Source organism: Quercus suber, unplaced genomic scaffold (assembly GCF_002906115.3).
Source record: "Quercus suber isolate HL8 unplaced genomic scaffold, Cork oak 2.0 scaffold_353, whole genome shotgun sequence".
In the NCBI taxonomy this organism is placed as follows: Eukaryota; Viridiplantae; Streptophyta; class Magnoliopsida; order Fagales; family Fagaceae; genus Quercus; species Quercus suber.
Genome location: NW_027069805.1, coordinates 438650 through 557269, shown reverse-complemented (window position 1 = coordinate 557269; position 118620 = coordinate 438650). Strand labels below are relative to the sequence as shown.

The following is a 118620-nucleotide window of genomic DNA, read 5'->3' as shown; positions in this document are numbered from 1 at the left end:
ACCCCAGCCCATGACCCTGCCCATGGCCAATGCCCATTTTGTCTTTAATGGGTTAGGTTACTAAGTTGGGCCTAATGGGTTACTCATGAGATTGTGTTAGCATATTATTTTATTATTTTTAGAAATAAATAATCAATTTTTAATAAGAGAATAATTAATCTAGTTTTTTTAAAAAGAAATGATCAAAGAATTTAATACTTAATTACAATTTTTTTATGGTCAAATCTATTTAATTTTTTTTAAAATAAGGCTTCAAATAGTTGTTTATTTTTATCTTTAATAAAAAAAAAAATCAAATAGTTAATTCAAATTTGCTAGACTACTAGAAAAATATATATTTAGTAAACTAAGTTTAGCACAATTACTTTAAATATCTTAGTGGTCGGGAGAGTTTTCTTAAGAAATTCTATTACAATATTTCAAGATCAATCCTTCATACACTTCCTATATATTTTTGTTAAAAATTCTAAGTTATTGGACTGGCCAACGGGCTGGGTTACTGGGCTAGCCCACTGGTGCCTATGGACATAAAAACTAGCTCAAAGCCTAACCCACTGGGCTAGTGAGCTACCCATGGGCCTCAATAACAACGGGCTGGGCCGCCCATTAGCCCAATGGGCTGCCGGGTTTTTGGGTCGGCCCGTGGGCCATGGGCTATTTGACGACCCTTAATAATAGGTGATATGCTCAACCTATCATAAATTGCAGGAATTGCATATCACCTAATTGCAGGTGAAATCTCTATCTTTAATCATTGTAATATAAAAGCCACTTTGTTTGGCATCTAATTATTTAGATTTTGCATGTTCATTCAAGTGCATTGTCATTTTGTTTTTTTTTGGCATTTTAATAAGAACTAAAAGAAATCACTAATATTATCAAGAGTTATACTAAACATGTTTATCAAAAAAAGAGGCCATGAGTTATATCTAAGTTTTTTTGAAAAGATTATTCTAAATGAGTTAATGTTGTACAAAAAATGAAAAATCTAATATAAATAAACCATAAATAAATAACCTTTTTTTTTAAGTATATAAATATTTAAAAAAAAAAAAAACTCGTGCATGTATCTATGGTTTAAAAAATATGTAACTTTTACAATAGGTATAATTTGAACTCATATATATGAGTAATTGCGATCAATGGCGGAATTAGGAATTTTGAGTTAGGGGGGTCAAACTATTGTGTCAAGATAAACTCAAATCAAAATCATAATATTACAATTGAAGTCTCGAATGAGTGTTTTTTTTTTTTTTTTTTTTTTTTTTCTAGATAAAATATTGAGAATAGAAACTTTCAACCAAATTGCATATATTATTAATGTTGAATGATTTGAACACATTAATAGAATTTGATATTGAGCTAAAAATTAAGGGTTCCACTTCGGGGGTTCCTTAGGGACCAATTCACTATGTGTAGATTAATTGAACGCAGAAAGCCTTCCACTGGCAGGCGATCATGTTTTTCACAGGATTTCTCATTACTCATGTCAGCATTCTCACTTCTGATATCCCCATGTGTTGTCACCAAAAACCTTCCCTGATTGACAGAACGTTCCACTACTGACACTTGAAAAAGCAGCTTTCAATGTCTCGTTGCTTCGGTGAATCACTTGAGCCTTGATACATTTTCGTTGCCATGGAGCTAGACTAGTGAGCTACTCAAAAAACTTACTATCTAATTATTTCATTGTATTGCAATTGTATATCATCTCAACTCTAAACACACACTCTCTCTCTCTTTTGTTTTGTTTTTTTTTTTTTTTTTTAAGAATGATTACTAGATTAGTGGATCAATGCCTTTTTTTTTGGGTGGGGGTGGGGAACTCCCTTTTTTTTTTTTTTTTTTTTTCATATAACCTTTAAATATTTATAAAATATACATATATTTTATATAAAAAAAATTAAAAATTTTGGAGGGGCCAAGGCCCCCCAAGCATTCATGTGGCTCCGCCACTAATTGCGAATGTTTTTAATTTTACTTTGCATATACATGGGTTATATACTAGTATAGATAGACAAGATGTTTCATCTACTTATCGTTTTTCAAATATAAGTTTATGAGCAAAACCATAGACACAACTGTGACAAGACTTCAACCGGTGTGTAATTTCAACTTCGAAATTTGTGAGGACAAATTCATCTGTTTATTTGGATGAGAATGCTAAGTTGGTAACATTATACTTTTGCTGACTGTGCACCTATTATTGATAATTGAAAGAACCTGCTGAACCAGCTGCCATTCTAGAAAATTCAACACTACTATAGAGAGGCGAAAGCCTGTGCTGATGCTCTGGCCAGGAAAGCTGTATCCCTTCAGCAAGATTTTTTTATCTTAGACTCTTCCCCTATGAAGTTGTCTTATCTTTTAATGCATGACTTCTATGGTCTGTAACAGAATATGTAATACCTTTCACCCTCTGGCTAACTCCTAGCTAGTTTCTAATATATATCCTTTAAAGTTTTAACCAAAAAAAAAAAAACCATTATACTTTTTTGAACCAGTGGGCTGGGCTCTAAACGTTGAACAAGTCCAGTGTGTAAGAACCTAGTAGTCTACTTCATACATTAGGAAATTCAAGACTCATTACAAGGTAAAGTGGGCACAGAGTGGTTTAGTTGCATCTTGCAAATCGAGATGGACTGGGCTTGAGATCTTATCATGGGACCTATGATTCTTTGGTATCTGGAGTATGGTTCGGCTTACCTATTTCAAAAGCCATAATAATAGAACTTTCAAAAGCCATAAGAAAAACCCTAACTTTGTTATAAAATGAAAGGAAGTAGTAGATACAACAAATAAAACAAAGAGTAATTGTATATAGAACTTTTATAAGTGGTTATTCACTTTCTTTCGTCATCGTAGAAAGTTATAATAAGTAGTTTTGCTATTAAAAAGTTATATCTATTTCTTTAGATCAAGACTTTCATATATATATAGTCTTTTTAGTATTTCAATTGGTTTTAAGATATGTGCTGAAGCAAATTGAATGCCATCGGAGAATTGATATGAGATTAAGGGCTGAAATTTACTGCTGAAGGTTACACAACTGAAGGCTGGGAAATATATTAAAAGTAAAATCTAAGTAACACTTCAGATGTATTACAGTAAAATCCAACTAGTGTTTCAAACTTATCTCAATTTCCAACAAACTTATTGAATTATGTTTTTAAAAATAGTAGTAGTAACTAATATGAAAACATAATAAATTTGTAATTCGTTTAATAATAATAATAGCAAAATTGAGTCAAACCCTTTGTTTGCTAACTAAACCTTAACATATTAGTAAGTTCCCTAAAAAAAACATATTAGTCTGTCCGGAGAATGTGATATGTCTCTTGGAATCTAATAGGATGCTAGGAAAAGCAATTATCGTATTACCTACTAATACACACTCTTGGATTGTCTATGAAAGCCATTGTAATACTGGAGGTCCAGCAAGCTCAGAACATGAGGAAGAAGAAGAAGAAGTTCCAATAGCTAAAACGGTGTCGTGCATAAGGCGAGGTAAACATAAAGGCAAAACAAAACAAAACGATACCGTTTCTCATTAAAAGGAACGGTACCGTTTTGTATATATAAAAATATAAGTCAGTTAGAAGTTTGTTATCTCTGGGAGTGCACGTGTGTGAGGTTGTTAGAATACGTGTGAAACGGTTACCATCTCGTCCATCTCTCTATCCCTCACTGTGAATGTATAAATATAGATAATCATCTCCATTGTAAAATTATCAAGTGTTGTATTCAGAAATATAAGAATTGAAGAAGTCTTGCAACTATTCTCTCTCTCTGTTTTTCTCTCTTTTCTCTGTTTTCCATTTCTTGAGTTTCTGTGATAATTCCATAGAGATTGAGAGAACTTTTCATGGTATCAGAGCTTGATCCGATTCAATAGCTTCATCTTCTTCAGCATCTACCTCAACTAATTTCCCTGCTATGGCTACTGCAAGTTTACCAGTGAATACTTCACTGTTGTTATTATCAAATATGTCATCAATGATGATTGTGAAGCTCGATTATGGGAACTACATAGTTTGGAAACATCAAATCGAGGTAATCCTTGATACCTATTCTATGATTGATGTTCTTGATGATTCAATCACTGATCCAGATAGATTCCTTAAAGATTCATCTGGTAATTTTACTACTGAAGTGAATCCAGCTTTCATAGCTTGGAAGAATCGTGAACAAGCCATGTTCACTTTTGTGAATTCCACTCTTTCCCCTGCAATTCTTGCTATTACAGTTGGGCAAAAGTCTGCTAGAGGAGTTTGGAAGGTGTTAGAGAAAAGGTTTGCATCTATCTCAAGGTCTCATGTGATGAGTCTGAGAAATGATCTGAATGCAATTAAGAAAGGAGTTGATTCCATTGATGGATATTTTCAGAAAATTAAGCAAGCCAGAGATAGATTGGCTGCTGTTTCTGTGTTTGTGGATGATGAAGAGCTGCTCCACATTATTCTTGATGGTCTTCCATCTGAATTTGATTCGTTTAGTTCAGCAATTAGAACTAGGAGTAATGTTTTGTCAGTAGAGGAATTGAATGTGTTGCTCAATGCTGAGGAAAGAGTAATTAAAAAGAGGTCTAATACAATTGATTCAGCTTCTATGGCTATGGCTGCAAGGTTTCATTCTCAAGGATTTCAACAAGGAAGAGGAGGTAGAAATAATAATCAGAGAGGAAGAGGTAGAAGTAATCATCATAATTTTGGAGGTTCTCATTATGGTGGTGGAAGTTATTGTCATCCCAATCAGTTTCAGAATTTCAACTCCAACAGTCTTAATTCAGGAAATTCAGGAGGTTCTCTTCAGTTTCAGGGTTCCAATCAATCCAAACAATCAGCTAACCATAATTTAGGCCAATCAAGTAGACCTATCTGTCAGATTTGTGGCAAGAATGGCCATTCAGCCCTTGACTGCTACCATAGAATGGACTTCACATATCAAGGGAGGCATCCACCTGCTAAATTGGCTTCCATGGTGGCTAATGCTGCTCAAGTTCAAGCTTCCAATGCCTGGCTCACTGACACTGGTTGCTCAGACCATGTGACACCTAATCTGTCTCAACTCTCTTTTATGCAACAACCAGTTCAAGGATCAGAATCTGTCACAGTGGGCAATGGACAAGAACTACCAGTCACTCACATTGGAAATGGTGAGCTTCGAACCTTAACTCATAACTTTAGGCTTAATAACATTTTAAGAGTACCTGACCTTGCATCCAATCTTCTATTTGTTCATAAACTTTGTCTTCAAAATAATGCTTTTTGTTATTTTGATGCACATAAGTTCTTAATTCAGGATTTGTCCACGGGGAAGATCCTCTACGCAGGGTTGAGTAAAGATGGAGTTTATCCAATTCCATCTAATCCTAGCCTGTCTTCTACACCCTGTTTCAATTCTCTTCAGAATTCTGCATTTGTTGCTCTCAAACCACATAATATTCTGCTATGGCATCACAGACTTGGGCATCCAAGTTCTAAGATTTTCTTTTCTGCTTTAAAATCTGTATTTCCTTCAGTTTCTTTGTCTCAGATTGATGAAGTTTGTTCATCCTGTGAGTACTGTATAAGTGCAAAAATGCACAGATTTCATTTGAATAAAACACCTCTTGGTTCAAATTCAATTCTTGAGCTTGTGCACAGTGATGTTTGGGGTCCTTCTCCAATCACTTCTTTGCTTGGATTCAATTACTATCTGATTTTTGTTGATGACTATTCCCGTTTTACTTGGTTATTTCTTCTCAAACATAAAACTGAGGTTCTTGCTGTTTTCAAACATTTTAAGTCCATGGTTGAGACTCAGTTCAGTTCTAAGCTTAAAGTTCTAAGAACTGATAATGGCTCTGAGTACATCAACAATGAGTTTAAATCTTTTTGTTCCACCTCTGGTATTCTTCATCAATCTTCCTGCCCTCATACACCTGAGCAAAATGTTGTTTCAGAGAGAAAGCACAGGCATATAGTTGAAACGGGTCTCACCCTTTTATACCAGTCTCATCTTCCTCTCAATTATTGGTCCTATGCTTTCTCTGCTGCAACTTATCTTATCAACAGAATGCCTTCTTCAGTCTTAGGTTTTCACTCACCTTGGGAGAAACTTTATTCCAAATCACCACCTCTTCATGCTCTTAAAGCCTTTGGGTGTGCCTGCTATCCATACCTCAGGCCATTTAACCAAAACAAACTGCAACCTAGATCAAAACCATGCATTTTTCTTGGCTATCCTCCACTTTCTAAAGGCTACATCTGTCTTGATCCAACCACTAACAGAATCTACATTGCCTGTCATGTTTTGTTTAATGAGTCTCTCTTTCCTTTTGCTCATAATTCTAACCTCACTGATCCTCGTATTCCTTTTTCCTCCTCTCTGTCCAATTGGTTTTCTCACCCTCTACCCCTTGTTGCTGAGTCTGGTTCCATTTCACCTTCTGAGTCCACCAGTGTCTCCACACCACCTGATCTCACCTCTTCTCTTCTTCCTTCTTTCCTTTCTACCTCACTCCCTATTCCTGTTGTTCCTCCTCCTTTGGCTGTCCCTTCCTCCATTTCTACTTCCTTACCTATTCCAGCTCCTGCTGTTTTCAATTCTTCTTCACTTCCTGCTCCTAGTGTGTCTAGTTCCACTGCTATTGTTCCTACCTCCTCTAACTCTCATCCAATGCTCACAAGGTCAAAGCATGGTATCTATAAGCCTAGAGTTATGCAGGTTCAAGCTGATTACACTATCACAGAGCCTCCATCCTTCACTGTTGCCTCTAAATTCCCTCAATGGGTGGCTGCAATGGATTCTGAGTTTCAGTCCCTTAANTCTTAAAAAAATGATAATACATTTATGTACCTTTAAGCAGAGATATGCAAGTTCAAAAAATGTAAATGACTTTGGGATTATTTTCGTGTTTTCCCAATCTTTATATTTATTTTTCTCGCGCAACATAATGACTAAAAACTTCATGGAAATTAATTGGTTTCTTCAGTGATATGTTTAATGATGTAAGCCAAAAGATAATGACCACGGGTATTGGGGCATAGTGGTTGAACTGCAGAAACCTGATCCACCCAATACTTTGATTCCCTTTGTGTGTACTGGGATGATTGAGAGATATATATTGTTGCTGATTTTCAGTCACTCACTCACTTGGGAAGTATTAAATAGCTTCCCTAAAAATCATTACGTATTGTTTTGAAACTATAGGCAAGAAAAAACAATATTAATTTTGTATTGGCATTAAAAATAATGCAATAATTGTGACCGTACTTGCATGAATTTTATAATTTTTATGCTTTCTTAATTGTTTTATAGAGGGATTTTATTTCATTAATTGTAAAGTTATAGTTCCATAATAATGTATCAGAAGTCAGAAGCATCAGAGATATGGTGATCTGGTCCCGAGTCATGGAGGACAAGGGGACACCCATTTTTTCTCTATTTTTCTTAAGTGAATGGTTGGCCAAATCCATGTCTGACCTCTAGCCTCTAACCACTCTCAAAAGATACTCTTTCTTGTTCCTAACTTAACTAATTGTTTTTAGCCCAAAAAATGTTCATTATTTATTTTACATGTTCACACGCACACCATGGGAGACAAACTTGGCTAAAAACCATAATAATCCAGCTAGTTTATTATGCACCCCTCGGTCTCTTTCATCTAAAAGAACTTTCTCTTTTTCTCTTTGGTTTTTTGTCTTTGTCTTTGGGAGAAATACATTTAGATTGGAATATCAAAACAGTGCTTTTCTCATGCCAACTCTCGACCTATCCGTACACCACTTCACTGTCTGTATTAGTATTAGTATTATTTTAGGGATTTAATGTACACTTAAGAACAAAGTTTCTTTTTGATTCTCCAAAAAAAAAAAGTTTCTTTTTTATGAGGATAATTTTCAATTAAAAAGACATGGGGTGCCAAACCTTCCTAACAGCACCAAAGGGGGACGACCAACTCATAGGCTGACGGGTCAGGCAACCCCTGATCCTAACGACCCGTCCCACTAGGGTTGGCTTGCCTGGGCCCACTCATACATCCTAACATGGGCATTATTTGTACATCACAACCAATGCCCTACCATGAAATCAGATCTTCCATATATGGAAAGGTGATCCTGAGTATCTTGGGATACTTTTCTCTACAAGGAAATTCCTCTATATCAAGGGATTCGAGATGGTTCCCTACTACTATATAAACTGTAAACCTTACCCTTCTTGATGTACATTGTGGGGCCAGAAATCAGGCAGCCTTGGCCCACTCCTAGCCAGGCCCAAGGGCCCACGCCGAGGATGCACGAGGGGTCCAAGGACGAAAGCGTGAGGACCGACCCCCGAGGAACATATCCGAGGATGACCCCGTCCTTGGGCGTCCGAGACCTCGGAAGAACACGAGCACCTCCCCATCAAAGGGGACTCCTTGAATATCCGAGGAGGAGGGTTCCAGTGTCACGCGTTGGCGAAGGAGCAAGCCTTAGGCGAGCTGTCACCTCTGCATTGAATGCGCTTATCTAACCCCTCTGGCCTCATTAATGGGGATGTAACCCCTGGACAGAGTAACATTGATCATTGTGAGCCACTCGAGTACGGATAGGGCCTCTGATGAGACGGACGGTCAGAGGGGAGGCCAATGGATGATCAACAGAAGGAAGGAGGGGATAGGAGGAAGAGAACTATATAAGAAAGGCGAGCAAAGTAATTTGGAGGGGGGATCATTCAAGAGAATGACATAGAAGGACTCAGAGGTCATGTCTGTTTCTGGGGGGGGGGGGGGGGGGGGGGGAACCTCCTCGGAAAAAGGCCGAGGATCTGCCCTTAGTTGTAAGTTGGGCTCACTCCCCTTCAATGGGGAAAAGTGGCTTGTGCTCCGTTGTTAGTCTGTGAAGGCCTAACCCTTCGACCCACTCTCTAAAAATGTATTGTTGGGGAACCTATCTAAACCGAGTCCCTACATACATGAATTTTCCTCAGCTCTTACATTCTTGAGTTCTTCGAGATTCTTTTATCACTAACTTAACATTCAGAGGGTTTTTGGCCGGCCAGTCCCCTTTGATTGATTCTCCTCTTTTGTTCTTCAGGTACACCCATTGGCATGTGTGAGGACGATCAACTCACTGATGATCTTTGTGCATCATCACTTTTCAAATTAATTTAGAAAGAAACACTTTAAATATTTCTATATCTTCTTATTGAATGCAAATTTTAAGAATCTGACTTTTAAATTGCATGTTTTTTATGTTCTTGACACATAAATTAAATTTCGTTCAAATAAGATTATTTACTATTTAATCAATAAACTTATTTTTTATACATAATTTTTTATCAAAAAAACTTGAAATTTAAACATGTCATTAATGACATAGCTATTAATATTTGATTTAAAAAAAAAATTATAAGCATGAAAAATACAATAAAAATATGTGATCTAACTGGTAAATTTACCTCCGATAAAAAAAAAGATATATGAGTTTGAGCGAAACATTTTCCTACATTCAGCAACTGATGTCTCATGCAAAGTGTCAAATGGGTCAGCTGCATGTTCACTTTACTTGGCTAGTGTTAAATAGTTGAGCAAGGAAGAAAAAGATAGGGGCGGATTATACTAGTGTTTTCCACCGAAATGGATGATAGTGGGAAACATTGGAAGAAGCAAATTGGCATGGGAGTCCTTTAATTCTCTTGCTTGTTTTACATGATGTCTCCTTCGCTCATCCACTTTTCCTTTTTCTTCCTTTTGGAATCTGGACCCCATCACACATGATTTTGATACATAAAAATAACGGAAATGCCTATCTCGAGCTCAGAAGGTGTAATTATTAGTAGAAAAAGGAAGAAGATGTAATTATAAGTAGAAAAAAAAGTAGACACACACGTGCCTATCTCGAGCTCAAATCAATTACAATCATTTTTGTATATGTCTAATGGTTAAAGAAAAATCTTTCTTATTTTTCTTTACTCTCACACACACATTAATTATCTCTTTTAAAGGTGGCAACATTTTACTCTCTCATTTTTATTTTCTTCTCCATGCACAGCTCTCTCTTGGCTATCTTCTTTTTCTCTAAGCGGTTTCCTCTTGGCTGCTCTCTTTTCTTTTGCTTTCTTGTGCAACTTCCTCTTTCTTTGCTTTTGTACATGCTCTTTGTGTCTTCTCGAAAGTGTCAGTACCTTACTCTCTCATTCCTCTTGCATTTCTCTTAAGCGAAAATCTATTTTCTCTCTCTTGGTTTCACGCTCTATTTTCCCTCTTCCCATAGGGAGGACCCTTGGTCCAAAGCCTAAGCCAAAGCCAAAGCCTACAAATTCTTTGTAGCATTGTCTATTTATAAGACTCTTTTGCTATTTCCTCTTGGATTGAGAATACATTACCTTTTTAACAAGGAATTTATTCCCTCTTAGATTAAGTATACATTACCTCTTTAACAATGAATCTATTTCCTCTTAAATTAGGAATACATTACCTCTTTAATAAGGAATAGATTTCCTCACACTAAGGAATAGTCTTTCCTTCTATAATAAGAAAACCCAAATTAATTTTTCCTTCTTCAATTAAGAAATCTAATTGACTTTTCTAGTCATTATTGGAATTTGAGGTAATTTTCCAACAAAAACAGCCCAATAAACAGTAGTTTACAAATATAGATACTTCAACGAAGTTACCAAGCCAGTAACTTCGTTGTGTAGTTATTTTAGCCCACATAATTATTGTTTGTCACTTTATCTACCAAAAGAACATTGAAATCTGGGAATTTATAAGTTATAATTAACTAAAACCAGTCCTCCCCAAAAAAATTGATATTTCAAATATTGACTGGTCTCACAGCTCACACATAAGAGCAAGATTGTCCACCCCATGAGTTGAGACTTGCCAGAAAACTCGACTACTTGGTCAATTGGAGGGTCCTTTGGGTTTACTAATTAAGTCAAAAGGTGTTTTAAAGTGCACTAATCACTAGAAAAAGCTCTGTAACTGTAACGCATGACAAAATATCTACTATTGGATAAACGAAAAAGAAAAATATATAACTGAAAAGAGTTGTCCAAAGTCCAAACACATGATAATCATCTTATATTCCCTTTCACTACGAAAGCAGTGAGCCAACAACCCTGATGCTAGCTCCTGAACCACACGATAAACTTGTTAATAGACCAATTTCACACTTTTACAATATGTAAATATAATCGACTGTAAATGATCGACAAAAAATGATAGCCTCCCGAGTATATATAAATAAAAGAAAATAGAAAATGTCCATTCATAATCGACTGTATGAACATGTTGTGAAGTTGGGATGCTTCCTAAGATTTAATTGGTTAATCAAATCCTTGAATTCAGGTCAACCATCAAAGATACAATATTTCTTTTGCCATTTATTAGTATATAGCAAAGGTGCACTTCTTAAAGTAAGACAAACACAGAAATTAATCCAGAAATGGAAGAAGAATAATAAACAAAGGGAAGGCAGTCCCACCACTCCACCCACTTTGCCTCCTTTATTATACCTTCTCTCTCGGATCTCTCCCTCTCCATAATACGCACCACTGTATGAAAGAGAGAGCTCGTTCTCTCTACTTTACTTCTCTATTCTACTACTATTTTTCTTGCTTTGCTATTAGCTCTTTATGGCTCTCTTAACTTTCTTACCAGAGCCCTCTTCATCATCACAGACCAAAAAACAACAATCCAAACGCAAGAAAAAACAGCAAAAGAGTGATAAACCACAGCAACCACCATCTTCATGGGACCAAATCAAGAACCTGTTGACTTGCAAACAGATCGAAGGGTCAAAAGTGCACGACCCATCAAAAAATGGCACCGTTGGGACGTACTCGAAGCTAGGCTCTTCTTGCAGCTCCATATGTAACTTCAAAGACGTGGTTCATGGAAACACTAGGGTTGTTCACAGAGCTGATAACTCGCCCGAGAGTAGCACAGTGGGTCAGGAAACTGGGCTTCTGAGTCGGAAACCAGTTACATCCGGGTCGTCAACTCGGTCTGTATCTGGGTCATCAAGATCCAACGGTGGAGCAACGTACACGTCTTCTTCCAAAGGAATGCAATTTAGGAAGCTTTCTGGGTGTTATGAGTGTCACATGATCGTTGACCCAAGCAGGTAATGTTATCATTTTTTTTTTCCTTTAATTTTTTAGTTTTTTACACTTTTTTTTTGTCATAATTAATTTTGGATTCATGGTGGAGAATTAAAATTTGCTTGATAAAATCAGGTACCCAATGCCAAGGTCCACCATGTGTGCTTGTTCTCAGTGTGGGGAAGTGTTTCCGAAGGTTGAAAGCTTGGAGCTTCACCAAGCAGTTCGTCATGCTGGTAAGACATTTTTATATTATTTTATATGTTATTAATTTCTAGCTAGATGAAGTTTATACATGTATTTACATCATTAATTGCATGCATATATATGAGAATTAATTATCATCTAAAAAAAATATATAGTAGAACTAGTTCATGATGCTAACTACAAGTATTTTTTTGTCTCGCCAATTGAATTTTTATTTATCATTCGATTATTAGTTCTAGTAAAAATTTAGTCTTGAATTATGATTACTAAACTACTAAACATCAGAGTGGTATATTTGTTATAAAAAAAAAAAAACTATAATTCACACGCGTTTCAATCAATTTCTCTATTTACCAAACAGAAAAAGGAACTTGTTCCTCTTTTCACTGTTGAGTAAAAACTAAAAACTATATTAGTCTGCTTTAATTGAAATTTGAAACCTAAAATAATCTTAGCTTGAAAAAGCTAAGAAAGACAAGCACACGAATTGATAAAACGGTAAAAGTAAGTAAAACGTCCTCATGTCTTGTCCCGTTTACATACTTGTTCTCCACAAGTTTTGCATAAAGCAAAAATCAAGATCAACGAATTAATAAAACGGTAAAAGTAAGTAAAACGTCCTCATGTCTTGTCCCGTTTACATACTTGTTCACCACAAGTTTTGCATAAAGCAAAAATCAAGATCACTTCTCTTTACACACGTCCTATTACACACTTACTTTTTAGATGGAATCAATTAAAAACTTGATTTCAAAACATAAATTATTTTACAAATTTTTTTACAAACAGTTGATATAGTGAGTAATTACATATAAATAAAAAAATAATATTAATAGTAAGAGATTAAATTCTATAAGGATGAGGTGTAAAACTTATGTTTTACACCATCTAATAAGTGATTGCCACATCAGCATTTTATTTAAAATTTATTAATATTCAATACATCTTACCACACTTAATAATATCTCGATAAGTTCCCAATTTGGTTGGATTTATATATGGGTATTGGAATTGATTAAGTGTGATTGAGTTTATTCTTAAATATGTGATAAGATGATGTGACATGTTGAGATTGGAGAGGTAAAACATGAGTTTTACACCACGTCCTTATAAAATTTAATCTTTAATAGTAAATCTAAATTAAAATTAATAAGAAATTGACCATATCAACATTTTAATAGTAACGTCGGATTCCGGTTCAAAAGTAGTGTATATTTTTATCCAATCAGTAAAACTTGCATGACCCCACTTTATAAGCGTCTTCTTTAATCTCTATATTCCGAACTCACACGGCCACGGCAGGCCATTTCAAGATTGTAGGGACCAACGACAGCTGTTCCTGCATAACGAAATTGAATGGTCTGACACCGTGAGTTGGCGGATCCTCATCGGTGGACACGACACGACACTCTCCTCACCCCGTAACGTTAACGTTAAAATTTACTAAGATGCACAGTCGTCACTGACCCCACCGACAGTTAAAGTTTTACCATCTAATATTAATGTCTTATTGTCTTCAATTAATGACATTTTTTTGTTTTTTTAATTGGTACAGTATCGGAGCTGGGCCCAGAAGATTCGGGCCGAAACATAGTGGAAATAATCTTCAAATCAAGCTGGCTAAAAAAAGACAACCCCATCTGCAAAATCGAACGGATATTAAAAGTCCACAACACCCAAAAGACAATCCAACGGTTCGAGGACTGTAGAGACGCAGTGAAGAACCGTGCACTCACAAGCACCAGAAAGAACCCCAGGTGCGCAGCCGACGGTAACGAACTCTTACGGTTCCACTGTACGAGCCTGGGCTGCACCCTTGGCGCGCGTGGCTCGTCCAGCCTTTGCGGGTCCGTACCTGGGTGCGGAGTCTGCACCATAATCAGGCACGGGTTCCAAGGCAACAATAATTGTAATAAGGCTGGTGGGGCTTTGGAAAGTAAGGGGGTTCGGACCACTGCGAGTAGTGGTAGGGCCCACGACTCGTTGGTTCAATGTACCGATGGGCGTAAAGCAATGTTGGTGTGTCGTGTGATTGCTGGGAAAGTGAAGCGCGTTGCGGATGATACGGCGGCGGCGGCGGCGGAGGAGGAGAGTGTGTCAGCCGCTGCTGCCTGTTACGACTCCGTAGCCGGCTCCGCTGGGGTCTACTCTAATCTCGAGGACCTTCTTGTCTTTAATCCTAGGGCTATTCTTCCTTGTTTTGTTGTTATTTACAAGGCTCTGGATTCTTAATTAATTATGGATGATTATTTTGTCAGACAGTCTAGTGAGATATCTCATCCTGCACGTGTGAGTCGAGAAAGAAGCCTGGCAAGACTGTTTCATAATATACATTCTCCTGATTGCTTGAAAAAAAGTGGTGTGTTTATTTGAGGTATTATAGTGTAATATTCATTTCTCGAATATGAAAGATGGATCTTATGGTAAATTTAGTTAGTTGGATCCACGTTTCATATGAGAAAAGAGAATACTATTTGGGAAATATTAATTAATTACCTCTCATAGACCTAGTTTGGAATTAGAATTTAAAATCCTCTCTATTTTGTGAATGAAATACACCCAGATCAATTCAGAGTTTATAAAAATTAAAAATTTCCACATGATGATCTCTGCCTATTTCATACATAAATGGAGAAGATTTTTGAGGGTTATTTTTTTTTTTTTTAGTTTGTACTTTTGTAATGTAATAATCACAGACCAGCTAATCAACCGGTTGGCGAAACTTGCTGACCATGTCTTTGTGTTTGTTTGTTTGTTTTAAAAAAAAAAAAAAAAAAAAGTGTATATAATAAAATAATTTCTATATTGTTTCACATGGTAAGGAATTTTTTTATTCTTTTTTAGTTTATTGGTTTTAGCCCAACTGCCCAACCGCATGCATGCGTATTTGTTAAAATTATTTTATTAATTAGACAGGTAAACGATTTATAGAATAGAATTCCGTCCATAAACAATTTTGTTTCCCTCAATGAAATCGACACTGAAAAACATGGTTCATGTGATGAAGGGAGTATATTACTATCTTAGTTTGGAAGCAACTGAACTTTATTTTTATGTGGGAGGTTGCACAACGTTGTCATTGATTTGTAATCTTCAAATATCAATGGAGTTGTTGTCTAAATCACACACCTAAAGTCTTCATTTGCTCGCGGGTCACCTCGCTAGCTTACATAATCACACCCTCACAATTGGAAGCCACAAAAAAAAGAGAAAAAAGAAAAGAAAAGAAAAGAAAAAAAGAAACTTCATAAATTGTTGAACTTGACCTCAAAAACCAAAGCATTCATTTTTTTTTAATAAATTTAAAACACATTACATTCTTTAGTAATTATATTCTGGTTTTTGTTATGGTGGTATATTCATCCTGCCACGTAATTATTAAAATATCAGTAAGTCAGAGTACAACATTTTTTATAATGATTGATATGATTTATTATGAATGGGGTTGTAAGAGATATCAATGACCAATCCTAATCAATATCTATATTTGTTGTTCAATGGTACTTCAAGTGCAAGATCAAAAATTAATCCTACTTGTATTACAAATATTGTAACTCTAGTTTAATGCATGGTTAGTTTAAGGTTTACTCCATTACAAAGATTCGTTAATAGATTTATTATATACACAAAACTTAATAGTAAACTATATATTAAGGGATTTTCAACATGAACATAAGCTGTCTTACCAAATCACGATGATTCAAAGGTACATAATAAAAATAATATTAGTGATGAGTAAAAGTGGAAGTAATGTTACTCTTATCATCATAATAAGTGTGAAAAATATTATATCTCTAATATTATTCTTAAAATTTTAAACAACCATTAAAAAAAATATAATACATGAAAGAGGATCTAGGTGGAATTTCCTACTAGTTTTATTATAAAGACTTCACAAATTGATACGGTACTTAATGAATGTTATTTAATATTTAAAAGCTGATACAATAATAGAAGAAAAAGTGTAGGGCATGGAAGGCTATAGTGAAATAATCTTGGAACAATTACAGGACAAGAATAAAGGAGGAAAATAGCTAGCTAGAATAGGTGAGATAATCTTTGGAATAATTAACCATCACAACACAAGATGAAAGGAAGATAATTGAACAGAAGGAGAAGGAGTTTGTTTGACTTTAACCAAACATTACTTGGTGAACACCAGGGAAAATTATTTAATATTGGAAGTAATGTTCCCTCTTTTCATGTTAATAATTAATGGTGCACATCACGAATCTAATTAAAGAACTCTATTTTTATTAATAGAATTTTTATCTTAAAAAAAAAAAAATATATATATATATATATATATTAAATTATTAAAATAAATACTTTCACGTTTCGAACACCTAATAATGACTCCAAGACAAAACATTATGACGAGCAAATAGTTACATGGATGGATATAATTGCGGGCACATGCTTGAGCATATGCACATGTAGCATTTCTCATTATTTGAACTTTGAAGTGTTTCGAGTAAATTTTATATGTTTGGATCCAGCTAGAATCATTGACTACATAAACGAGGCTTGCTCGTATCTCTATTAATACAATCACCCCTGAGATTACAGAAAATATTAATTGCACGTAAAACCATATAGATAGAACTGGGAGTTCATAAGAAACTTGGAAGTTTTTTTATTTCTTCTAACAACTGAATTAAATTAGGGTGGCCGAACTAGTAACTCGCCAATCAAGGTGGCTTTGCAAGTTGCACATTATTGAGAACCCTAGCACTGTGGTTGAGACTTCATCAGTCTCAGTTAACAATTTACATTGCATCACGTGGGTAAACCTCATACAAGGCATCACGTGGGTAAGTCTATAGGGGCTATAATGCATAGGAGCCAGTAGACGATTTAAAAACCTTAACTCTAGAGTATTTATATTGGTGGAGCCATAAATTTGGTTATTTAGCACTACAAAAAATTATTTTATTTATTTTATTTTTTCACTTTACAAAACACTTAACATCTGTTGTTTTATTTTAGTTTTTAAAACAATAAAATAAGAGTCATGCTAAGGAGTGCCCTAAGAACACTCGTTAATAATTCATTTTAGAAAAGTTTTGATATCACTTTTATGAGAAATAAAAAAAACTGTCAAAATATTAATTATTTTTTTTCATTTCCCATAAAATTTTTACTTAAATGGATTATTAACTAGTGCCCTAAGGGAATTCGTTAACATTTCTCATAAAATAATATAAACAATACAATAAAATAATATATTCATTACAATAAACAACCATCACAACCACTATTGTAGTGGGTTTGGCCTACTATTTTTCTTCCGATCTGAATACACAACTTTGCAAAGAAAAAAAAATCACAAAATTACAATTTACAAAACCTATAAACAACCCAACATACCAAATCTAAAAACTGAAGAGAGCTAATTAGCTGAAAAATAGCGTGTAAGGGAGAAAGAGGCCAAAAAAAAAAAAAGGTGCAAGAGAGAGAGAGGAAAACAGCATGCAAGGGAGAAAAAGAGCAGGGAAGTGTACTAAAATACAATTTTTTGCTATAGTGCACAACTATAAATGGCTGTGCAATGTGGCAAGAAGCTAAAAAAATCTAGTTATAACACTACTATTACAATTTGCTTTTAAGTATTGGCGGTGCTAAAAAATCATATTACTATTTTTAGTATTATCAATACTAATGCTCTTACAAATTTCATGGCTAGTTGAGCTGTCTTTAATTACAGATCTTATGGCTATATAGGTTCTTTAATTACAGGTCTTTCTGTGTGTTCAACCTCCTCTTTGGCATTAAAATCATCATCCTCCTAGTCTTCCACGTAGCGCAGATTTGGATAGCGATTTTGAGGCTGACTGACCATGAGATGCCTTAACAGCATATTAAACCGCTCCTTTATTTATTGAAAGCACACCTCTAATTTTGCATCGCATGACACTTCATTGTAGTCACACGTCATCTAATTCTACAATCTAGTAGGCAAGGGAAAAGAGGAAAATGCCGACTCTTTTACAAAAACATTGCTATGTCACTTAAAAAAATGTCATTTCATCACTCCAATATTAGTCATATAGGCATTAAGACTAATAACAATTAATAGAATGATCAAGTAATAATGCGACCAAAAATGTTGGCTTGGCAAACTTTCAGGACTAATGATATGATGGTGTATTTTGGCTTAAAATTCTGAAGGTTATTAATGTGCTCTGAGATCATTTCTAAAGTAATTACTTCTTTTATTTTTATTTTTTAGAATAGTAATTCTTTAAGTGTTGAAGCCAATCTAAAAAAGTTTTAATCAAATCAAAGAAAGATTAAAATTTAAATATTTTATTGGTAAATATTGAAAAGTAACAAAAAATTGTGTTTGCTTTGGATCTTAATTTAGGATTAGGAATACGGAAAACGTTTCCTACATAGCTATAGGAAGCCTAGATTGGCTAACATAGTAGCAGTTGTTGTTGATGTTCCAAAGGAGAATTTTAATAATTAAAAGGAAAAGTAAACATAGATAAGAATTATTCTTGGCTTGAGGCAGAGATATGCTGCTGCTGAATATATATTATTTCTAAAACTTCGTTTAAAGCCATAATTTTGACCAAAAGGCAAATTCTATTAGCTGTGCTTCAAATCTTTCGGCGCACATTCTTTCAATAAAAAGGAAAGAGCCAGAAGTTCACACCATTGAAGGTTATACGCATACGGTATATCTCGTTATCTTTGATGATGAATAAAAGAAAAAGAAATGGTTTTACCCTTGTACACATGGGTTGCGTTCGGCATTGGCCGAAAGAGTAAGATTTTGATAAAGCAGTGCTGTTCCTTAGGTCATTCTCTTAAAATTTTGCCATGTGATTTTTTTTTCATTGGAAGTGTACATAAGTTTTGTCCTGGTTAAAAAAGCAATTTTTATTATTATTTTTATTTAAATTATTTTTGTTACTATTCATAGGTTTTATTGTACTATTTGATACTATTAATGAGTTCCACTATACCATTTTAGAGTTTTTAGTTTTATTTACAGTACTTGTAAAAAGAAAAAAAAAAAAGTTAAATAAATTATACTCAAAGAAACTGGATTGAATTGTTTCTCTTTCGGCCAGCTTTGGGCCTTAGCCTAGATCTTAGTCACCAAGGGCTAATGTTTATTGTATTTGTTTATTACGGTAGCAATGGTCTGACTAGTTTCAAGGTCGCTGGGCTCTATCTGGAGTCACTTCTTGGCCCAGTTAAATTCTGGAGCCAACGTTCTATTTTATTGCCTCAGCTTATGTTTCTGTATAGCCATCTAAATTCTGAAGTGAAAAACTCAAAATGGTCCAGGTAAGGCCGAAGGGGTATTGGGCTACATGGTGTTTTTAACCGGAGTCCATCAGGCATGATCAACCCATTGAAGAAACACACAATGATATTTGTGCTAGCTATTGGATTGGCAAAACGAGTAAGGCTTGGCCCCATTGGGTCACAACTCACATGTCTCATTTTCTCTCCAAAAACGAAAGGCCCCGTTTCTGGTATTAGGCTTTGAAACCCAAGCCACTTGGATTTCATTATTCAACCATAGGTGAGTTGAGGGGCCAAGAGACCATATTCAAGTAATTCAACCATAGACGAAACATAGATAAGTTATATACCCATACGATCGAAAATTTGAATTAAGCTCAACCAAGATTATTTTTCCATATTCTTATCATTTATTTGGAGATCTTTCTAATGCTTATAATATCTTTCACAATCAATCTTGTATAAGAGTGCTATTTGGAGACCCTTTCCTATAACAAATTTGTATATGAGCTTCTGGTTTTACATCAAGCTAGATGGGAATTTATAATTATTAAACATAATTTTTTTTTTGATAATTATTAAACATAAGTTATACTAATTAGAAAGTTGTGCATTTGTCTCCTAAGCTAAACAAATTAATTTTTTATTTTTTACTAAACAAAAAAAAGAGGCTTGCAAATGTGGTCACTGTCCTCATACCACTTAAACTCTCACATTGTGTTATGGTGAGAGATCTCTTGGACACTAATAGGACTCACCACTACTTGACTCTACAACTCTTAGACTCACAAGTGTGATTGGTCACAAGGTGTGAATGCGTGATAATTCCTTTGATGGTAACAAAACAAAACAAATGACTTTATTTTTAAGAGAAAGGTTAATAAACATCGTAAGATGTTCGTTAAGAATGAATTGTTGTAGGATTCAGTTAATAATAAATTGGTATAAATTGATGAGGAGATTGCAAATATTATTGAAGTGATAAGCGAAACTAAAAAAAGTTAGCTCTATTAGCTCCACGCCTATAAAGTTAATAAAAAATCTTACATAAAACAAAATAATTTAACATAAAACAATTTCTTAACGAGTACTTTAAGGTTCCTTAACACTATCCTAATTCTAAAATGTGAATAAAAATTAGTGAGGCAGATGGCTGGTGACTTAATCATTGTCCAACTTCTTTAGTCTAACGAAGAAAGTACGAGACACAATTATAGTGTCTGACAAAACATTATTACCTCTAGCCCTCCATATTCTCTTAATAAAATCATCCGATACTTCACCACCTCATGATGGTTTACTACTTCCAAATCTTGTTTATTACCAAAGGACTTTATATATGTTGTTATGTTTCTTATCCTTTGTTCGTCGGTTTTATCCGTATCAAATTTTTAGGCCATGCACTTGGCATGTATAAACGATGCAGCTTATAGACTTTATATAGGGAATGGACCACCCTCACATCACTATGATCTTCAAAGCTGAATCACACATCCTTTGGGTTAAACCGACTAAAAGGACAAATTACAAGTTCTCAGCTTTTAATTTCAAAACCTAATTAATAGATGATGAAATCTTCTAGTTAATTATAAAGCTGTCATGACATAATATATATGCGTGCATGGTAAATGTTTGGTATAACTAATACCTATAATCTCTCCCTCGAGTCAATAATCACTTTGGCTTTCTCATCAGTTTTATTACCCCCATTTGATAAAGGTCCAATAAGATCCTTTTGTCCTAACATTTCATTATTTTCTGCACCAAATATGCCTTTACTCTCACTCATTGTATGTACCATTTACCAAAAACCAAGACTTTGTACTACCTAAGTATTACCCTATTATGTGTTTAATGAGTCAGATAGGCTCCACATGTTCATCAAATGCTTATCGTTGGCTATTCATCAAGTATTTTATTATGGGGCAAAAAGTGTTCATCAATGATCACTTTCACTTCCAAACCTTGATTAAAAAGTTTGATTCAGACATTAACAAACACCCAAATACTCTTTAAACTTTGTAGGTACGTTTCTTAAACCGATTTTGGTTGAAGATAATCAAAGGAATCCAATAAACAAGCTACCTTTTGAGGACAGGTGAAGCCCATACAAATGATTTGTGCACATGGGACTTGGCCAACATCTTAATTTTCACTACTGAAATATGCTGTTTCGTTTTGAGTCTCCCCACATAAGAATAAACTCATGCTTGGAAAAACTCACCCTCTTTTTATATATCCTCAATTCCTCAACAACCAAACGACACCCATCATAGCATTTCACTTCCCGGAGGAGTCAAAGGGAGAGAAATACAATACAATGCTCAGGCCTCAAAGAGAGAGCTTTGTCATACAAGTAACAAGTAGTTGTGAAGCTCTTCATCATCAAAACCCTCAAGCTAGCAGTACTGTCTCTCCCAAGTTAAACTTTTCAGCAATGAAACTCTTTGATCGTTTCCGTAAGATTCTCATGCGACTATTATTTTCACTTCCCTCTCGTGGGTCCTCAGCTTCATCAACAGGAATGGCTAATTCGGGGCCTAAAAATTGTGACAAATTTGAGCCACCAAAGACCTCATGCAGCTCATATTACTCGTCTCACTCGCATTACAACGAGGCCATTGCTGATTGTATTGAGTTCTTCAACAAGTCATCCTCGCAGGAAGGGATTTTGGATGGTTGTAATTCTGATGTTATGGTTTGACTTGACATGCTTAATTTGATGAAATAATGTTTACCATGTTTCAGTTTTCTTTTTTGTTTTCTTCTTTGTCTTATTAATTGCTTTGGTTCTAGCTAAGAGCATATTCATACAGCGAATGGAAATTAATATGACTTTCAGTGTTTTAATTTCCTGTTTTATCTGTTAACTATTCTCTTCTTTTCACCTAGATTAGATTAGAGAGGTTTCATGTTTGCTATGTTGTAAATTGATGATTGATAAAAGTAACCTTTTGAATACGAATATGTTTTTGCACGTACTCTTTGTTGATTTGACTGATCTGTACGGTTTTCATGTAGGCTTCAGTTGAATCAGTTATCTGGATATGATAATTGGTTTCACAGGGCCGGTTCAAGACAGAGAGAAATAGACCATGAAGATGAAAATATTTATAGCAGCAATATTGATTTTAGGCTAAAATGCAAATTTGCTTTAAGTTTCTTCAGATTTTATTTTAGTCATTTAATTTTGACTTCGTTCATTTTAGTATTCTAATTTTTAAATTTATTCAATTAAAGTTTTTCCATCAACTTTTGTTATATGTTATAGATAATTTTTCAATTTTTTTTTTCAAAATTTTTTAATTAAAGAATTTAACTAATGATTAAAAAATATTTTTTAGATTTTTTATTTCAAAAAATTTTAATAAAAGTTTATGAAAAGACCTTAATTGAATAAATTTAAAACTTAGATGATTAAAATAAAAGGCAAATTTGCTTTAAGTTTCTTCAGATTTTATTTTAGTCATTTAATTTTGATTTCGTTCATTTTAGTATTCTAATTTTCAAATTTATTCAATTAAAGTTTTTCCATCAACTTTTGTTATATGTTATAGATAATTTTTCAATTTTTTTTTTCAAAATTTTTTAATGAAAAAATTTAACTAATGATTAAAAAATATTTTCTAGATTTTTTATTTCAAAAAATTTTAATAAAAGTTTATGAAAAGATCTTAATTGAATAAATTTGAAACTTAGATGATTAAAATAAAAGAAAGCAAAGTTAGAGGACTAAAATGAAATCTGAAGAAATTTAGAGAATCAATTTTACATTTTAGCCTTAATTTTAAGAGCAAAAATATGGAATTATTGTTCTAAAACAAAAGGAATTATAAAATTAGATTCATAAGGGTTCTAATATTGAAAAGGCAATTAAAATGTTGGGAGCAAAGGCCATTTAATGGAGTTTAGCTAACAAAAAAAAAAAGGCTCTGACTTTGAAGCTTAAGTCTGTTAATCATTGGGCTGAGTGTCTGTCAATTGGGTGCCCAATCTGTTAGACATTTAGAACCTTTAGGTTAGCCCGTATCCAGCCCATTTTTTTGGTCCCTTCATAATATGGCACTCGAGTGTCTTCTTATGCTAAGTATGCTAACCCAATTTTGGGCCCATTTTATTATGAGGGACCTCTAAAACTGGAACATGCATCCGTCATCTTGAAGTTGAGAACCAGGCCAGTGACTGAGGGGTATTGGGCCACCCCTATAGCCTACAAGGTCGAAAAGAACTAAAGCCTTCTTCTTTATATATATATATATAGAGAGAGAGAGAGAGAGAGAGAGAGAGATTCTTAATTGGAAAAGAAGAATGAAGAAGCTTCTAGAGGTGATAGCGGCTAGCTGGTATATACATAAAGAGAGATAATTTCTTAATTGGAAAAGAAGAATGGAAAAGCTTCTAGAGGTAACGGCTGACATTATATATACTAATATATTTTAAGTAGGGTTTATTACACACACCTTAATGCGCACACTTTTTAAAAATTGTGACTTTAAAGTTATAATTTTAGATTTTTTTAGTTGTGTAAAAAAGTGTGTGCAAAAATATTTACCCTAAACATTTTAGTTCTTACATCACCGTTTTTAGCATTTCATATTTGATTTCATTTTCATATTAAGTTGATCATTTATTTTCAATTTTCATTACTAATTTGATGACAATAATCATTAGAGCATTCTCATCAAGGATCTCAAAAAATTCAGCATTAAGCATCTCAAAAACCTACTTTATTTATTTTAACAACTCACTTTACAATACACCTAGCATTAAAGGTTTTATATTTTTTACCACTTCATTAAAATATTAATATTTTTATTATTTTATAATTATTTTTATTATCAATCTCATCTTTTCTGCTACCCACAAATCTATAGCCACTGCCCACACCTACTGCTACCAGCCACCACCGCCCACATTCACACCCATCGCCAACACCACCCAACCCCCAACCACCAAAATCACAAACAAAAATAAACCCACAGTCACCACCAGCCAACCCAACCCTTAACAAACCTAACCTAGCAAACCCATAGTCACTACTAGCCACCATCACCTACCCACCTACTACCACCATAAGCCCCAACCCAAAATCAAACCACCACTAGTCACCACCACTAGTCACCACCACTACAAACTGCACCCACCCACCATTAACCACCAAAAACCAAAACCCACTCACCCACCCACCTGCCACCACCGTAAACCCTAACCCAAAATCAACCCACCACTAGCCACCACCAACACAAACCATACCCACACACAACTAAACAAAACAAAATCAGAACCTAGCCACCACCTTCAACCTTCCTCCTCCAAATCACAAAACAACTACCATCACAAACACAAAAGCCAGCCATCACAAAATTTCAACCACCCCCAAATTCGATCCATCACCAAAATGTGACCCATAAGCCATCGTGACCAAGCGACCCACAGTGTTGCCAGTGCATTGTGACTCACCCACGGGAAACCGGTGAGAGAGAGAGGGATGAGAAAGAGTGGGCAAGGGTGAGAGGGTTGGAGAGAGGAAGGAAGACAGAGCACCAATGAAAAAGAAAAAAAAAAGAAAAAAAAGAAGAGGGAGACCAGTGAAAGAGGGAAGAAAATGAGAAAGAAGGTGAGAAGAAAAGATGAATAGTGAGAGAGAGAAAATATATTTTAATTAAAGTAGTATTATAATATTATTATATTTATAAGATTTGAGCCACTGTAGACTATCATAGATAGTAGTCCACTGTAGCTTAGATGTTAATAATTTTAAGAATAACATCTTTGTTGTAGTATGCTTTTTTGGAATAAGATGCTAAAAAATAGCATTTTTAGCTTTTGAGATACTTGATGAGAATGCTTTTATAAGAGTGATATGGATGAATGGATGACACTTTTCTGAAACTTTAAGTCATACTACTAATAAAAATTGACTTATGTGTATTGGATCCGGATGTGTAATATATTGCACGCTTACATACAGGAGAAAAAAGTTTAAAAAAAGTATAATGTTGTGTATATAATGTAAGTTATTACATGTCTCTCTTATTGAAAATTCATACTCTGCCCCGAATTTCATTTCATTCCAGACCAACTTTACTGGCTAGAATTGCTTAGATAGAAACAAAAGTCTTACCAAAACAAAAAAAAAGTTTGTTATTATTCTTGGAAGCAAAGATATTATATATGTTGAAAATTTTGAAATGCACTTAGGGAACTCTTGGTAATGCAACTTCTGTGCCGCCTTTTTTCCTGGAAAAAAGCCCTCCTATCAATGGGATCAAAGGCTTTTTCTTCTTCTTCCTGAGGGAAGGGTGTCTCTCAAGTTTTTCAACACCTTGTGGTATTACAAGGTGTGCTAAGGAAGGAGGATTTGCAAAAGTCACATATCTTTTCTTCTGAAATTCCATTCCTTCTTCATTTGAAGTTTGTGTTTTGACCTCAAATTTTGTCGAATCTTCAACAACCTTGACATCTTCAATCTCAGTCTCGGTCTCCACCGGTTTCTCAGATTCACGTTGTTTTAATTGTTGGAGCTCTCGCCGTGTCCGATCAAGCTCTTCCTTCATAGAAGAGAGGCAATTTGCCATTACCATGCTTTCTTCTTTCGCTTTCTCAAGACTTTGTTTTGTCTCCTCTAACTCAGATGTAATACCAAGCCTTTGATGGTCATACCCATTTTCACTTGCTCCATTCTGCAACTATATAATTAAGCAACTTATTAGTATGAAAATTGAACTTATTAAAGATTCAGAGCCTTGAGCAGTGTTGTGCACATTAAGTAAGAGTTTTGTAATGCAACTATTGAAACAATAATGTTTAATTAAGGATACAAATACTATTCAATTCACTATTTTCTACCAGCTTAATTTTTTGGAAACAAACTTTACTAGGCTTATAGAATATTTTTTTCCCTTTGTTGGTTAAGACTGATTATTAAAATGAAACTGTAGGTTAGCTTGTGATCTCTTCCAAAGTATTTAGTCACACAGTTTACGTGGGGAGAATGCGTGTAATGTGATTTGGTATCTACTTATTGCAAGAAAAAGAGATTGATTCCCTAATAAAGCTTAAGTAAGTCTTACAATTATATTACTAAAATTATAGTACATTACAATAATATATTTCTCTACCTTTATTCCCTCACATAATATAAGAAAAGCCAAAAAAAGCAGCTAAAACATAAGAAAAACTTCAATTGACCCCATGCACAAGAAAGCAGATAGAGCAGTATAAAGAATGGAGTTTATTGATGGATGCTGATAGCCTCATATAATAGAAAAAAAAAAAAAAAAGAAGGAAAATAATTATCTCAATATGAAGTCCAAAAATTGTATAAATGCCTATCCTAAACTATAAATATTTTAATCAACACCTTAATTTGAGATTAATTTGAAATTAATTTGAAGACATCTATCCTATCATTCAAATCAGTATCAACATTTTATAAGCTAGTGAGTACTAAATAGTGGAGTGTGTACCTTCAAAATAAAAATTAGTGGAGTGTGTATTATGTCAACATTAACAAATTAATTCTCATTAAATAAAAATATCCACACCAATCACAATACTATTTTGTTAATTGGTGAGGGCCGTTGCAAATTTATTTTGAATAAGAATGTTGAATTCAAAATTTTATACTATATGATAAATATTGCATGTAAATAACTCCAATAGACCTCCATAAGAAATGCCCACAGCCAAAATAATGAAATAATCGTTGACAGAACATTACATAGGACTATAAAACTTAAAAGTACCCGAATATTTTACAAAATGCAAAATCAGCCTTTATGCCCAAAGATTTATGAGATGGTATCGAAGCATAGTTGGGCCAAAATTTGAAGAAGTGATCACATATAAGACAAAATTTAATCGCTTTTGGTTCCAAAAAAAAAAATTTAATCGCTTTAAAAGTTCAAAAAAGAAAAAAAGAAGAAGAAGGTAAGCTTAACATAGCAATCCAAAACAGATTAACTACTTAAAAACTAATCTAACATATACCAAAAGGCAAAAACTTTATAGTCTAGTAATATTACTTACAAGAGGGTTTGAATCTCCCTCTTCCATTATTGTAATTATCGAATTATATATATATATATATATATATTTTTAAAGAAGAGTAATCCATCATATCAAACTAGAGGGTGAATATATAATGAAGGGTCACCTCTTTGAGCTTGCTGGAATAGACCTCTCCAGCTAAAACTTTCTCACCAAACAATGTGACAGCCTCTTTGACCGAGCGAAAGGGTGCTCTTGTGTCAATCTCTGCCCTTTTGATCATCACAAGTCCTTCTTCCTTATCCATGTTCATTCACCTAAAGATGTAGAATATTGAATGAAATTTAAGGTGCAGAGACAAGAATGCTCTTTTGATTTTGGTTCTGTGTGTGTATGTGTTTGAGAGAGAAAGAAAGAGAGAGAGAGAGAGATGAGTAGGAGTGATTTGGGTGTGCAAGGAAGGAGAGGAGAGAAGGGTGACAAATATCATGGGGACTTGGGGGGAGCTTCCTTTCTTCGCGTCCACTTCACTAGAATTCTGTTAGTACTTACAAACTTACGGTGCCTTTGAGTGGTTGTGTGGCCCATTTTGGCAATAGATAGGGACTCTGCACCTATAACCCAAGGTCCACTACTCTCACTTGGACTTTGCCATGTGGATTCCTCATTACATCTCAATTGCATTTAGCAAAAGCCTCTATTGAAAAGGCTAATGATAACCCATTACATAAATATGATAGAGGAGAGGTGGTACTCTTCATTTGAGGAATCATTTAAAATTTTAAATGATTGTACATCATTAATAGATAAAAATAAAATAAAATATTATCATGTCACTTCTATTGCCTTAGCCGGAAAGATACACGGCCATGAAATAAGGATTAAGCGAAAGAAAATTGACTGGATGGTAAAGTTGTGGAAACAAATAAAGTATACTATTTAAGTTTTTTTTTTTTAAATATTTTTTTTATCATTTTATTTATGTTGGAGTTAGTAATTTATATTAATATAACTACATATTTTTGACGTAATAGTCCCTTCACAAATATAAAGTTTTCGTGGAGTTGAAGGGTAAAAACTAGAGTTTAAGTCTCTAAAAGGAAGTTTTAGACACATTTATTTAAATTAAGTTAAAGTATAATTTCTTTCTTATATAAAAATAAAAAATGTGATCAATTGGTGAGGAGCAGCTCGTTTCAAAAAATAAATAATAAAAAACTGAATTGAGTCCGAGGTGTATAGCTCCTCATCATTAACTGTGGAATCTAATAAAAGAATACTCCTTGAAAATGGTCCAAGTTGGGCAATGCATCATGTCGGCCTGGTTCATTACATATGTGACAAACTTGGGTGGAGAGCTGGAGATGGCATGAACGTGTGATATATACCCACATAGCCCGACAATATTTTTGTGATCTCCAATTGTTCATGACTAAATCTATAATATCTGCTGAGCCTCTCCAAGTCAATACATATTGCACAAGTCTTTGGGGCATTTGAGAAGCAAGGTAGTCCCTGAAGGAATTAAATCGACCGGAGGAGAATTGGAATAGGGTTGTTCAAAGAAAATTCCATGAGATGAGCACTGGTCAGATTTGTCCAAGAATCATTGCAAACCACCTAACTCCCCAGTTTCAGTCACTCATTGGAGTAATCCAACAAGGGGAGAGAATAAAGATTATGATGTCGTGGGAAAAATTGACTCAGCTATTACCATGATTGCTAGAAATTGGAGAGAGAATTTGGTGCTTGCTTGTTCTATCAAAGTGATCAATACCAAGGTCCCTATTCAAGTTGAGACATTTAGGTGGGTTGTCTCAATTATCATAAAACACAAGCTTATCAATGTAAGTTTTGAAAGTAATTGCCAGGTTTGCATCCAAGGTTGACTTTCCCTAGCAATTCAATTCCTAGAAGAATCAAAAAGCTTTTGCTCAAAGCGTATTTAGCTAGTTTAGTTTCTTCGTCTTCTTTTTTTAACTGGGTTCCTCGGAGAGCTAATAAGACTGCTCATGTTCTAATCCATCTCTAATAGATATTTTTTTCATCTTCTTTGATCCCACTTCAACTCCTTCTGTTTTGGAGGGAATAAGTCTTTTTGTTTTTAGCAACAATTTTCAATATTTAAATAACATTACTCATATTTTCACACACTTTTTCACCCACATGTATTTCCAAAAAATACAAACAACGTTATTACAACAATGTTACCAATCAGGCCCTAATTTCTAAAAATTCGACAAAATTGTTAAGCATAAACAAATAAGTAACAATATATCATCAATCATTATCATTGCTCGCAGTATTCTTTGTGTCATCCTTATAGATATTGAAGACACAGGAATCTGCCTCGTCAGTATGATGGACAACTTGTAAAACCTGTTTCACAAAAAGCACCCAATAGATAAGGGCACCGATTTGGGGCCTGCCAAGAACCCTCTGATGCTTAAGTTAGCTTAATCTCTCTGGAAAAACTGTAACTTGTATAGCAATGTGTATTTGTGTCCTTTTACCTGTTTTTCCTGGCTTTATATAGCCTTAGGCTAAGTTAATACTCAGGAAACCACTATGTTGCAGCTGGGTAATCAATGCTTAATGATTGCAATTTAACTCCAACGTTTTCTGTTCGTAACCAGTCCTTAATTCTGCATTATTAGACGACGGTAACGGTTTTGTGCTATTCATTGCTCAGTTATTGATTGTTGCCTGGATTTAGTGCACATACACTTGTCCATACCCTTACTCGTCACTGTCAGTGACAGTTTGCAAGTAAATGACGACCGTTTATATGCTACTCGTCAGTTGCCCCCCTTATTCCTTTGTCATCTATCGTCTGGACAAGCTAAGCAATATGGAAAGTCTGTTTTGGGCGGATCACTTTGTACGTGCCCCGAGATCCTCGTCCCATCATATTTATTGCAGGGCTATATTTTCGTCAGCTGATTGCCACGTTCCATGTTTGTGTTGGCTGCACGTGTGTGTTTTCGTTGAGTTTCCCACGCATTGAATTCATTTCTCCCTTTTTTTATTTATCAAAAAGCCTTCTCATATTCTTCTTCTACTAAAAGAGAGTTCCTGTACCTTTTATATAGTAAGACTCTTTTTTCTCCCTTAATGGTTGATTTTGATTTTATTAGGAAGAAAACTCCCTCTGTTTTGTTCTTCTTTGCTAGGTTAGGAATGTTTCTTGAGTCTTCTGGTGGACGCTATCCCTACGTAGGTTTATTTGTTCCTTGAGACTATGGGGCTTTTAGGCCTGTTTTGATTGGCCTTTACCCCTTGCTTCGCCGTTCTCTAATTGCCCACCATCTAGAGATGACTGCCATAGAGTACAAGGACAGCGACGTTAGGTCTAGTGAGTTAGAAACTGGTTTGTTGTCAATGGTGAGTCCTCTGATAAATATTTTGAAATTGTAGTGTCAAAACCTTCATCATCTTCAAAAGCCTCATCTTCTTCAAAAAACCCCTATTCTTCTAAAGTTCTTTCACCTTCAATCCCCTTTCATGCTCTCTTTGAGTCTTGCCTTTTACAGTCAAGACATTTGAAATCTATTCGTAAGAGGTTTCAATTCCTTGAGGGGGTATCTATAAGATTACCTCATCCTAATAAGAAAGCATGCACCTTTGCCCATGGCGAGGTGAGTTTTTACAAGGCTACTTTCTTGTGTGGCCTTCGTTTTCCAGTTTATCCCTTTATTATGCAACTCCTTTCTGCTTTGAATGTTGCACCTGGTCAGCTCGCCCCTAATGCATGGAAGACGATCATTGGTTGTATGTTGATCTAGGTGTCTGTCCATGATGGGGACATGATTACCCTGAATGGGTTTCTTTATCTATACCACTTGAACCCATTATGGGTATTTTGAACTTCTGCCTTGGAATAGGGAGTCTAGAATCATCCATAGCTTCCCTACTTCCTTTCAAGATTGGAAGTGACAACATTTCTTCATTTCTGGATTTGGATGGGAAACCATGTCTGACGACCTGTGGGGTGAGGTCCCGTGGTTGCTACGGAAATGGGAAATCCCTTCTTTTGGTGCGTCTCTCTTTTCCTCTTTATTAAACAAATTGTTTTAAGTTTTATAGCTTTCTTGATATCTTTTTTGCCCCCTTTTTTTGCAATTGCTGATTGTCCTTTTTTGGAGGAACGCTACCACAGACGAATTAAGGCCACCCTTAAGTTTGCCCTCACAATTGAGGATTTCGACGAACTAGTTGACCTTCATCGTCTGTATGAGTGTTGTCTTGGACTCGAGCCTTCTACTTACTTTTTGAAGAAAATTGCCCAAGAAGAGAAGAGTGGTTTTCAATCCTTCGTTCTTTCTTGTCTTACCTTATAGATTTTCACCCTACTAACCTTCTTTTTGCAGAAATGGCCACTAGGTACAGCAAAGACAAGAATGCCCGTGTTAAGAGCTTGAAGAATGAACCCCTATCTCACATTACCCCTGGATCAAATTGGTCTGGCTTATTGGGCCTTTCCAACTGGGCTTTAGTGTGTGGCTTGGAGTGGGACCAAAATGGATTAATAAGACACTAGCTCCAATAAGCCTTAGGCTTTTCTGTCAACCCTTGACAAATCCAAAGTTACCATTAATTATATTTAATACCACTATATAAATATAATTGCACTCTAGGCCTTATTAATAAATTATATCCCAAGACTTTATTATACATGCAACCTCTTAATAAAATATTCGTAGTAATTCAAAATCATGAATATAGACTGCCACTTTGAAGATTACTACATCTTAATCCTTGAGTACTCGATTTAATCATTTTAAGTTATTCATTATATATTTATGAAATCCAATTTCATAAATATATACTTTAGTAATTTCTTACCAAAGTGATTACGCCTAACTCTCTGAATAACTAAACCCATTAAATTTATCTCAAAAAAATATTTTATATATCCATTAAGAGACTATGAATTCCATCTTGAGAATATATGTTCCATCAACACTAAATGTGGCCGCCCAACATACTAAGGTTTTGACCGTTACTTTAGATCTCACTCCTGATATATCAAAACAACATACACTTTATGATCAGGTCTATTATTCTTTTAGGATTAAGAGTTCATGCAAATATAAGTCGTGAGATTTATTATTCAATTGACAGTCATTAGAAGAATAATAAATCTCACAGCGGTCCAGTTCAATATGTCTTAACTCTTAAAACATATCAATATATCAACTAGAAGTCTCCACTTCCACGATCAAGACAAATTATCTTAGTTGATATGTTATAGTCTTCGCAGATCAAATATCCAATTTCATCACTGACTACGAACCAAAATTCTGAGTTTACAAAGAACTTGTGACTTATATCTTCTATAACTAAATCACATACTATGCATCTCATGGACTAAATGATAATGTCCGAATATTTATGTTACCATTATTTTAGGTAATAATAAAACAACTTTATTAATTACAATATTAAGTCATACACCATGTCATACATAATATCATACATAGCATCATACAATAGAATTTAAGGGCACTAATCCCAATAGGTATTTCTTCATTTTTTCCTCATTTGCTTCATATTCGTTGGTTATTTATCTAATAATCAGTTTGGAATCAGACCTCAATCTCACATTCTTAACTCCCAAGGCTCTTGCAACCCTTAAGCTGGCAAAGATTGCTTCATATTCTGCCGCGTTGTTTGTTGCTGGAAACTGGTGCTGAACCCCATATTTAAGGATGCCGTTCTTTAGTGACGCCATTACGACATTGACTCGACCGAGTCTTGTTACAAACGAGCCATCTGAACAAATTTTCCAACATTCTGCTTCCTGATCAGAGCCTACAAGAGTAAATTCCTCAATGAAATCTACTAGAGCTTGCGCTTTGGTTGCTATTCTTGGCCTGTACTTGATGTCGAATTGACTTAGCTTTACTGCCTATTGGACCATGTGACCTACAGCATCCGGTTTGCTCATTACTTTTCGGATTAGCTAGTCTGTCATAACTATAATGGTATGAGCCTGGAAGTATGGACGAAACTTTCTTGAAGCCACGATTAATGAGAAGGCTATCTTCTCCATGCATGGATACTTAGCTTCGGCACCTTGAAAAGCCTGACTAGTGTAATAAACTGGCCTTTGTATTTTGGATTCCTCGCGGATCATAGCAGAACTAACGGCCGTTGGTAATACAGCCAAGTATAAAACACAGATCTTTTCCTTCAATTGATCGGCTTAGCAATTGAGGCTTGGCCAGATACTCCTTGAGGCTTTGAAAGGCGGCCTCACACTCGTTCATCCACTGAAAAGCATGCTTAAGAACTTTAAAGAAGGGAAGACACTTGTCAGTGGCCTTCGAGACAAACTTGTTTAATGTTGCTACTCGCCTTGTCAGTCTTTGCACCTCCTTGACTGTCTTAGGAGAAACCATGTCAAGTATGACTTTGACCTTTTCTGGATTCGCCTCAATTCCTCGCTAAGACACCATGAAGCCTAGGAATTTTCCTAATGAGATTCTAAAGAGGCACTGCATAGGGTTAAGCTTCATCTTATACCTTCTCAAAGTAACGAACGCCTCTTGAAGGTCTGCAAGATGGGTTTTAGCTGCCTTGCTTTTTACAAGCAAATCGTCTACATAGACTTCCATATTCCTTCCTATTTATTTGCTAAACATCTGATTCACCAATCTTTGATAGGTGGCTCCTACATTCTTCAGTTCGAACGACATGACTTTGTAACAATATAAGCTCTAGCTAGTGACGAATGCGGTTTTCTCCTGATCTTCTTCCTTTATTAGGATTCGGTTATAACCTGAAAAAGAATCCATGAAAGTTAGTAGTTCATGGACAGCCATTGAATCAATAAGCTAGTTAATTCTGGAAAGGGGAAAAATGTCTTTGGGACATGCATTGTTAAAATCAGTGAAGTCCACACACATTCTCTACTTCCCATTAGACTTCTTTACCATAACCGCGTTTGCAAGCCATTTTGGATAGTAGACTTCCCTAATGAATCCAGCAGTTAAAAGTTTTTCCACCTTTTCCATGATTGCTTTGTTCCGCTCTAGAACAAACACTCGTCACTTCTGTTGGACGAGCTTCTTTGTTGGGTCGATGTTAAGATTGTGCTCTATCACTCGTCTGTCGATCCCTGGCATATCCTCATGCCTCCATGCAAAGACATCCAAGTTCTGTTTCAAAAACTCCACCAATTCGTCCTTCAAAGTCTGTTGAAGCTCCTTTCCTACCTTAGTGGTTTTCGATAGGTCTCCTTCTACTAGCACTACAATTTCTACCTTCTCCATGGATTTGGGTGGTTCTTCTTCTACCATCCAAGTGTGATTTTCCCTAGACGCCAAGACTGCCTGGTAACATTCCTGAGCCAAAAATTAACCCCCTATGATTTCTCCAGTTCTGTGGGGGGTCAGGAATTTCACTTTCAGAGAATATGTGGAAGTTACTGCCTTAAGGCAATTAAGAGTTGGTCGCCCAAGAATCACATTGTAAGAAGAAGGGCAATCGACGATCAAGAAGTCTACCATCCTCGTCACTTGAGCAGGGTAGGTCCTTGCTATAATCTGTAATGAAATTATGCTTTTTGGATAAACATGATCTCCGCTGAAGTTCACTAACGGAGATCCAAAAGGCTTGAGGCACTTTGGATCCAACTTCATCTGCTGGAAAGCCGTTATGTACATTACGTCTGCCGAGCTTCTGTTATCCACCAACACTCTTCGGGTGTTGAACCCTTCAACAATCAACATAATGACTAAGGGATCATCATGGGGCTGTTTGACCCCCTTCACATCTTGCTCGGAGAAGACAATGTCATCATTCCCAGTGCGTCGATGTTTTGCCATTAGGTGATTGACATGGACGTTGTTCACCTACCTCTGAACCGCCTTCCTCAGGGACTTGTATGATCCTCCGACGATTGGACCCCCAGTAATCATCCTTATCTCTCCCACAATAGGTTTGAGATTGTCCCAATCTTCCTCTCTTTGGTCGTCATTATGTTTCTCGTCTGTCCATTGACAAACTTGGTAGTCCTTCTTAACAAAATTTTAGAGCCTTCCCCTTTAGATCAACTCCTCTATCTGTTCTTTCAAATCCCGACATTCGTCTGTATAATGACCATGGTTCTTGTGGAAGCGGTAGTACTTCTTCGGATCTCTTCACTTTGAAGACGAGCTTAATGGCTTAGGTCATTTCAAGGAAGGGTCATCTTTTATCTGCATGAAGATCTTGTCCAAAGGCATTATCAAATGGGTGAAATTTAACTTCTTTTTTGATGATGCCTCCAGACTACTTTTGCTAGTTTTAGCTTCTATAAGACTATCTTTGCACTCCTTCTTCTTGCTTTGTGACTCTACACCTTTGTCTTTCTTTCATTTGCCTATCAGTCCTTTTGCCGTCAGTGCGTCTTCCCCATTCATGTATTTTTGTGCTTTAAACAGCAGATTCGTCATCGAGGTTGGAGGAGTTTTCCCAGGGAGAAAACGAGGTTAAGGTTGTTCAGCCCAGCTTGGAAGGTTGTCATTATCACCTGCTCGTCAGTCTCATCAATTTCCCTCAGGGTCTCTCCTTCTTGTTGTTTCACAGTTAGCAGGCAGGAGGTAGGCCTCTTATGGCGTTGGCCTCCAATGAAGTGACTGACAAATGAGTCACTTAGTTAGTCAAAGTTTTGCAATGGACATTGCAGGTAGTTTATTAAACCATACTCGTACTGCTCCCCTAAGGGTTGCTGGGAATGTCTTGCAAATAACTTCATTTGGGGTTTGCTGAAGGCTTAGAAGTGTTTTGAATGCTAATATATGGTCCAAAGGGTCTTTAGTACCATCATAGACCTCCAGAATGCTTATATATGGTCTAAAGTGTTTTGAGGAAGATGAAATTTGGGAGGCAAAGGGCACTCCAGAACCATAGCTGTGAAGGGTGAGTCAGTCCTCTTGATCATGCCATCTAGGTTTATTGCTATTTTCCATTTCATGGCGTTCTTGACCTCGTCCAACTCCTTCCTCATGTTTTTCATTATTTGGTCACTACCATGAGTTGACTGTGCGGTATGCTCTGAAGTATCCCTTCTACTACTCACTGGACTACGGACCTCGTCATTGTTATCATTGCGATTGTGTCGAGATTGTGACATAGTTGGAGTCCTAGGGTGCGCTTTCTGCTTCAATTCTTCATTCTGTTTCATCAACTCTTGCACATTAGCAGTGAGTGCTTGAATCTGTTGGGCCATTACGGTTGGGTTCATAAGAGGTGATGAAGTTTAAGTGTCCATGTGTCTCGAGGAACTTTGTTGGTAGAGATACGATGATGACTTGCCTAAGAGAATTGCAACTCAATCACTTCCCACAGACGGTGCCAAACTGATGACGCAGGAATCTGCCTCGTCAGTATGTTCCTCGTTAGTATGAGGGACGACTTGTAAAACCTGTTTCACAAAAAGCATTCAATAGATAAGGGCATCGGTTTGGGGTCTGCTAAGGACCCTTTAATACTTAAGTTAGCTTGAGAGAATTGCAACTCAATCGCTTGCCACAGACGGCGCCAAACTGATGACGCAAGAATCTGCCCCATCAGTATGTTCCTTGTCAGTATGATGGATGACTTGTAAAACCAGTTTCCCAAAAAGCACTCAATAGATAAAGGTACCGGTTTGGGGCTTGCCAAGGACCCTTTAATGCTTAAGTTAGTATGATGGACGACTTGTCGTCAGTATGATGGACAACATGTAAAACCAGTTTCACAAAAAGCACTCAATAGATAAAGGCACCGATTTGGGGCCTACCAATGACCCTCCGATGCTTAAGTTAGCTTGATCTCTCTGGAAAAACTGTAACTTATATAGCAGTGTGTGTTTATGTCCTTTTACTTGTTTTTCTTGGCTTTATGTAGCCTTAGGCTAAGTTAATTCTCAGCAAACCATTATGTTGCAGCTGGATAATCAATGCTTAATGATTGTAATTTAACTCCAACGTTTTCTATTCGTAATTGGTTCTTAATTCTACATTATTGGATGACGGTAACAATTTTGTGCTATTCATTGCTCAGTTATTGATTGCTGCCTGGAGTTAATGCACATACACTCGTCCATACCTTTACTCGTCACTATCAATGATGGTTTGCAAGTAAATGACGACCGTTTATATGCTACTCGTCAAATATGTTCTTCCAATCCAATTGCCCTTTTGTACTAACCATGATTTCTTTCCATCTTAGTCTTTTATTTATCATTGTTTGACGATAAGAGGATATGACGACTTCCAAGAGACCGCATTCATATCCGTGTAGAGTATATATATATAGTTTTTTTTTTTTTTTTTTGGAGAAAGAGTATATATATACATATAATTAATACGTCCTCAATAGTCAAATCCGCTCCCCACTAAAGAAATAAAGTCACGTTTTCGCATTCATATCCGTGTAGAGTATATATATAGTTTTTTTTTTTTTGGAGAAAGAGTATATATATATATATATATATAATTAATACGTCCTCAATAGTCAAATCCGTTCCCCACTAAAGAAATAAAGTCATGTTTTTTTTCTTGTTGGGCGTTAGCACAATCTTAATAAAAGAGTTTTAAAGGCATTCAAGTTTTGTTTTGAAACTCTATTTAAAAAAAAAAAAAGTTTTGTTTGGACAAAATAGAGAGTTTTAGAAGTTTGAAGATTAAAAGAATAATTCTACAATTTACATTTTATATTTTATAAATCCATAGAAAACCCTTCTGTATGTTTGTTTTTCAAAAAAAAAATTTTAATTTTTTTTCTAAAAAAACTATACCCTTAAATTGCTGAAAAATACGAACAACCATCAACATTGCATCACTGCAAATTCTTCAACCTAAACCGGCAACAAATTTTATTCATGCGAAGAAAACAAAGAAAGTAAAGTAAAAAAAAAAAAAAGTTTTCTTGAATCGCCAACAGTGTTTACAGACAGTGCGCGTATTATGCACGCAATCTCATGTGAGAATATGACCAGAACAAGAACAAAGCAGAGATGTTGTTGTGTTGTTCACAAAAAAAATGTTGTTGTGTCCACATCGGCTAGTCCGCCCAAACTGTAGCTTTGTTCCCCCAAAACAAAAAACAAAAATAAAAAAAACAACAACAATTTATAACTGGAAGGTAACGACCAGTTTAGGTCGTTAGCAAAACCAAAACCGGTAAGCATAAACCTTGTACAGTTTACTAGCTTAGTATGTCTTTCTTTCTTAAATCTATAGTATTTCTTTTTATAATACAAATTTGAAACCTTATTAATAATAATATTATGTACTAGTACTACTCTACTTACTCTGCATCTCAACCTCGTTTTGACTCTCTGTATCTAATTTTCTTCACAGTACTCACCGTCGACAACAAGAACAACAAGAAGCAATGTCAACTGTCACAGCAACCTCCCCAGCCGTCGGATCGTTTTGTATTCCGAGATCACGGGGGCGCATCAATATGCCTCGGTTCACCATGACCGTCCGATCTAGTAACGCTGTCTCTGCTGGCGTTGCCCCAATCTTGACCAAGTTTAAGCACGACTGTGCTACCCCTCTGCCCCTTTTGCGCCACGTGGCGGATGCAATGGCCGCTGATATGCGCGCTGGTCTTGCCGTTGATGGCGGGAGTGATCTCAAGATGATCCTCAGCTATGTTGATACTCTCCCTACTGGGTGTGTGTTTCTTTGTTACTTTGATCCTCTCACTGTATGTATGAATATGTACTTGGTTTTGATTCCTAATAATATGTTGGAAAAAAGTTAGTAACTTTATGCTAGTAAAGATCAATAACCTTCTTTTTCTTTCTCTGAATTTTTAATTTAATTTATATTATTTTTTTATAAAGTTGGTGCCAAAGTTGTTTTTGATTCTTAATTGTAAGAGGGTGCAATTTTGTGTACATGAATATTAAATGTTATCTAAAGTATGTGTTATGTATTGTAAAAGGAATGAGAGAGGGTTGTTTTATGCTTTGGATCTTGGTGGCACAAACTTCCGGGTGCTAAGGGTGCAGTTAGGTGGGAAGGAAGAGCGTGTGATCGCTACCGAGTTTGATCAAGTGTCCATACCTCAAGAGCTCATGTTTGGTACCTCTGAGGTCTGTTTCCCCCATCATTTTGGTACATTGTTATGTGTGTGTGTGTTTTTTTTTATTTTATTTTTTAAATTAGTGTGTTTTGACCAAGAGTCATGTGGCTCATTAGGATTGTCTGGTTCTTTCTGCGGAGAGAAACCTGGGTTCTAATCCCCAACCCCACCTGATCCCCTCTCAATTGGGGGTTTTCATTTTGGTATAATGTTTAGTATGTTATGTGGCCACTTATTTATAAGCTAAGCTGTTATTAATTCTTTTGAGTCCAAAACTGCAGGAGCTTTTTGATTTTATAGCTTCTGGGTTGGCAAAATTTGCAGAAAAGGAGGGTGGAAAGTTTCATCTGCCACCTGGAAGGAAAAGGGAGATTGGATTCACATTCTCTTTTCCTGTGAGGCAGACGTCTATAGACTCTGGCATACTAATCAAGTGGACAAAGGGTTTTGCCGTCTCTGGAACGGTTTGTATTTTACATTTTTATAATGGTATAAGTAGGAGATGCTATTGATGATTTTTGCCCTGTTTCTACTATTTATATTAGCAACAATATTCGTGATGAAAGTAGATTATAGTATTGAAATTTGTGCGACCAATTCAATTCCATTAGCAGTAATACCTGAAAGGTGGCAGGGATATATATTGAAGCATGATAAAATAACGTTGTGGAAAAAAGGATTATGCTCAATGAGAAAAGTCTCAGCTGGGGAGGGGGACACTGTTATAACATGATTGCCTTGAAAAAAAAAAAGGGGGAACAGTTTATGATATAAAATTTATTGAAAACGTGTACTCCCATAATTGTTTTAGCACTTCCCTTCCAGCTCCAGAAAAGGACTTTTTGTTAGTTTCTGTTTGGGAAGAAAGTATCTTGTGGCATTGGTTGATTCAGTTGGTTGGCTATATCCATATCGACCAGAGGAGCTTCTCAAAATTTTTCAAAGCTGTGATTTATATTGTACATGAGTTTGTATGACAAGATACAGAAAGAGAGTTGGTTTATGATGTGGAAGGACCTAATTGTAAGCGAAATAAAGCCTGATGGAATCTAGGTCAAATGGTGGTTTTTAAAATAGTTTTTCAATTCCATTTCAATGAAAAGTAGACTATGAACAATCTTTTACTGTAGTGTTTTGTGCCTGATCTGACTTATAGTAACTTTTGTTTGCTGTCTTTGGTCAATTTTAATGACCTTAATACTTTCTTTTGGTAAATTTCAGCCCTATTTCTTATAGTGGCGGCATAAACTTGTTAACTTTATACAAGCATAATGGAGAACTTCGAACTCCTTACAGGCAGGAAGAGACGTAGTGGCTTGTTTAAATGAGGCTATGGATAGGCAAGGACTGGATATGCGGGTGTCTGCCCTGGTATGTTGTTCTTATGTTAGCTTCTTCTTTGAAGAAATTTGTAGAACAATGAATTGATCAAGATTTTATAAATTAATGCAAAGTAGGTTAATGATACTGTTGGAACATTAGCTGGAGCAAGATACTGGGATGATGATGTCATGGTTGCTGTCATTTTGGGTACTGGAACCAATGCTTGCTATGTTGAACGGATGGATGCTATTCCTAAACTGCAGGGTCATGTGTCCCCTTCTGGAAGAACGGTGTATATGAGTTCCCCAATGCTTATCTCTCACTTTATAACTTTTACAATACCCGTAGTTTAGATTATATCCTTAATTTAAAATTTAAAAAAAAAAAAAAAAAATTGCAGATTGTTAATACTGAGTGGGGAGCATTCTCGAATGGTCTTCCTTTAACTGTTTTTGATAAAGACATGGATGCTGCTAGTATTAATCCTGGTGAGCAGGTAAGCTCTAGTTTCTGTCATAAATGTTCATTTATTGTTGAAGGTATAATTGAATTATGGAATACAAAGTCATCAATGGTGTTCATATTTTATGGACAGATCTTTGAGAAGACAATCTCTGGAATGTATCTCGGTGAAATTGTACGAAGAGTGCTACTAAAGATGGCTGCAGAAGGAGCCTTGTTTGGTGAATCTGTTCCAGAAAAACTATCCACTCCATTTGTACTCCGGTAAGTAGAACTTTCACTCTTGCAAAATCTAGTTTAAATTTCAAATTCACCTTTAGTCGTTCTTGTAGATCTAAATGAATTCTGTTGCTATTTGGTTGAGTTATATTTACTTTGCATTCTATTTGGGCTGTTGCTGTCTGTATCCCGTTATGGGACTTATTTTTTTATTCGCATTTTGGTCCTCATATCCTTGACAAAATGATTGTTGCGCTTTCAACAAATCTTCAGCATTGTTGTACACTTGCATTTTCATTTCAAATCAGAAATTACAATCTAATTACTCTTGCTTGAAAGCTAGGTATAACAAATCATGAAAAACTTGATTTTCACTTATTTGTGAAATCTGCAGTGAGCTGACCTATCTTTAGGACTATTTCCCTTTTCTTCACAACTAATCTTTGGTCAATTATTAGAGTTCTCATTACAACTGTTTGTTCTGAACTAATGACAGGACTCCAGATCTTTCTGCCATGCAGCAGGACAACTCAGATGATCTTAATGTTGTTGGATCAATCCTCTATAACATTGCTGGGGTAAACTCCTTGCATTGTCCCATCCTTTTGAAAATCAACCTCTATATTTGTGATAGTGAATAAGAGGGCTGGGAAGCATGGACTGGGAACAAATTGCATATGTGAGAATAATTTTCAAAGACCTCTTGATAATATTAAAATTTTGAATCAATGTGAGTGCAGGAATATAGTACAGTAGATAACAGAAGCACTTATTTCTACACGCACAAACATACATGAGTGGCATTCTGACTAAACTATGAGAACAAGTGGAATTTTGCATCACTGGTTCATAATTATTTTTTTCAAGATAATGACAGTTTTGTTGACCTCCATGTATCTTGTAAAAAAAAAGGGGGGGGGGTGTTGAAAGATTGCAAGTGAATAAAAGCTGGGGCAACTTTGTTTTGTTAAATAGAAAACGCATACCATTGACATATACTTGGAATATCTTTGACCTATTTGTAGGATGTTGACTACGATGAAAAATGTAGCGTTTCATTGAAGTATTCTATGAAATCTTTTATGCAATAGTAATTTTCTTTCTTGTTTTCTTCTGAATCTTGGGATCAGGTTGAGAGCAACTTAAGTGCAAGGAAGATTGTCCTAGAGGTTTGCGACACTATTGTGATGCGAGGTGGCCGTTTAGCTGGTGCAGGAATTGTGGGGATTCTGCAAAAGATGGAAGAGGATTCAACAGGTCTCATCTTTGGGAAGAGGACAGTGGTGGCTATGGATGGAGGCTTGTATGAGCATTACCCTCAGTACAAAAGATACTTAAAAGATGCTGTTAAAGAGATTTTAGGGTTGGAAAAATCAAAGAATGTGGTTATAGAACACACAAAAGACGGGTCTGGTATAGGGGCTTCTCTCCTTGCTGCTTCAAACTCCAAATATGAGCACGACTTCTAGGGTGTGACAACATCCTGATGACCGATTTATAGTATGGACGTTTAATTTATCTCCAAGTCAGAAAAGTATCAAATTTAGTCTTGTATTGTAATATAATTTGTCATTGGGTTAATAATTAAGAGTGAAGAGAATAAGAGCAAAGAACACAGTAAGAGTTTAGAAAATTGCTTCAAGGTTATAATGTAGCTGTATTTTTAGAACTCATGCACTATTTTCCTATGGTGCAATTTTGTGTATGTTTTATGCAGCAACCATTCCATTCTAGTAACGATTGTATTCAATCACTGATTAAATTAGTTTAGTGTAATTCAATCCTGTCCTTGTAGCAGAGCTCACATGGGATCCTTTTTTCACTTCTTGGTTCTCATATTCTTTACAAAATGATTGTGATGCTTTCACCAAATCTTCTGCATCAGTAATAAGAGAAATATTCTTTTGAAAAACAGTTTTTTTTTTTTTTCCTGTTCTTTTCAACACTGCTCTTTTATACAATATCACAATGACACAAAATACGTTATATTAGGAATGGATAGACCATGAAATAGAATTCTAGTGCTGATAAAATGAGTTTTAAGTATTAATTATTTTCAGCATCTTCATGGAATATATATTAATTTACTTTCATGGAAAACAACTATTAATTTGACTCAAAGCATTATGATTCTCTACCATCATAGAGTCTCGACTCAAGTCTTTATAGATCTTGTGCCCGCACATTTTCATTTCAAATAACAAATTACTATCTAGTTACTCTTTGTTTGAAAGCTTGGTATAACAAATCTTTTAAGACTTGGTTTTCACTGTATTCAATTGACATCTACAATGGCTTGACCTATTTTCATGATTATCTCCCTTTCTCCGAAGCTAATCTTCGGTCAATTATAATTAGAGTTCTCAATAAACCCATTTGTTCTAAGCTAATTGCAGGAACCCATATCTTTGTGCTCTGCAGCAGGACAACTTAGATGATCTTAAAACTTTTCGGACCAATCTTGTATGATATAGCTAATAGTTGGGAGAAAATGGGCAAATGCCCCTTCAAAAAAAAAAAATCTAGCATTTTGCCATATTTCTCAAACTAATTAGGAAAATGCCTCTCTTTTGAAAATCGAGTTTCTCAAAATCGATTTAGGCCTTTTAGCGGCGTTTTTAAGGAGCTTATAGTGACGTTTTCAGGACCTATAGTGGCGTTTTATAACTTGATTTATATAAAATCAAGTTATAGGTAAAAAAAAATTAAAAAAATTGCTTATAACTCAATTTAATGGAAGTCGAGTTACAAAACGTAACTATAGATCCTGGAAACATCACTATAGGTCCTTAAAAACGCCGCTATAGGGCTCCAGATTTTTTTTTTATAACTCGATTTTGAGAAAATCGAGTTTCAAAAGAGGGGCATTTTCCTAATTAGTTTGAAAAATAGGGCAAAACGCTGCTTAGTTTGCCCAAAAAGGGCATTTAGCAATTTTGTCCCTAATAGTTGGGGTATACTCTTAGCATTGCCTCACCTGTTGATATAGATTTAAAAAAGAAGTTTATAAGATATCTCTATCAGCTTGAAAAAAAGATTTAAACTTGGAAACCAACATATAGGGTGCTAACCATGCGATCAGTATAAGGTTTTAAATGATGGAGTGCTCATAAATAATTCGAGCTTGACTTGAGGAAAAATTTGTTTGTTTTTCTTTATTTAGCAAATGATTCACATGCATGATTAAGTTTGGCTATTAAACAAGCAAAACCCAAAGATAATTATGTATTTAGGATTAAGGTTGTGAATACGAGTACATATAAATATTATATGTTTATAACTATATATATACAAGTATAAAATATATTTATATAGATTTGATTTTGGATTGTGTAAATTTATAATATAGTATCTCTTATAACTCAATCGACATTTCCTGTTGTTTCTAATAGAGACATCTATGATTTGAATTCTCTCTTCCCCATCATCAACTCCAATAATATTATACTTTTATAAATTCTTAAACGAAAGTCATTATATCTCATTCATGGTTTTAAAAATTAAAACAGTCAAAGAACTAGAAAAAGGGATTGGTTCTTAATTTTTACCTGTTGGTTCGGTTTTTAAAACAATGATGCCATTACCTATAATAATACTATGATTAAATTATGAAAAAAAATTACTTATTAAGAGCATTTGCATTGGATGTTATAAAAACATTTCTATTTTAATACACCAAAAAGTAATTATATATATTTTAACGTGGCATTTAACATTATACCTTATATCACATCTTATATTCTTCCATACAACACATTAAAATAATATTGACTCAAAACAGAACCCAAAGCAAATGATAACTAATTTTTTTTTTACCATTTTTTATATATTTCCATAAACGTGGAATAAATTTTTTTATTAAAATAGTCTATTACCCAGGCCCAAGAATTAAAAAAATGGAGAGAGAAAATTGAAAGTTGAATTAAAAAGAATTTTTTTAGTTATTGACATTGTGCTAAATGCTAAAAAATTTAGCATTTATCACAATGTTCCATATAAGTTTATTAAGAAGTAATAACGTTGACTTTTAATGGTAAATTTTTTTTTTTGGTTTTCTATAGTGTTTTTTTAAGGCTTTCAACTAGAGACTAATCACTGTTCGTGCCGGGTGAGCCCACGAAGGGGTAAAGTACTGGTCTAGGAAATTCTTTTCAAAGTGCAGGTAGCAGGACTCGAACTAGGGAGCACACCTAGTCAAACCCAATACAAGCACTTTGAGACCAAGAACCCAACCAATTTAGCCAACTCTCTGGATTAATGGTAACTCTTTATCATCGTATCTAGACATTTTTTAGTATAAACGGATATTCAAACCAAATCTATTATTTTAGCGCAAGAGTGGTATCAAAAAAAAAAAAAAAATTAAGAGTTTAGAAAATTGCTTCAAGGTTATAATGTAGCTGTAATTTTAGAACTCATGCACTATTTTCCTATGGTGCAATTTTGTGTATGTTTTATGCAGCAACCATTCCATTCTAGTAACGATTGTATTCAATCACTGATTAAATTAGTCTAGTGTAATTCAATCCTGTCCTTGTAGCAGAGCTCACATGGGATCCTTTTTTCACTTCTTGGTTCTCATATTCTTTACAAAATGATTGTGATGCTTTCACCAAATCTTCTGCATCAGTAATAAGAGAAATATTCTTTTGAAAAACAGTTTTTTTTTTCCTGTTCTTTTCCACACTGCTCTTTTATACAATATCACAATGACACAAAATACGTTATATTAGGAATGAATAGACCATGAAATAGAATTCTAGTGCTGATAAAATGAGTTTTAAGTATTAATTATTTTCAACATCTTCATGGAATATATATTAATTTACTTTCATGGAAAACAACTATTAATTTGACTCAAAGCATTATGATTCTCTACCAACATAGAGTCTCGACTCAAGTCTTTATAGATCTTGTGCCCTCACATTTTCATTTCAAATAACAAATTACTATCTAGTTACTCTTTGTTTGAAAGCTTGGTATAACAAATCTTTTAAGACTTGGTTTTCACTGTATTCAATTGACATCTACAATGGGTTGACCTATTTTCATGATTATCTCCCTTTCTCCGAAGCTAATCTTCGGTCAATTATAATTAGAGTTCTCAATAAACCCATTTGTTCTAAGCTAATTGCAGGAACCCATATCTTTGTGCTCTGCAGCAGGACAACTCAGATGATCTTAAAACTTTTCGGACTAATCCTAATAGCTAATAGTTGGGGTATACTCTTAGCATTGCCTCACCTGTTGATACAGATTTAAAAAAAAAAGTTTATAAGATATCTCTGTCAGCTTGAAAAAAAGATTTAAACTTGGAAACCAACATATAGGGTGCTAACCATGCGATCAGTATAAGGTTGTAAATGATGAAGTGCTCATAAATAATTCGAGCTTGACTTGAGGAAAAACTTGTTTGTTTTTCTTTATTTAGCAAATGATTCACATGCATGATTAAGTTTGGCTATTAAACAAGCAAAACCCAAACATAATTATGTATTTAGGATTAAGGTTGTGAATACGAGTACATATAAATATTATATGTTTATAACTTTATATGTACAAGTATAAAATATATTTATATAGATTTGATTTTGGATTGTGTAAATTTATAATATAGTATCTCTTATAACTCAATTGACATTTCTTATTGTTTCTAATAGAGACATCTATGATTTGAATTCTCTCTTCCACATCATCAATTCCAATAATATTATACTTTTATAAATTCTTAAACGAAAGTCATTATATCTCATTCATGGTTTTAAAAATTGGAACAGTCAAAGAACTAGAAAAAGGGATTGGTTCTTAATTTTTACCTGTTGGTTTGGTTTTTAAAACAATGATGCCATTAACTATAGTAATACTATGATTAAATTATGAAAAAAATTACTTATTAAGAGCATTTGCATTGGATGTTATAAAAACATTTCTATTTTAATACACCAAAAAGTTATTTTATATATTTTAACATGGCATTTAACATTATACCTTATATTACATCTTATATTCTTCCATACAACACATTAAAATAATATTGACTCAAAACACAACCCAAAGCAAATGATAACTAATTTTTTTTTTTACCATTTTTTTTATATATTTCCATTAACGTGGAATAAATTTTTTATTAAAATAGTCTATTAACCAGACCAAGAATTAAAAATAAGGAGAGAGAAAATTGAAAGTTGATTTAAAAAGAATTTTTTAGTTATTGACATTGTGCTAAATGCTAAAAAAATTTAGCATTTATCACAATGTTCTATATAGATTTATTAAGAAGTAATAATGTCGACTTTTAATGATAATTCTTTATCATCGTATCAAGACATTTTTTAATATAAGCGGAAATTAAACCAAAATCTTTTTTTTTTTTTGGGTTAAACCAAAATCTATTATTTTAGCATAAGAGACTTTATTGAGAACCCACAAAAATAAATAAAATTGGCACACCATTGATTGGTCAGATTCTACATACGTTACAGTTTTTCACCCGTTGTCCCTTCTCGCAAAGACTTTGAACCTGCGACTGGTATTTGAGCTGTGCCCTAGATTTTCGCTCTCTCCAAAATCCAATTCCATTTCAATTTCTAGCTCCTCTCTTGCTTAATTTCCTTCATTTTCATTCAAAAATGGTAATACAATTATCACTTTTTCATATTTATTTGTCTTTGATTCTTCATTGTTCAAAGAAAAATGAGTTTCAATGTTGTTGAATCATTTCGTTAAAATCTTTGTGAATTTGGCAGATCCGGTTCATTCTATTACAGAACAGGCAAGGAAAGACCCGTCTTGCCAAGTACTACGTTCCTCTCGAGGATTCCGAGAAACACAAGGTCGAATACGAGGTATGATCTTCCTGTTTTGATTCTAAACTATAAATGTTTTTTGGATTTTTCTAGGGTTTTGAATTTGATGGGTTTTTTTGTAGGTTCATCGATTGGTGGTAAACAGAGATCCCAAGTTCACGAATTTCGTCGAGGTGAAAATTCCCTATGCTTTGACTTAGTTACAGAGAAATTGTTGGGAAAATGAATGGGGTTTAGAACTTTGATTCTCACATTTCATATGTTTGTGACCCAAGAAATTAAAAACACTTCATTTATAGTTTGGCAACTAAGTTAAATCTGCTGACTGAAAATTGTTTACTCCATTGCTTCTGTTAATCTGCAATTCGTTGCAATGTTGTATGATGTTTGATGGAATTGTGAGTTTCTTTCATGATTGTTATCAATGTGTCAATTAGGCTATAGTTTGTTCAGGCGGCTTGTAGTTGGCTTGTAGTTAATATGTCATTGCTAAGTGCTGATGATGTGATTGTTATGCATTTTACAGTTCCGCACTCATAAGGTAATCTACAGGCGCTATGCTGGGTTATTTTTCTCGCTCTGCGTTGACATTACTGATAATGAGTTGGCTTATTTGGAGTGCATCCATTTATTCGTGGAGATACTGGATCATTTCTTCAGCAATGTGTGCGAGCTAGATTTGGTTTTTAACTTCCACAAGGTTTGTCGCTTATCATGATTTTTCTGTGCAATTATCTGCAAAGCCTACTCGATGCTCATCTGCTTCTTGTATATGTCTATTGATTCTAGTGTCTAGTACTTCATGCTGTTATAGAAGTCAATATTTCTGAAATAATATTTCCACCTAAAGAAGTATCTAGGAAAAAGATGGAAAGTCCTACACAAAGAAGCATGTTTATTGAATAACAGTATTGTGCATCTGAAAGTGTCATCTGAAATGGTGCTTTCTTTTTGGACCAAGAAAGAAAAAGAGCCCTTTCTATATCTAGAAATATAATTATTAAAAAGAATGCTTTCAATACTATGATCAAAGGTTTTTTAGGAAGTAATGTTTTTATTTTTTAGACTCAGGTACCCAAAAAATAGGAATGACATTTCGATGACTATTTCTAATAAATGCAATAGAACTCCTGTTTGGAATAGTTCTTTTAGAATAAATATATCATTGAATTGCTATTTCAAGTGGTGCCTTAAGAGCCATCTTTCATGTATAATAAGTGTGCTATGAGCATTTATGTTCATGTCTCGTTGTACTAGTGATGAGTGAGCTCAGTAAATTGATTTAAGATAAAGCCCCTTATTGTATGTTTTCTGTAGATGATATAGTTGTTGTGACCCCTGTACATCTGAGAAGTCCACTCCCCCCCCCCCCCCCCCCCTTCTTCCCCAAACTTCAATGCTATCAGCGTCTCCATAGCCTTGTCTCCTCCATCCAACTGCCATAACCATTTCCCCAACAAAGCTTTACTGAACGAAGTGATTTTCCATATTCCTAAACCACCATTGACCATAGGAGCACACACCTTATCCCAACCCACCAGATGCAGCTAGGGTGTATCACCCATCCCATCCCACAAGAAATCCCTTTGCAGTTTCTCAATCCTATTAGTCACTCGTGTAGGAATAGTGAACAAAGGAAAAATGAGGAAAATTATTTAATGATAGGGTAACCTGGATTGATGAAAAAAATGAGGGAGAGTCATTTGAGATGGTTTGGTCATGTGTAGAGGAGAGTGATTAATTTACAAGTGAGAGACAATGATTTGATTCAATGATTCAAGTCAAGAGAATGAAAGGGTAGAGGGAGACTTGAAATAAAATTAATAGATGTGAGAAAAAATGATATGTTAATAAGGAGGTAACAAAGATTATGACTTTGGATAGAATAGAATGAATAAAAAAAATACATGTAGCCAACCTTGACTAATCTATTGAGGATTTATAGCCGACCCCAAAATTTTGGATTAAGGCTTTTTCATTATGTTGAAAAGAATTGCCAAAAGTTTATTATTTGAAGAGTCATCTTTGCTTATATCACAAAGGTGCTACTTGAAATAGTGCTTCTGTGAAAACCTTGCAAACCATGAAATTATTATTTCATATATCACATAACACTTATAATGTATCAGAATATGGCTATCAAGAAAGTTTGTTTTAAAACTGTGATGAAAGCATTATTTGAAATAATTTCTGAAGATAAGAAACAAATTCTGTATAATTTGTCATATCTAAAGGTATTGTTTGAGTCTTAATTAGAATGGTAAAATAATGCTTTTAAGACACAAAAGGTGCTATTTTCACTTGTTATAATACTTAATTAGATCTAAATGCTTTCAATATTTTGATAGAAGCATTACATTGACTAATCTTTGTCGACATAGAAATTCCAAGTATATGAAGTATTGGTTCCAGATGCTAGATGGTCCATGGAAATTTGCTAGATTTTATATCTTACCATGTGTGGAAATACTGACAACGAGTTAGCAAAGTTTACCCTGCTGATTAATTAGCAGTGTTGGTATCTAAGTCTCCATTGTTGAAAAATGATTCTTGGCAGTTTTGTGATGCCCTTACACTATACCATAAAATACAATCTCTAATTCCTTTCATGTTAGGTTGGTCATGCTGCACAATGCATGTTCTATCCAAAACATCATTTCTCTTACAACCTGTGGGTCTTCGATTGTGTGGGGTCCACATGTTTGTGAATAGATGATGTATTATCAGATGCACTAGATACCATTTCAAGTAGCATAAAATTCTTTATGTTATATAAACTCCTGTTGGAAGTTACACGAGATCATGGAGGATATTGTTTGATCGGAAATATTACTTTATGTTCTACCCATACCCTCAGCTTGTCTGTTTTTGGAGAAAAAAGAGGGGGCAACAGATTGGTGTATAGTGTATATCTGTTCTTATCGTTTCATGGCAATAATTATTATAGTGATCCTTTTTTGTTTTTTCATGAAGGTTTATCTGATACTTGATGAATTCATTCTTGCTGGGGAGCTCCAAGAAACAAGCAAAAAGGTTTGCACATTCCTTCCCCCCCCCCCCCCCCCCCCCCCCATTTTCTTTCTCTCTCTCTTTCTTGTTTTGGAGGCAACCACAAACATGTAGGGGTGGCAATATGTGACACAATACACTTTTTTGTGAGTTAGTGTTTAGTGTAAATGAGTCAATTTTGTCTTGACGTGCTTAACTTGCAATTTGCTCAAATGGGCCCAGTTCATTATTCGTGTCAACACAAGTTGACCTATTTTGACACCATCCTATTAACCCATATAGATAAATGTCATTTTATCAAACATAAATTTGAATTTTATAAATAAAGCTGAGTAATTAAAATAATTTTAATAGTTTTATGATAAATTCTTCATTGAAACTCCAAAAGTCCTTAACCCTTTTACCCAAAACAAAGAAAAAAAACTCTCAATTCATTTTATCTTTTTTCGATTGTGTATTTCTAAATTAGGATAAAACTTCATTGGGTTGAGACAAGATAAGAACTTTTATTCTACTTATCAAAAAAAAGAAAAAGAAAAAAGATGAGAACTTTTATTTTGTATGCTAAACTTTAATTAATGTTATTATAAATTAGAATTTGTTTAGATTTTTTTGTTTGTAATTATTATTATTATTTGTTGACTTACAAAACTTAAAAATATGTTAATTATTTTGGGTCATGTCCTTTAAATGTTCTTTAAATGGGTCGTATCCATGTCAATCGAAATACAACATGTTTATTAAGGGGTTGGAATGGATCTTGTTTCTTGTCGACCTAGCATGAATTAAGTATCAAATGTTACGTGGGTTGTGTCGTGTCATCCCACTTAATAAATCAACCATGTTAGGGTTCAAGGATTTTGTTTCAATTCAATTATTAAATGAGTTGGGATAGGGTTGACCCATATAATACTCTTATTTTGACATGACACAAACACAACCCACCCAACATGAATTGCCACCCTGTCAACCTTCCTTACAGAGTGGTTTTTTGATTCTCTTTTATAACTTAGATGCAATATCTGTATGCATAATATGACTGAAGAATTTGGTCATATCGCTAATTGTTGCTTTGACTTGCAGGCGATTATTGAAAGAATGGGCGAACTGGAAAAGTTGGAGTTTTACAGAGTGGTTTTTTGATTCTCTTTTATAACTTAGATGCAATATCTGTATGCATAATATGACTGAAGAATTTGGTCATATCGCTAATTGTTGCTTTGACTTGCAGGCGATTATTGAAAGAATGGGCGAACTGGAAAAGTTGGAGTGAGACCTTATTCTGAGGAGTGTGTTATAGGAGTGTCATTTTTCATTTTTCTTTTTCTTTCCCTTTTTTTCCCCAGTTGGTTTCTATTTTGTTTACAAAATTCATACTGCGGCTTTCTTCTTGTAATATCAGAAAATTGTTCCATGTTCATTTCTCTAATGTGTTTCTTCTTCTTCACTTTTCCCCATGTTGCTGTTAGTAACATGGGTGGCTGTAAGTCATATTCAATCAACAAAGGCAATATACATAAACGTAGCAGCGCTGTGTGCACTATCCAAATTCTTCTGTGTGTGTGTGTTTCTTTTTTTCTTTTTCTTTTTCTTTTTTTTTAAGAATGACATCATTTGAAATTGTATGGCCAGATTCAGCACCTTTGCAAAGTTGGTGCTATCCTGTGAAATTCTGCAGGTGAGAGAGACGTTTTCCTGCTACATCACATTCACAGGTGTTGTCCTCGTGATATGTCTTGATAAAATTTTAAAAGCAATGTCGATTTCACACTCATACATAGACATAGTACACAATTTTAGCTCAAGAAACTAGGGCCTGTTTGGCAAGCAAGTTTAAACTCACATTTTTACACATTTTTTTACTTACATTTTCACCCCATACGTATTTTAAAAAATTACAAGCAATATTAGTCAAACTCTTTTACTAAACGGGTCCTAAAGTTCACACTCAGGCATCTAGTACACAATTTTAGTTAAAAAAAAACTGGAATGTGTGCAATAAATATTTTCTGAACTTTAAAACTTAAAACTTTCTTTAGCCATGACTTTATGCTTGGTAGTTGGTTCTCTATTTGAGGCAAACGGTTTTTTTCCCTCGGTTTATGTGATTCTTGAGATTTACAAGTTGGAAAAGGGAAAATAAATAATCAACAAATGAATAAGATGAAGAAATTTTTTTTTGAATACGACAATACATCTAAAAAACTGGAGCTTTGCAATTCTACTTTTGCCATATAGCCCAAAAATTAAAAATTAAAAAGAAAAACCTCCAAGTAAACTAAATAAAATTTCACTTATAACTATGTTATTATTAAACGTATAATTTTCATGCTTTACAACCTAACATAAACTTTGCTTAAAAAAATAATATAATATGTGTGCGTTTGGAAAGCAATGAAAATTATAAATTATTTTACTATTCAGTTTATTTTTGCTACTATTAAAAGCGACATGTAAAACCCAACACTCCACTCAAATGTATCATATTTTGAAGGGCTCTACCTATTGTCGATAGCCATTAGAATTCAAATTGGCTGTAAAAGTCGGCCTAGGTCAAGGGGTGGGTCAAGTTTCATATGTGGTTGGAGGGTTCTATGTGTGATTGTGAGTGTTATATAGTATACACCGTGAAAGTTTCTCTAATTTTTTTTTTTCTACTTAGAGGTTAGAGTAAATATAAACATTACACTAAGAGTTTGTTTAGATATCATTTATTTTGTTGAAAGTAGTGTGTATAAATGTAAAAGTTAGTTGAAATAGTATAACGATGCTTTTAAATAGTATCAAAAAGTGCAGTGGACTCATAAATACTAGCAAAAATAAGTGGTAAAATAATTTTAATTTTTCATTGGTATCCAAACACACACTAAGAGTTTGTTTGGGAACAACTTATTTAGCTGAAACTGAAATTTTTTTACTGAAAGTATTATAGATAAAATAGTACAATAGTACTCATGAATAGTACCAAAAAATACAATGAGATTCATAAATAGTAATAAAAACAAACTTAATAGTAGCAAAAATAAATTAATTAATAATAAAAAAAACTGACTTTTTAAGCCAATGCCAAATGCAGCCTAAATTAGATAATGAAAAAGAGTAAGATACTTCATTTATAAGAAATAAAAAAATAGAAATTAAAAAAGTAACTTTGAAAAAGAAAATTCAATAGTTAGAAGATGATAGATTTAAATCATGATGGTTTCTTTTGAAAATATCAAAAAAGTACTCATTGAACTAAAAGATTCTAGTCACTTATAAGGAGATGACATTGAATTCCAAAGATTAGCAAAAAAGCATTCCCTGGTTGAGGTTTGTGATAAAATATATAAAAATAATAATTGATGAAATTCGTATTGTACCTTCCCTATTTTGACGGACTTGATTGACCTTGAAAAGCTGTGTGGATCCTGCCCACAACCTTACAAATTCTATCTTTGATGTTTGGAAGTACCAACCTGCACCGTTGAACTCATTACCAATAAGTTTGAATTTGGTACTTTCAATGTGTTCTAGTCCAATGAGTTGTTATCTTGTTTAACCAGTTTGGTTCCAGTTTGCGTCAAAACTCAAAAGTCCAACGGACCAACCCATGACCATGATCATGTTAATTAAAAACACATTCTTTTTTTTTTTTTTCTTTTTCTTTTTCTTCTTTTAATTTTTATGAATGAAAAATGACTTATATAGCGCGATATCATTATCTTAGCCTACTCTAAATTTTATGGTGTGGAACTACCAAAACTGCTTGGGACTATTCAAATTAAAAACACATTCTTGACCTTGAAGTTTGGATTGTTTTTATTTTTCACTATTTCCATTTCAAATTTTTTTTCTACTTTGATGCTTCATGCTTAATTCCAATTTCATATTGATCATGATATTAATTTTTGTTAGTAAACTAACAGTTAAGTATTCTTCATGTTTAACAATTTCATTAGATACTAATTCTAAAATACTGTGAAATATATGATTTTTTTTTTTGTTGTTGTTGTTGAGGCTGGCAATTGGCAAACACAATTTGGCAGCATATTAAGAATTGAATGGCAAACAAACACGCCCCAGGACCCACACTACGCAAAGGTGCTCAAAAAATTTAATGCTACAAGGCAAAAGTGGCTTGAAAAATTTGTGACCACTCCTTATAAGTTGGATGGAGACTTTTATCGCAAGAAATAAAGATCATGCTTTAATATTCTCATCCAGTGCCGTCCAACCTAAATTCTATAGACAAAAATCACAAAATTAGGCAAAGGGAGTAAAAGAATACATTGATTTCGAATATGGAATTTGTATATTAATCCTTTCAACAAGATGTTGGGAGGAGATTTCTCAGTCAGTACAGGCCTAATTCCACTATGAAACGACAAATTTCTGTTGTCATATGGGATGATGGTACATCATCAATAATTGTTACATTGTTCTACCATGTGTGATGGGAGTAATTCATAGACTAAAATGACAGCATCCGAAAATTGTGTTCCTTTTTGACATTCCCTAACAGGACCTGGCCTTCTATTTATTTCTTTAAGGAGCTAGCATTAAACTGAAGCCGTGTAGCAGTGAAGGTTAAAACAATAAGGGAAGCACCAATTGAACATAATCTTAACCATTCTATTTAGTATCATTGTTTGTAAAAGGACATGAATGTGGTAATGCTCATAAAAGGATTATTCTACAAAACATAATCATCATCCTAGCAGCTGATAGGTCCAGGTTTTGACTCCGCCTAGAGGTCACAGCAAAGTTTCCTCTGCTTGCCCGGAGTGCTCTTCTTTTCTGATCATTTGATATTCGGAAATTGTTATCAGTCAAACCTTGCATGTATCATCACTTATTCGATCATGCCAAAGTTGAGGCACCAAGTCCCAAGTATGAACAGAAAGAATTGACGAAATAATGTGTTACCCATCCTTATGTCCCATCAAAGAGCTGTCAATGCGACTCACATCAAAGGCGCTCATTGCAGAGTAATTGCAATGGCAATGCACCACTGGCATGGAAGCCACCTCCAGTCTCTTCGTAGACAGAGGGGAGAAGGTGGTCTTGCCTTTTTACCCGGGCATGGGGCAGTGATGCAGTAATGTCCATGAGGTACTGCTGCTGTTGAGAGAATGGCGTGTATTTAGGGCCAAGTACTTCTAGTGGTGAAGGGGGTGGAGGGATATGGGCGTTGGAACACGGGATCCGCATCTGAGTGTCTTGCCTTCCCTGTTGCCAGCTCTGAACTTGGGTCATGGATGTTGAAGTTCCCACAGGCCTGTATTGAGCTGCCAGCTGGGCAGGCCAAAAGCGTTGATGCTGCTGTTGTTTTGTCAAGGCTACAGGACTAGCATTAGAACCACATAGCGGACTGCCAAGATATAGAGGTAGCTGCAGCTGGACCTACAATCAAGCATTACAACATAATTTTAGAAATTTTATTAGCTAACATGGTGAGAGCTGCAACAGTAAGCAACAAAATCATAAATCATATGATAGAATGTAAGTTTCTGCCATTTGCAAGTTGGAGAATTTAGATGGGTTCATGTTACATAATTGGGCAATCCTATATTAACTGTCTTATTAGTTGGTCCCTCTATGTAGAGCTTACATTTGATTCACTCATTAAGTGGGTGAAAAAGTTAGTAATTCCATAAAAGAAAGAATAAAACCTGATGTGCTGCTGCTGGTGCTACTGAAAGCTGATCAGAGTAAGCAGAGGAGGTATAGCGACTTTGGGGCATAGAGAAAGGCATGAGAGTCTGCTTCTGTGCCAGAGATTGAAGATAAGGAACTTGGAATTGTGGCGAAGAATCTAATCCATTTCCAGCTCTACTAACACTATTCTTAGCTTCCACCCCACCACCTCCAGTTGACAGTGACAAGAAATCAAAACCCTGCCAGCAACCAGAGAATTAAAAAAAAAAAAAAAAAATTGTAATGGAACTACGGAAGAAACCATTGGCAATTGCAATATAAGTTTACCTGCTGCTGTGAATTGTATGGCCCAGATGCCAGAGCAGCCTGGGGCTGATCTTGATGGAGCCGCTGGCGCTGAAGGCTACCAATTTTAGCTTCAGATATATTTCTTTCAGTGGTTGAATTGCATACATTGCTAGGAGAAGCAATCGCATTTAATCTGTTATCTACACCTTGAAAGTTGTTAATTGCCATAAGAACTCCTAAACCCGATCCTTCCTGTGGTCTCAATTGATTAGGTTGCAGTGGCAACCTCTCTTGGTTCTCTTGAATATTTAAAATCTGAATGAGATGACTTATGTGAAAATGAGTGGCACACCTCTTCCATGGCTTTTTGTTGACAACGACTTTTGACACCTGCATAGTTAACCATAAACTAATCGGATGCTTAATATGGAAAGAAACAGAGAGCTTTTCAAAGTTGTGAACACCAGCTAAGAAGCATACAAGATAAATATTCATTAATTAAGTCACATTCACCTTTCCAGTTAAAGAACCATTTTCAAAAGACCTGTGTCTGGGGGCAAACGTAGCAGTGTCAAGCCAACCCGGAATTTTAGCATCAGAAGACCTGAGACAGATAAATGCATTAGGAATGAGAACCAAAAAATAAAAAAAGGTTACATGAATGGGTCAAAATCAAAGAGAATGTAAGAAAATTACTGCAGAAGACCATGACTCCCAACACCATGTGACGCCTCAGAAGACAAGCCTGGCCACAATGCTGGACCTTTTGATAGAAGAAAAAGTACGATAGTGTCACAATACAACTCCAGAATGCCATTTTTGCAACTGAAGCAAAAATCCAAAAAATATGATAATGAGACCATCCAAGCAAGCTAATACTGTACCATTTTTCTTGGACTCCTTGATCACATCTTGTTGTTCTGGTTGACTTCCAATGGCTATGACCTATAAAGCAACCCGGCTACCTTTAACTTAAGATCTAGCTGACTAAAAGAACATTTAGTTAGACTAGGAAATTACACTTACTGGCCCCAGTGCAATCTCTGGTTTCACATCAATTATTGGGGTCCCTGGTTGTGCGGGTGGCTTTAATCTACAGAAGCATAAAACACATAGAAAGAATTATATCCAAAGAATTTCATAAATAAGAAAAGATAAGAGAGCGCTAATACTAAATAATCTTTAAAAACTACCCACCTAGTATCCAAGCTTAGATCAGAATAGCGCAATGGATTTTCATTTCTACTTTCACTATTAGCCAAGAATGACATGCTGTGTAGATTTAATTGACGACCAGAACAATCTGATTCCATACTAATTTTCTTGCTTTCGGGCGAAACAGGCTTTTCTTGAACACTGAGTTCATCCAAAGAATCTACTTTTGCAGTTTCTTCAGGTGAACTTTCAAAATTAGACGACAGATTGGCAGCCTCGGCAGTTATCAAGGGGGTCAAGCTCAAGTTGTCATTTGTAACTGCAGAATCTGATAAAATACACAATTTAACAGACCACAATAAAGAGAAAACCAAGACTTAAGATTGTAGAAAGAACTTAATGAAGGAACCTTCCAATGTAGGCATTGGGCTCTCCTTTGAGACTGGCATTGCTGAAGGTTTTGCTTCCATAGATTCACTGTCTAATTTACTCTTCTCACTTGCATCATTGTTTGGGAACATTCCAGCCAATGCATACAAGGTCTCCACAACTTCTTCCTCATCCTTTGTTATTGGCCCAGTGACAGTCTTTCTTGGGAACTTGTCTGAGCCACATTGTTTCTACCAAAAAAAAAAAAAAAGTATATTAAAATCCAAATTCTAAATCAAAAAAGCAAAAAGAAAGGAGTTTTTCAATAGTGCCAATATAGATAGGACTAGGACTAACCATGCTCAGCTTGGATTTCTTTGCTCCATTCTTTATGAATGATTCCACTCCACTGATTTTATGGTTCAGCTTCTTTGAATCTGGTAAAGGTTGAGAAATAGATTCGCGATTGCGCTTCTTTGTTGCTGTAAATTCAAAAAAGAAAATTCCCAAACATTAATCCCCCAAAATATACCCAGCAGTATATATATATATATATATATTAATAAAAATTAATTTATAAAACCTTTTGATTCATTAAAAGCTAAAGTATCTCTTTTAGAAAATTGAGACTCAGAACAGAATGATGCAAAATCTAAAGCACCATTATACTAATTAATTTTAAAAGAATAACGTACCATAAAAGTTTCCGCATCAACATACTATTAAATAAGAACATACAGAATCTTGTGTCTAGAAAAAGATAGAAAAAGCAAAAAGCTTCAGTTTTGCTTCAGTCCTAATCCACATACCAAAACAAAACAAAAACTTCCCAGAATACCCACCAAAAAAAAAAAAAAAAAAACACTCTAAATTTTAAACTTGAGGCTCTAAGAGATTCACCAAAATAAACAAAAACCCACTTCAAAAATAGGATTACAGAGACTCAGACCCCAATTACACCCAAGATAAAACAAACAAACAAAAAAAAAAAAGGCTAAAATCTTCCATTTCCTAATTCATGACCCACATACCTGACCGCAGTTTTCTCGGAACAGAGGCATGATCAACGCCATTGCAGTCATCAAAAAACTGTAACAAAAAATTATAAAAAAAAAAAAAAATTTGTTAAACATGAAAAAATAGGAGCAACAAGCTAGGACTAAACTTAAACCAGTCATTAAAATAATCAACCTTTTTGGGAACCTTAAATCTCTTGCTGGAACCAATTATACTCAAAGAAGATTCTTCTTCTTCTAAGCGAAGCTCATCTTCATTATCAGACGCATGATCACAACCAATTTCGCAGTCTTGGTAATCGAAGCTCGAGCTTGTTGTTATAGTACCAGCAACAACACTAAATTCTCTTAGCCTCTCTTTCTTCGATCTTTCCGAGTGTACAACTACAAAGTCCCCACCAACACAATCTTCCGAACCTTCAAAATCACACAAAACTCTTTAAGAGAAACGATAACAATAACTAAGGGACAGACACGCATAAGCTGCGAAGCCTTATCACAAAGCCGAAGCAAAAAAACAACGAATACGTAGACAACGACAAGTAAAACAAAAGAAAACAAATGGGCTTATTTATTCATTTATTTATTTTTGCTTTATTTGTATCTTCTCGTGGTTTCAAGTAATTTACCAGAGAAGTGCTTGTTGTTGTTGTTATTGTTGTGGGACCTGGTGAGAGAAAACCGACGAGCTTCACGCCTCACTTGGCGAGCTTTGTCCATTTCTTCTTCTTAGCTATTAACAACAACAACATCATCATCTGGGTTTGTTTTGAAAACTGCTTTTATGGCTCACAATACCACAACAACAAAAAAAAAACGCTCAAACCCAGATCTAACTATTCTTCAACAACACAAAGTTGAGAGTAAATTATATAGTTTCCCTTTGAAAATGTGAATGATGAGAAAGAACGCAAAGAGAGAGAGAAAATGTATGAAGATAGAAGAAGTCTCTCTCTCTCTCTCTCTTTTTGTGTGTGTCTGTGTGTGTTTGTTTGGGTTTTGAGTATTTAGCGAAAAGCTAGGCGGAAAGAGCAGCGAAAAAGTGGCGTTTGGGTTTTCCAAAGAAAGAGAAAAATCAATATACTTAGTTAGTTGCCAGATATCTCTCCGTTTCTATCTCAGACTCTTGTTTTTCTCTCCCTCTTTCTTTGCGTTTGGATTAGATATATAGATATAGATATATAGATATAGAGCTAGAGCCCGTCGGTGAAAAATAACAACAGTGATGGATTAAAGACAAAAAGCTAACGAAGAGACTCTCTGTACAAAAGAGAAAGAAAGAAAGTGCAACTCGTTCCCTCGCGTTCAGAGAATCAGGTTCTTTGTAAATTAAAGCAGACCTACAGAGCCAGACACACAGAATGAGAGAGAGAGAGAGAGAGAGAAAAGGGTCAGATATAGAAAGAGAAAGTTAAATCCAAAAAAAAAAAAAAAGTTGGGTTTGAATAATGAAATCACATTCAATAAAATTAAATAATCCCATTTATGGTGGTATCTCGTAGAACCAAACCCATATCACTGAATCCCATTAATTCTAATATCAAATATTCCCATCTAACACACTTTTTCGCCGTAATTACACTGAGAGACTCTCTTACTTTCCTACGAAAAAAATGCAAAATTCAGAACCACCCCAGATGTTAAATCCAACTCTGTATTATTAAGTAAAATAAACGATAATGACATGATATAAGTACGACACTTTAAATGAAGTTTTCGTGCTTTCTAAATTATAAGGCAAGGAAATTTCAAAGAAAAAATTGTGGAAGTTGAAGTTAAAGTCCCAAAAGCTATGAAAGCTCTCTCATTCTCTCACAAAAGACTGAAAAACCAAAGCTTTTTTTTTTTGAATTACTTTTTGAAAAATGATATATTCATAATATTTTTAGAATATTTTTATAATAAATTTTAAATAATAAGTTGTTATTGTTATTATTGTTAAAACAAAAAAGTAATTTTTGTGTTAGGTTCAAATTTGAATCAATAATAACTAATCACCTGTGATTTATTGTAAAAATATTGTGAACGTAACATTTCTTTTATTTTTTTGGCTTAATAATTATAAAATCCCGCTTAAAGAAAAAAAAAAAAAAAAACCGTCAATCTCGGTCTGACGTCATTCTGTGATCGACGGTGGAGATCGAGTGGACCCTCACAGCCGTTAGATCGCCACTGAGACAAATGGGGATTCCAACGTGTCATCCACGTCGGACAAAGCCTAATCCATTTCAGCTCTCTCGGTCCACGTTGGAGTAAAGTAAAGTAATGCAAAGCAAAAGAATCAACGGTCCTGATTCATTTTTGTAAACCGCGGATTGATTTGAACCGTCTGATTGGTTTCCTTTAATGAGATTGAGACAAGTCTTTTCATGCTTTTAATATATCAGACCAGTAACTGAAAACCTAAGGCCCTGTTTGGTTTTTTTTTTTTCATTACTCATCACTCTTCACTCAATTTTCTTCACTCATCACTCATCATTCGTCACTCATCACTCATCACTCAAAATAATCCAATTTTCTACACGCACCTGTTTGGCACATATAACTCAGTTATGGTTTCAACCAAAAAAATCTAAAAGAAGGGACCCACACACTGACCCATGTCAGAGACTTTCCTCTTTCCTTTTTTTTCTTTTTCCCCTTACTCTGTCTTTCTCTGCCTCTCCCCTTTGTTTTCCTGTGATTGTCTCTTTGTTTTTCCCCGTTTTTCTCCCTTCGTTTTTCAATGATTTTCTCTTCATTTTTCCCCTATTATTCTCCCAAACCCCTCCACGAACCCAGCGACGAAAATCACGGTCTGGACCTGCGGCGCCGATGGTTGTACTCTGTTTTTTTCTTTGCCTCTCCCCTTCGGTTTTTTTTTTTTTTTTTTGTTGGTTGTGCTCTGTTTTTTCTGTTGTTGTTCATGCCCCTTTCTTTGTCTCTGTTGCTTGCGCATTATTGCTTTTTTTTTTTTCTGCTGATTTTCTGGGGTTTTCAGTGAACGACGGCACTGGAGCTTTGATAATGAGGCTGAAAGCTTGTAACAAGAGAAACAGAGAGTATTCTGAGACTAGTGTATGAATCCGATGGCGGTAGCATTCACATCAAGAGGAATCCGACGGCTCCAAGGAAAATTACCAAGACTAGTGTATGAATTTTTCCACATCTTTTTTGAAATTTTAGGGAAAAAATGAATTTTTTTTTTTTTAATGTGGTATTGTTTCAAATTTTAAGGTTTCGGTTGGGATTTCATGTGGGAAGGGAGTACTGGGTAGAGATTGGAATTTACAAATCATATGGGTGTTGTTGTTGAGGAAATAAATGGGTGAGAAAATGGCAAAGGAATTTAGTTGATTATTGACATGAAGTTCATTACTTGTTCTGTATCAAGTAGTATTGTAGATTGATGAGTTCATCTAACTGTAGATTCTAGTTTGTTTTATGTTTACTTTACTATTGATGCTCTTGCAAAATAAAATAAAAGAGTATCCAAAACACACCACTACAGAGGAGCACGTCAGATGGAGATTTCCTTTAGCTCCAAATTTCTCCTTCAGATGGCTGTGCAAGACCGGACTGGGAGGAGCTTTTGCAGTGGATTTGGGAGCTTCTTTAGAAGAAAGTGAAGAACGAAAAAAGGAAAAAGATGGTTGTGTAGAGAAGTGATTTATGACCGTTGGAAGGAGTAAAGTTGAGACTGATGGGACAACCCTCTGACCGTGGGGCCCAATTGGTGCTGAATAATTACGAAAATTGCCATGAGTTAACAAATCTCATAACTCAAAAATATGAAAACAAGCCCTCCGGAGTTTCCTACTTTGATAACTCATATCTCAAAATTTTGAGATTTGTTAACTGAGTTCACATCCGGAAAAAAAGCCAAACAAACTTCATGCATGTGGGGCCCACGGATTTTGAGATATGAGTTAACAAAACTGAGTTTTGTTAACTCATATCTCAAAATCCAAACAACACCTAATCCATTCATCAACGGCTACTATCGCAAATCCTCTGGATCTTCGCCACGTGGCATAGCTCACTGTCTCCCCGTACCCAAAAAACAATTTTAAAAATGTTGTTCTCTTCTCAAATCTCACTCCTCCTCTGCAAGAAAAATATTCTGTACTTTTTCTGATTTCCATACAATTTTTTTGCCTCTGATTTTTGCTTTTGTAAAATTTTTTGGGTCAAGAGGTTACATGCTCAGAGCTCAATAATCGCTTTGAGAAACACGTACCAATATCAGGTGCTATAACAATGCGCGAGTTTGCAGATTCAGTTCGTTTAGTTTAGGTAGTAAAATTTGTTGTCGTTAAATAAAAAATTTTTGACTGATTATATATCAAAAAATTAATTGCTATTAGAGTAGATGTCAAACTATTTGTCTAAAAAAAAGTGCGAGTTGATTCCACGCGCCAATTGAAGAGTGAGCTTGAATGATACGAAAATGTTTGTGATTAATTTATAATATTTCACTTATTAGACACTGAAATCTGCGACGTGACTTGTCGAAAAAGTTGTTAGCGACTGACGAGGAGAGGACAGGGCAGTCATAGCACTCGGCGATTAATAAGTAACGTTAGGGGTACATTAATATATAATTTTGTACCACAGTTCGTTATACAACAATTTTGTGAGCGGTCGAAGTATGTCTCCACACTGCCACCGTTATTATATATTTATGGATCACAATTTATCATTTGACACATTATAGTACAAAATTTTATATTTTAGTGTTTTTTTGATAAAAATTAAAATGTCAATTTATTTTACTATTTAATTTATGTTTATTATTATTTATGAGTTTCAATATATTTTATAGTGTTATTTATAGGTCTTATTATATTATTTTAATTAATTTTTACTTTTATTTATAATACTTTTAACAAAAAATTTTAATTTTAATAAAATAAGTAGATCTCAAACAGACCTTTAATGTGTCTATATCGTTAGTCGCAATTAATTGGTTAGATGATGGCGATTTTTTTATGGGATGTTATGATTTTGACTCTTTGGGTTTCTGCATTAAGTGTGGCAGTGAGGGAGTCATGTTTGCTGCATGACTCGTAGCTCATTTTCTGGTACGTAAACTTGAAATTACCAAAACAGCCTTCATTTTTACTCAATGAGGCAATTATAGTACCCATGTTAAATTTCCTGTTTCTTTTTCTTTTTTGGTTGGATGAAGGAAGCAAGTATAAGCTTGATTTAGCAACAATTTACAATTTTCCATTGTGCTTATCTTAATTCAAATGTCATGTAGCTTTGGTCTTTTGCTGAATTTCGTTATGATCACTTTTTAAAGAACCTCAACTTTGCATAAAAATAAAGTTTGGTACAACACTCCATATTTCAATTATTTGATTAATGTTACTCCATCAACACAACTATAAAGTCGTAAGTTTTAAAGCAATTGGTCCCATTATAAAGGAGGTCATCAATAAGCTATAGCCTATAGGTCAAGTGCTAGGTTTTACATTTTTTTGATTGATCCGGGAGATATATTTTTTGTATGAATATTGTGACATGGGCATTGTGATTTTGTAAGCTGTCGGTAAGTGTGGTCTTCTCTCCTTACAACAAATTCAACACCTTTCCTTCCCTTCTCTCACTCCCATGAGTGCCTACTCTGTTAAATGCCTTGGCTTTCCATTCCATCCTTGATTGGGAAATTTGATGTTTTCTTCTTGCTTGTCATTGTCAAATTGATGTGGTTAGGTGGTCAGATCCTACTACAAGAGTTAGAGGACATTTCTAGATATGGACTATTGGCACTTGTTAGATTATGGTTTTTTAGGCCCAAGTCCAGTTGAGCCCATTAAACTGAATGTCTAATTCCAGTTTAGTGTTTCGTTTTTCATTTAAGTATTTTGTATAATATTGCCGATCTATCTATCAATTCTCATTTCCGTTCCCATAACATCGTGATAATCCACAAGGGTCTAGCCTAGTTTTAGTAGTATTGAAATCCGAATTGGGGGAGACTAATCCAGACTATAATTGGGCCATTTGATAGCCAGACCAATAGACATTTTTCTTTTAGTCCATATTATGATAGAAATATGGGTTCAGCTACGCTCTCTTCCATTGTCCAACACACAATGAGAAGCCAAATAAAGAGCAAGAACCAATAAATAAATAAAATTATAAAAGAAAATGATATGCCTTGGGAAGAAGAAAGAAGCCCGACCAAAAGCAAGGGACAAAAAATCCTATCATATATATATATATATATATATATATATATAGTTTTGATTCAACTCTTAATATTTGTTTACATAAACTTTTCAGGCTTTACCATACCTGGACATTATTTTTTGAGTTATTTTTTTATTTCTAATTTTATATAATAAATAGAATTAAAACCCTTGCCAAATGTTTTGTGCTCCAAGTTGAGCAAGACCTCAAGCAAGGACAACTTGTAAAGCACAAAGTATTACAGAACTCACTATCAACTCTNACTCATGAATATTACTAGTTATTTGATATGACACAAACTCAATTGACCTGACTTGTTTGTCAAGTTTAAATGTATGTTATTAAAGCTCCGTTGATCCAGGCTGTGTCTGCTACATTTGCGTTTTTCCCTCTTTTTTTTTTTTTTTTCCTTTTTTCTTTCAGCACCTCTTGAACAATACTAAACATTAGTGAACAGTAACAACAGTAACCGATTTTTTTTTTTTTAAAGTTTTTAGTAGTATCCAAATGCAAACTAAATCACAACATAAATGTTCAAATAAAGCCCACTTATATGGCCGAAGTCTTTAACTAATAGTGCAATAAAACAACAATTTTTAAAATTCGAATAAGTTTGAAAAGAGAAGTAATAAAAGTGAATTCAACTTCAGTGAAAGTTGGAACTAAAGCCTGAAGCTCGGGGCTTGAATTAAAATAAGAATTTAAATTAAAATTAAATAAGAATTTAAATTTAAATTTAAATAATTAAAAAGAGATCAGTTTCTCTCCCACTAATATAGAGTTTCCTTTTTTTTTTTTTTTTTTTCGTAATAAAAAAGTTTCCTTGAAGCAGCCCAAGTTCCTCGGAATTCGAAAGCCACAAAGTTTCCTTGAAGCAACGAAGCATTTTCTATCCAAGTGACTTTTTTTTTTTTGGGGAGAAACTCTATCCAAGTGACTTGAGTAGACAAAATACAAATCGAGTGAACCATGTGTTGCTTCAGGCTTGTCTAGCACCCTGACCTTAAAAAAAAAAAAAGAAGGTAATTTTCTGTAAAACTCAATTGATGAATTTGGAAACTCATCGAAATGTCTCACCCATTGATGAGGCCAAAAATTGTTAGGGAGTCGTAAGGTCCTCATGTGCTTTAGACAGAATTTGTGAAATAGAAACAAAGAAAACCTTGTAGAGAGGACTGGTGTGGTACCGGCTAAATATCCTCCGAATGTTAAGTTAGAGAATTTTTCGCAACTTTAGAGTGCCAGAGTTGGGGTAAATTATGCGTACCTTAATTTGTAAGGGTTTTGAGATTTTTATAATAATGTAGAGCTAGCATTTGTTTCTTGGCGGAGATGGTCTTTTCTTGTAGGTAAGATCCTCATAAATACACGTAATTGGTGGGATCATTTCCTTATAGGGATTATGCATACCTTGCAAAGAGTACCGGTGTGATACCGGCTAAATACCCTCTAAATGTTAAGTTAGAGAATTTTTGCAACTTTAGAGTGCCAGAGTTGAGGTAAATTATGCGTACTTTGATTTGTAAGAGTTTTGAGATTTTTATAATAATGTAGAGCTAGCATTCGTTTCTCGGCGGAGATAGTCTTTTCTTGTAGGGAAGATCCTCATAAATACACGTAATTGGTGGGATCATTTCCTTATAGGGATTCCCTCGATTAGAGTTAATCGTGGAGTGCAAGATATTTCCTTTTATAGATATCTGTAAGAGTCAAGCAAGGCCATGCTGGATTCGTCATGGTCATTATTCTCGTTGGATTCTTTTACTCCCGTCAGCCTCTCTCTTTTCGTCAGCCTAGGGATTCTCATCGTCTCGTGCAGATATTGTCGGGTATTAAGGTAATGTCGTTGGCTTATGGCGTTGTCAATTTTGTACTACTTCACTTATGTCGTTGGCTTATGGAGTCGTCATGTTTGTTAGATGGATGTGGAATTGTGGATTATACTTGTGAAACCCATAATGAGTCCCATATCGAGGAATAATTCTTATAATATATTCAACTTTTACAACTAAAACTATACAATTTATTTATTACTCTTTTTTAATTTTAAGCTTAGAGCAACAAGTATCTTTGGTAATCACAAATAATAATAACCGCATGGTACTTTTTATTCTATTCTCTTAATTTGTAAGACACTTGATGCTTATATATATCATCCAAGATATGAGAGAAGCAGCACAGTAACATTAAGCAAAGAAGTTTATAACTTTAAGGGCATTTGTGTCTGCCACCATGTGTAGTCATATTGGCATAGCAGGGACACACATCATAGTTTCCAGAAGTGCCTGGAGGAACACAATCACAACGAGCACAACAAGTTCCACATGCCCTCTTGCATAGGTTTGGCCTCGAAGACAATTGGCACCTCGCATCACAAGCATCATCACAATCTGTGACCAAAGAGTAATGAAAATGTTTAATCAATTAATTATGTACTAGTTGTTTATGTCAATTATTTATAGTAATAGGTGCTGACTGCTGAGTATATATATATGGGTCCGGTTAATGCGTGCCATAAAGCACACATTAAGCTTTCTATTTTTGATAATGGGTGCTGACTGCTGCTGAGTATATATATATGTATGTGTGAGACTGAATGGATATTCCGTACCTATCTTTTGTGGAGGGGAAGGACTTGGGCTTGGGCTCTCGACCATGGTTGTGATCACCTAAAAAACATGTTATGCAAGAAATTCTTTGAATTAGTAAGAACGCCTGATGAACAGTGGTAAATTAAGGAAACGGAAATGAAAATTTTTACCTTTTGATAAGATTCAGCTAGGTGAAGAAGGAGAAGAGAAATGAGAATTGGAGCAATTAGTTTTTTAGAGATGGCCATGGCTTGAAGACTTAGAAGATTGTTACTAAGGCTTTCTTTTGAAAAAAAACGAATATTCTAAAACATAAAAGATTGGTAGTAAACTGATAAGTATGAAGGTGCATGAAAATGGGGGTTGTATTTATAGGGAAAGCATGTTAGAAACTGGGGTAATAAAGAAAGTCGGTGCGTTCTTACCAACGAAAGAAAGAGAGAGTAGGTGAATGAGAGGAACATTTTCATGTTTTGCTGTGTACGAGAAAGAATTCTTGGAGGGCTCGCAACCAGTCATTGTCATTGTGGTTTTCAGCAATTAAAAAGATAACGCAGGTAACGGAAATCTAATAGTTAACCTTTTCTCATTTGTAGTCATTTATTATTGAATCTAATCTAATATTTTTTTTTGAGAAGAAAATCTACTCTAATATTTTAAAATCCCTACTGAAATTATGTCATTTGTGTATTATAAAAAAATGGGAATTATAAATTTTTAAAAAAAAAGTCCTTTGTGATGTTTAGAGTTTTCCTTGATTGACATGTGGCAATTTTTAGGTCTACTTAGAATTATAAGTCAATAATTGTTACACATCAAGTTTTTTTTTCTACAAATCATGTTCAATATGTATTCTATACTCCTAAAAAATAGTATATACATGTAATATTCTTTACATGTTTAGTGCATGCCAAGTGTGGATGCTGAACTGTCTAAAGACTATGGTTGATCTTAAGTATCGATCTCGACTATTGCTCTCAATGACTAAATCTCAAATATCGGTTTCAATAACTTGTTCTATCTTTCTACATCTTGGAGTTACTATCTTAACATGCATCCCTTAAGCCAACCTAAGGGGACAACTAGTTGGCACTTGGTAGGTCTACAAATAGGCCAGTCTCAGACTAGCTGGTAGGTTTACTGCCATGTTTTTTGCCAAAAATCTCACCTTAAGCTTAATAAATATCCCCACTCAGCATAAAGAAGGGAGAAGGAATAAGCTTTTATACAATTGTTCTTTCATTTCTCATCTTCTCCACTAGTTTTCTAACTTAACCATTTAAGCCCCCTTGGCTAACCCCCATTGATCTTGGTTGATCTGAGGTTTTGTTCTTTAGCAAGTCATGACCAACGCCATTAAGAGTTTCAACACATGTAGTTCTCAAAGTAAAAGTTTTTAATGTGGTTCCATTATGTCCCCCAAATTCCACCCACCTACAGTATCTTTGTGAATGATACAAAGATATGCAAATCCCTTGCAATGGGGCTACTGTCATTGATGGATTATGAAATCTTAAAAATGCAGTATTGTCAAGATGAAGTTACGCACTTACAAGTATAGGGGTAATAGCTAGGATTTAGCCACCAAAGAAATAAAAAAAAGTCCTTTGTGATGTTTAGAGTTTTCCTTGATTGACATGTGGCAATTTTTAGGTCTACTTAGAATTATAAGTCAATAATTGTTACACATCAAGTTTTTTTTTCTACAAATCATGTTCAATATGTATTCTATACTCCTAAAAAATAGTATATACATGTAATATTCTTTACATGTTTAGTGCATGCCAAGTGTGGATGCTGAACTGTCTAAAGACTATGGTTGATCTTAAGTATCGATCTCGACTATTGCTCTCAATGACTAAATCTCAAATATCGGTTTCAATAACTTGTTCTATCTTTCTACATCTTGGAGTTACTATCTTAACATGCATCCCTTAAGCCAACCTAAGGGGACAACTAGTTGGCACTTGGTAGGTCTACAAATAGGCCAGTCTCAGACTAGCTGGTAGGTTTACTGCCATGTTTTTTGCCAAAAATCTCACCTTAAGCTTAATAAATATCCCCACTCAGCATAAAGAAGGGAGAAGGAATAAGCTTTTATACAATTGTTCTTTCATTTCTCATCTTCTCCACTAGTTTTCTAACTTAACCATTTAAGCCCCCTTGGCTAACCCCCATTGATCTTGGTTGATCTGAGGTTTTGTTCTTTAGCAAGTCATGACCAACGCCATTAAGAGTTTCAACACATGTAGTTCTCAAAGTAAAAGTTTTTAATGTGGTTCCATTATGTCCCCCAAATTCCACCCACCTACAGTATCTTTGTGAATGATACAAAGATATGCAAATCCCTTGCAATGGGGCTACTGTCATTGATGGATTATGAAATCTTAAAAATGCAGTATTGTCAAGATGAAGTTACGCACTTACAAGTATAGGGGTAATAGCTAGGATTTAGCCACCAAAGAAAAAAAACAATAATTATCCAGAGGAGTGATCGAAAAGTATTTGGAATTATATAGAAAAGCATTTGGAATTATACGGATCAGTAGGCAATATTTAAAGGATGCTTGGTAGAACTAGAAAGTTTTTTTTGGTGACCTAAGCCAGAGATTGCTTTTAGCTTATTTTAACTTTAATTTTCACCGTCCAGAAACGTTACGTGAAAGTGGAGGACGTATGGCGTGTCTCATTCAATTGAGGTGAACGAAAAACATTGGAATTGGGTGGATTTAACTCTGATAGTTACATTCTCACTGTGTTTATCAAATGGCATAATAATTAAGAATATCATCATGTCCATATTGTTCAGTTTTACAGCTGCTTAATTAAAGGATTTGACCCATCAAAAAAAAAAAAAATTTAAAGGATGATATTGACGAATCACCAAGTCTCGTAAAAGCAATAGTCTATAAACTGTGCTAAAACTGTTGCATCATAAATTTTACCTTGGACAATCATTCTAATAATCGTCTTAATAAAGCAAGTCTGGCTCTCCTCCATCCTAATAAACTATATAATATTTTTTTATGAAATTAATCTCTTGTATAATAAATATAAGATTTAAACTTGTTACTTATTAAAATGGACCCCTATATCATCCAGGGAAAAAAAATTGGACCGCACGTATCTTACAAATAGGAAAATTGATACACTTTCTTACTCATTTGGAGAGTTATTATCCTTCAAATTAAGTTGGTTGGAGAAAGGTATTAGAGTCAATAAGTTAATGTATAGCTCGGCATTTTGGGTAATATTTTGTAGAAAAGGGAGACACTATCCACTTATGTCATGGTAATTGACAGAAAGATAGTGTTCTTTACACTAAATATGGGCAACAGGTGGTTCAAGAAGCTACAAGTAATATTAATTCTTAGGTATATATCTAGTGTAAATTGAGGCAAGGAAGGTGGATTTGAGGTCAGAGACTATATCTGATAATCTGATTTAATATTCAAAATGGCATTTTTTAAGTGGAATTGGTACATCCAAAATGGTATCCATACTTTAGTATGGTTCTCATCCATGCCTATTTTGTAATCAATTATTTATTTATTTATTGCTCTTTTACAAAGAAAATCCAGAAGAAAATGTTTTCCCACTGCTCGGTGCAGAACCAGAAGGGAATATGTGTTTGCTGTGTGGGATTCAACAGCTGTAGAAAAAGTATTTCAAATCAACCATATGTAAAAAGTGGCTTGGTCTAATGCAATATATCACATATGGATACACAGAAATGCCAGGTTACATGGGGGAATGAACTAGAACAAATGTTTGGGTCTATTTGAGGTTAAGCTTTTCTGATCTGTACAGCAAACTGGTGATGGACTAGAACAATGTTTTGTGCACAATTCAGCTCTCAGGAGAACAAATTGGGCTGAGATGTTACGGGCTTGGGATTCTGCCGGCCTCATTGGTGGAGAATAATTTATCCGTTGTTCGAGTTGACTTGAGACCAATACCTTCAATATCTATATCTGTTTAAGATAGTACGTAGTTCTTAGCTTGAGAAAATAATACAGCTAAAATATAGCCAAAAAATAGTGAATTTAATCTTCTAATTATTATTCTAATATCAATCTCATGTGTGGGTTTAAGCTCCCTTTAATAAGTGGAGTCTAATGTGAGATTTTTAACTTTTAAATAGGAATAAGTAAAATAGAGATAAGATACAAATTCATGATTGGCTACTCTAATACTATTATAAATTAAAATTTATTCTAAAAATTTAAAACTAATAGGAAAATGATGAATTCAATTGTTTAATAATTATTTTAACGCACAACTCATGTGATGACCTAAATTTTCTATTAGTAAATAGCGCAAAACAAGTGAGATTTTTCACATTTGATGAGAGGTAGATAGAAAATAGCATTCAAACTCACAACCACCTACTTTAGTACCATTTTTATCAATTCTCCTAAAATTAACTACCAAATTATAGGTTTTGATAAAGTAGGTGACATTATAAATATGGTGTGTTCTCATAAAGTGTTGCCAAATCAAGTAAAAATTTTCTATATTGATTTTCTCTCTATTTTTAACTAAATTTGCCTGAACAAAAATTATCCACAATTTCCTTATCTGCTATGCTTTTTCCCCAAATGAGGGAGAGTTGAGTCCTAAGTTCTAACTTCTAACTTCTTTAAAGGACTGTGGACCTATGGTCAACTCTATTGACAGATAAAAATCTAAACACCCACCAAATAACACGGCAAAATTAGTATTAAAAAAAAATGCTACTTCCATAATATTTTTAGTTTTTTACAATATTTTTACTATAAATCATAGGTGATTACTTATTATTGGTTCAAATTTGAACCTAACACTAAGATTATTTTTTGGTCTCAACAATAACTACTAGTAACAACCTGACACTTAAGATTTATTGTAAACGTATTGTAAAAATATTGTAAATATATCATTTCGATCTTGTTAAAAAAATCTATCGGTGTCAAGCTTAGGACAATTGGATGACCCATTTGACCTTTAACTTTTTTTTTTTCTTCAAAATATATCCTTTTTTTCTTTTCTTTTTTTAAGTTAGAGAAAACACAACAGCAAAAAAAAAAAAAAAAAAAAAAAATTTTTTTTTTTTTTTTTGGAGCAGCGGAGCTGCAAATTACCAAAAAGAGAAGAACCAAAGTTCACCAACAAGCCAGCTAGCACCACCACCTAACCCCTCTCAAAAAAAGAAAAAAGGGAAATTCTCTTCCATAAGCCACACAAAATTCTATTTTGAACTGTATTTTCTACCTTCTCAAGCAAGAATAGTCTAAAATCTAATATCCTGGCAGCTGGCTATATGGCTCACAGCTTGACCAATATCACGGCCTCAGCTCTAGCCTTTCCAGTATTTTGTATCGATTTTATTTTTATCATGGACTAATTGTTTATTCATTCATTCAGGCTTCTGGAACTGTTTCCCCAAAACCAAAGTTTCCGAGAGAGAGTGAGTTTGTTTTTTATTTTTATTTTCCTGGTTGAAAAGGAAATATCATAGAACAAAACAGGAGTGTGTTAAGAGTTCAAAGTTCAAACATCATTATTCATTTAACGTAAACGTAAAAATAAAATAAAATAACACCCATTCTAATAATAATACAATAACAACTATGATTGTTATTCTCAACTCAATTACAAGTTACAGCCATTCTTTTTATTCTCAACTCAATTACAAGTTACAACCATTCTTTTTTCATAAATAAATAAAAATAAAAATTCAACCATTCTTTTAATAGCTTGTTTACAAAGTGATATATGCATCTATATTAGTACACAACTTTATTTTCAAACACCTCTAATCTCATCCATTCATCTCTTATAATACCAATACAACCAATTACAAAGGCTGATGTGATATATAATTTTTCAAGGGCACTTGAGTTGGCCACCACGGGTGGTCATGGTGGCGTAGCAGGGGCATACATCACGGTTGCGGGAAGTGCATGGAGGAACACAGCTGCAGCGAGCACAGCAAGTCCCACAAGCCCTCCTGCACAGGTTTGGCCTAGACGATAACTGACACCTTGCACTACATGCTGCTCCACAATCTGTAAAAGTATAACATATAATTCAAAACCTTAATTAGCCAACTGATTATTCAATCAAACAGTATCATATATGTAACAAATATATTAATTGAAGAAAAGATAAAACTCACCTATTTTTTTACTGGGAGAACCCTTTGTTGTATCTGTGTTCACCTGCATAACTCAACAATATATTATCATGTTAGAAATTAAGTGATAGGCTTCATATGCATGTTTATTTTAGAAAACAATAGGAAGCTAGAGGAAAGAGTACCATATGAGGTCTTAGATGATTGATAAAAATTTACCAATTGATCAGCTTCAACGAGATGGAAAACGAGAATGGAAATGAGAATAGAAGCAATTAAAGCCTTTGAGACGGCCATGGTGGATGACTTGAAGCTAGAGCTTGCTACTTTCGTTAAATTGGAAAGTTGAAAACCTGAAGATTTAGTGCATATGTTGAGTTTGTTATAGGATATTAGTGTTTGTATTAAAGCATTGTAGTTTGTAAATATAGAGCTAAACTATAGTAGCTTAGTTTAGAATAGCTTAGACAGCTATAAACGACTGCCGTTTGTGCATACAAGTTAAATAAGTCTGTTATCTTCTATTCCACGTGTATGGTTTAGATTAGTTAGGCAGTTAGTTATTTCTGTTTTCTTCTTTTCATCTTTCCTGCCTCTGTTCTCACCATATAAAGAACAGAGCATTGTAAACTTATTCAATGAATTCATTTTACAAGTTTCACATCATTCTTTTCTCTCTCTGAGTTTTCATTCCACCATTGATGTACCTTTGGAGCTTGTATGGAATTCAATATGGTATCAGAGCCTTGAACTAGTTCAGAGATCATTCCATTCTGGTATTCTTTGATTCTTCCTAGTTCTGTTGCGTTCTTTCTTGATTTCTTAATGCTTCTTTCAGATCTACTAGAAATTTATCTCATTGTGTTTCTGTTGATTCTTGCATTAAGATCATCATCTTCTAGGTCTTGATTTCTTTAGTGTGTTGAAATCTTGATCTTCATTCTCCGGTTCATAATTGAAATTGAAATCTTCAATCTTAGGGTTTCAATTCAAAATTTTTTTTCACGATTCTAGGGTTATTCCATTCTGAATTTACTGTTTTCTGTTGCAATCTCATCAAGATTGTGAATTACATCTTGACTGTCACACAAAATCCAATTCTTGTTTCTTAGAGAATTCTTGAGAAAATCAATTCTTGTTTTCTTTTTCAATTCTTGGTTTTTAGTTACTTGAAACCTTGAATCTTCATATTTTCTCTTTGATAAGCATGACTGAGAGTACCTCTAGTGCTAATACTACTCCTACTGTCCAACCTTGGGAAAACACATCTAGCCCCTATTTTCTATCTAGTGGTAATAATCCAGGAGTTTCTTTGGTGGTTCAACATCTCACTGAAGACAACTATAACACCTGGAGTAGGGCGATACTTATCTCTTTGGGTGCCAAAACCAAATTGGGCTTCATTGATGGCTCTATCCCTAAGCCTCAATTTGTTGATCATCCACATTACACAGCTTGGAATAAATGCAATAGCACAGTCCTAGCTTGGCTGTTTAATTCTATTTCCAAGGAAATGCAGTCAAGTATAGTTTATTTCAAGATTGCCAGAGATGTATGGATTGATTTGCAAAACAAGTTTGGGCAAGGAAATGGACCTATAATTTTTGACTTGAGAAATGAGATTAGTTCTTTGGTTCAAGAGGATTTAACCATCAATGCGTACTATGCCAAGTTTAAAGGCCTTTGGGATGAATTTTCCAATTATAAGACATGTACATATGGCCATCAAGTTGAGGAGTGTGCCATGTCTTTCTTGATGGGGCTGAATGAGACATATGCAGCTGTTAGGAGCCAAATTCTGCTTATGGAGCCCGTGCCTCCATTAAGCAAAGTGTTCTATCTTTTACTACAAGATGAGAAACATAGAAAAGTAGGTGCTGGAAAGAAGGTTTTGGTTGATACGTCAGCAGCTTTGGCAGCTTTCGGGCAAAAATGGTAGGCCACAGTGCACTCACTGTGGAGCCATGGGGCATGTTGTTGACAAATGCTTCAAGTTGCACGGGTATCCTCCTGGATAAAAGTTCAAAAACAAAGGTGGTCAACCTTTTGCAAACAATGTTGTTGCTGCTGAAGATCATCTCAGTGAACATGTTGCTCTCACCAAGGCTCAATACCAGCAATTAGTTGGATTGTTGAACTCTCAATGTCACTTTGGTAACCAAGCACCACAAGAGGCATGTTTGGAAAATGCTCATCAAGTTGCTACCATCATTACTCAGCCTTCAAAGGATGTTCAAGCCCAAACCTTATTAGGTATATGTTTTTCCCCTTCTCTTGAGTATTCAGTCTTCTCTTCCAGTGTCAATACCTCTCATATTAGTTTATATGACTGGATTCTTGATAGTGGTGCAACTGACCACATGGTACATTCCATTCATTTCTTCACTTCTGTCACTTCTTCTGTTCAGATTTCAGTTAGACTCCCTAATGGTGAAATGGTTAAGGTGACTCATGTTGGAACTGTCAAAATTTCAGCCACATTGACTTTAGAAAATGTTCTTTGCATTCCTACCTTTTCTTTCAATCTTATTTCCATAAGCAAACTAACCCAAAACCCTTCCTGTTGCTACATCTTTCTTTCTCATTACTGTTTTCTCTAGGACTTACTGCATTGGAAGATGATTGGGTTGGGTAAGAGATATGGAGGGTTGTATACCTTGCAGTGCACTGATTCCATCAACTTACCACCTTCTGTTTCAGAGGTTCTATCCAGATTACCCTCTTTTCTTTGTAATAAAAGTGTCAATGTCTGTAATCCTGATTCTTCTCCTGTTGTTACTACTTCAAATGATGTTGTTAGGTTGTGGCATTACAGATTGGGTCATCCCTCTTCACAAAGACTAGCTTTGTTGGAATCTATTGTACCTGATTTGACTTCTTGTAATAATAAATCCTTTGATTGTCTTATCTGCCCTTTAGCTAAACAACACAAATTACCTTTTTCTAAGTCCACAAGTGTTTCTTTAGCTTGTTTTGATCTAATCCATGCTGATATTTGGGGACCCTATTCTACTTCTTCCTTAAATGGCTCAAAATATTTTCTTACTTTAGTTGATGACCATAGTAGGTGCACTTGGGTTTATTTAATGAAGTACAAATCTGATGCTTCTTCTTTAATTCAGACCTTCTTTCAAATGATTCTTAATCAGTTCAAAGTATCCATTAAGGTCATTCGAAGTGATAATGGTCCTGAATTTGCTCTTTCTTCATTTTATGCTTCCAAAGGTGTTTTACATCAACTATCCTATGTTGAAACTCCACAGCAAAATGCTGTTGTTGAAAGAAAACACTTGCACCTATTGAATGTTGCTAGAGCCTTGAGATTTCATGCCAACTTACCTTTAAAATTCTGGGGAGATTGTGTTCTTACAGCCACATACCTCATTAACAGGGTTCCTAGTCCTCTTCTAGGCAATCTTACTCCATACCAGAAACTTTTAGGTCATTCCCCTTCATATCAGTACCTTAAATCATTTGGTTGTCTATGTTATGCCTCTACTTTAACTAGGAACGGATCAAAATTTGACCCTAGAGCAAAAGCATGCATATTTCTTGATTATCCCTTTGGAACTAAAGGGTATAAGCTGTATGATTTGTCCACTAGAACTATGTTTCTGTCAAGGGATGTTATCTTCAAAGAGACTGTTTTTCCTTTTAAACACTGGCAGTCTAAAACCATTCCTAGTTCTCCTTCCACTTCTCACAATGTTTTTCCATCTCAGTCACAAATTCCAGATCCTATTACATCTATTTCTGCTGAATTCTCTCTTCCCTTTAGTTCTGTTGATACTACTGTGCCTCCTGATGAATTTCCAAATCTTGTCCACCCTAATCTGGACTCTTCTCATCATCATGGTCCTTCCATTCAACCTGCCTTGCCTATTCTTCAGCCTAACTTACCCATTGTTTAACCTGTCTTACCTCTTGTTAGAAAGTCCACTAGGTCTCATAAAACTCCTTCATATCTTCATGATTACCACTGTGGTTTAGCTTCCACTGTCATTCCTCATCATCACTGCAACTTAGCTTCCACTTCTCTACCTTCCCATGATTCACTATCCATTAACAGTCCAGGTATCCTTTATCCACTTTTATCAACTCTTTCTTATTCTAAGTTGTCTAATGCACATAAAGCCTTCTCTGTTGCCTTGTCTATTGCCAAGGAACCCACCTCCTATGCTGAAGCTTTACCTGATCCATTGTGGCAAGCTGCCATGAAGGTTGAGATTGATGCACTTCAGGCTAACAAGACTGGGGTCATGACCAAACTGCCTCTTGGTAAAGTGCCTATTGGGTGCAAATGGGTCTACAAAATCAAGTTTAAAGCTGATGGCTCTATAGAGAGGTACAAGGCTAGATTGGTTGCTAAAGGTTTTACTCAAACTGAGGGAGTTGATTACTATGAGACCTTCTCTCCTGTAGTGAAATTTGTCACTGTTAGGATCCTTTTGGCTATGGTTGCTGTATATGGTTGGCATTTGTCCCAATTAGATGTCAACAATGCTTTCTTGCATGGGGAATCGAATGAGGACTTGTATATGGTTCCTCCTCCTGGATTGAAGCAGGCCAGTAGACAGTGGTTTACTAAATCCCTTTATGGATTGAAGCAGGCCAGTAGACAGTGGTTTACTAAGCTCTCATCCACTTTCCTTGATCATGGTTTCATTCAATCTAAATCAGATTACTCTGTCTTCACTAAAATCAGCAAGGGTTCAATTCTAATCTTGTTAGTCTATGTGGATAACATCTTGATAGCTAGCAACAATGTGGAGGCAGTCAATACTTTCAAGGTTTTCCTAGATGCCAAGTTCAAGCTCAAGGATCTTGGTACTTTGAAGTATTTCTTAGGCCTTGAGGTTGCAAGGACTGAAAAAGGTATTAGTTTATGTCAAAGGAAGTTTGTTTTAGAGTTGCTATTTGATACAGGTCTACTAGCAAGTAAGCCTGCCAATGTGCCTATGGATCAATCAGCCAAATTTAGGAGTTCAATGGGAGAGGCTGCACTAGATCCATCTTTGTATAGAAGAATTATAGGCAAACTTCTTTACCTGACTCTAACCAGACCTGACATTTGTTACTCAGTGCACAAACTGAGTCAGTTTATGAGTTCACCTTAAATTCCTCACTTACAAGCAGCTTATAAAGTACTTAAGTATCTTAAGAAGACACCAGGGCAAGGTTTATTCCTATCTGCAAGTTCTGAATTGAAGCTCAAAGCCTACTGTGATGCTGATTAGCAGCTTGTCCAGACACCAGAAGATCAGTTTCAAGATTTTATGTTTTTCTTGGCAATTCTCTCATATCTTGGAAATGTAAGAAGCAACAAGTAGTATCCAAATCATCAGCAGAATCTGAATATCGTGCAATGGCTACTGTCACAAGTGAGCTTGTCTGGTTGGTGGCATTACTTGGAACCTTCGGTTTAGATCACAATTATCCAGCTTCTTTGTACTATGATAGCAAGGCAGCTCTCTATATTGTTGCAAATCCAGTATTACACGAACGTACAAAGCACATAGAGGTTGATTGTCACTATATTCGAAGTAAGATTCAAAATGGGGTGATTAAGACTTTCCATGTGCCTACCAAACACCAGATTGCTGACTTCTTCACCAAGGCCCTTAGATATAAGCAATTCTACTTTCTTCTGTACAAGATGAACCTGATCAACATCTATGGTTCATCTTGAGGGGGAGTGTTGAGTTTGTTATAGGATATCAGTGTTTGTATTAAAGCATTGTAGTTTGTAAATATAGAGCTAAACTACAGTAGCTTAGTTTAGAATAGCTTAGATAGCTATAAACGCCTGCCGTTTGTGCATACAAGTTAAATAAGTCTATTATCTTCTATTCCACGTGTATGGTTTAGATTAGTTAGGCAGTTAGTTATTTCTATTTTCTTCTTTTCATCTTTCCTGCCTCTGTTCTCACTATATAAAGAACAGAGCATTGTAAACTTATTTAATGAATTCATTTTACAAGTTTCACATCATTCTTTTCTCTCTCTGAGTTTTCATTCCACCATTGATGTATCTTGAGCTTGTATCTGTGTTCACCTGCATAACTCAACAATATATTATCGTGTTAGAAATTAAGTGATAGGCTTCATATGCATGTTTATTTTAGAAAACAATAGGAAGCTAGAGGAAAGAGTACTATATGAGGTCTTAGATGATTGATAAAAATATACCAATTGATCAGCTTCAACGAGATGGAAAACGAGAATGGAAATGAGAATAGAAGCAATTAAAGCCTTTGAGACGTCCATGGCGGATGACTTGAAGCTAGAGCTTGCTACTTTCGTTAAATTGGAAAGTTGAAAACCTGAAGATTTAGTGCATAGAAGTGAGCTAAGGATGCTCCTATTTATAGCAAGAGTATGTGAGCTAGACAGCAAGATTAATAAATAAAAATGCAGATGCATGTAAGCTAGGACAAGACATTCTTAATTATAACATATGTGTAGTTTGTACGCAGAAGAGAAATTAAAAAGCAAAGTGAATATTGAGGGAGTACTATCTGGTAACGAAGAGCAATTGAAATCATCTAGAGTAGGCACTTGTTGTGTTACTTCCTGGATGGAGTTTTCAATTCCAAGTGGCTCAAGGTAGCTAGCGCACAATTTTAACGTATCCAAGATAAACACTTCTACGCGGAAACTGTTTTATAGCCATAAAATATCAGAATCTTGAAGATAAAATAATGTATGATTAGAAAGGCAGAGTGTCGGAGTAAAATTGACTCTATCCCATCAGGAAAAGCTATACTATTACGGACAAAGTTTTTTTCTCTGGCCATTAAAAAACAGAGTTTGATCACGTTGAAACAATGTGGTATATGTACATATGGGAATGTAACTTAGACTCTCAATTAATTAATAAAGTCAACAAATCCTGTACTTAAAAAAATAATACCAAAAAAATAAAACCGAGAAAAGTTCGGAGATAATTTAAACTTTAAAGCACTTGTTCAACACTTGAACCTTAAAAATGAATAGATAACATTTAAAGAATTTTAAAATAGAATTATGTTAATCTTATTCTTAAATTCATATTTCCACTGACACATCGTGTAATCGCGTGTGTACGAGGAAAAAAAAAAAAGAAATGATACTAAGTATTAGTACATAACCAAAGTCGATATCACAGTGCCATGAAGTCAAGATTCTGTATTAAGAAACTGATTTTTCTTTTTTCTTTTTTAATTATTAAAAGAAATTGATTATTATGTTGATAGAAGAGTATTCAGTGGATGCAGAAGAAAAAAATTTCCAACTCTAATATTAACACCACTCATATTTAGAAAGGGTAATTGATAACAAAATAATAATAATAATAATAATAATAATAATAGTAATAATAATAATAAGTTGTCCCTTCCCCCATTATAACAGGTTACACAATCAAATAACAGGTTACAGATAACTGTTAATGATCTTTAACTACTATCTGTAAGGATAGTAGTGGTAGTAGGAACAAGAAACTCTCTCTAAAGAAGGCTTCAAAAAGAAAGAAGTTCTAGGGAAGAGAATTCTGAGCTAAACTTAAGAGACAACCCCCCTTAAATAGGCAAAAATTCGGAGTGAACAGTAATTTGTGAATAGTATTTTTTTTATTACTTTTTTTACTTAAAATCTTCAATAATTGGGGCCTTGTCTGATTCCCCAAACCAAAGAAAGCTTGAAAAGACAAAAAGCCAAAAGAATATTCAAAACACTATCATGTAGAAGACTTTGGAATGACTTCATTTACACATGGAGCAATAGTAATCTTTAGAATGGCCAAAAGACTAAAAGAATCTATCTGACTTTGAAATGACTAAAAGCCAAAAGAAACTCTTTGCATATCATCATTTACGCATGTAGTGGAGCAGTGGTGTAGGAGCTTTACCAGGGAGTAAACATTAAAGCATTTTTAGCTGTTGTGCAGGCCAGAAAAATAGAGTAATCAATTATTAGTCAATCTGCTAGATCAGGAGCATCTTGACCAAACAATTTCTGACTATAGGAGTAGCATGGGAAAATAACTTTATTAGTGGGAACTGACAAGAATCTCAAAATAGTAGTACTATAGCAATATCTGTAACCAAAGAAGGCAACTCATTAATCAATGGAAGGAGCATCAAATGGATATCCATCATAAGGATCCCATGGAAGATCATTATCACATCCATGCTCATGGTAGATAGCATATTGATTACAAAATCCACAATATAAAAGTGGCTCAAACACTGGAGATCTCCCTAGGATGAGAAGACTTCTTGGATTACAATGATCAGCTACCCGCAGATGAGCAATGGCATTAGAATAGGGTTTGGGACCAAAAACAGAGATTCTATCTGTGCTTCCTATAAAATGATAATATTTCCATAGATTCTGAGCAACATCAATAATTTGGTTATTAAAATAATTTCTCCAACATTCTACAAGAGCATAAGGATCATTAAAGGACAATTGAGAATTTCCTTCAAGCCATGGTCCTTGGTGAGTATGTCCATTGATGAGAATGAGATGTTTTGAGGGCTGGACATTCATCCAGTTATCTCTTTCCCATTTTGGCAGAGTGCTCCAACATTTGATGGAAATAGAATAACTTTTAGATCCTTTAATAGCATTTTGAATAATTTGTGGAAGCTGGCTAGCTTGGTAATAGCTTGTTAATTTTATGAATCTGATAATTAAAGTCATATTCAAACATTTGGGAAAGCCAGTTAGGATCTCTATCATCATCATTATCTAAATCATTAGCATCAACAACATATGAACCATAATCATAATTAATTAGGAGACCAGGAAATGGGTGTATCTTTTCATACACTCTTAGAGTACTCCCAAAGTGTTCTTCCCATTCCAGTTGGACAAATACGTTATCACCTTCATCTAATTCATTAGGATTAGGAATAGTGGCTGTAACAAGTTTCTTGAAATATTTGAACCATAAGTCAAAAGACCTAAACATAGCCTTACTTTTCAGAATACGAGATTGTATATCTGTAGGCAAGTTGGCAATAGCACTTCTTAACATAGATTGGGTTTTAAGACTCAATCTAGCATAATTCGTGCCCATTATAGTCATTTTATCCATTGAATGGATTTCCTCTTTGCCAAAGAGTTGACTAATGTAGGCTTCAAGATGACTTTTAAGAGTCTCATTTTCTGAAACAAGGTTACTTTCTGAAACAGGGTTATTTTCTGAAATAGGGTTATTTTCTGAAACATGATTATTTTCTAAAACAAGGTTGGCTTAATGGCTCATATAAGCCTCATTTTGAGCAGTAAGATTAACAAGGTGGATCTCAGTACTTTGAGGATTTTCTGAAACAGGTTACAGTGGTTTCTAGTAAAAGCAGCTTGGAGGTTATCAAAAATAAATTTGATAGAATCTGGTAGTTCTGAATAGGTTCCATTATGGAATTATAATCTTCTAGACAAAACTTCTTGCAAAGCAATTACCATATCACCACTGGAATATGTCACCTCTGTTGGGACAAATTCCTGAAGGGATGTTGATCTGCTAGGTTTCACCCTAGAAGATGTGCCTTCATGCAATTCAAAAGAATAGTCTTGTGCAGGAGCTTTTCCTTTGTTCTTCCTCTCTGCCGAGGAAGCCATAATAATCAACTTATTAGTGGTATAAGTATAATAATTATTTTGATTATTATTCCAATTATTAGTGGTACTTATTCATGCAACATGGTCCAATTCCTGCAAAGAAATATTGAGAATATTAGGGTATTTGATAATAGTTAATTTGGCACTATGAGTATTACCTTCAAAAACATCTGTGAAACATTGGCAAAAACCCATCCTTGGTTCTTGAATAAACACATTAGTAGGAAAATCTTGAACATAAGTAGGAACATTTCTTTCACCAAAATTTTTAACATAAGGCAAGTTAACAACAAAATGTTTTCTCCTATGCCTAAAAGAATTAGAAACATTAGAGCAAACATCATTAATTAGAATTTTTCGAAAATTATCAGTTATTGATCGCAACAATTTATTAGAGAGTTGTTCAGCAATTTTCTTGTATCTGACTTCTTGCTGGAGGAAGTTAAGATGTTTGATTTGAGAATGAATCAGATCCAAAGCATCATCATTATCAATCTTAAACTTTGAAGCAAATTTGAATTTTACTTTCTGTCCAAAAGGATCAGTAGTAATTCCATCATGTTCAACAAGAAAAGGATACAAAGCATTTATAAATGGCAAACCAAGAATCACTTTATCATTCATGTTTTTAACAAGAACAGAAGGAATCTTGAAAAAGAAATTATCATGGCAAACATGAGCATTATTTAATTCATGTTTAATCTTCATTTGAGAACCATTAGCAGAAACTAATCTTTTAGTTGATTTTTCAAAATATTTTGAAGGAATCAATCTTTCTTGGATACAATTCATATCCGCATCAGAATCAATCTTTCTTGGATACAATTCATATCCGCACCAGAATCAATCATAGCAATAAAAGTGAAATGATAATCATGAGAAACAACAATTTTGACTTTTGTAAACCATTTTGGAGGAAGTATTTTATTAACGAGACTAAGTTGAGAATCAGCAATACCTTTATCAGAAAGAAGAGCCTGTTGACTGGATTCATCTCCATCCTTGTGCTTATCTTGTTCATTATCAAACTTATTTTAATCAATTTTTAACAATACCAATTCTTGTTTAAGATTATTATTATCACTTTTATTACTTTTAAATTCATGTTTTAATTTAGTTATCTCTTGTTTAACTATGTTAATTTCATGTTGAGGATCATTAACAGTTAAATCTTTGGATTTCTTTTTATTAAATCTTTCTAAAGTTTCTTCAAAACTTATTGTTGATTTAAGTTTTTTACTAGTTTCATCTTTTATCAAAATTTTCTTAAACTTGTCCAAATATTCTTTTTGTAATTCAGGGTTTTCAATTTGACCTATCAATTTAACCAATAGGCTTTCATTTTCTTCTCCTTTAGTGAGAACATTAAGAGATTTAATGACATTGCAACAGGAGTCTCGACATCCAATTTTAACATTAGGTGAATCAAAAGAATTATCAGCAGAATGATAGCAAGAATCAGACATAGTAGGACTTTTCAAATTATTCAGAAGATCAAAAATTCGAGAAGAAATATTAGATGGAGTACCAACAAAATGTTTGATAATAGTATAAATCAAGGTATTGACACCATCAGGAAATACCTCGACCAATACTTTTATCAAAAATAGGCAAACTTTCATCATTCTTCTTAACAGCATGTTTAATAGATTCTCTGGAATCTTCTGTGAGATATGAATCCCACCATCCATGGTGGGAATACCAAGACATGTTGAAACCGATGCCTCTGACATTGGTTATGGTGGTATTCTGAAACAAAGAGTTTCCCCAGGATCCTCTGAACAAATTGTTCGCTTTAGAAAATAAGAAGTTAGATACAACAATAGAGTATAACTCGTCTGATTCCTTAGTCATGATCAAATGGTTTGGTTATTATAACTTTGAAATTGATTTGGTTTCCCTGTATAATGAATTCATGCTTGTTAAAAACAAAAATAAAAGAAAATACTACCAAAGTAATTTTGCTTAGTCTGAGAAAGACCGAATTAAAAGAAAATGTTTAGAAAAGATGAACCAATTGAAAAAACATATATTATTTTTTGACTTTCTTGAAAACTATTATGTTTCAAAAAATCATTTGAATGTGATAAAAAAATCAAATTTTGTTAAAGAAGACAAAACCACTGTTAGGTCTAGTCATTCGCCTCTTTAGACAATTTTGACAGCTACTAATAAGAAGACAGATGTTAAAGTCTCTCCTTTCAAAATTGCCAATGATCAAACTCCCATTGTTAGTCTTATTGAACAAAACAATTTTATTAATGAATCTTTGTATGTTATTGGTCAACAGCTTAACCGTATTGAAAAAAAAATTGTTGAAAAAACTATTTCTATTGAAAAACCAATTTATGTTAAAACTGAGAAACTTTTGATTAATTTACCCAATCAATGATGATATTCAAAGAGTTTCTTTTGGCTGTTAGTCATTTCAAAGTCAGATAGATTCTTTTAGTCTTTTGGTCATTCTAAAGATTACTATTACTTCAAGCGTAAATGAAGTCATTCCAAAGTCTTTTACATGATAATGTTTTGAATATTCTTTTGACTTTTAGTCTTTTCAAGCTTTCTTTGGTTTGGAGAATCAGACAAGGCCCCAATTACTGAAGATTTTAAGTCAAAAAAGTGAAAAAAGCACTGTTCACAGATTACTGTTCACTCCGAATTTTTGCCTATTTAAGGGGGTTGTCCCTTAAGTTTAGCTCAGAATTCTCTTCCCTAGAACTTCTTTCTTTTAGAAGCCTTCTTTAGAAAGAGTTCCTTGTTCCTACTACCACTACTATCCTTACAATCCTTGTAACTAGGACTAATTCAAGTTTTATAACTGTTAACTTGTAACTTGTTTTGTTGAGATCTTGTAACTACTATTGTAAGTGTTTGTTCTACTTTCAGTAATAAGTATTTTCAGCTTTCTGTTTAATATATTACTTGTTGCTACCGCCATCTTGGACGGTTCTAAATTGCTTTGATATATACTGCTTGACTGGTTCTACTGCCTTACTATTGTTTTAAATTACTTTGATTAAATCTTGCAATTACTTTGATTATATCAGGAGTGTTATCCTCATAATAATAATAATAATCTTAAAACTTTGAGATAAATCATGAGTTATAATATTCAATTGTGAAGAATCACCACCTCAATAATTTATTGTGGAATCCCTTTCTAATAATAATAGGGTTTTTCTAATGTATGCCTTTAGGGCATATATTAGTAAACCATTTTAGAAATTTTTTTATAGAAAAATGAAAAAGTTACTATTTTTTTTATAGCCTTTTCAATTCTCCATAAAATATTTTCAAAAATAAATGATTAATGTATGTCCTACCATTAAATGGACCCATAATAATAAACAAATATGACGTGAAATGGGTGTTGGTAACTTGGTTCTAAAACTTTTACTTACTATATTTGGATATAGGTTTGTGAGGTCAATTTAACTCATGTCCCTAAATTTTGTACGTAGGGATGGCAATTTTTGCCCGACCCGCGGATACTCGGTTCGGCCCGACCCTAATGGGCCGGGTTTTACCCGGTCCGATTAGAAATAGGGTCGGGTATGGGTTTTAAAAAAAAAAAACCCGAACCGGGTCCGGGTTTTATAAATAAAACCCGAGACCTGGCCCGAAACCCGACCCGTTAAAAAACCCGAAACCTTAAATTACGAAAATACCCTTTATATATATATATAAACCTATTCTAACCCTAATCTGGTTATCCCTCTCCCTCATTTCTTTTCTTCAGCCTCCTGCCTCCCTCGCCTCCCTCCCTCATTTGATTTCAGCCTCCCTCACCTCAGCTCAGTCCGTCCCTCGCCTCAGCTCAGTCCACCCCTCGCCTCCCTCCCTTGCCTCAGCTCAGTCCGTCCCTCGCCTCACTCCCTCACTCCGATCCGACGCTCCGACGCTCAGTCCCATCCCTATTTCCGATCAGGTGCTTCTCATTGTTATTATTATCTTTCTTTTATTCTGCTTCTTAAAGAACAAAGATCATTCTGAATTTGGTAATCTTGATGGAGAACAAACTAGAGGACATTATGTGGCTGTTTTCAAGAGTGACTCCCTAAGTACATTATGTGGTAGATATTATTGTTTCTGAAGTTTCTTCCTATCGTGTTTCTAGTTATGGTTTTTTTTTTTTGGGTAAAAGTATTTGTTAACCATATGCTAGTGTTTTGTGAATTTATCTGGGTTAGACATTTGTCAGTATGGTTAGAAGCTTTCTAGCCCCAATAAAAAGCAATAAACTAGCTTGTCCAACTTTTTATTTTAATAAAAAAGCAATAAACTAGCTTCTTCTTCTTCTTTTTTTTCTTTTTTTTTTTTTCCAAAAAAAGTGTTAACTTTTTTATGTATTTGAACTTTTACTGACTTTTGACAAATAAGAAACTATATATGAGATGACATAGTAAAGTGTTGTGAATATGATCTGCCATTTAACCAAAAAAATGATCTGCCATGTCATGTGATGCCATGGGATTGTTCCATAAAATGTTAGAGAAATGGGTAGTTATTTTATTGCTTGCATTCAATATCTGCCATTGGTTTCATATTCTTATTATGTTGCTTGCTAGTTAAAGCAGTCTATATAGCAAAATGGAGCACTGTAGTGGTACTAAGAAGTGTTTGCACTACTTAAAACTTGAAAATAGGTAGTGAATTTGTTGATCGAATTTTTTGTGCCCAAACGCCCAAATGGAGGAAATGATATTCTCACACTTTCGCTTGATTGGTCAATCTGAGTATTTGCGTTATTGCGTATAATTTGATTAATCAAACTTCTCCTTTGTCCTGAAGAGTTGACATGTATAAATGCAAGTAATTTTTATATCACTTGTAATGTTTCTCTCCATTTCACTATTTTCGTCATTATGTTGTGCAGATGTTTTGTCACATTATTATGCATCTAGTTAATGATTCATTCAGCTGAACTGTGTTATCACTTATGCTCTCTTACTGGAAATTTCTATTAGACAATTATGTCTTTCTTTGCCTAATTTGTGCCACTGCCAATATATGTGGTTTGAGTCCCACCTGAGCCTTTCCTAGTTCCATTTATGTATTGGTCTCATGTGGAGTTGTTCCTCTAAAAACTTCAGACTTATGTGGTTTGGGTGACTGGTCTAAGATGCTGAAATTGAGATGCATCTAGTTAATTATTCATAAAAATGTTTCACAATCTGTAAAAATGTGTTTGTTGGATATTTATAAAAATGTTTCATAAAAATTATATGTTGGATATTTATATATTTATATATATAAAAATGTTTCACAATCTGTCGTCATTATTCATTTTTGTGTTTGTTGGAAATGCAGAGCCTAAAACGGAGATGGAAGACACAAACACAGACACAAACAAATCTGGTTCTTCCTCACCAAGTGACTCTCCCTTAAGAACCGGACGTTGTCCCTTGCCAACTATGCGGTCTCCTTCGCCATTTTCACGATCACCCTCGCCATTGTCGCCTGGCAGCTCACCTTCAGGATCACCATCACCTTTATGCCCACTAAACAATGAGTAAGTGTTTGAATTTATTGTTAATCATGTTTAATTTGTGAATTTGTGTAATTATGAATTTGTGCCTATTAATTAATGAGTATGTGTAATAATAAATTTGTGATAATTTGTTTTGATTCTAACTCCCAAACTTCTGAATCAATTAGGAGTCCGAAATCCCCGACGGTGGACTTAGAGGTAGAGGAACAAGAAGGGAGTCAAGGGAGTCCAAGGACAGATTTTTTTTTTTTTTTTTTTTTTTTTTTGGCTGCCAAATCTTCTATATTATTATTATTATTTTTTACTGTAAAACGAATACTTAGAACTTAGAACACTTATCTTTTTCAATCTACTGTAAAACGAATACTTAGAACTTAGAACACCTATCTTTTTCAATCTACTGTAAAACGAATACTTAGAACTTAGAACACCTATCTTTTTCAATCTACTGTAAAACGAATACTTAGAACTTAGAACACCTACCTGGTGCGCCGGCCAGCACCCTAATCCTCCCCACAAACGGCGCCAATTGTAAGGACTCAACTTGGATTAACCCTGAGTGATGGGTTTTTAGCCCAATAAACCCAAACAATAAATTTATAGAGAGTGGGTTGACAGGTTTAGGTGCTAGCCGTCGATCACCATGCACGAACTTTTCTTATAAAAAATGCTAAGTGTTTCCTTACAAATGGGGGAATGCTCCTCGGCCTGTGGCCGAGGAGGCCTTAATGTTCTCTCCTTTTTCCCCCCCCCCTCTTTGCTTTACTAACTTTTCTTTTATAGTTTTCATCTTCCTATCTCCTTCTTCCATCTGTTGATCGTCTATTCGCTTTTCTTCTGGTCGTCCGTCCCATCAGAGGCCTTATCGGCACTCAAGTGGCTCACTCTAATCAACGTTATCCTGCCAAGGGGTTACCTCCCCATTAATGCGGCCAGGGGGGTTAGTTGAGTGCATTAAATGCGAGAGTGACAGCTTATTTTGGGGTTAGCCTCTCCCCAAAATCACATTTGTCAGGCCGAGGACAAGGTATCCTCGGTGTGAATTTAGGAAAATAGGCTATCCCCCTCTCTCTCAAAAATAGCTTGTGCTCCTCGGCATGGGCCTTGGGCCTGCTATATGATGGGTCGAGGCTATCAGGCCTATGGGCCCCACATTACCAATTTGATCAAGCTAGAGTGAGGAATAAGCTTGCTCGTATGGTCATTTTACATGAATATCCTCTTTCAATGGTTGATCACATTGGGTTTAGGGAATTTTTGAAAGATCTTCAACCTATATTTAAACTTGTCACAAGAAATACTTTGAAGAGTGATATTCTTAAAATCTATGATAATGAGAGGGAGAAAGCTTTGAAGATCACGGACAAGAATGGAAGTAGGATGGCAATTACAACTAATATGTGGACTTCAAGTAACAAAAAGAGAGGGTTTATGGTCATTACCGCACATTTTATTGACCATACTTGGACGTTGCAAAGCCGGGTTTTAAGGTAATTTTTTTATCTATAAATTGAATGTTAAAGATTTTACATTTAGAATGTTTATTGAGTTATGTTAAATTGAATGTTTATTTAGTTATGTTATAATTATTTCTATTATTTTTCTAGGTTTGTTTATGTTCCTTCTCCACACACGAAAGATGTCCTTGTTGAAGTTCTTGTTGATTGTTTTTTAGAGTGGAACATTGATAGGAAGTTACCCACAATAACCGTAGATAATTGTAGTACTAATGATGCCATGATAAGACTTCTCTTGAATAAGCTTGATACTAGTTCTCTTATGTTGGGTGGGTCTATGTTGCATATGAGGTGTGCCGCACATATTTTGAATTTGATTGTTCAAGATGGGTTGTCTCTTATTGGTGATGGTATTGAAAGGATTCGTGATAGTGTGATTTATTGGACTGGATCACCAAAAAGGAGGCAAAAATTTGATGAAAATGCACGTCAATTGCGTGTTCAAAGAGTTAGTCTTAGATTGTAAAACTCGTTGGAATTCAACTTACTTAATGCTTTCTACTGCATTGATTTATAAAGATGTTTTCTCGCGTTTGGCTAAATGTGAAACATCTTATACTTGTTTGCCATATGATCATGATTAGGAGGTAGCCAAAGATATTTGTGGGAGGTTAGAGTTGTTTCATAGTGTGACTGAATTTTTCTCTGGTCGTAAGTACCCCACAACTAATATGTATTTTGCTTTGGTGTGTGAGTTGAAAATTGCATTGAATGAATGAGTTTGTCTTCAAGTGAGATGATAAGTACAATGGCAGAAAGCATGCTTGCTAAATTTAATTCTTATTGGGCTAATGTTAGTGTTGTTATGGCTTTGCTGCTATCTTAGACCCAAGATATAAGATGAAGTTATTGGAGTTTTATTATCCTAACATTTATGGTGATAATTCTGATTTGGAGATTGAAAAAATTAAGAATTTTGTTATGATTTGCTTGATGAGTATGGAGATGTGGATGAGTCTCCTGTAGGTAATGAAGGAAGTTCTCATATGCCTGCAAATACTTCAAATCAAGTGGCACAAATAAAATTTAGGTTGATTGGGTCAATGTCAAGGTTTGATGGGTTTGTGAATAATAGCTCAAGTAGTTCAAAGAAACATGGGAATGGTAGAATGGAATTTGATCATTTCATTGATGAGGGAGTGTTGAAAAGGAGTGAAGACTTTGATATTTTGGCATGGTGGAAAAGTAATGGTCTCAAGTATCCTACTTTACAAAGGATTGCAAGAGATATTTTAGCCATTCCCGTCACAACTGTTGCTTCAAAAGCTGCCTTTAGCACTAGTGGGAGACTTTTAAGTCCACACCGTAGTAGACTACATCCCAAGACTATAGAGGCAATGATGTGTGCTCAGAATTGGTTATGGAGTGAAATCAAAGGTTAGCAATTGTCTAATTTCTATTTATAAAATCAAAATTGTGCTTTTATATTTGCTAGTTACAATTTGATGAAGTTTATTCCATTTTTTAATTCATTGTTGTTGTAGGTTCTTCAACTATATCTGGAGATAGTACATTTCAATCCATTCTTGATGATGGGGAGCCAAATGAAGATGATGGGAGTTGTGCCACAATTGATGGGAGTTGTATTACAATTGATGAAGATTAAACATTTTGTATTAATTTAGTAACTTTTTTATTTTCGTAGACTTGTTTCCTTAATTTGTTGGTTTGTAATTATTCTAAACTTGTGGGATTTATTTCGTAACTTTTTAATTTCTTGGACTCGTTGGACTTTTGATACTTATTTTTTGGACTCGTTGGATTTATTTTATTTTTATGTTTAGTTGGTGATTTTAGTTAAGATTTTGTTAATTAATGATTAAATGGTTATCTTAGCTAGGTAATTTATTGATTTAAAATCTTAGTTATGATTTATTGAATTATGATTATGATATTAGTTATGATTTATTGATTTATAGATTTATAATTAACAGGTGATTTATTGATTTATGATTAGTATCCTTAGCTTATGATTTGGACTGATTTGGCATTTGGGCCACGTTAATTATTTAGGCTTGAATATGCAGGCTTAATGTAGGCAAAATATGGGCTTAAATCTAGGCTTAAATCTGGGCAAAATTTGAGCTTAAATTTGGGCTTAAATTAAAATTTGGGCTCAAAATTTTTTTTTTTTTCGGTTGGGCCCGTTTGGGCCCAATTCCTAAACGGGGCCCACGGGGCCCCGCTGGGGCGGGTCCGGGCCCCGGGAAAAAACCCGGTACCCTAAACGGGTCGGGTCCAGGCTACGGGTCTTGCCTCGCGGGTCGGGTCCGGGTATGAAAAAACCTGGCCTGAACCCGACCCGTTGCCATCCCTAGCACAACCACTGTTTTAAAAATGGGACCGGACTGACCAGTTCAACCGAAAACTGGGCACCAATCCGGTTTGGTAAAATTCCCAAAACTTGTATAAAACCGGTCAAAACCAGGTAAAACCAATTCTTTGACCATACCTGTTTTTAAAACCATGGGCATAACATAACTTGGCATGACCCAAGCGATCTGAACTAGGCAAAAAAAAAAAAGCCCGTAAGTCACAAGCAATAGGAAAATGTAATAGGGGATGACTCGTTGACTCACCATCAGATTTGCACAAGCAGCACCAGTCTGCCTTGATAAAATCCCTCTTTCAAAGACTAAAAAAAAAAAGCCCTCTTTCAAAGATTATCCATCAACTATATATTCCCAAGAGCCATCACCCAAACAAAAATGCAACACTAGGCAGGGTTAGCATTTTCCATATGCATTTCCAAGGAAATTGGATAGGATTTATAGGCCTTTCTTGAAGCACTCTATAACTACTTTTAACCTGGAATCCAGTCTACCAGGACCTGTAGGGGTTACGATCATTGCTTACAGATCATCCAAAAAATTGGGCCGTAGAATCTAACTACCAGTCTTGTGCCTCTAAGATGAAGACAGGTTTCCAAATACTTGACCGTTGACCCAATCAAAATAGTCTGAAACCAAAACCTCTTTGTCTTTGGCAAACCTGAACAGCTCAGGGTATCTATCTTGGAAAGTCACATTGCTATTTCCAAAACAAAACTTAGGAACCAACTCCCACCTCAAAATGACTGTATGAAGCAAACTTCTCCCAACCCTTCCTGATATTGGGCCTACCCCATAAGGACCTTTTACCATTCCAGAGTACCTCTGACATCAAGTAGTTCTGTACTTGCTCTATCAATAACCTTTTGCAGTTTGCCACAGTGACTTCTGTTTCAACCCGTACCTCCACAGCGAACACCCTTGCCAAATAACAAAGGATATCTAAAAATATCATTAGTTGCCCAGTTTTGAAAGAATGTGTGAAACTAACATCTCGAGTGTCTAAAACTCGAGTTCCAAGATAAAAATTGAGTTTTTAAGTCTCAATTTGTAAGTGAATGGGTCTGATGTGGAAAAAAATCCACGTGGAACTCGAGTTTTAAAGACTCGAGTTCCATAAATTGCAGGAAAACGCCGCTATAAGACTAAAAATAGTCACTATAGGGCTTAAAAATCGAGATATAAATTTTTTTTGCAGGAAAACGCTGCTATAGGGCTTTAAAACGTCACTATAGGGCTTAAAAACGCCATTATAGGGCTCCCTGAACCTGGTATTGATCACTTATGAAAAAATTTTGCAGGAAAACGCCGCTATAAGGCTTTAAAACGTCACTATAGGACTTAAAAACGCCACTATAGGGGCGATCACACTAAATTTTTTTTTGCATGGAACTCGAGTTTCTAAAACTCGAGATCTATGTGGCATTTTTAGTCCAAATCACCGTTAAAACACTCACAAAGCGAGTCTTTGTGACTCGAGTTTTAATATGGATCTCAAGTTTCTAAAACTCAAGATGCTATTTTTCTTAAAACTTTGAAACGTTGCCTAAGTTACTACATTGTTGCTCCTTTCACCGCTAGTCTGCCCATTCCCCACCTCCGCAGCCATTTCCCAAGCAAAGCTAGGTTAAAAATTAGCAGCTTTTGAATGCCCAGTACCCCTTGGATTGGATTTCACATAGTTGACTAATTAACCAAATGGAATTTATGCTCCCCATGAGGCCCACCCCATAGGCAAGTTAGTACACAATATTTTAATATTAAGGATAATTTTGGAACCTACCTTAAGCACAGGTAGGTTAGTACACAATATTTTAATATTAATTTAACTAAGTTTGGTCAAACAAATGTGAAGGGTGAAAATATTTTTTCCTTTCAAGTTTGGAGTAGAGTGTCATTTCTTCAAAGCTCAAGGAAGGGAAATGTAATTACCCCTAAATTATTATTATTATTATTATTATTATTATTATTAATTGATTTTTCATTTTCTTTTAAGTTAATAAAATACCTTTTTATTTATTTAAAGAATATACATTTTTTTAACCTTTACATATCTTTTTTTTAATGTGAATCTTTATATATACCTTAAGTAAACTCTATATATTCCACTTCTTTAGATGTGTAAAATCATAGACTACTACTTCATAATGATAGTAGCTAATTATTTTTATCACTTTTTTTTTTTTTTTTCATAATTTCTTTTTTTTTTTTCATTTTTCATAAAAGTGATGTCAAAACTTTCTTTAAATAGATTGTTAACCAATAACCCTAAGATACTTGTTAGTATTTCTTTCTTTCTTTTTGTTGTTGTTGTTGTGACAACCTAATGTCACCTAATACTATAAGAGAAGATGTCTCCTGCCCAACTCTTTGGACCACCAAACGAAATCCAATCAGTGAATGGTTTAGGACTGCATTATTGGTATTATGGGGTGAAAACCATACATACTTCCAACTTATCAAGTACCTCTATCATCCGCCACCCTACAGTTGGAGGTTCAGAATTTGCAATTAGTTTGCATTATGAAATCTCGAAAGTCTTGTAATTCAACTGGAGCATCCTATAGTATTTTCAATAAAAAATATATTGAGTTCAAATTCTCATAATATCCCTAATTATTGTTGTATCAAAAAAGGGAAAAATCGATAAATGTTCCAAAAACATAAGAGGAGAATCTGTTACAAAATACACTTCAACCTCGATATGGTGTTTATTTGGGGTTCTATGCATGGTTGTCAAAATCCCGATCTTGATCCTACGATCCTAAGATTTACGATCCCACTTGCCAAAAACGATTTGGATCTTTCAAGAATCTTGGCAATTGTTTAGGATTGGTAGGATTGTATGATTCTGACGATCCCAAACGATCTTGATTTCTTGTCATCTTCTTTAACTTAACAGAAGGTTTAGTTGGACCCAAATGAAAAATAACATTCCAATAGACTAAGTTTTGCTATTCTAATGTAGAGAAATAGTATTAGTTGGACCCAAATGAAAAATAACATCACAATAGAGTGTCACATTTTGAGGTTTTTGGCCTCTTTAAATGATGCTTACAAAGGGATGTAGTGATGTATGATAATTACATCAAATGGATGCAAATTATGAATGGATGTATAATTAATTTTTGTGATTATTTAACATACCAAGGTATTTTTTTTTCCTCAAACAACGTAGGATCTTACAATCCACGATCCGATCTCACCTACCTCCTACGATCTTACGTAGAATCTCGATTTTGACAACTTTGGTTCTATGTTTTTTTTTTGTTTTGTTTTTTTTTTTTTGCTAAAGGGAAATATATATATATATTTATTTATTTATTTATTTATTTAGACAAGATAAAAATATATAAACAACAATGAATTTTTTCCATCCCGGCCAATAAAAATATATAAACAACGATAAATTTTTTCCATCCCGGCCGGGTGCTTTAAGCGGAGCCATCTGCTTCAAGGCTATGGTAACTGAAGAAAAGCAAAGCTTTTGCAAGTGAATTACAAGAAAACTATTGAAGATTGCAGAACAAACACACAGAGAACAAAAGGAAAGAGTGAGTGAGAGAGAGAGAGACTTGTGAGGAAGAGGAAACTGCTATTTTCACTATATGAAAGATTTACACAATATACAAGTATATATAGTCAATCTAAGAATCCAGAAAACTTGGATCACTTATAAATATCTTCTAGAAAAATCATCTAACAACCAAAACAGAGTTCCCCGCTCAAACTCGTGCCATAACAAAATTCTAAAAACAGTAACTAACTGTTGCTTCGCTGGCATGAGATGAAACGCACCGTGAGACTACGCACTGTTTCAATAAGTGAATACGTGTGTGTCAATCAACACGTGTTACCTCTTTCACTCTTCTATGCATCTTCTTCAGCATTCTTCTGTGCATCCTCTTCAACAATAACTTCATACTCCATGAATTCTCTAGTTAACATTTGATTCATCTCCTTGATAATGACTTGGGAAACATATTCCAGTGTTGCATTATGATTGATTTAATTTTTCTTTACCAATATCACTTCATTGATTTGTATAATAGTTAATAACTTAAAAACATAAATNTTTTTAATTTTTTAAGGGTAGTTTTGGAAACTTATACATTTTTAAAAGATAGACAAGACAATAAATAATATTCTCTCTTAAAAAGTTTGACTTTTCAAACAGGACAAAAAAATTGGGATGGAGGGAGTAATAATTAAAAAAAACTAACTCATTTTTAAGTCTGTATGTATGCAATCTAAAAAATGAGCTAAAAATATTTTCCCATGTTTAATATGCGAAATTAATAATGTTTCCTCTAATTTGAAATAATTATATGAATCACTTAAAAGCAATGAGAAAACAAAACATTATTATAATTATAGCTATAATTATTATGAAATGTAATAATACTTCCTATTTCCTATGGGCCATCCTACCAACTACAACAATTTGGTTTGAAAAATATATCTTTCTATTAAAGGGAATCATTAGATGGGCCCATGGGAATCAAGCCAATCAAGCAGTAGGGTGGAATTTTTTTTATTATATTTTTTTAAGAGTAGGGTGGATGTTTTTAATACATGGGGGCCTTTCCACCAGCAAAATAAAAATATTGTACTAGACTACTAGGTTATATGTTTTTTTTTTCTTTTTCAAACTTATGCAATCCAGATCATGCCAGGTAGACTTGATTGATCATTATCCAAAACGGGTCAAACGTGGACCACCCATTGTGAAAAGCCTATATAAGTATATAAATATGGGTTATGTTAACTAGTACCTTTAGGGCACTCATTAATAATCTATTTTAAAAAAAATTTGATACTATTTTTATGGGAAATGAAAAAACTGTCAAAATATTAATTACTTTTTTTTTTTTCCATAAAAACTTTCTTTAAATTGATTATTAACTAGTGCCATAAGTAGTCAACTCTATGAACAGGGTAGGTGACCCAAGCTCAAGTACGAACTTACCATTACTAAGTCACTAAGATCACAATCAATCTTATCATATCTCAATTATACGATGTTTCAAGAATTATTCAGGTGCAATATCATAGGTATTGCACTTGATGCAATTCATCTACTTTCTCTTACAATTTTTTTTTTTTTTTTTTACATTTTTTTTTTAACTTTTTAACTATAACTTTTTAACTACCTTCTTCAGTAAAAAAAAATTAAAAAAAAAAAAAAAAAACTTTAACTTTTTAACCTTTTTTTAATATATTTTATTTAATGATTGAAATTGAAAGTTGTTTTTTTTTTTTAACTTTCAATCTTAGCCATAGATTATAATTGCATCAGGTGCAATGATCTGAATCCATGTTTCAGAGCCACTAACTCGTCAAAGTTAATCGGATTAGTTTTCCCAGATTCGATTTTGAATTTATTAGCTTTGTCCATTCCTAACAACTTATTAATATCAGTCTTCAAGGATAATGTTGTGATTATTATGAGAATTACAAGCATGTTTATTGTTCTGTCTAATTAACTTAGGATTCATGTAACTTAGGATTCATGTAATTTTCGTCATCATAAATATCGTCGTGTATGTGAAATTTACTTCTTACTTTTTTTTTTAAAGAGAGTTTCAACTTATGACATATATTCTTGATGATAGCTCTTTTTAAGTTATATTATGCTACATGTAACTTAATTTTAGCGATGTGATTGTGCTTTTCACAACCTTAATTGGATATTTGCATAATTAATCAACTCTCAAGGAATTAGTTAATTGAATCATGGTCAAATATATAACCTAACAGTTATTAATAATTTCTTTCAAGCAAAACTTAGATAAAATACCTTAACTCCTATTCCTTACCTTCTCTTTTTAGATTTTAGCTACCTGTCTAATTTACTAACAGAGCTAACCACCGTTAACTTCTTCTTTTTTTCTTTCTTTCTTTCTTTTTTCCTTGGATGCGTTAAAAAAACAAAAACCATTTTAGAAGATGACACCAATGAGAAACATATGAAACAAATAAATTACTAAACCCTCCACTTCTCATCATCATAGGCTGGGTTCGACGATGATCTCTACAAGTGGCGGGGTTCCTAACACGCCGTCTCAGGTGAGCGCAAAGCCTCAGCAATTTACAGTGCCATTTTTAAGGTTTTCCTTTATGTACCCTTTGAGTTTGATGTCTCTGTCTTTGTGGCATAATAATAAGATTAAAGGTAGGGATGGTGGTAGCAAACACAATGGGTTGGCCTTATATAATTTTTGTTGAGAACAAATAAGAACAAAAATGTTGTTAACGATGACATAGTGGTAGAAATAAAAGAGGAGGATTTTGCAGATTTTGAAGAATGTGAGAATTGGATTTTACACCTCATAACTCGTAAGGATGCCAAACCCATTTTGTGTACTTACGGTTTGTGTACCTGAGATTTGTGTGCCTTAGGTAAGGATTTGGATACCTGAGATTTGGGTCTCCTTCTAAGCTAATGGTGGAACAAGATGGTTGGCAATTTATTTTTTTGAGAAACAAACATCTGTTAACACATCCAAGGAAATAAAAAAGAAAGAAAGAAAGTTAACGATGGTTAGCTCTGTTAGGAAATTAAACAGGTGGCAAAAATTTAAAATAAAAACTTAAGGAGCAGAAATTAAAATATTGTAACTAAGTTTTGTCTATTTCCTTCCCCCTATTTATCAAACGGCCGATAAATATCATCTTGTCCATATTGTTTAGTTTGACAGCTACTATTTTTATTTTATTTTTGTTTATTTTGAGAATCAATTTTACTGCTACTTAAAGGACCTGACATTGGAGAATCGAAGTCTCGTAAAAGGCTAAAAGCAATAGGATTTTAAGACTTTATTAACTGGAGACTAACGGATGTAGTGATTTGGGTGAGTTGTGAAGTTTAAATATTAAATTGGTTGAAATAAAAGTTTATGGGTGTCATGACAGCAATCCCAAAGTTCAAGGTGTGTTATGGTATTTTTTCCTAAACTTTACATTGTATAATCTTTTTCATTCTTTTTTTTCCTTTTTGTTAAAGAAATTGGGCTGAGATGTTATGGGCTTGGGATTCTGCCGGCCTCATTATTGGAGAATAGTTTACTCAGGCCAAAATGGCATAATAGTACTGTTTATCGAAATATATATCAATCTATTACTATTTCAAAAATATGTAAAAATTGATCACTTTTTGGGTATTTGAGTTTGGAGAACTCAAGTTTTTCATGGTACTCGAGTTTTATGAACTCAAGTTCCATTAAAAAATTTTCGGCAAATTTGATAGCTATTTTTTCAAAGAATTCGAGTTCATGAAACTTGAGTACCATGGAAAACTTGAGTTTTCCAAACTCAAGTACTCAAAAAGTGATAGATCCCTACATATTTTCAAAACAGTAATAGATTAATATATATTTCAGTAAATAGTGGTATTTGGCCATTTTGGCCTTACCCGTTGTATTGACTTGAGACCAATATCTTCAATATCTATATATGATTCTGTAGCTCTTCATATCTCGAGAAAATGATTTTGCCAAAAAAAAAAAATAGTGAATTTAATTTTCTAACAATTATTCTTTTTTTTTTTTGCTGAATAATTCTAATTCTATATCATGTATGGGTTTAAACTCTCCTTAATATATCTAATGTGAGATTTTTAACTTTTTAAATAGGAAATAAAATAAAGCAAAGATACTAATTCATGATTACCTACTCAAATACCATTATAATTAAAAATTGTCTCAATTTTTTTTTTTTTTGAGAAGAGTCTCAAAAATTTTTAACTAATAAGAAAATGAAGATTTCAATCATTTAACAATTATTTTAACACTCACTCATGTGACGGCCTAAATTTTCTATTAGTAAATAATGCAAAAGAAGTGAGATTTTTGACATTGAATAAGAGGTAGGTATATAAAAGATAGGATTCACACTCCCGGCCACCTACTCTAATGTCATCATTATCAATTCTCCTAAAATTAAATATGGAATTATAGGTTTTGATAAAGTAGACGACATTATATATATATATATATATATATGTTGTTCTCGTAAATGTAGAGGCGTTGCCAAATCAAGTAAAAAATTTCTATATTGATTTTCTCTCTATTTTTAACTAAATTTGCATGAACAAAAATTATCCACAATTTCCTTATCTCCAATGCTTTTCCCCCCAATTAAGGAAGAGTTGAGTCGAAGTTCTAACTTCTTTAAGAGCATTAGCATTGGAAAATTCCAATGCTACTCTATTTTACAATTCTAAAAAGCCACTTTATCATTATAGCATACCATTTTACAATACCTCCACATCCCAAATTTTTAATTCCCTCTTTTACTCATTAAAATAATATATCTACATAATAAAATAATATATCTCAAAATTATATCTTTTCTCTCCCATCTCTCTCCTCTCTCTACATATAAAATATTATTATTTTTTTACAATACTTGCTACAGTGCAATTCTATGTTTAGAATTGCATTGTAGCAGTATTGAAAAAAAATTTGCAATACTACTGTTTAGCATTCCTCAATGCAGATAGTTTTGGGACTTAAAATTCCAAATTTTTCTTAGATTTGGCATTAGCATTCCCCAATGCTAAGAGCATCCACATCCAGATTTTATATCTCATCTTATTTTACCATCTCAAAAATCTACTTTATCAATTATACCATACCATTTTACAATACACTCAGCATCCCAACTTCTATTTTCCTATTCTACTCATTAAAATAATATTTCTACACAATAAAATAATATATCCCACAATTACCATCATTTACACTACAACACATTATTTATTCTTTCTCTCTCTTTATTTATGTTCAACAACCATAGTCACCACCATCACCGCACTACCCACACCTGGCACCACCACCACCAACACCGCCACCACCAGCAACCAATAATTTACCGTCAACACCAAAAAAAAAACCAGGCAGCAAACCCACGCCGCCAGACCCAAAACCCACTCCAACGGAGCCACAGACACCCACCGTCGGCCCACCAGCCAATACCACAAACCCCAGTAGCTAAAAAAAAAAAAAAAAAAAACACAATCCAACGCCAACACAGCACAGCCACCACCAACAAACCCACAGCCACCATCCACCACCACCGTCCAGCTTCTCAATCAGACCACCCCACCTTTGCTGAGAAAAATCCATAGCAAAATCCAGCCAAATCAAAATTCAAAATCCAAAATCAAACCTATCTGTTCTCACCAAACCCAAACCCAAACCCAAACCCATCTGTTCATTCCAAACCCATCGTTGTCGCCGTCGCCCGTTGCCATCTCTATTCATCCCAAACCCGTCATCATCATCATCATCATCATCTTCACTGAAACCCACTATCAAACAAACCCGGCAAACACTGAAACCCACCGTCAAACCCATCGAAACAAATCCCCCAACCCATCGGAAAAATCACAACCAACGGACCTCCACGCTGTTGCCTCCAGGCCGTTGAAGAAGAGTGCAGGAAGAAGAGAAAGCAGAAAGAAAGAAAGATTATAATCTACAGATAGAGGAGAGAGAAGACCAAACTGATTAAAATATATTTTTTGTTTTTACCATTCAGCTACAGTGTGATTCTAAATGTAGAATCGCACTGTAGCAGAATTGTATTTTTTTTTTTACAATACTTGCATTTTACAACGCCTGATGGAGTGGGTTTTTGGGCTTAAATGGTAAAAGCAGCTTTCATTTTGGCATTTAGCCTTCCTATTGCTAATATTGGCGTCTAGCTTAGGACAATTGGATGACCCATTTGACCTTTCATTATTTTTTTCAAAATATATCCATTTTTTTTTTTTTAAGATAGAGAAAACACAACATCAACAATATTAAAAAAAAAAAAAAAAAAAAAAAAGGCAGCAGGGCTGCAAATTAACAAAAAGAGAACAGCCAAAGCTCAGCAACAGGAATAGAAAAAGGGAATTCATATCTTTTTGTATCGATTTTATTTTTATCATGGACTGATTGCTTATTCATTCGTTCAGGCTTCTAGAACTGTTTCCCCAACACCAAAGTTACCAAATGCAGAGTGTTTGTGTTCAAACATCATTATTCATATAACGTAAAGGTAAAATAAAATAACACCCATTCTATTAATAATAAATAACAACTATGATTGTGTTTACAAAGTGATATGCATCTATTTAGTACACAACTTTATTTTCAAAGCCACCACTCATCCATTTTTCACTTACGAGTCACAACCAAGCAACGCTGATGTGATATATATTTTCAAGGGCACTTGAGTTGACCACCATGAGTGGTCATGGTAGCGTAGCAGGGGCATACATCACGGTTGCCGGAAGTGCCTGGAGGAACGCAGCTGCAGCGAGCACAGCAAGTCCCGCATGCCCTCTTGCACAGGTTTGGCCTAGACGATAACTGACACCTTGCACTACATGCTGCTCCACAATCTGTAAAAGTATAACATATAATTCAAAACTTTAATTAGCCAACTATGATTATTAGTTCAATCAAACAGTATCATATATGCAACATATATAGAGATGGAACAAGATAAAACTCACCTATTTTTTTACTGGGAGAACCCTTTGTTGCATCTGTGTTCACCTGCATAACTCAACAATATATTATCGTGTTAGAAATTAAGTGATAGGCTTCATATGCTCGTTTATTTTAGAAAACAATGGGAAGCTAGAGGAAAGAGACTATATGAGGTCTTAGATGATTGATAAAAATTTACCAATTGATCAGCTTCAACGAGATGGAAAACGAGAATGGAAATGAGAATAGACGCAATTAAAGCCTTTGAGATGGCCATGGCTGATGACTTGAAGCTAGAGCTTGATACTTTCGTTTCAAAGCTAGTTGAAAATGAGATATTGAAAACCTGAAGATTTAGTGAGTTGAAGTGAGCTAAGGATGCTTCTATTTGTAGCAAAAATATGTGATGGGCTAAGCAGCAAGAATTAATAAAATAAATAAATAAAATGTAGGTGCATGCAAGCTAGCTAGGATAGGACATTCTTAATTATAACATATATGTAGTTTGTACGCGGAAGAGTAATTAAAAAGCAAAGTGAGTAGTGAGGGAGTATCTGGTAAGGAAAAGCAATTGGAATCATCTAGAGTAGGCACTTTTGTTTTGTATTGCTTCCTGGATGGTGTTTTCAAATATTCCAAGTGGCTATAGGATCGTTTGGATTGAACTTATTGTTGCTGAAATTGAAAATTGAAAACTGAAAATTGAAAATACTGTAGCAAAATAATTTTTAAATATGTAAATAGCACAGTGAGACCCATTTTTAATATTTTTTAGTGTGTAAATAGTGCTAAATAATGCATAAACAGTATTTTTTGTCTCCTGTATATTAAAATCATGTGATTTTACTGTTCACTTGCCGGGGGAAAAAAAAAAAAAAAAAGAGGGAAAACGCAAAACGTGGACTCAGCTGAAAGCTGAGTCCAAACGCCCTCATAAATTGTTTTACAGGACAGCTATAAAAATATCGGAATCTTGAAGATAAAACAATGTATGATTAGAAAGGCAGAGTGTCAGAGTAAATTTAAACTCCATCCCATTAGGAAAAGCTATACTATTACGGACAAATTAAGTTTTTCTTTCTGGCCATTAAAAAAACAATGTGTAGAAAACAATATGGTATATGGGAATGTAACTTAGACTGCTCAATTAATTAATAAAGTCAACAAATCCAGTACTTTTAAAAATAATCCAAAAAAAAAAACCAAAAAAATTCAAGCTAATTTAAAGGGGTTTGGCTTATCTCTAATACTTTTTAAAAATGAATTTCCTTTTGTTTTAATGAGAGATTGTCACATAACTTACTAATTAAATAAAATGTGAAGATTAAAATTCACTACCATTTGTCATTGTATATTTAAAACAAAATGACATATCCAGTTAAAAAAGTAATAAAAAAAAGCCAAACCCAATTTAAAGCACAATGTTCAATTTCAACACTTCAACCTTAAAAATTAATAGATTTTAAGAATTTTAAAATAGAATTATCTTAACCTTAATTTTTTAAATTCATATTACCAGTGACAAATACACAATAGGGCGCACATGCTCCATTTTTTTTTCCAGCTAAGTACATAACCAAAACGGATATCACAAGTGCCCATGAAGTCAATATTCAGTATTAAGAAGTTAATTTTTTTTTAATAGAAGAAATTAAATATGTTTTTTTATATATATATTATAAATAAGGGTATTCACACATTCTTCGAATATCTAACTATTGCTTCATGTGCATACAGATCATTCCTTCCACACATACTGGGTTATTACAGGGAGAAATCTATTGAGGGTGGCCTTAAGATGTTGGTAAGAAATTTCGAACTCAAAATCTTATGAATATTATGAGATCTTAAGAACTACTTAACCAACTCCTTAAGATTATTGTCATGTTAATAGAAAAGTACTCAGTGGTGCGGAAAACAAAATTTCCAACTCTAATGTTGGAAAAGGTAATTAATACACAAAATAAAAGTTTCAATCTTAAAACTTTTGGTATGAATTATGTGTTCTAATATTCGATTTTGAAGAATCACCCACCACCTCAATGAGTCATTATGGAAGCCCTTTCTAATAATAAAAAACAAATGTGACGCGTAATGGGTGTTGGTATAACTTGGTTCAAAAACTTCAACTTATTTGGATATAGGCTTGTGACTTGTGAGGTCAATTTAACCCATGTCCCGAATTTTTGTAGGCTGGACTTTGATAACCCATGTCCCGAATTTGACCTATTACCAAATTCTGTCTTTCTGTGTGTGACAACCTGATGTCACCTAATACTGTATGAGAAAACGTCTCCTGCCCAACTCTTAATTTGGACCACCAAGCGAAGTCCAATCAATGAGTGGTTAGGACTGCATTATTGGTATTATGGGACGAAAACCATGCGTATTTCCAACCGATCAAGTACCTCAATCATCTTGCATTATAAGGCCGCGTTTGGTTTGTACTGGAAATATTTTCTAAATGTAAAATATTTTCAATTATTTGGTTGTGTTCTTGATAATGCTATGAAAAATATATTTTTTACTACTTTATCACATTTTCTCACCTCCCAAGCACATATTAAATTGATAAATGTTGTTAAGAGTTTTGTAGCTAACAGGAGGCTCCTAAATTATATTTCTAACAGAAATATATAAGGTTCAAATTCTCATATCCTCAACTATTATTGTAACAAAAGAGAAAAAAAAAATGATAAATGTCGTAGTTATAACTTCATAGCGAAGGGAATATACACGAAATTCTTAAATCTGTGAGATACAAAAGAATAGAGAAAAATATGTACAAAAGAAAATAATTACACAAGACAGTATTTATGTGGTTCAACAATTTACCTATGTTCACGGAGTTGAAAAGATTTCACTATTCTTAAGGAAAAGTACAAGATGTGGCAGTACATTTTTCTCACAAAAAAACAATAAAAAAAACCATAATATTCAAAACAACAGTTTTTCTATATTGCATTCAGTATTCACAATGAGCTACAAAATGAAGGAAATTAACCCGAAATTTCCAACCTGTGAGAAACAAAAAATAAAGAAAACACACGATAAAGAAAAACAATCACATGCACAAGATAATATTTACGTGGTTCGGTAAGCACAACTAGGCTTCCCAAAGCCCAACACAAAATAGGCTAAGCTTCCACTCCTCCATAGACTAAGCTTCAAAAAATCTCCAATTTAAAAATCATAATAATATTATTTCGAATCGGGTCATAATTTGAACTAAACACAAATAAGCTCTATAAAGCACAACACATATATAGTTCATACAAATCAATTATAGTTGTGTATTAATTTCCAACAAATTCAACATGAGTCTAATTCTCATCTTGTTTTGTCCCATACTCCCATATATGATATATTTCATTAATAAATTTAAAATGTGGGTGATTTTTTTTTCTAGTACCATGGGAACTAGTGGGATCTTTTCAGAAGGTGGTGAGTGGTGACTGTGAGAGTTCCTTTGTCGTAAAAGCGTTGGTGATGAGTTCGTGCCACTTGTGATTGATAGTTAATACTTTATAGTGTTTTCAAAATATTGAATATTGAAATCTCATCATCTTTAACTATATAATTATCAAACAAAAACAAAAACAACTGTACAAAGGCGCACTACAGCTGTATTCATCTTGATTCATGGAGCGAATACCAAATTGCCAGCAAGTTGAAATTACATTATATTTGGTCCCTGTTTAGGCCATGTCACAATAAAAAATCAAAAAGAAAAAGGACATCAATTATAGATGGTTGATGATGATGCAATGTAATACTAGTAACTATTATTAAGAATGACCACTTTAATTCAGCGTTTTATATATATATATATATATAAATCTTTAATTCATGGTTCTTTTTTTTTTATTCCTAAGGTCTGGCTTTAGAATAAAAAATATTTTGTTCTCTATAATTGGAAAAGGGGCATTGTTTGAAACTCTAAAGAGACATATTCTGTAATATGATTGATTTTGTTTTTCTTTACCAACTCCATTGATTTGTATAATAGTTAATAACTTAAAAACAAAAGCGTGAGTTCTATTTAGCATAATTGATAATCATTGTCAAGAGCTAAGAGCTTTAATAGTTCAATGCCTCAATGCCATAGCATTATTTTAAATAATAATTAAAAAAAAAAAACTCATTTTTAACTGCATAAGCAATCAGGAAAATGAACTAAAAAATATTTTCCCATATTTAATATGGGAAATTAATAATGTTTCCTCTAATTTAAAATAATGATATGAATCACTTTAAAGCAAGAAGGAAACAAAACATTATTATAATTATAGTTATTATGAAATGTAATATTAATCGACTCCTATTTCCTGTGGCCCATCCTACCGACTACTAAATGATTAGGTTTTAAAAATATATCTTTCTATTAAAGGGCAATCAGAATCAAGCAGTATGGTGGAATTTATTTATTTATTTTTGAAGAGTATGGTGATTGGTGGATGTTTTTAATTCATGGAATCTGCTCCACCAGAAAAATATTGTACTAGGTTATATGTTTTTTTTTCCTCTTTCAAACTTATGGAAACCAGATCATGCCAGGTAGACATGACTGATCATTATCCAAAACGGGTCAAACTTGGACTACCCATTGTAAATAGCTTATATAAGTGTATAAATATAATGAAATAATAAATGAGTCAACTTTGAGAATAGGGTAGGTGACCCAAGCTCAAGTACGAACTTACTATTACTAAGTCACTAACATCACAATCAATCTTCTCATACTCAATTATATGATGATTCAGAGCCACTAACTCGTTAAAGTTAATCGGGTTAGTTTTTCCAAATTCAATTTTGAATTTATTAGTTTTGTCAATTTTTAACAAATTAGACAGTTTGATACATGTGTTTAAACATATATTTTTAATTTTTAAATAATATTACATATATTTTTACACTTTTTCACTTATATGTATTTTTAAAAAAAATTAAAAACTGTTATTTAAATACATGTACCAAACAAGTTCTTAATATCCGCCTTCAAAGATAATGTTGTGATTATCATGAAAATTTGTCAGGATTCATGTAATTTTCATAGGGAATTATTCAAGTTGGTGGTTGGCTTTAAACTGACTGTTAGGGTTCTGCCTATCATCACCATATTGTCATATACTTGAAATTTACTTTCTGATGCATGTAACTTAATTTTAGCAATGTGATTGTGCTTTTCACGAACTTATGCATGATTAATCAATTCTCGAATAATTAGTTAATTGAATCGTGGTCAAATTTATAACCCAACAGTTACTGATAATTTCCTTCTCTCTATTAATCAAACGGTTAAGAATTATCATCCTGCTGCTACTATTTTAATTTTATTTTTGTTTATTTTGAGAATCAATTTTACCGCTACTGAAAAGGCCTGATATTGAAGCATCACCAAAAGTCTCGTAAAAGGCTAAAAGCAACAGGAGTCCAAGATTTTAGAAAATGTGTGAAAACCGTTTCATCATGAATTTTACATTGGATAATCCTTTTTTTTTTAATATAAAATTGGGTTGAGATGTTATGGGCTTGTGTTCTGCAGCCTAATTGGTAGAGAATGCAAACCTTCATTATTATTATTTTTTTCTAAATATATCCCTTTTTTTAAGTTAAAAATATATCCTTTTTTTAAGAAAGAGAAAACACAATATCAACGGTACAAAAAGCAGCAGAGCTGCAAACAAATAGAGAACAACCAAAACTCAGCAACAAGCCAGCTAATTAGCTACCACCACTACCTTCTCCCTCTCTCACTCTCTCATAAAAAAAAAAAAAAAAAAAAAAATGAGAGAGAGAGAAATGTTCTTCCTTTAGCCACACAAACTTCTATTTTGAACTGTATTTTTTACGTTCTTACACAAGAATAGTCTAATCTAATATCCTGTCTGGCTCACAGCTTAACAAATATCAGTCACAGCCTCAGCTTTACTTTTCAGCATGAATTCATTTGTTTTTGTTATCGATTTTATCATGGACTGATTGTTTAATTTATTCGTTGAGGCTAGAGACACAGAGAGAGATTTGAAAATTCATTATTCATTTAACGTAAAGGTTAAAAAAAAAAAAAGAAGTCATTTTATTAATAACAAACAAATAACAACTATAATTGTTATTCAACTTACAATAACCCTTCTTTTTTCATATAAAAAAGAAAATAATAAAAGCATTCTTTTAATAGCTTTTAAGTGATATATGCATCTATTTTTTTTTTTTTTTTTTTTTGGAGTGCATTCTATTCTTACACAATTTCATTTTATATTATCAGGGAAATGGAGTAAATTCTTTCACATTGAATGGAACTAAATTCCCTCTGGTATATGGGAAAGATGCTTCAAGTAGTTGTTCGGAAGAAGGGGCTCGGTAATTTTTTTGTTGTTATGGTCATTGCTAACTTAAAGTTCTTGTTAAAGAAATAATAAGTTAAAAACTGTGCATGTCATGTTCAATATCAGGTTTTGCCTTGAAAATTGTTTGGATAGCGATTTGGTGAAAGGAAAAATTGTTGTGTGTAATGAGGCAACTGGAAGGAGAGAAGCTTTTAGAGCAGGCGCCCTTGGGGTAATCACATTAATTGGAGAAGAAAGAGCCGATGTTTCGTTTGTAGTTCCTTTACCTTCATCTGCTTTAACAGCCAAAAATTATGACCTGGTTAAGTCTTTCATAAATTCAACAAAGTAAGCATTCTAATATTTATGTTATCTTTGTTCTTCTAATACCCTACTGTTAAAATAACGATTTAGATATCAAATTTAACTGTTGCTTAAGTATATGAAAACTGCATCATGCTGATTAATGGCATATTTCTTGGTTTCGTAAAAAAGAAAAGAAAAGAAAAAAACATAATTTACATGAATTAGGTATTAATTTTCAAAGGTGGTGATTTCAGAAATCCACAAGGAAGTGTACTAAAAAGTGAAGTTATTGAACATACAACCGCTCCTATTGCTGCTTCCTTCTCTTCACGTGGACCAAACTACATTACAGCGGATATTTTGAAGGTTAGGGATCAATTACCTGTATATCTTCCTTTCTCTCTGTGGTTCACCTTGCTTAGCAATATCACTTCTCTAATGCCGACATATATTTGATAAACATTGCAGCCAGATATAACTGCCCCAGGAATAGATATTATAGCTGCATATTCCCCTCATGCTTCACCTTCTGGAGCCCCTGGGGATAAGAGGTCTTTGAAATACAATGTAATGTCTGGGACCTCCATGTCTTGTCCACATGTAGCTGGTGCAGCTGCTTATCTCAAAACATTTCACCCTGATTGGTCTCCGTCGGCCATTAAATCTGCTCTCATGACCACTGGTACATCACTGGTCGCATCATTAGCTGTATCATTTCTTTTCGAATTTTATGGTTCTAACTATGATTGTTTTCTTGTTTTGACAGCTTGGCCAATGAATGCCACAAATGTATATGAAGAAGGTGAATTCGCTTTTGGGGCTGGCCATATCAATCCTGTGAAAGCAATAGAGCCTGGTTTGGTTTATGAAGCCTTGAAAGAAGACTACATAAAAATGCTTTGTAGCATTAAAATTAGTTTTTTTGGTACTTGTCCCAAGGGTGTTAAAGGATCTCCCAAGGATCTCAATTACCCATCAATGCAAGCTCTTGTTGAATCTGGCAACAGTTTCACTGTTGAATTTCCCAGAACTGTAACAAATGTTGGCCTTGCTGGCTCAACATACAAGGCAAAAGTCAATACAGACTCTCATATCAATGTAAGTGTGAAACCTAGCACCCTCTCCTTCAAGTCATCAGGCGAGAAGAAGTCTTTTGTTGTGACTGTGTCTGGGAAAGGATTGCCAATAAAAACAAGGGTATCTGCATCAATCGTGTGGTCCGATGGCATCCATAATGTAAGAAGTCCAATTGTTGTGTACACATGAAGCCTAGAAAATTTTGTCATTGTATGTTCATTTCATGAAGTAACATAGACATGTATTGGAGGGTAGCAAAATATTTAGCTATTGTTGTGAACATCTACAGTGCAAACTAATGATTTAAAATAATTTTGTCCATAGATTTCACCATCCTCTTCATAGTTGATCCCTTCTCTTCATAGATTACATCAGTTGTAAAGTCAAATGGCACTCCTTGAATTTTCCATCCATCACATAGTTTAGCAACTAGTATAAATATATAAAAACAGAAGTAGAGAGATGAAATGTGACTATGCTAGCTTTGTAAATTGTTTTAGAGATTTGGGTTGATTGTACAAATCCACGTACAATCAACCCTAAATTATAGTCATTTTTGCACTTTACACTCAAAAACTATTACAAATTGCAAAACCCAATTATAAAATAAAAAAATAAAAAAAAAAATCCGTTGCAAATTGTACCCTAATGTCAGATTGGCCGTTAAAATAAATAGTCACAAGCTAGTCAAGACCTTAAAAAATTAAGTTCTCCATTTTACAAGATAAAATTACGACATTACCCTTAAAATCCCACACCGGCATCTATGATCTACCTCCAAACCCTTTTTTCAATTCAAAATGTGATCCAAGAAACCAAGTCTGAGCCCAAAATTCAATTTCTAAGCCCAAAATCTATTTTTAAGCCCAAATCCTTTTCAAGCCCAATTTCTAGAAGACTTATGAAAAGTGCATACGCACTATTTTGAGTGTGTGTACATGCCTTTTGTAAGCTGATTTTAAAAAGACTTACAAAGAGTGTGTATACATGTATATGTATATGTATATGTATGCACTTAATTTAATGTGTACGCACTTTTTTGGTTAGAAGTGTAAAAATTGGATTTTTCCTTTTTGGTAGGATTTTTGGTCAATCAATTTGGCCCATGGATTGAATAATACATCCCATCAATTAAATTAAAAAAAAAAAAAAATAGCCTCCACTAAGCCTATAAATACCCCCACTTTCCTCCACCAAAGGGATCCCAACTTTTCACAAATAGCGGAAGCTTTGCTAGAATCATTCAAAAATACTTAGTGAGTTTCAAATAGTGTATGTACAGTTTTTATTAGTATTTGATTTAGTTTTCTAATCTTTAGTTACTAGAAAACTAATCATTTTCTCATGATTTCTTAATCATACAAACCTTTTTGTGATCCTATAACCACCTTTCCACTAGTCTTAAGTTTCTTCATCAAAACCCGAAAGAGAATCTTTATCCAAGTTGTTAATCCACACACAAAACTGCGGTAGTCAATTTTAATTGAGGGACTAGTCAATCAACATCGTTGTGAGTGCCACGAGGAGGAGATGTGGGTCTTTTCCATGATCTACACTCTCCTCGTCGATTTTTTGTTTCTTTTATGCTTTTCTATTTTTAATTCTATAATATGTTGTTTTTGTATCATATCATATTATATGTTCATTGTTTTATTTATTTTCTTCATCTAGTTGCACATTTGTCAAAACCCCAGAATTTGCCTTAGGGCGCAAACGCATGAGATTAGGCATGTTCACATCATCTTTTCTACATACACACTCCTTAGCCAATTAGGGTTCTTGTTCCTTGTTGCTTTTTTGGGAATTTGCTTTGACGCCGAAATGCGTATACATCTTGCTTACGGTGTACGCCAATATAGGCAAAGCCCAAATTTCTTTCCTTTTTGGTTTTATTTGCTTTTAATGCCATATTTATTATCCTTCCTTATTTGTTTTATCCACTTTAAATTTATTCATTCTATCTTGTTTTGTTCCCTTTTGCTTCACACGTAATATATTCAAAATACTAAAAATACCTTAAAATCGTGTAATTAGTTTTCTTTCCTTTTTAATCATCATTAATTCTCTAGGGTTAGTCAAGGGTCATAAAACTTAAAGGTGATAATCATGAAATGTACTCAAAGCATTAATTGGAAGATATTTCCTAAAGGATAAAAGTCTAATTTTAGAATAAAATCTTTCCAAATGGGTATCAATAGAGCTTTAATGATAAAAGATGACTAATTCGAATTTAAACTTAAAAGTGAATTAAGGAAAAGACAAGTAATTGATGAGGTATTAATTACAAATCTTTCCTAAAAGGCTTAAGGGTTTAATTCCAAAATAGTTAACAATCAAGAGATTATATTTCCTAATATATTAGAGATAGTTGAACTTGAATTTAAAGGTTAATTAGGAAAGGACAAAGCATTCAGTGGCTTATTTAATTAGAAGATTCTTCCTGCAATACTTGGATATTTAAATTCAAACTAATTTGATATTTATGGTAATAGAAGTCAATTAATTAAAGAACACATTAAAAGGCAAGAGCACATTTAATAATTGATGTTGGGTATAAAGGAAAGGCATTCAACATTTAATGAAGACTCCACTCCAATTAAGTGTCACTCCTTCATAAGACTTAATTGTTGATTCTCATTAAACATTAACCCTTTTGTTTTATCCACAGGCACACACACTTTGATGATAATATGTCTAGATATTTAAGTGATCATGTAGTTGGACGATCATGAGCTCACGCACTTTGATGGTCGTGCTTAAATGCTAAGGTGATTGGGCAGTAAGAGGTATGTGCTTAGATTCTCACATGCTTATACGCTATTATGCCCACATGTTTGTATGCTCCTATGTTCACAAGCTTGTATTCTCTCATGCCCACGTGCTTGTATATCCACATGTTCTCATGCGTGTACGCTCACATGCTTTGATGATTACATGCTTAATTGATCACATGCTTAGATGTTCACACTCTTGCATATTCACATGTTTACATGCTTGTACCCTCATATCTTCATATAATTGTATGTTCACATGTTTGGATGTTCACATGCTTCCATATTCACATGATCAATTGTGCTATACTCATACTTTCCTTTGATCTTCATATGATTGATTTCCTTTCAGATGTCTATTTTCCATATCTATCGCGCATAGATAAAATCTAGGGCTTAAATGCTTACGGGCGTTCACATAGGCTCATTAGATAGACAACATTTATCCAAGGTTTTCAGATCATGACCGTTTATTGAACCGTAAAAAGGAGAGGTTCAAGATTTTTAAGGTCGAACCAAGGTCGAACAGGGGTTGAACCATAATGGCGTCATAATTAATTTAATAATTATTTTAAATATATATAAAAATATTAAATTAATAAAAAAAAATAGAAAAATTAATTAAAATAGTCCAAAACAAATATAGATAGTATTTTTTATAATATATATAAAAATATTAAATTAATAAAAAAAAATAGAAAAATTAATTAAAATAGTCCAAAACAAATATAGATAGTATTTTTTATAACATAACTTTCATAATACAAATAAAAATTATTAAATTCTAAAAAAACATAAATAGCTATTGAGTTTCTAAATTATTTTTAAGTCATGATAAAGCACACTTTAGTACCCAATAATTTTTATTTTAAGAAACCCAATAAAATAGTTAAGAGACAAATTTGTTTATTTGCTCATGGCCAAGCCCATTTGACTGCCGATCATTTTTTTTCCCAAGCCCATTTGAATAGTCACTGTTCACCATTTATTATGAATTTAAAAAAAAAAAATCAAAAGCTAGATCTGAAGATGTCCACGCATTTAAAAATTGTTAAAGTTAAATAAATAAATAAAAAAACCCAAGAAGAAAGTGCTTGACAGCAAGCAAGCATTATATGTTAGTAGTTGACACTAAAGCACGTAGCAGCAAAGAAGAAGTCTCCAGAAGCAGCGAAGAAGTCTACAACATTTTTAGCAATACTTTCACAACAAAATTTATGTGAAAAGTTATTACTAGTTCTAATTTGAACCCACTATTAAAATTATTTTTTTACTCACTAGTATTAACTAATAACAATATGTTACTTAAAATTTATTGTGAAACATTATGAAAATATTGTAGTAACATTTAATTATGATTTTTTATTCTTTTTATTATTTTTCCTTTCTTTCCTTGCATCCATATGTTTCTTTTCCTTTTCTTTTCTTTTTTTCTCTTGCTTTTTCTCCTCCACACAAGCATCCCTATCCCCACTTCTCTCATCTTGTTTTTATTTTTCTAGACTCTTCCTCCACACAGCATATCCTGTCCTCTCTGCTTTTATTTTTCTTTCTTTATCTCTAGCTCTCTCTTCTCATTCTCTTTCTCTCATACTCTCACCCTGTCACACACACATTACTAACGGAAGAGAGAAGAAGAAGAAACATAAAGACATGTTGTGTTTCTTTGCAGATGGCAGTGGCAAAGTAAAGGGAACCATGAGAAGTGGTCTGATCATGGTTCTGAATGGTTCCCTACTTTTTTGGCATAGACCGGTTCTTAAGATTAAAAGAACCGTGATTGTGAGAGGTTCACGGTTAACCCGGTTGGACCGTATGGTCCAGGTTTAAAAACCATGCATTTATCCACTATTCAGTAATGATATATGAAGGCCAACTATGACTAGGTAGGCTGGGGTGCCTAACCTCTTCCTATCCTATACCCTATCTCCGAACCTTGTCTGGGAGGAAGAACTTCAAGGAGTCATGTTTTGGTTCCTAGACCTATAACCAGGTTACAACTCCTTTGACTCTTTTTAAGACACACTACATACTACCAAGCTTAGGTTGGTTTGAGTCTAAAACTGCTTTTTGAGAGATTAACTACCACGCACCCCGCCTTCGCAAGAAGGAACCGACGTGTCAATAAGTCATCTAAAGGAGATAAAGACCATGGAACTTACAATAGCAACTTTACTGAGGATATTTGAAATAGGCCAGGTAGCAAAAGTGTCCTCTTTATGTTTGGCCTGACAAAGATAGGAAGAATGCATGTATATAGTTAGCCACAGAAAAGCACATCAAATCACTAAAATGAAGAAAAAATAGGGAAATTAGAGATAACATATTCTCCTCTTAATGGCGATAGACAAAGCCGGGGGAGATGTCTTCCTCTTCCTAGCACGAGTCCTGCTATAAGGAAGGGTATCCAAAGGTTGCCTCGACATTGGAGGCCTAGACTTGGTCGTTGCGGACTTCCTAGTGGAACGAGTTCTGGATAAAGGAGGAGAAGTGCTCTCAAGGACTTTGTTAGCAATAGGAGAAAAGCCTCCCTCATAAGGGACTATCTCGGAATAAACCTCAAGGACATCTGCACCCTTCTTGGTGGGCTTAGGCTTAACAAACCTAGAAGTCGAGCCTTTCTTTGTGGGCATAGGAAGGTTTACTACTTTGACCTTCTTCTCCCAACCACAAGGGAACTCCCCTGTATACTAGAACCACCCTTGCTCCTCTTCTTGCCGCTTAAATATAGCAAACCTACTTTGCTTCCTAGCATAGGCAATCACGGACTTGGTAGGGAGAAGCAACTCAAGGTTCATCAGCTACCCAATAGGTCCTCACTGAAGGAAGTCATAATGGCTTGCCAATAGGCATGCATAGGGGCAATGCAAAGACCTACCCTCCAAGAGTTGGGAATGGTAACAGCAATAAAAAGCTTACTCCAAAATTTGAAGTCATGTGGGCGTAGGAAAGGGCTAATTGAAGTAGTGGTGTCTAGAACTAGAGTAAAGTCATCAGGCATATCTTGGCCAAGCACAAATTGCACTACAAAAAAATCGGCCTGTACCAGCGTTTTTTTTCCCGGCGTTTTTCCAAACCGCCACAATAGATAAGTTTGTACCAGCGCTTTTTGAAAACGCTGGTATAGGAAATCCTATTGCGGCGGCTCAAAACTGGCGCTTTATAAAGCGCTGCAATAGGAGGCCTATAGAGGCGTTTTTTAAAAACGCTTATCAAAACAATTAATTTAAAAAAATTAATTTTTTTATAAAAAAATATTTTCTTGATTGTTATATGTTTTCTCGGAAACCAAACGGGTTATAATTTATGTACGTGGAATTTGGGTTTAAAAAAAAAAGAGGAACGGTTTTGTTTTTTTTTTTCATTTTTTAATGCTTTTATTTATTTTTAGTTGTCTGGATTTGAATCTGAGGCTAATTTGATTTATTTACTACTTCAATTGGTTTTAGAGTAGTTAAACTGATAAAGTTCAAATTTTTATGCTTTAATGTTATGGAAAGTTGCAATTTTGAATTGGGTTCGTTGTAATTTTCGTGATCTTGGAGATACGTTTTTGCACAACGGTTGGTTGGCACTTTATATGTACTTTTAATTGCTTTTAGGAGCAATGTTGGTTTTTCTTTTTACAAAGAAAAATCGCTTTCAGTGTGCTAATTGAATAGTACCTATATTCTATCTTAGTTCCATTGTAGTTTGAAAGAGTTGGCTGCTAAATTGCGTGGTGTAAATGAATTTGCGGTAAAATTTGATGGTTTTGGACAGGAATTGACCTAATTACGTCATTTAAGTTATCATAGTAGTGAGTAATGGTCAGTTCACTTTTGCAGGAGTGGCAGCTTGTTTGAAGTTTACCTTCTTCTTTCCGTGGGCAAACACTGGGATTGCTAAAGAGTGAGTAAGATCTGCTTCTTAATTCCCTTA

The 118620-nt window shown here is 34.3% G+C and overlaps 10 protein-coding genes and 1 long non-coding RNA gene across 14 annotated transcripts; 6 read left to right on the top strand and 5 right to left on the bottom strand.

The window, feature by feature from the left end:
- Positions 1–11389: 11389 nt before the first annotated feature.
- LOC112026511 (uncharacterized) lies at positions 11390–14786 on the top strand. The gene is made up of 3 exons (XM_024059200.2): positions 11390–12098; positions 12211–12311; positions 13838–14786. The coding sequence occupies exons 1-3, from the start codon at positions 11608–11610 to the stop codon at positions 14512–14514; spliced, it is 1269 nt and encodes a 422-aa protein (XP_023914968.2). The 5' UTR covers positions 11390–11607; the 3' UTR covers positions 14515–14786.
- A 6550-nt stretch (positions 14787–21336) lies between these two features.
- On the top strand, positions 21337–22395 carry LOC112026494 (uncharacterized). The gene has a single exon (XM_024059182.2). The coding sequence runs from the start codon at positions 21752–21754 to the stop codon at positions 22247–22249; it is 498 nt and encodes a 165-aa protein (XP_023914950.1). The 5' UTR covers positions 21337–21751; the 3' UTR covers positions 22250–22395.
- Positions 22396–25526: 3131 nt separating this feature from the next.
- On the bottom strand, positions 25527–28078 carry LOC112026533 (WEB family protein At1g75720). 2 transcript variants are annotated; one of them, XM_024059221.2, is made up of 2 exons: positions 27704–28078; positions 25527–26228 (listed from the first exon to the last, which is right to left on the bottom strand). In XM_024059221.2, exons 1-2 carry the CDS (start codon positions 27848–27850, stop codon positions 25743–25745), a joined length of 633 nt encoding a protein of 210 aa, XP_023914989.2. In that variant the 5' UTR covers positions 27851–28078; the 3' UTR covers positions 25527–25742. The 2 variants fall into 2 exon arrangements, with proteins under 2 accessions (XP_023914989.2, XP_023914988.2); XM_024059220.2 differs by having other exon boundaries at positions 25527–26234; positions 27704–28077.
- Positions 28079–38577: 10499 nt separating this feature from the next.
- LOC112026516 (hexokinase-2, chloroplastic) lies at positions 38578–43347 on the top strand. 2 transcript variants are annotated; one of them, XM_065760103.1, is made up of 10 exons: positions 38578–38690; positions 38871–39191; positions 39466–39616; positions 39888–40070; positions 40903–40977; positions 41064–41219; positions 41330–41425; positions 41525–41655; positions 42107–42188; positions 42741–43347. In XM_065760103.1, exons 2-10 carry the CDS (start codon positions 38905–38907, stop codon positions 43077–43079), a joined length of 1500 nt encoding a protein of 499 aa, XP_065616175.1. In that variant the 5' UTR covers positions 38578–38690; positions 38871–38904; the 3' UTR covers positions 43080–43347. The 2 variants fall into 2 exon arrangements, with proteins under 2 accessions (XP_065616175.1, XP_023914974.2); XM_024059206.2 differs by lacking the exon at positions 38578–38690 and having other exon boundaries at positions 38780–39191.
- Positions 43348–48052: 4705 nt separating this feature from the next.
- LOC112026506 (AP-2 complex subunit sigma) lies at positions 48053–52968 on the top strand. Its single transcript, XM_065760107.1, has 6 exons — positions 48053–48242; positions 48357–48455; positions 48539–48589; positions 48943–49116; positions 51390–51449; positions 52657–52968. The coding sequence occupies exons 1-6, from the start codon at positions 48240–48242 to the stop codon at positions 52696–52698; spliced, it is 429 nt and encodes a 142-aa protein (XP_065616179.1). The 5' UTR covers positions 48053–48239; the 3' UTR covers positions 52699–52968.
- A 3050-nt stretch (positions 52969–56018) lies between these two features.
- Positions 56019–61309, bottom strand: LOC112026492 (uncharacterized). 2 transcript variants are annotated; one of them, XM_024059180.2, is made up of 13 exons: positions 60523–61309; positions 60069–60310; positions 59909–59966; positions 59235–59359; positions 58918–59128; positions 58551–58836; positions 58374–58446; positions 58238–58298; positions 58050–58116; positions 57867–57957; positions 57393–57743; positions 57080–57304; positions 56019–56810 (listed from the first exon to the last, which is right to left on the bottom strand). In XM_024059180.2, the coding sequence occupies exons 1-13, from the start codon at positions 60611–60613 to the stop codon at positions 56376–56378; spliced, it is 2316 nt and encodes a 771-aa protein (XP_023914948.2). In that variant the 5' UTR covers positions 60614–61309; the 3' UTR covers positions 56019–56375. The 2 variants fall into 2 exon arrangements, with proteins under 2 accessions (XP_023914948.2, XP_023914949.2); XM_024059181.2 differs by having other exon boundaries at positions 58380–58446; positions 60523–61308.
- A 993-nt stretch (positions 61310–62302) lies between these two features.
- On the top strand, positions 62303–63280 carry LOC136061796 (uncharacterized). The gene is made up of 2 exons (XR_010623666.1): positions 62303–62710; positions 62874–63280. It is a non-coding gene; the product is annotated as an uncharacterized LOC136061796 (long non-coding RNA).
- Positions 63281–68157: 4877 nt separating this feature from the next.
- On the bottom strand, positions 68158–69222 carry LOC112026536 (gibberellin-regulated protein 1). The gene is made up of 3 exons (XM_024059223.2): positions 68835–69222; positions 68685–68742; positions 68158–68463 (listed from the first exon to the last, which is right to left on the bottom strand). The coding sequence occupies exons 1-3, from the start codon at positions 68910–68912 to the stop codon at positions 68282–68284; spliced, it is 318 nt and encodes a 105-aa protein (XP_023914991.1). The 5' UTR covers positions 68913–69222; the 3' UTR covers positions 68158–68281.
- Positions 69223–74483: 5261 nt separating this feature from the next.
- On the bottom strand, positions 74484–75094 carry LOC112026490 (gibberellin-regulated protein 1). The gene is made up of 3 exons (XM_024059178.2): positions 75002–75094; positions 74825–74867; positions 74484–74714 (listed from the first exon to the last, which is right to left on the bottom strand). The coding sequence occupies exons 1-3, from the start codon at positions 75077–75079 to the stop codon at positions 74533–74535; spliced, it is 303 nt and encodes a 100-aa protein (XP_023914946.1). The 5' UTR covers positions 75080–75094; the 3' UTR covers positions 74484–74532.
- Positions 75095–103780: 28686 nt separating this feature from the next.
- On the bottom strand, positions 103781–104646 carry LOC111990437 (gibberellin-regulated protein 1). The gene is made up of 3 exons (XM_024022207.2): positions 104416–104646; positions 104240–104282; positions 103781–104125 (listed from the first exon to the last, which is right to left on the bottom strand). The coding sequence occupies exons 1-3, from the start codon at positions 104491–104493 to the stop codon at positions 103944–103946; spliced, it is 303 nt and encodes a 100-aa protein (XP_023877975.1). The 5' UTR covers positions 104494–104646; the 3' UTR covers positions 103781–103943.
- Positions 104647–108779: 4133 nt separating this feature from the next.
- On the top strand, positions 108780–112117 carry LOC136061792 (subtilisin-like protease SBT4.3). The gene is made up of 6 exons (XM_065760098.1): positions 108780–108824; positions 110485–110579; positions 110672–110893; positions 111106–111217; positions 111320–111533; positions 111618–112117. The coding sequence occupies exons 1-6, from the start codon at positions 108780–108782 to the stop codon at positions 112115–112117; spliced, it is 1188 nt and encodes a 395-aa protein (XP_065616170.1).
- The last annotated feature ends 6503 nt before the right edge of the window (positions 112118–118620 follow it).

Coding starts and splice junctions, on each gene's coding strand:
- LOC112026511 (XM_024059200.2), top strand. CDS start 11,608: ATGGCTCTCTTAACTTTCTTACCAGAGCCCTCTTCATCATCACAGACC. Junction 12,099..12,210: donor ATGATCGTTGACCCAAGCAG/GTAATGTTATCA, acceptor TGATAAAATCAG/GTACCCAATGCCAAGGTCCA. Junction 12,312..13,837: donor CCAAGCAGTTCGTCATGCTG/GTAAGACATTTT, acceptor TAATTGGTACAG/TATCGGAGCTGGGCCCAGAA.
- LOC112026494 (XM_024059182.2), top strand. CDS start 21,752: ATGCTTGGAAAAACTCACCCTCTTTTTATATATCCTCAATTCCTCAAC.
- LOC112026533 (XM_024059220.2), bottom strand. CDS start 27,850: ATGAACATGGATAAGGAAGAAGGACTTGTGATGATCAAAAGGGCAGAG. Junction 26,235..27,703: donor ATTCCAGCAAGCTCAAAGAG/GTGACCCTTCAT, acceptor TTAATTATATAG/TTGCAGAATGGAGCAAGTGA.
- LOC112026516 (XM_065760103.1), top strand. CDS start 38,905: ATGTCAACTGTCACAGCAACCTCCCCAGCCGTCGGATCGTTTTGTATT. Junction 40,071..40,902: donor GTTTTGCCGTCTCTGGAACG/GTTTGTATTTTA, acceptor AACTCCTTACAG/GCAGGAAGAGACGTAGTGGC. Junction 40,978..41,063: donor ATATGCGGGTGTCTGCCCTG/GTATGTTGTTCT, acceptor AATGCAAAGTAG/GTTAATGATACTGTTGGAAC.
- LOC112026506 (XM_065760107.1), top strand. Junction 48,456..48,538: donor AACACAAGGTCGAATACGAG/GTATGATCTTCC, acceptor GTTTTTTTGTAG/GTTCATCGATTGGTGGTAAA. Junction 48,590..48,942: donor AGTTCACGAATTTCGTCGAG/GTGAAAATTCCC, acceptor TGCATTTTACAG/TTCCGCACTCATAAGGTAAT.
- LOC112026492 (XM_024059180.2), bottom strand. CDS start 60,613: ATGGACAAAGCTCGCCAAGTGAGGCGTGAAGCTCGTCGGTTTTCTCTC. Junction 59,967..60,068: donor GATTTAAGGTTCCCAAAAAG/GTTGATTATTTT, acceptor TTTTTGTTACAG/TTTTTTGATGACTGCAATGG. Junction 58,117..58,237: donor CAAGGAGTCCAAGAAAAATG/GTACAGTATTAG, acceptor TTCTATCAAAAG/GTCCAGCATTGTGGCCAGGC.
- LOC112026536 (XM_024059223.2), bottom strand. CDS start 68,912: ATGGCCATCTCTAAAAAACTAATTGCTCCAATTCTCATTTCTCTTCTC. Junction 68,743..68,834: donor TAGCTGAATCTTATCAAAAG/GTAAAAATTTTC, acceptor CATGTTTTTTAG/GTGATCACAACCATGGTCGA. Junction 68,464..68,684: donor TTCCCCTCCACAAAAGATAG/GTACGGAATATC, acceptor CTTTGGTCACAG/ATTGTGATGATGCTTGTGAT.
- LOC112026490 (XM_024059178.2), bottom strand. CDS start 75,079: ATGGCCGTCTCAAAGGCTTTAATTGCTTCTATTCTCATTTCCATTCTC. Junction 74,868..75,001: donor TCGTTGAAGCTGATCAATTG/GTAAATTTTTAT, acceptor TGAGTTATGCAG/GTGAACACAGATACAACAAA. Junction 74,715..74,824: donor TTCTCCCAGTAAAAAAATAG/GTGAGTTTTATC, acceptor ATACTTTTACAG/ATTGTGGAGCAGCATGTAGT.
- LOC111990437 (XM_024022207.2), bottom strand. CDS start 104,493: ATGGCCATCTCAAAGGCTTTAATTGCGTCTATTCTCATTTCCATTCTC. Junction 104,283..104,415: donor TCGTTGAAGCTGATCAATTG/GTAAATTTTTAT, acceptor TGAGTTATGCAG/GTGAACACAGATGCAACAAA. Junction 104,126..104,239: donor TTCTCCCAGTAAAAAAATAG/GTGAGTTTTATC, acceptor ATACTTTTACAG/ATTGTGGAGCAGCATGTAGT.
- LOC136061792 (XM_065760098.1), top strand. CDS start 108,780: ATGACTGATCATTATCCAAAACGGGTCAAACTTGGACTACCCATT. Junction 110,580..110,671: donor TGTTCGGAAGAAGGGGCTCG/GTAATTTTTTTG, acceptor GTTCAATATCAG/GTTTTGCCTTGAAAATTGTT. Junction 111,534..111,617: donor ATCTGCTCTCATGACCACTG/GTACATCACTGG, acceptor TTGTTTTGACAG/CTTGGCCAATGAATGCCACA.